At 44.4% G+C, this 144179-nt stretch overlaps 1 protein-coding gene across 4 annotated transcripts; it reads right to left on the reverse strand.

Moving 5' to 3' along the window:
* Nucleotides 1–15860: 15860 nt before the first annotated feature.
* LOC148514712 (CYFIP-related Rac1 interactor A-like) lies at nucleotides 15861–87696 on the reverse strand. 4 transcript variants are annotated; one of them, XM_088481026.1, is made up of 12 exons: nucleotides 87612–87696; nucleotides 59447–59512; nucleotides 55770–55850; nucleotides 38088–38209; nucleotides 35568–35673; nucleotides 35118–35254; nucleotides 25103–25180; nucleotides 24912–25028; nucleotides 24620–24699; nucleotides 19986–20112; nucleotides 16927–16997; nucleotides 15861–16842 (listed from the first exon to the last, which is right to left on the reverse strand). In XM_088481026.1, the coding sequence occupies exons 3-12, from the start codon at nucleotides 55837–55839 to the stop codon at nucleotides 16779–16781; spliced, it is 972 nt and encodes a 323-aa protein (XP_088337152.1). In that variant the 5' UTR covers nucleotides 55840–55850; nucleotides 59447–59512; nucleotides 87612–87696; the 3' UTR covers nucleotides 15861–16778. The 4 variants fall into 4 exon arrangements, with proteins under 4 accessions (XP_088337152.1, XP_088337154.1, XP_088337153.1 ...); XM_088481028.1 differs by lacking the exons at nucleotides 59447–59512; nucleotides 87612–87696 and adding an exon at nucleotides 56046–56091; XM_088481027.1 differs by lacking the exons at nucleotides 59447–59512; nucleotides 87612–87696 and adding an exon at nucleotides 55985–56066.
* Between the last annotated feature and the right edge of the window lie 56483 nt (nucleotides 87697–144179).

A 144179-nucleotide genomic window follows, 5' to 3' on the forward strand; every position in this document is an offset into this window, starting at 1 on the left:
TGTGATTAGTGTACCTGTGTGCACATGAAATTTCCATGTACCAAGATTAGGGGTAATGGAGAACCTGTATATTAAGCTAATACTCTCTGGTATTTAAATTAAGTGTTTTACATACATTTGTACTGCATGTGATTGTGTACATACATTTGTACTGCATACTAAAAATAATGGCCCCTGGTGATACCATACTCATTTTACTTGCAGTTGTGTTGTTTTCCAAACACTTCTTGTTGCATTTTTGCCTGTTTGGCATGTTTACCGCATTGGAGAGCATACATTAATCTCTAAAATACTAGTAAATAAGCATATAAATGTGTATCCTATGCATGTGCTACTTTTTTTTTTACCAGCATTAAACATTACCCTCTTAGGGCCATATTCAATTATAGGCGAAAAGTCGGAAGTCGGACTTTTCGCCATCATCGCAGTTTTTACTGGGATAAAGTATCGGGCGCGTGCCCGCTTATCCCCGTATTCAATTAGGATCCGGCGGAAAGGTAAGTATCGAAAGTTCCTGCCAATTTTCGGGAAATCATCCTGGCACCCCCCCTTAAGATGGTCTGACATGGGGCATCACTATGGGTACCCCCGATTTGGCATGCTGAAGGTAGTCAGGGTTTTTAAATAGCCGCGGCAGGTGCATAAATGCGCCTGTGAAGAACAGCATTTATCTATTTTTTGGGGGGAAAATAACTGTGCATCAAATTTGGGGTACATGAAAATGGGTGCAAGCATATTTTTAAGTCCCTAAGATAATTTTAAAAAATTCTTCAACAATGCACCTGCCGCTACCAGCCACATTCTAGAAAACACCTGCCGCATACTTGGGAACCCCCCCAATTTCGCTGGTTTAGAAGTTTGTCCCCCAATAATTTTTTTTTCCAAAAAAATTAAAGTATCTTTTTTGGTGTGTCCTAAGAAACTTTTAAACATTTTTTGACACAGAATACTTTAAGGGGACATTACAAAGGTTGCAGGCTATATATTTTTTTTTTGCACCCCAAAACCCCAATTTTGCAATTGTTTTCACCAACTAAACAGTGGGGAAAACTTATCCCTGTTTTTTAACAAAGACTTTTTCGTACCTGCGAAAAGTCTTTGTAATTGAATATGGGGATAAGTGAAACAGGCGAAAATTACGTGTTTTCGCAGCCTAACTGAACATGGCCCTTAATCCCCAATTGTTAGAAGGCCATAGAGAAAACTGGCCTGAGGAAATGGGTAAATCTTTGCTTTATCCTAAAATGTTCTGTGGTTTTTATTTTATTTGCAAGGGCCAACAAGTCTAAATATGTAATATCTGTTTAATTAAGAAACTCTATAGGTTTGTTCAATCTATTTGTTTCTGTCTGTCCCTCTGTCTCTCGCTCCCTTTTAGCCGTACACATGGTGGATTTGGTCAATAATCCCTGTCCTCTAATTACACAGCAGACCCTGCATCACAAGATACATTTACTAATTATCCACTGATTACTGCCTGCCAATCCCAGGGCTCTGAGTAGTACAGATAAGTAGCTCATTAGACATCTGTGTAGAGTGGGATATGTCCACATGGTCTATTCTCTTGGTATATATTTTATAGGGAGCTCTGGGATATATTCTTGCAATCATTGCCTATTAGCAGAAACTTTGCAAGAAAGGAGAATATTGTAGCATCTCATCACCATGTCTGTAGCTATGTGAGCGGGTCAGCTAGTAAATAGAATTGTTCCAAGGCTTTAAATTTGGTAGATATGTCAATACACAACAAAGACTTTATTTTCTTTGCTGCACAGTCATAATGTGAATGTTGATAATAGAATGTCAACTGCCGAGTTTTCAACAATTTAGGGTAACATTTCCATTGCTTTTCTTTTATCATCTTTTTCAGTAAGAATATACATCCATAGGCTGCTTTGAACACTCTTGAAGCACGTTCCTCCATCAGTCTCTTGGGGCCTGATTCGGGGGTACATGCTCATGTGACTGTATCTTTTGCTTATGCTGCGAAAGATGATTTCCGCACTGAGGGCCTGATTCAGACCCGCTCGCAAGCGGGTCGATGGTGGCCCAGTGCGCATGCGCACGACTGAGTCGGCTCCGTAGTGCGCATGCGCGAGACCCGAATAGCGACAGGCAAACCGTCGCTCCGGGTCTCATACCAAAGGGGGCGTGCTGTCGATGTTGAGTGACAGCACGCCCCCTTTGGTGGGCGGGCCGGGGGAGTGGCTGCCCAAACAGGCGTTCCCATGGGAATGCCTACCGTTTGGGGCTGGCCCCACTGACATCACAAGTGATGTCAGAGGGAGTGCTTTCAGCTCTGTTACAGCCGAAAGCACTCTAGGGCTTGCGGCAATGAGACCCTACCACAAGGGTCTCGTCGCAAGCGCGATGGTCGGACCATCGCGGCCATCTTCCTGGCCGCCGGCTATAGCTGTGGGTGGTCACCCACAGCTATGCGAGCGGCCACGAGGCCGCTCTAAAAAGACAGAAGGCCGGCCCTGATTCAGAGCGAGCGCTCTCTCAGAGCGTCCGGTTCTGAATCAGGCCCTGAGATGCCAGCTGGCAGCTGCGCTAATCCAAACATTGCGTCCTGTGTCAACACTATTGCGTCTTAGACGCAGCCGTTGTCGTCAGTACTCCCATTTCCAGCTAGCCAACCCCCCATTACCTCCCAGGAACGACCACTGAAATTCACTCTCCCTGCATCCAAATTCGTTCTGCCTCTCCGAGCGCTAACCATCGGGTTTCCGTGTGACTCAGACGCATGCACAGACCTAAAACATTGGCCGCTTGTGTGCAACATCGCCACTGCGTGCACCCCTGAGTCAGGCCCTTAACGTCTTTTCTGTGCATTATCCTTAGCTTCAGTAGTTAGTTGATTCCTCCTTTCCTGGACTGTCCAGTTTAACCTGTATATGTGTGTGCTTACAGCCTATCTGTCTTATGTACAGGGCTATGGCTTTTTCATTAACTGTCACTGCTCTCCCAACGTCCTCCTTCTGTGTGCTCTCCACACCCTCCTTGCTCACAGTGAGCTCCCGCCACACTCTGCGCTCCACATTTCTTGGCGGCAGAGTCTTTGTTTTGTACGCGGGGAAAGCATGACACTCCCTGTAGTCTGGCATGTGGCCCAAGGTGAGTACAAAGAGTTATATCCTTTGCACACAGTGACACTTAACCTGTAAACCAGTGGTGGCACAGTGACAAGCAGACACAGTTGTTGTTTTTTTAATCCACTTGTAACGAACAGATTATAGTATTCTAGACACCAAGACATTAATTCAATGTATATCTAGATTATTAAGTTAATTGTGAAAATATTTGTGTTAACTGGTTTAGATCCTTGTCTTAAACACGTGCTCTTTTGTTTGGCTCTGCATTGTTTAAAACAGAAACATTAGAAGGTAAAATGTTACAGAAGAACCCTGCTTCATTAAATTAACAATACAGAATATTACTTCTCTGGATTCGTTGTTCCTCACAATTGGTCAGTTTACCAATGGCCTGAAACAAAACATACACAGTTTTAGACCCTTGTCTTGCACATTTGCTGTTTAAATAGACAGTGGGTTATGGTTATTCCCCTTCCATAAATTGCATGAATGGAAAGTTGATGAAGTCGACTTTGACAACACCACTGCCTATTTTTAACAGGCAAGTGGCAGAAGCAAGGAGAGTGCTGTTGGGCTGTTAGATGTCAGGAGACTTGCCAGATCAGGAGCCATGCCATGTGCAGCAGGGGCGTATTTATAATGGGTGCAGAGTGGGCGGTGCGCATGGGCCCACACCGCACAACCTGCACCCATATTTTTTAATACTTACCTCTACAAGATCCTGCGTCGGGTGTCTCCATAGTATATAGATCCCCTTCCGTAGATGTACCTGGAACTGACGTGAGTGAGAACGGAACTGTGGTTCCATGCCCATAAAGGCTACCAAAAGAAGAAACTTTTCCCCTCGGGAGCTCCCTTCTCTCGCCACGCTTCGGGCACGGTGGCTCGCTTCGCTTGCCACAGATTTATATTCCCCCTCAATGTCCACGTGGATAGTAGGGAATGTCGTTGGACATTAACTGATGCAGTCGGTACAAATACTGAAGGGGATCTATCCACTACCCCGGTGTCTCAGCCCTGCACAAAATGCCAGAAAATGCCTGTGACGCCATTTAACCGGCGACCTGCGAATTGAGAAAATCGCCTCAGACTAGTGCCCAGTCTACTGCTGCTGCAGTCAGCCGTCAGTCTGCTGCCAGCCGCCGGGGAGAGAGGAGTTGGCCCTGGACAAGTAATGCACACAGGCCCCCTCCTCTCTTAATACGCCCCTGATATGCAGTAATGCTGTTTAACCCTTTTGCTGCCAGGATTCTTTGTACACATTCAGATTTAAATACATCTGGATCAGGGTATACTCTGAGTTGAAGTAGAGTTACACATTGTATGTGAGTGTCAAAGTAGTAGCCTGTAGTCTGCCATGTACAGTAACTACAGTTCCATTACACCCTGGAAGTAATTGATGGGACATATCTGCAGAATAAAGCATTACCACACCTGTGGATGCCACAGAGCGTTTGGAACTACAAAGACTAGCTTCCACTAGCAGCCAGGGCTTGTTGTAAAATGTAGTATCACAACTGTACCTATTGTAGAAAGAATACATAGACACCGATTGTAGTAGTTTCATTGAAGTAAATAAACCACAAAAACCACTACCTTTGTTATTTTCCTAAACTGAAGAGGAATTTCTTTGGTTCTGTAGTAGCCCAAATGGAATAATAAGACTGTGATGAGACTTGTTCCTATAGCAGCCACACTTGAATGAGTCAATTTGCAAATCGCACCGATTGGCTGACGCATGATTTGTTGAAGTGTATTCATACCTTTAAGTAGGATCAAGTCTCATAATTGTCACTGTCACTGGTGCTGGTTTGTTAAAAAGGGAAGGGGGCATGTCCTGCTGGCTGATGATGGTGAATTCACTCGCCTAGAGCTCTGTGCCTGTTTGCCTTCTCCTGCCCTTATAAACCTACATTTTGAAGTCCTCCTTATCTGTGCTTGTGGCCGCTGGAGTGGGCAATCCACTGAATTGCTGTGACCCGCCCATGAGCGCTCTCTACCCACTCGCTCACTACCACGATTAGGAGCCCAATGCTTCCCTCTCATCTACGGTGGCTGGGGAGTCCGTGGATTGTTCCTAGCATCTCTCTAGAGCAGCTGTTCTCCCTCCCCCTGCTGCCGCTGATCATGACTGGAGGGACCTCTCACAGGGATGGCTGGCCATCGGACTACCTATAGACACCTTCTCTAGCTGTGAATACTCGTCCAGCCCAGGTTGCAACATTTGGCAATTGTGCTTGCAGTGTTCTCCTCTCTGGTTAGGACCTGTGGTGGCACAGCATCTAGATCCTGTTGCCTGTGTGAATCCACTGCCCCCTCTCCCTCCGGGACACCATCTGCATTGTCTCCTTCATAAAGGCCCCTCATTGGCAGCCAGTTTAGTCACCATCAAGGCCAACCTTCTCATCAGCTAATGTTATGGTTAAGCCACCCATTGTGCTAGTGGTAGCTTTGATACACAGGGTTTGCTGCCAATCACTCTCTCCTATATTGCAGACCCCCATACTCATGGATATCGCCTCCCAAGGCCCTCTCAAGCTTTAGGTTGGTGAGGACTCCCTCCCTTCTGCAATCTAATGGCCAGGACAAGTGGTCTTCCCTAGTTACACTGTGTTGTACCTATACCCAAGAGACCTATTTAATATGTTCCTGCATGCCTGATAACCCATTCTATTCCAGCTGTCAGCCCTGTTGTTTATTGCTGAGATCATACCTTTCCAGTAACCAACATGCCTCCTAAAAAAGGCAAACTGTCCACCCTTGCTCCCCCCATTCGATTCATCACAAGTACCTTTCCTGACCAGGCAGAATCTAACCAGTCGGGGACATCTGCGGTGACAGTCTATACAGCAGCCTCCATGTTCACTCTCACCCCTGTGATTGACCTGCACTCGGATGAACCACTTATAAATGTTCCAAACCTTCTGAGCATACTTCACCCTGGATCTTCAATCCTCTGTGGAGGATGAGCTTGCTGATCTGGAGGACAGGTCTTGGAGAAACAAAGTCAAGATCTGGAGTATCCCTGGCTAATGATGCTCTCAGAGACTACACCAGAACCCTTTACCGGTTGTGTGCCCCCCCTTCCCTCCCCGGATGACTATGACTTGCTCATTGACTGGATCCACCGCTTCCCAAAACCACAATGTGCTGCTGGAAACATCCCATTATACACTCCTTCTGGTGCATTTCTTAGAAATTAGGGAATATGTCGGAGTTGCTTGTTTGCCCGAAACCTCCGTACCTTCAGTCAATGTTCAACTTTTTCTGGACCTCTCCATGTATACTATCAACAAATGCCGCTCTTTCCATCTCATCACAGCAACACTCTGGGCTCAGGATATCCAGTACCACTGAGGTTTCCCGGTTAAGTTCCATCTGATATATATGCCAGATTCTATTAATGATGGTCTGCATAGATGGAAGAGAGGGCTTACGCTAGGCGGAGACAATTTGGAAAGTAGTCAATGAGGTGACATGTAGAATCAATTTGTTCTGATACTTGGTTGCGGAAGGGGAGGGGGGGTTCAATGGCAGAAGGAGGTACAGAGGAGAAAGAGGGAACAACAATCGACAAACACTTTTCCAGATGGGGAACAGTTTAGGGTAGTCCCACCATATATGGTAGAAAGCCCTGGCCGAAGCAACCTCTCCAACAGCTCTGTGCTCAAAAGTGTTGCAACTTAGAGGGAACAAGGTAACATCTATACAAAAGCTTATAAATGTTTTCCTTTATGCGAATGCATAGGGAACTGGAGGCAGCATTAAGTCTAATATCATCCTAATATCATCCCAATCCTCATCATCCAGGTGTTTCCCTGAGGTATCTCTCCAGGCCCTTGTGATTATCATGTGATTATCTAAAGACTCCGCCAAACAATTCCTCATAGATGATGGAAATCAACCCCCTTGGTAGAAAGTCTCAAAAGTAGTGAGAGGTATGAAGCTAAGTTTGAACTAGGGGTGAGATCAGTCTGTGAGGGAGGCAAATTGCCATGCTGTTGTCTGCATTTCTATGCTGTTCCAATGACAGTTAGCTCCCTTCTCACCCTTAGGGAAGGGTCTGCAACAAGTAAAGTAAGCGTGGGAGGATGTTCATCTTTACTGCAGTGATCTGGCCAAGCCAAGAAATATTAAGGGATTGCCATTTAGCTAAGTCACTGGTAATTGAGGAGAGGAGATGAGAATAATTTGCTTAAAAAAGTTGATGATACAAGTAATTAATTTTAGTACGGTGCCACTGAAATGGAAATAAACCAGCCAGAAGTGATTTCATAGAATCTGAGAGGTAAAAGTGAAGGGTTAATTTAGAGTTATAACCATAGGATATGATACAGCCTCTTATAACCTTAGTAACGTGAAAACAGGCTCTCCCCATCCATATATCATCCTGAAGTGATGCTTCCCCTTTACTTGGAAGAAAACCTTGCTAGCCTATTTAAACATTAATATCCCCTTCTATTACAAATGTCTGTTAATTATAGAAAGGAGAGCTGCAGAGTCTGTGGTTGGTCAGACCTATTGCAGAAGAAGCATTGCTGCCTGCTGTGCGTCAATGGTACCGATGTTGACACTGTTTGCACGTTGTTGTATGCATATGAGAAGGCAGCAGTGGGCGTCCCTATGCTTAGATGTGTTTTGGATAGCATTAGCATATTTTAGCAACTGTGATCCATTAGCGACTGCATTTGCATCCACTGCTAAACCAGGCCCTCATCAGGGAGCATTTGGGGGAGGTAATGGGTAGAGGCAAAAAATACATTTTCGGGTCATACCTGCGTCTGCAGTCTTGTATGCAGTAAATATGTACATGCGGCCATTGTGACCAACGGCTTTTACGCAGATGCTTGGATTTGTAACTCCGAAGGTAGGCCACTCAATACATTCCTCAGCATTGGCGACATTTGCATATTTTCTAACAACAGTTGTGTACAAAGATGCAGCAGCAGCAGCATTAGCGTACAACTCTGATTCAGGACATAAGCCAGCCAACCTGTAGATCAGACAGTCCTGGCTCTCAGATACCTGTATTGTTATTACCACCGATGCCAGTCTCCATGTCTGGGGAGCACTGATGGATCAATTGACCTATCAGAGTTACTAGTCCTGCTTCCCATAAATGTTTTTTGTTAGTGCTCGTGGTCCACCATCCCACACAAAACCAGTTGTACAAAGTTTGGAACTTTACTGACATAAAACATGAGTGATACAAAGAGGCACAGAGGCAAGTCATAAGTAATGCAGCGGCCATAACTTAATTTACCTAAGATCTCAGCAATCTTCATTTCAGCAATAGAGCATAAGTTGCAACGCTCTGCACCAAGGGGAAAGGTCATTGGCCCCAGAGAACTTTAATTAATTTGATCCTATTTGTGTCTCATGACAGCCACAAATTGCATATTTATTGTCTTGGGTTGAATATAAAATCAATAGAAATTTATTCAGTTAGTTGTTTAAGGAAAATAAAAATATACATTTATAAATTATTATTCTAGTTGGCTCATAAGTATCTGCAACAGACAGACATCCAAGGAAACATAAGGGGGAGGAGAGAGATAATTGTGAGGGAGGGTGGAAAATGTATAAAAATTATATAGAAGAAAATAAAAATATTAATAAAAACATCCAATTGAGAAAAAAAACATTGTATCCCAGTAGATGATATATAAAGTTCCTTTGCATCAAGTGTGAACTTGATGTTAAATGTTATGATTCTCAAGGTCTATGACCTTGTCCTAAACTTCATTCTGAGAGCCGGACTTACTGTGGGGGTTTTATTGTAGGCTGTCAGCTCTGCAGTAGCTGACAGTATCTCCCAGCAGCGAGTGGAGTGGGTAGTGAGGTAAGTGTCGGGATTTCACTCACTAGAACAGTGGCTGTCCTGACACTCACTGAGCTCTCATGAAGGAGATCGCAATGGCTAATTTATGCACCCCGATGAAATGGAGTTTAAACGGTCCCGACACGCCTGCACTTACCCAGCCACTTCCCATTACCTCCCCCAATCGCTGACTTCCTGTCACTCACTTTGCGAGTGAATCTCGGTGCAAGCATGATCGCAGTACAATTGCAGCGCAGTGTTGTATGCGCAATGGCAAAACAATCGCTCGATCTACGTAAATCTCAACATTGTGTAAATCTTGGAATCAGGCCCTTAGCTTAGTCTGACACTTGAAACTTAACCATGGAGAACTAAATGATTAGTTAACTCATATTTTAAAAACAACAAAGTCATGCACTTTAGAAGTCTATCACCTTAACTGGAAATCTTTTCTGCAGTGTAGATACGGTCATCAGATCTCATGTCTTGTGGCATTTCACATAAACTCTGATAGTCATTTGGCCATCTTTACCTTCTGTTTCATATACTTGCAAGTTATTAGTTTGTTTCATGAGCCCATCAACGTACAGAGCTGTGTAATTGTTTTATATATAAAAGACTATCCTTGGATTTCTGTAGCTGGGTTTAGACAAGGGCTTCAAGCAATCTCCCATCAAGCAGCAGGTATTGTCATGGGGCTTCTCAAGCAACAATACTTAGCTTTACGACCAGGCTTTTCAGTTTTCGTCCAAGCTGTTCACCAAATTCAACCTTCCAATCAGATCTTAATTGTGTCCTCTGCATGCTGGAACACCAGCAGTTTGAGCTGTTGGACTCACTTGGAGAGTATCCTTCCTATTGATCTGCTCTGTGTGGCGGCTTTCGAATTAAGGGCATGATTCAGGTTGGTTTCAAGGCTGCGTTCGCACGCACTTGCTCGTTGTGAAAATATGCTAATGAATGCAATCGAACGGCAACCGCAGCTCTATACCAAGACGCCCACCACTGTATAAAGCCGCCCACTTCCCATGACATGCATCCGCAAGTCAGCGAAAACATCGGTAACATCGAACCCATACGCACAGTTGTGTTTGACCATGACCTGCCGCACAAACTGCTAAACTTCCTGTCACCAACTAGATCTCTGGCTACATATATAATTGCAGGGGCTTAAATATGTACGCCCCTGTAACGGCGTTCAAACGCACAGGCACGCCTGCGTTAACTCAACCACCCCCCCCCCTCTCCACCCCCAAACGATCACTTCCTGTCAATCACTGTGTAATGGGACTGCGTGCTTACTGCGATCGATTCCCGATCGCAGCGGTCGGTTTGCGCACTGCGATGCATGCGCACAATGCAAACAGCCTTGCGAACCAACCTAAATAAGGCCCTAAGTACATGTAAGAAACACTATTTCTTCTTTTATACACAGGAGACTGTGCAGTAATCCCTCAGGTACCCAAACCAGTTGCACATTAATAGGGACATTGTAGTTATGTCATTTTGCTCTCACCAACATAACACACAAAAGCAAAATGTTCCATACCTAGGACCTAGTACTCAATATTGTATTGTTTTGCATACAGCAACTGTCTGCGTGTCAGATCCTCTACTTGTATATAATAGACCGTATCTTGCAGATATGTCAGTGAATATGCTGAGAGATGACCACACTGCAGACCATCTGGAATGCCCTTGGTATGTGATATATACTCTCCTACAAATTCTGACTAATACAGAAACTTATTAAGCGCTTATAATAACAAGAAGAGAGTATCCTAAACAGGGACCTGAGAATATTCGGAAGAATAGATCACAAAAGTTGTTGTTAGAGGTAACCATGGTGATGAGTTAGTCACATGTAATTATTACGTCATTGAAGCCGCGTCTGCGATGGGCTCCCAGCGTGTGTGCACAGATGGTGTTATAAAGGATTAATTTACCTTGAGAGGATTCCACACACCTATTGGCTGTGAGTATATGGTACGCACCCACAGCTTTAAAGATACTGTGAAATGTTTAATTTATACCTTACCTATGTAAGTAAGGTATGCATCATTACCCATAAAGATGATATTTATACATATATATATATTTAAGGTGAAGTCACAAAGATAACTTTATTGTTTAATTGGGAAATTGTTTTGATATCTAAAAATACCACCCATTGTTTTTTGTATAATTTTTGTCTTCACATATTTATGAAAAATCATCTATATTCCTTTGGAGAATCAAAAGGAGGATATAAATCATTTTTAGGATAAGTATTGTCCTTTCCTAAAACACCTACACTCTTGTTCGTCATATATCAGCGCCATCTTCCGCACTGACCTCCATCTATTTCTATTACACTTTTTAAATCTGCTTGGGATAGATCTATAGGTGCTGGTTAGAGGCAGCTTTTGTCTTTTTGCATTTCATTTTTGTTTTGTATTTTGGTTCTTTGTTATTTTTGTCCTTGTTTTTTTTTCATTTTAATTTTATTTTCATGAAGCGCCCCTCCATTCCTTAAAACACAATTTTTCCTGCATGTTTCACAGTGTTCACTTTATTGCCTCTCAGTCAATGAATTTTGACTGGAAAATCTAGCAGGCTCTTGTTCCTCATTATGTTATTTGTTCTTTATTTTTAGTCCCTTTTTGAAATTTTGGTTTTGCCGATGGCAATTTCTTCTTTAGTTTGTTGTAAAAATATAAAAAAACATTGACCCCTTTAATACAGTGAATTACCACATAATTGCACTCATTCTGATGTAGCCCCCACTAATTAACACTGGGCCTGATTCAGCAAGGATCGCAATTGCAAAGCTGCACGCAGCTTAGCAGGACCTATTCTGCACACTCGCAGAATGGGTCCTGTGCATGCGCAGATTCCCGATAATCTGGAACCTACGTTCAGTATCAGGCCCACAGATCCATGGGCAAGCGCCAGAGTGCATCCCCAAGCCAATGATCACTGTTTATCAGCAAGGATTACAATATAATGGTAATGGCTGTATTGCTTAGGAGATATATTATTATTAGCATTTATTTATATGGCGCCACAAGTGTTCCGCAGCGCCTTACAAAGTACAAAAACAAATTGTATACAAGTGACTTACAGAACAATACAATACAGGACATGGATAATATATATTGCTACATTAGTGACCATATCACCCAGATAAGCAACAGAGCATAAGCAACCAAGTGTTGGGTGCCCTAGTGGTGAGTAAGAAGTAAATGACACTATAGTAAGGAGAAGCACAAGAGGGTAGATGGCCCTGCTCATGAGAGCTTACATTCTAAAAAGGTGGGGGAAGACAAACTGGGTTGACACAGATGGGGTAGATGGGGACGAATGAGCATGTAGCAAGGAGTTAGAATGATAGCTGGAAGGCTTTGATGAAGCAGTGGGTCTTGAGAGCCCGTTTGAAGGATTGCAAACAGGTGGAGAGTCTGATGCAGAGTGGGAGAGAGTTCCAGAGGTGGGGAGCAGTGCGGGCAAAATCTTGGAGGCGGGAGTGGGAGGAAGTAATCAGCTGGCATGAAAGGCGGCGTGCATTAGTTGAGCGAAGAGGGCGGAGAGGAGCGTGAAGGGAGATGAGATCAGAGATGTATATGGGAGAAGATTGGGTGAAGGCTTTGTGAGCGAGTGTGAGAACCTTAAATTGGACTCTGAAAGGGAAGGGGAGCCAGTGTAGGGCTTGTAGGAGAGGGGAGGCAGATGCAGAATGTTTGGAGAGGAAGATAAGCCGTGCAGCAGCATTGAGGACAGACTGGAGAGGAGAGAGATGGGATTTGGGGAGGCCAGATAGGAGGAGGTTACAATAGTCCAATCTGGAGATGACCAATGAGTGTATGAGGGTTTTAGTAGCATCCTGGGTGAGATAGGGTCTGATCTTAGAAATATTTTTGAGATGGAAACGACAGGACTGTGAAAGGTTCTGGATATGTGGTTTGAAGGAGAGGGATGAGTCCAGGATAACTCCAAGACAGCGCACCTTGGGACTAGATGAGATAGTTATTCCATCAATTGATAAAGAAATAGTGGGAAGTGAGGTGATGTGGGAGGGTGGGAAGATGATTAGCTCTGTCTTAGACATATTAAGTTTAAGAAATTGCTGGGACATCCAGGAAGAGACAGCAGAGAGACAGTTGGAGATACGAGTCAGAAGAGAGGGGGAGAGATCAGGGGAGGAAAGGTAGATTTGAGTATCATCAGCATAGAGATGATAATGGAGGTCAAAAGAGCTGATGAGTTCACCTAGAGAGGAAGTATAGAGGGAGAATAGGAGAGGACCAAGAACAGAACCTTGGGGAACACCTACTGTAAGAGGCTGTGGAGGGGAAGAGGAGTCGTGAGAGGAAACTGAAAAAGATCGGTCAGAGAGGTAGGATGACAGCCAGGAGAGGGCAGTTTATGGGGCCTATTCATCGTCACTTGATTTTCACAAAAGCAGGTGTAAATGTGCATTGTAAAAATTAAGTTATTGGGTCATTCATCTAAAAGGTAAAGCCAGAGATATCACAGATATCTCCTACTTACCTGTCTTTGGCGGAATGGCCCACTGTCCCCATACACTATAATGGAGAAAGAATTCATCAAGCTCCGAAAATACAATATTTTCGGAGCTTGACTTCGGGAGCAATCTTCAGATGGCGAATACCTATGGGAAGGAGGTCCGGGTTGCTATGAGGGATCCATGCTGATCCCTCCGCCCCTGTCCGGCTACTTCCGCTGGACGTTGGGGCTCCTGTGCACATGCGTGACCTGTAGGTCGCACATGCGCAGTCCAGTCACTGCTCTGAAAGAAGCAGTGAAAAGATTCATGCTCCAATAAGGAGCAGGGAAGCAGCTCGCGGGGACAGCTGATATAGCAGAGCAATGATGAATTGCTTTGGTTTCCGCTGCGAGTCAGAATGTTAATTATTGGAGTCCGACAATTAACATCACAAATAGACCCCATAGCCATGTCCTGTATGAGTCCAGGCAGACCCCCAAATCTCACCAAAGGTAATGCTTAATGTCTGGGTGAAAAAACTGAACGAAACTCCCAGAGCCTCAGCCTAAATTTATGATCAGCTATTGTTCAGTTAAAAAGTATCAACTTCTTCAGTGGTAAGGGGGAGGGGGTAAATAAAAGAAGCTACAGTATGAACAATGCATCAAGGGAGCATGCAAGGATAAATTAAATGAACTCCACCCAAACAGAATTTTTGTTGTGGGTAACATTCTTTAACATGATGCACAATAAGAGAAAAATATCTATGCTGTCAAGGAAAAAAACAGGACAACATAACTGGTTCTCATGACTAGAACATTGCCTGAGCAATGCATGCAAATACTTGCACTACTGAAATCTGTACCAATCTAATTTTGTATGCCAGAATCTTGTATTTCCACCCTGTTTACCTGTGCCTGTGTTGCTCTGCTAAATATGGCTTTTGTAGAGTGACTATGTATGAATCAAATCCACAATTCTTAAACTTTCCCTTCTATTGTACGTCTTGCAGAGCTGCATATTTTCCATATTAACTTTTAAGTGCTCTTGTTTTGACAGGTTATCAGACTGACTAAACAGGGTTTCTAGCTGAAGACTTCCTTACAAGTATGAAACATTCAGAAACATTTGTTTTTTGTCTTTACAACCAATGATAACTTTTTTTTATGTTTGGCCAGATTTATATAGAGAACACTTAAATAAGTCTGCTTAGTTCATATCTGCACACAGGTATATAATATTTACTGTTGTAAGAATAATAAAATATATTCTAAAATTCATGAATAATTGAATTGCATTGTGATGTATACATATTTTCCCGTAAAAATTTGGCTTCTGCTGTGTTTACTTTTCTAACTGAAACTACCAAATGTTGGTACTTTTATGTCATTAGTTATATGTCATTACTTGTATCCTCACCTTCCTATCGCCTTCCTGTCACTCTTCTGTATCACTGAAGCTGCACGTTCACAGCATCAGGTGACCAGTTGTATGTTTTTGCCTGGCACAAGTAGTTATTTATATTTTAATGAAGTTTGGTAAATATTTTTGTGACTTTTTGTGTAAAGTTTGTCGTGTTAAGCTGCCCATCCACTAGGCGATTATACCTAGCGATGGAGCGATAACGTTATCGCTCCATCGCTTGGTAATCGCCCGCAAATCGGGCAGTAGAAGGTTAAAAACAACCAGTGATGCACGCGCCCGCTGGTCGTTTTTAACATCAATCATTGCCTGAACATGACGGTCAGTTTGACGACCGCCGTCAGGTTGCCATGTTCGGGGATGATTGATCTGCATACACTGAACGTCTGAACGTTCAGTGTATGCAATTCACCCCGTGGGAGACGACGGCGTCGTAATCGTGCCGTCGTCCCCCGCATCGTGTAATGATGGGCAGCATTACATAATAAGGACACTTTTGATGTAAGGGTTGCTGTGTATTCTAATATTTTTAGATTGCTCAGGGCTACTGGAACTGTTAATCCGCCAATGCATATTAAGGAATCTATACATAGCAAATGACTTTTGAATTTGTATTTCATTACCGAGAAGTCCATCCTACTATATGTTTGTGGATTTGGATTGATAGGTTTGACATTATAATTTAAAAGTTTTAGAAAGTAATATTTTTAATTACATGTAGCCGGCATGTCAAACTAGAATGATGTTAATATACTGTATTAAGCCCAATTTAAATAAATCCAGCAAAAATATGTTTGAGAACTGCTAAATAATAGGACTTCCTCATAAAATATGTAACCATTTAAAAGGTTCAGAACTGAATGTAATTAAAAGTCAGAAGTGAAAGTGGGCTGCACGCAGCACCCAAAAAACATGTTTGACATATGACATACCCAACAGAGCAATACCTTTGTCATACTCCTATGTACGTGTTACGCTGCCCCCTGCTGGTCTGTGTTTGCTTGGTAGATTAGAAGAGTATTCATTTCAACAGACATTAATCAGAACAGGAAATTTTATTGACACAGATTTATAAGAGGAATAATTGCAGAGACAACTAAATGATAAGGTGTCTCGTGAAATACTGAGTCTAGTCAGAGGCCATGTGCAGTTTCCATGTATCATTCATTCTCCTAATGTAACATCTCCACTATGGGTACACTACATTGTATGACATTATATATACAAACACATATATGTTACACCAGGCCGAGTGATGGCATAATCATCTATACTACCTGCTGATGCATGTTTGTGCATATTTGTATTTGGTTGAGTCTCAGCCAGGTTTATAGATGAACACTGTCAACAACCTGCATATCCAGTATTATACCATAAGCACTGGACACAATGTGCTTGTAAGAGTATATAAACAACTGTTCATACAGCGCTATTTATAATAATATGTGTCCAGCACTCGTACACCTTCTATTTTTGTTGAATTCAGGGCTACCATCTTTGAACTGTTGTTATCAATGGCAATAGTAGGGATAGATCTGTTAGAAGAGGTGCACCTTACTAGGGAGGGAGCAGGATGTTCAGAATGGTAAGCGGACCCTGCAGAGATGTAATATACACGGGAAGCTGAAGAACAACGCTGAACAAACATATAACTCTGTTCCGTAATGGAGGACTATAGAGGAGTAGTTACTTTATGAGGCTGTGTACACCAATAATATACCTGGACCTTTACAGAGCAGTGAAACTTGCTGATCCCTAACATACACATAACCCTTTGCAGACACCGCATGGAAGTTATGTGACCAGGAATCACTGTAAATCTGTTGCACAGTGATATGTAAAACTGTTGCTACAGAAAAGTAATATGCAGAGTCAAGGCACCCACTCTATTAGACACAGTGGCCTAGTCTTCTGTCTCACACAGTTATGGTGCTGGGGATACACTGACAATAACTCATTGGAGAAGAGCTCTGATCTGCTTGGATGTGGTGTCATCATGGAGGTGACGGGTTGTATATCTGAGAAAAAGCAGAGATGGTGTTACTGAGCATATTGCCTTTATTGCTCCCACCTATGGTATTATATAACACACTTTTGCATACCTGAGAGCATTTAGCAGCCCTTCTGTGCTTGTTGATGGTTGGTCTTTCAGCACCTTGATGCAGCCTTTCATCTACAAATAAGAGCAGAACTGTTACATACAGATAATTGTGGAATATGCAGAATATGTGTGCGCTATATAAATAACTGGTAATAACAAAATAAATAAATAAATTTCACAGCCCTTGGATGACTTGGTTAAAGTGGACCTGTCACCTACACGCAACAAATGTATCAAAATTATAAATATATACTGCATATACTATCTATGACTAGACGGAATATTTTCCTTCATATCTATCATTTTATAGGACAGTATGTGCAGTAGCAAGAAACATGGTGAAGATGGTACTGAGAATCAAATAAAGCTTGGCCCTTCCTACATACTTGCATGCTGTCAAATTCCTAGTTTTTGTATTACCTGTTCCATAAGAATATGAAACTTCACTAACTCACATCCTTTAACAGTTTAAAGTAAACACTAATTAATAAATGAAAACACCATCATTTACATGTTTAAATTGAAGGCAAATTGGATGTAGGCAGGGCTGCCATCAGAAATTGTGGGGCCCCAGACTGTCAAAACAGACAGGGCCCCTTACTTTGGGCGGGTGGGGGGACAGTTTGTCAGAGGTGGGTGTTGCTGTGAATGTGGGTGGAGCTACAGTGGAGGTATGGCATCAATGGTGGGTAAACCAGTTTAGAGAAAGGTGTGGGAGTAAGGTGAGGGTGAGAGTGCAGGGTGAAGGGTGAAGAGTGCAGGGTGAGAGTGCAGGCTGAGGGTGCAGGCTGAGGGTGCAGGCTGAAGGTGAAGGGTGAGAGTCCAGGCTGAGGGTACAGGGTGAGAGTGCAGGCTGAGGGTACAGGGTGAGGGTGAAGGGTGAGGGTACAGGGTGAGAGTGCAGGCTGAGAGTGCAGGGTGAGGGTGAAGGGTAAAGGGTGAGAGTGCAGGCTGAGGGTGAAGGGTGAGGGTGAGGGTACAGGGTGAGGGTGCAGGGTGAGAGTGCAGGCTGAGGGTGAAGGGTGCAGGGTGAGAGTGCAGGCTGAGGGTGCAGGGTGAGGGTGAAGGGTACAGGGTGAGAGTGCAGGGTGAAGGGTACAGGGTGAAGGGTACAGGGTGAGGGTACAGGCTGAGGGTGAAGGGTGCAGGGTGAGAGTGCAGGCTGAGGGTGAAGGGTGAGAGTGCAGGCTGAGGGTACAGGGTGAGGGTGCAGGGTGAGAGTGCAGGCTGAGGGTACAGGGTGAGAGTGCAGGCTGAGGGTGAAGGGTGAGAGTACAGGGTGAAGGGTGCAGGGTGAGAGTGCAGGCTGAGGGTACAGGCTGAGGGTGAGAGTGCAGGCTGAAGGTGAAGGGTGAGAGTGCAGGCTGAGGGTACAGGGTGAGGGTGCAGGGTGAGAGTGCAGGCTGAGGGTACAGGGTGAGAGTGCAGGCTGAGGGTGAAGGGTGAGAGTACAGGGTGCAGGGTGAGAGTGCAGGCTGAGGGTACAGGGTGAAGGGTGAGGGTGCAGGCTGAGAGATTGAGAGCAAAGTGAAGGTGTGACAATGGGAGTCTCGGTACCTGGTATCTGTAGCAGGAATAACTGGATGGGAAGTGGGATCCCCCGCAGCCTCTCCTGCCCGAGAGGGGCACTTTCTCTTAACTTCATATGGCATGGGCGTCGGCTGTAGATAGCCTCTTCCCCGCCGCTGCTGCTCCCCCTTCCCTCAGCTGCTCTCTTTCGGCCAGCCTCTCCTCACAGGCAGGTGGTTGCCATGATGCTGCTCACAGGCAGGTGGTTGCCATGATGCTGCTGCTCCTCGTTGCTGCTTACACTCACCCCAAGTCCCAGACAGAGAGGGGGCCCGGCCGGCAGCAGAGTGCATAAGGACTAGCGGCATTTCGATTTGGTGCCAGACGCGAGCCAATAAAACTCGCAAACTGGCAGCCAATCAGGAGCCGCCGCTGCGGGCGCTCCTGATTGGCTTCCGGTTCACCAGCTAACTCGCTGCTGGCACCAACTTCAAAATACCGCTAGTCCTTATGCACTCTGCTGCCGGCCGGGCCCCCTCTCTGCCGGGGCCCGGGACTATAGTACCGGCAGTCCCCCCCTGATGGCGGCCCTGGATGTAGGTACCAGACGAGGAGGTTGTGAGAGACATCTGACATACACTGTAAGGATCAGGGCTGGCTCTAGGGGTGTTCGACCTGAGCGGTCGCACAGGGGCACCACCCATAGAGGGCGTACCCCTCCTCAACATCCCGATTTCAGAGGGACATTACTGTTCCGCTGTTCCGCCCGTTGGCCGAAGTGGCCCACGGGTGGTTAAATCGGGAGGTTGGGGACCCCCACCGCTGCAGCTGTGCCGGACCCTGGAGACTCTGAATGGATGCTGCGTGCATGCGCGTGGTGATGGGAGAAGGCTGGGGGAAGCACAGCTAGTGAGGCTCCCCCCAGCCTGACGTTATTTGGAGGCGGACACGCCTACTAATAATGCCACGCAGGGGGGCGTGGCCTATGGTAATTAGGCCACGCCCCCAATTTTGGTTGCATGCAAAGATAGGGCGCTCTGGAGGGGGCCGGCACAGGGTACTCCGTCCCCTGGAGCCGGCCCTGGTAAGGACATATTATATTCAACTGCATTTACAGTCATATAAGCCACAGCACTTTCCATTGTTTTTTTGCAGCTATCTGTATAAACAGCATGATATAGTTATCATGTGACCCCCACCATCAATGTATTCTATGGTTCTCCAAATTCTCAGCTGCCACTGGAAAACATTTCACACACCCAGGAGCAGTCTACTAATTTAGGAATATGTGAAACAGTGTGAAGTTAAAAAAACAAACAAACAATCTTTTGGAGACCCTGCACATCCACTCCGGGACAGGGTTACATGATCAGTAGCAGAGAGCTGGTGCCATATTGTGGGCATGGTGTGAAAATCTATAGTTTTTAGTTTCTAAGTTAAAAACAAAATCTGATGTACAAATACATATATATATATATTTCAGGCCTGCCTAACTGACATGTGTTACACGAACATTTCATTCTACATGGACCTTACAAGTTGCATACTCACATCGATTTTGGAGGTTTTTGCAAATGCTCCAACCGGATGCACGTGATCATACAGAATGATAACGCCGACCATCACTCGCATGCAGAACAGCAGTGTTTCAGTGCTGGTGAAACGGCTGCGGTAGCCACTGCGGTAAGAAAATAATAGAAATAGGCATTAGATTCTTTGTTTTGGTGAAAGATTACAAAATATTTTGTTATTTAGGGCTTGATTCTGAGTCGGATGCAAGTCCAAAAGCAGACGTGCTTTAATGGAGGATACGCAAGAGTACGGTCCTCTCCGTGCATGGCTGGATCACTCTGTTTGTGAAATGGGCGTTTTTGGGTGTTAGCCATGTATATAGAGAAGGGACGCCTGTTCTGACGGTGGTGTAAGTGCCGATACTAATGACAGTCGCAGGTGTGGACAGAGGAACAGTGGGTGGTTTGACCATAGCAGTATTAATTTTGTTGACGAAAATTTTTACTAAAATCGGAGACAACATTTTTTTCTGAGGACTAAATTGCAACAATAACAATAATATAAATGTTTTAATAACGAAAGTTACAACAAAATCTGTTCAAATTTAAATAAGCGAAAACTACATTTAAAATCCTTGTCACAATTAGCACGTATACTACATATACTACTTTCTATTTTTGAAGTAGGGTTGTTTTAAATTTTGAAAGAATAAGTATGTGTTCTAGATATTAGCAGAAAATATATATGACCTGTGTGAAGGAAATATGACTGTGTATTGCACTTGGTCTAACAAACTTAAGGCATTAATTTGTATATGATATATGAGAGAAGTACTACAGTAAGTCAGTATGTAACATTCTCACTCAGCCTACTGAGCCTAGGTTACTAAACACATAGGTAAAGGTATGTTGACTGCAAGTTCTCAGGGGAATTTTAGAGGAAAGTACTTCAGTAAAATCCATTACAGTATCAGTAAACTGTTTGCAAAAATGATGACTAAAATCAGAATAATATGAAAACGGAGGTCAACTGACTAAATCTTGACTAAAATAAAGCAAAAAACGAAGACTAAAATGTGACTTTAAACCAACTACAATTTAAAATAATACACTAAGACTGAAACTAAATTTAAAATCCTTGGCAAAATTAACACTGGACCATACTCATGAAGACAGCAGATATTTAAGTTAGCATAAAGTAGCAAATCAGGCTGTAGCGCGCTTCCACAGTCTCTTAGAGATCATTTAAGACCACAAAATTTAAATATTTAAAAATGGAAAATAAACCTATAGTACTTGGGGACTGACATGTTGTATTGTGACACAGCATGAAGTACCTATTACCTCAGTTTATCACATTTTATTCAGTTGTATACACACACATATAATACACACACACACAATATGCACACGCACATTCCCTTTCACTAAAGCAGTGTGACAAGAGGGGAGAATCTTGTCATTGATTCCTCTTCGTCTCTAACTACCTCAACCTGCTGGCAGTAACAGAAGCATGTGTCACACAATCAGCAGCCCTTTCACACAGTGGACTCCATATCACCCCCAGGCTTGTAGGCAGACAAGGAGGTGGGGGTTGGTTTACTCCTGCACAATCACAGATCGGCTAACTGTCTTATCACTAATGTTCACATACATGATATCGGAATTATGAAACCTTTTTCTCTGCATGTTGCTGTTCTTTACCACTCCCATGGGCCACAACAAAAGTTACTTGAACATTTCTCTGCCTGGCTCCCTCATTTATTTTCTTCTGACATCTCCACTATTGTCATGGGTGACAAGCTCTACCAAACTTCCTCATATCTGCAGAATTCTCAGTTCTATTAATTAGCAACAACTCTCCACTTCTCTCCCCAATTTCTACTTTCATGATATGGCAGTACCACATCTTAGCCAAACAGTAGCAACAGCCATTTATCAAATGGTACCAGCTACTTTTCACAGTCCACATCGGCCTCGATGTCACCCTTCCCCACCAACTACCATCTGTGACAAGATTGATATCATCAGACATGAAATAGTATCTTCTTCCTCGGCCAGAAACCTTTTCAGTTCCATCCCTGAACCCTCTGGCACATTCTTTTCATTTGATCCCACAAATGAAGATTAAGTATCTCTCTTCTTATCTTCATACTCTATTAACTTTCCTTTTAATCCCATACCCTCACAAATCAGTCAAGCCCTGTACTCATCTCAAACTTAACTAAAATCTGTAATCTCTCTCCCTACTGATATCTTTCCATGGATCAGGGCTTACTCCCATTCTGAAAACAAATCCCAAATTACTGTCCCATCTCTCAGCTTCATTGACACTTGATGCTTCTTAAGTGACTTGCCTACACTCACCCCACATGCTTTCTTTCCTCTTACAACCTATTTGATTGTCTTCAGTAAGGCTTTCATTCCCAACACTCCAGTTTTTAGCTCAGTTTTTGAACGATTGTGTTTGAGGTCGTGAGAGGACAACATAGATGAAATAGCAGAAAAGACAGTCAGGAACATGGGCCAATACAGTGTTTGATAAATCCGGAGAACATAGGTAAATTTGTAAATAAGTAGATTTGTAAATAAGTAAACATAAGTAATTTTGCAGCTAAAGTAATTACCATAGCAAAATTTTATTTTTCTGCTGCTCCGCACTGTCAGTTCACGAGCTGCCTGTATTTACCGAATCCAATATACAATACTACTACTACTAATATACAAGGCCATAAAAAAATAATACACCAACATTAATCTATTTTCTTCTTAAAATACTCCCTAACTTGACTCAGCACAAGACCTGCATATTTCACCCAGATTAACTCGGGATGCATTTTACATGATGGCGGACGAGATGCCGGCAGTCAAAATCCCGCTGCCGTAATCCCGCTGCCCGACATTATGCCAATACCCCAAGGACATCGAGATACTGGCATAGGCATCCCAACCACCAGAATGCCGAACGTCGGTATGTATGTGCAGTTAGCCATGGATGGGGGGTTAGGCACCCCTGGGGGGAGATTAGGTTTCGGCATCCCCATGCGTGGGTTAGGCTACAGGAAGGGGGGGTTAGGCACCACTGGGGGGAGTTTAGGGTTAGGCACCCCCCCGGGAGGGTTAGGCTTAGGGTGTGGGATAGGGGGTTAGGCACCGCTGGGGGTAGGTTAGGGTTAGGCACCCCCTGGGGAGGTTAAGGTTAGGCACCACTAAAGGAGGGTTAGTGGAGGGGAGAGGGGAGGTTTAGGGTCCTTATCTGTGTCTGTCGGGATTCTGCACCATTCGGCATTCCACTATCAGTATTTGAACCGGCGGCTATTCAGCACCGATTCCGAATCATTTTGCTTCCATTCCATCCCACAGAACCTTTGTGAGGCTGCACCCAGAGCCGTAACTAGACTTTTTGGTGCCTTGTGTCAGAGAGAGCATAGACACCCCCCCATTATTTTAAATAGGGACATAAGATAGTGCACCTGAAAAAGGGCCATGGTTTCATGGGGAAGGGCCAGGGAAGAGATAGGGGAGGACAGGAGATGCTGGGGATAAAAGAAGAGGAAGCTACAAGTGAGAATGACGATAAACAGGAAAATTGACAGGCCCAAACAGCGCTCCCTGCCCTGCGGTGCCCTGTGCCATGGCACTGGCCGCACTACCCTAGTTACGGCCCTGGCTGTACCCATTCTGTGGAACATTCTCCCTTGCACAAAGATAATTTCCCCTAGCCCAGTGATTCTCAAACTTGGTCCTCAGGACCCCATACAGTTCACATTTTCCAGGTCACCCAGCAGGTGCACAGGTGTATTAATTACTCACTGACACATTTTAAAAGATCCACAGGTGGAGCTAATTATTTAACTTGTGATTCTGTGAGGAGACCTGGAAAACATGCACTGTTTGGAGTCCTGAGGACCGAGTTTGAGAACCTGTGCTCTAGCCTACAAACCTTAAAACATTCCCTGAAAGCTTACATCTTCGGACAAGCATTCTTAGCATATTCCAGAACCACCACTTAACCTCCCTAATTTATACTGCCTACTTATCTACCTTGTCACACAGTTTAAACAAAATTCATGTTTTATTTCCAAACTCAAACAACCATCTCACCCTAGGTCATAATTGCTGCCAGTTTGTTCTATCGCTGAAGCATACAGCACACTAAGCACTTTATACTCTATGTGTGCTCTACATAAATAAGTAAATGACTGCTCTTAGCCTACACACCATGTACTCATCCCTTTATCCCTGCGGACTGTAGTTGTAAGCCTCCATTATTGTCTGATAGTCCAGCCTATCAGATGATACCGGAGGTGGGATGGCATAACTGTAGAACTGTGACCTGGTAGTAGCAATGTATCATGCTTTGTCTGTCTGTACAGTGTATGCCTGTAAGTATGTGCACATTTATGTTAGTGCTGTGAGGTGTACATTTTACTTTTATTTTGATTGAAAGTATGTTCTTTGCATTTAGGGTCATATTTAGCCATGGTGGTCCTCTTCTTCTATGGCATTATGGTGGAATTAGTGTCTGTATATATCTAGCCATAACTCCATATTAGATGTGACACTTTTGCATATGTAGGCCTCACTGAGCCAATGGATGCTCAAAGAAAACAGCTTTGGATTAGAATTTCAGGGTAAGAGAGGATGGTTTACAGGTGGTAATACAGTACTTACGGAGTCTCCAACATGACTCTGCACACACCTGCCATGGTGCTCAGGCAGTCCGTGGTGTCCTCAATAGGCAAAGACTTGTTCTGCAGAGATATTGAGGTCACTAAGCGCACAATGTCATAACCATGTGTTCAAAGTATCATACACCCTCCAGTGCTTTATCTGAAGTATACAGTACCCACCACAGTTTGTTAGACTGGCAGATTACTCACACTCGGCACACAACATGTACATGTTCCCCCAGTTACCACTAGGTCTCTTAATAGATGCTTTCTTCACAACCCATTACTCTTACCTCAGACACAAACTTAGTGGTTGCATTGCTCAGTGTTTTCAACATAGGTGTAGCATCTGCGTAGAACAAAGACATGCGATTGGCCATTTCATTGTTTACATCACAGTCTGGATCCACCTGAGAGATAGAGTTAAACCCTTAGAACCAATAACACAACTGGGTTGGAGTAATTATCCAGAATAAGACATTACCTGGAAATTGTTCAGCCGGTTGCGACTCACAGTTCGTCTGTAGTAACTAAAGTCATTTTGGATTGCGGGATTTGTCATCTGAGGAAAAGTAGAAATAAACCATGTTTCTTTTATACTGCTGACCAAAAATCTGAGTGAAACTCCTGTGGATTACATTTAAAATGTCCTTGTACTAATACTACAGCATTGTAATTAAATGGGTAACCCAAGTCCATATCCATCCAATTCAGCACAATAAGAGTCTGATTTAGATTTGGAGCATGGCCCAGTAATAATCTGCTTTGCCAGTCTGCGTGGATGCAGTAAAATGTGGTCACATTTACAGTTTTTAATAACTTTTGACCTTTTACACCTGTAGAGAAGAGTCGGTGACATGGAAGTGCTAGATGAATACATTAAGGGTGTGCACTTGTAAGTGTAGCACGCCCCTGCAGATGTGATGCGATGCAGCCTAGTCAAACTTGGTAGCATCTCTAGATACACCTCTTAGGTTTATCTACTCATTGGGCGAGATGTACTAAAGGGGGAAATGTGGTAAAACCCCCCAAAATTCAGTTTTACCCCATATGTACAAAGCAGCTTCATCCCGGTGGGTAATGCCACCTGAAGGTGGTGTTACCCAGTAGAAGCCTATGGGCTTCTTTCCGGGACGCTCCTACTGAGAGGGATCCAAACAGATCCCTCCCATCACCCCCCGCGGCTGTCGGCCTTCTGCTTCTGCGCATGCGCAGAAGGACACCAGAGAGACTTCTGGGTGTTAAACCCGGAAGTCCCTCTAGCCGGGGGATTGCAAAGGACAGCTCTTATCGGGAGAGTCGTCCTTTGTGATATTCTAGGTACATATATAATCAACCGCCGTATGTACCCAAAGAGAGACAGGATGTACATTGCATATGCGATGCTTAGTGCATCCTGCCCTCTGTCTGCTGTACAGATACATGCTTGATGATGAGGACAGCACCAACACACATCTTTACCATGTAAAAAAAAAAAAGTAACCCCTTCACATCAAGAATGTAACCAGCACCGGTATTATAGGCTAGCTGGTTACACCAGCAAAACACAGGGACAACATATGTGGTCCCTTCTGTAACATCAGCAACAGGCTATGCCAGGTTGGTCTGGCCAACTATAACGTGGAAACCTACAGATTTGGGTCCCCTGGTCATAAAATGAAACCAGTCTCAGCTGGTTTCATACTACTTCAGCAAAGTCAGTATGGGCCTGAGACCCGTAGGAAATTAGTGTCTCAAAATACAGTGCATCTTCCTCCAGTCACATGAGCCTTATTTAGGAAATTCTGATAAAGGGTGAATATTTGCAGATGGGAAAGCTATGTTTTGAAGCAAAGATATTGTGCATGCAGAGAAAATACGGTCTGCTTTTGCATGTCGGACACAATACTGGGCTGCTTTATCTTTACTCTACAATTAAAGGACAGATACAATCACACGTGAGCTGCCACTGACCGCTTACGCTGCGCATATACGCACAATTATGGTAGCTGATTTCTGCTTCCAGTCTGTGAGCGGAAAGCAGATAAAGAGGCATATCCAGCCAGTAGTCATTCAGGTGGTAGCTCACAGGTAATTGAATCAGCCCCTTGAAAGTGTCCCCTTCCCAACTTGTTTGCAATGTGATTTTGCCAAACTGGAAAATTGCACCCCGATTATGTATTTGCTCTGGAATCTAAAAAAAATAACTTTGATATGTCTATTTATTTTAATAAAACTGTGCTCCACAACTAGTGTTCCTGATGAGTAGGCTGTAGCAGAGCTTCTATCAGCACAAACAGTTGTCACATAATTAGAATGTTTTCTGCCACTTTTGTTCAAAGTCCCACCGAGAATAGTTATTGCACAGTGATTTTGGGGCCTATTTATCATTAAATATTTGCAGAATATTCCCCCAAAACACCTGTTTTTGGGGGATACCCGCAAATATTTGGTATCCCCTGAATGAATTATGGAGGGTACTCTGATAGGTGCTGTTTCCTATGGGTAGAGGTACCAGAGTGGCAGTGGCCACTGTGCATGAGTGGTCAATAGACAGCACATGCGCAGGATCCCCTGCACAGGAGTGACGAGACCGCTGATGCAGTAGCTCGACTCCGAGCACATCGCAGGGGCGGGCTCTTTTCGGAGCCCCTGTCCCTGCAGATTCTTATTAATACATCCCACAGGGCTGCCATCACAAATTGTGGGTCCCGGGACTAAAAATATAGACAGGCCTCTCACGCACCCCCCCCCCCCCCAGAAACACTTCTGTCTCTCTGTCGGCCAGCACCCCTTCTGTCTATCTGTCGGCCAGCACCCCTTCTGTCTCTCTGTCGGCCAGCACCCCTTCTGTGTCTCTGTCGGCCAGCACCCCTTCAGTCTCTCTGTCGGCCAGCATTCCTTCTGTCTCTGTCGGCCAGCACCACTTCTGTCTCTCTGTCGGCCAGCACCCCTTCTGTGTCTCTGTCGGCCAGCATTCCTTCTGTCTCTCTGTCGGCCAGCACCCCTTCTGTGTCTCTGTCGGCCAGCATTCCTTCTGTCTCTCTGTCGGCCAGTACCCCTTCTGTCTCTCTGTCGGCCAGCACCCCTTCTGTCTCTCTGTCGGCCAGCATTCCTTCTGTCTCTCTGTCGGCCAGCACCCCTTCTGTCTCTGTCGGCCAGCACCCCTTCTGTCTCTCTGTCGGCCTGCACCCCTTCTGTCTCCCTGTCGGCCTGCACCCCTTCTGTCTCTCTGTCGGCCAGCACCCCTTCTGTGTCTCTATCGACCAGCACCCCTTCTGTCTCTCTGTCGGCCAGCACCCCTTCTGTGTCTCTGTTGACCAGCACCCCTTCTGTGTCTCGGTCGGCCTGCATCCCTTCTGTCTCTGTCGGCCAGCACCCCTTCTGTCTCTCTGTCGGCCAGCACCCCTTCTGTCTCTGTCGGCCAGCACCCCTTCTGTGTCTCTGTCGGCCAGCACCCCTTCTGTCTCTCTATCAGCCAGCACCCCTTCTGTGTCTCTGTCAGCCAGCACCCCTTCTGTCTCTCTGTCGGCCAGCACCCCTTCTGTGTCTCTGTTGACCAGCACCCCTTCTGTGTCTCTGTCGGCCTGCATCCCTTCTGTCTCTGTCGGCCAGCACCCCTTCTGTCTCTCTGTCGGCCTGCATCCCTTCTGTCTCTGTCGGCCAGCACCACTTCTGTCTCTCTGTCGGCCAGCACCCCTTCTGTCTCTCTGTCGGCCTGCACCCCTTCTGTCTCTGTCGGCCAGCACCCCTTCTGTGTCTCTGTCGACCAACACCCCTTCTGTCTCTCTGTCGGCCTGCACCCCTTCTGTCTCTCTGTCGGCCTGCACCCCTTCTGTCTCTGTCGGCCAGCACCCCTTCTGTCTCTCTGTCGGCCAGCACCCCTTCTGTGTCTCTGTCGGCCAGCACCCTTCTGTCTCTGTCGGCAGTACCCCTTCTGTGTCTCTGTCGACCAGCACCCCTTCTGTGTCTCTGTCGACCTGCACCCCTTCTGTCTCTCTGTCGGCCTGCATCCCTTCTGTCTCTGTCGGCCAGCACCACTTCTGTCTCTTTGTCGGCCAGCACCCCTTCTGTGTCTCTGTCGGCCAGCACCCCTTCTGTCTCTCTGTCGGCCTGCACCCCTTCTGTGTCTCTGTCGGCCTGCACCCCTTCTGTCTCTGTCGGCCAGCACCCCTTCTGTCTCTCTGTTGGCCAGCACCCCTTCTGTGTCTCTGTCGGCCAGCACCCTTCTGTCTCTGTCGGCCAGCACCCCTTCTGTCTCTCTGTGGGCCAGCACCCCTTCTGTCTCTTTGTCGGCGAGCACCCCTTCTGTGTCTCTGTCGGCCAGCACCCCTTCTGTCTCTCTGTCGGCCAGCACGCCTTCTGTCTCTTTGTCGGCGAGCACCCCTTCTGTGTCTCTGTCGGCCAGCACCCCTTCTGTCTCTCTGTCGGCCTGCACCCCTTCTGTGTCTCTGTCGGCCAGCACCCTTCTGTCTCTCTGTCGGCCTGCACCCCTTCTGTCTCTCTGTCGGCCAGCACGCCTTCTGTCTCTCTGTCGGCCTGCACCCCTTCTGTGTCTCTGTCGGCCAGCACTCCTTCTGTCTCTCTGTCGGCCTGCACCCCTTCTGTCTTTCTGTCGGCCAGCACGCCTTCTGTCTCTTTGTCGGCCAGCACCCCTTCTGTGTCTCTGTCGGCCAGCACCCCTTCTGTGTCTCTGTCGGCCTGCACCCCTTCTGTCTCTCTGTCGGCCTGCACCCCATCTGTCTCTCTGTCGGCCAGCATGCCTTCTGTCTCTCTGTCGGCCAGCACCCCTTGTTGTCTGAAAGCCGGCGCGCGTGACGTCACGACCCACCGTTGAAAGAGAGGATCCGCAGCGCGGAGTGACGTCACGCGCTCCGGCTCTTAAACTGAAAAAAACTTTATTTTTCTGCGCCAGACCGGCGGTAAGAACAGATGAGCGGTTACTATCGGAACGGGCAGGTGGTGGGAGCAGGCATGGTCCCCCCACTGCCTGTAATACAAGGCGGTAGAAGCAGATGGACGGGCGGTAAAACAGGTGGGTGGAAGGAGCGGGCCCACCACCCCCCCAATGTCCATGTGTGCGGCCCCGGGACTCCAGTCCCGGCAGTCCTCCCCTGATGGCGGCCCTGCATCCTGGTGCTATGATTGCATACTGCAATGCAATCATAAACGTGATATTGTGACAAGATCGCATTGCAAATGCGAATATTAATAAATGGTCCCCTTTGAAAGATAACTGTGTCAGCAGCAATAGGCTGCACAAAAACGTGGCAAGAGCAGGGGCTGTCATGAGCTATGGGACCAGCTGAGACCCAACTGATGCGCAGGACTCTTATACAGACACAATTTAGCTGTATAACTGACAACTGGACATTCACCCTAAGGGACAGACTGCAAACCTTTTAAAAGGTATTCTTTATTCTAACTGGCGAGTAAGTGAGCACTTCAAATAGTATGCTTTAAAGCTGAAGAAACCCACAGCTGTCTGGGGTCTGCAGAAGTCCCCTGCGTGGATGTAGCCTCACATCCTCCATTTCACCTGGGAGGGTGTAAAAGATCTGGGGGGTGAGCTGACACCTGCTCATACTACATCATCTTTTTACCCACACAAACCCCATTATCGGCAGCCCCAATCCTCTCACCTGGGTCCTGGGCAGAGATGCCCCTGTGCATAACACCTGGTCTGCAGCCACCAGGAGAGTGCAGGTGCCGATGCTGCTGCTGGAGAGGGCAGAGTAAAAGGAGTAACCCATGGCCGCACGCACTCCCAGCTCTGGGTTTCCCGCCTCCTCCGGGACCACTGTGGATTAGCTGCAGTTAGCTCTGCCCCCTCCCTGGTACCAGCTGCGGATAACACTGATCATAGGGCCAAGGGGGAGGTGGGGCCTTGGGGAAGGTGTCCTAGTGTAATGATACTGACCACAAGAAGAGTGAGCCAGTCACCCCTGAAGAGAGATTGTGCAGCAGCAGCACTGATCCTCTCCTCTTGTTCAGCCGCTGCCAGACACAGGGTTTCCAGGCTGATGGGGGCAGCACAGCCAGGCAGATGGTGGTGAAGTAGGCAGACACTGCCGGCCAGTGTCTATCTACTTATCGTTCAGTTCCCCCTACACTAGACAATTAGTTGGGCAAAATCAAACAGGTTTGATTTGACCAACAAGTTGGACCAACCGTTTGCCGTTTTTCAGCGTGTGGGAGCAAGCAAATTATTATCGTTTGCTCCTACACACTAGACGATGTTATCATTGCAACCAGCTAACTAGTTGGCTGGTTGGAACAATATTGTTCTAATGCAGTGGTTCCCAAACTGTGTGCCGTGGCACCCTGGACACTTGCAGGAGTGCCTCAGGTTGGTGGACCAGCACCAAATCTAATTATTTATGGTCAATGTACAGTAATGTATATATGTGGACAAACAGAAGCACAACTGTCCTCCACTACATAAATGACCCTAAGGATGACAGATAAGCACAATTTACTTCACTGCATTTTTTTCTGAATTTCTCAATAACAAACTTTTGGCTTAGAGGTGCCGTGAAAACAATTCTGATGCACTAGGGCGCCGCTATTCAAAAAAGTTTGGGAACCTCTGTTAGTGTATAGCCAGCATAGGCAAACGCAGGGGGGGTTTCCGTCTGCCTGGAAACCCCCCTCCCTAGCCCACACCATGACCACAATAGAAATAGTAAGGTAATTTTACTAGTGCTGCATGTTCTTCATAGTATCACAAATGAAATAATTAGCACCACCTGTGGATCTTTTAACATGTATCAGTCAGTAATAAATAACCTGTGCACCAACTAGGAGATCTGGAAAACATTCACTGTTAGGGATGTGCTGCTATAGAGCCCAATATGTACATATATGTCCAGGGTAGTGCTAGGTTATTCTGCTGCTCCCAGACTTCCGGACTTGCTCCAATACTCTGGAATTGTGCCCACATCTAAAATAAAAACATTCAGCTCAGACAGGATGGCCCTACTGCCGCATATAATGGCTTACTGTGATCACTGGTCTTGTCTATGCTGGAATTATGACACACACTATACTTTGTATGACGCATATTAAAGCTGGTTAAATGCTAATTCTACCCTCTTCATGGACTGGCCAAGCTCACTCTAATATCCAGCATTTGGAAACCCCCCTCTAGAAATCCTGCGTTTGCCACTGGCCAGCTCAAGAACAGTGGCGTCACAAGGGGGGTGCGGGCCGCACCAGGGAGTCACCCGCTGCGGGGTGACACCAATGTGCAGATTCCCCCCTCAGTGACAGGAGCCAGGTGCTGCACTGTAGTATTAAGTGCAGCACTCGGCTCCTGACATTTTTGAGGGAGCTGGCACTTCAACCACAAGGCAGTCCGCACCTCCCCTCCTGCACAGTTCCCCCACGGCCCCACCGGTAAGAAGGACGGGACAACAGGGTTCGGGCCGCGAGGCCAAGCCCCGTCCCGTGAGGCCACACCCCCATCCCACGAGGCGACACCCCTTTTTTGGCGTCCCTCCCCGCCCTGGGTGACACCGCGGGGAGGGACGCCACTGCTCTAGAGTGTATTTTTATGTAGCCACATCTATACAATGTATTTGAATTGCATGTATTATGTGCATGCAGAACTAAAAATGATCTTTAGCTATTAGTTTACACCTACGTTTGAGCTGTAACATGTGGCCACCTCTAAATCAGATCTTAAGTGTGGTTTCACAAACGTATACCAGTTACAAATAGAAACTGATCTCAGCACAGTACATCCGACAGTATTTCCAGTCTGCTTGTAAGTATGAAGCCACATTACATTATATACAGGATATGGCTAACTTTGTGGTCTTGTTTTCTTTTGAAATTACAAAACAAACAAAATGGCTGAAATTTTAAATAAAAGTGTCCTCATAACTTATCTATCGACTTGATTCACTTGACTGAGAAGAGTATCCGACTTTTGAAAAATAATTTCAGGGAGATTGTGAAAGCAACACCTATGATCGCGGTGGTAAAGTGGGCGTGCACTGCTACATCTAGGAGACGTGTCATAAAATTTATTTACATCCACATGTAAATTAGCCCTAAAGCAGTTAGTAAGATCTACTTGTAGATGAAAACACACTGATAACTTTCAGAAAATGCCTGTAGCCATAGGGATCATTGTGCCTTATAACCAATGCAGGGAAATTATACTAATGATCCCATTTGAATGTATAGCGTTCCCGCTAGGCTGTTTTAGCGGGACGCGGCGCCCTGCCCTCCTTCTGGTGGGCAAAAAGCACCTTGCCCTCCAGGAGGAGGGCAAAAAGCGCCCTGCCCTCACAGCCTGCGGGTGCCGTTCTCACCCGCGGGACGCAGTGTCCCGCGGGTGGAGAAACATGCGGTGTCCCGGTCACCGCCGGAGAATAGACGCCGGGCGCATGCGCCCGGCATCTATTCTCCCTTTCTGCAGCGCTTGGGGGCTGCCCGGCATGTCTGTAAGCGCCGGGCACGCCCCCAAGTATGACGAAAAGGGGACGCGCCTTATAGACATGCCCCTTTTCATGACCACGCCCCCTTTTCGGGCACGCGCGCGCCTTCGGCACACGCGCATATGGTTGACCTCTCTAGCTCCGGCTCCCTACCTGCCGCCGGAGTTAACACTAAATGTATATATCTGTTTTCCTATATGACAGCTACATAATGGGGGGAAGGTGCAATCAGGGTGATTGCTAGACTCTCCGGGGAGTCAGGGAGATTGCTACTATTTCAGGGAGTCTCCCTTATAATCAGGAAGAGTTGGCAAGAATGCATTGCATGCAGTACTCAGCATAGGTCTGTTCCTCAGTCACATCATCTGCCTGATACTGGCACATACTTTTTTTTAAGCCTGCTGGCATCATATTACCACATCCCCTGCTCAGTAAGGAGAAAACTCTTCATTTGCAAGTTATGTTAAATATACTCTGATAGAAGTTTTCTAACCAATGTTAAATCATAATCAGACATTGGTATTTACAAAATAGACATTTAGGGCCTGATTCAGAGGTGCATGCAGTCGTTGCCGGGTTTTTTTTGCGGAGCCGCAGCGGTGATAATAATATGCAAATGCTAGTTTCAGCCTCCCCCTTCTGCACTGGTGTGCGCCAGAATATGCCCGTGCATGCTGCAACACCGCCAGTGGTTCTGGGCACTCCACCATCATGTGCACCATCGACACTTGCACCAGCCTAAGGCAGGTGCGGTATCTCTGTCTAAACTCCATCTAAACATGGCCTCTGTGACTGCGCCTCTGCATATGAAGAGCAGTCGGTTTCACTGACACACCTGTAACACTCCCATAACATGCCCATGCAATGGACTTTTTTCTCCGTGCACTTCAGACCATCTCCCAGTCACCACCCAGGTTTGCTCATGATTTTGTGTCGCCATCTCTGATACCAGCAGTCCCGTACGCAACAGCGTATTTGTGTGTACAAATAGGGTAACGCATGCACCACAGGGGTTTTCAGCATATTTTGCACATTCTCAGAAGCAAATAATTGCTCAACTGTGTGAACATCGGCATTGTGTATACCTAGGGACTAATTCAGCAGTGAACGCAGATTCCCGATAATAGTGAATCTGCGCTGGTGCCAGACTCGTTCTGCGCATGTGCAGAACGAGTCTGCCAGCCCGCACGTAAACTGTCAGCAGACTGTCAGTGATTTACAGTCTGCTGCCTTTTGGGGGGCGGGAAGGAGGCAGCGATGGCTTCAGTTTTGTGAAACAGGCATGTCACCGCCGAGAGGCAAGGATCTCCGTTGGCTGATGGAGATTTCCTGGTCTCTTCCTCGCAGCTGCGACAGCCGACTGCGTGACCTCATGGGTCACCTTAGCCGGCGATGGTCCGCAGAGTATCTAATGCTGCGTTGGACAACACAGCTCGGATACGTGATGCAGCAGGAGGTGTGATGCCTCCTATTGCATTACCGTATCTGGACAGACGGAATAGCTAAGCTGCTTGCGAGCAGCTTAGCTATTCTGTATGAAGCTGAATCAGTGCCTTAGGCCCTTGGTCTTTGTTGTCCACAAAAAAGGGGACTTGTCCTTTATATATTAAATATTAAATATAGTAATAGGACTGGATTAGCTACACTTATTTTGCTGGATCTCTCTTAATGTTAAGGTGGCATATTCTGTGTAATTGCTCCTGGTAACACTGTCTTTTTGCAGAAGGGCAGGGTTTCCAGAGACAACACACAGGCAGCGAGAACGGAGCAATAGCAGCAATGTGAAATCCAGTAGTCAGCTTGAATGTTGGACCCTAGGTAAGTATTTTTATGGGAACAAGTCTTACTTCGGGATTTCCACACAAAGCTAAATTATCATATTTTAAAGCATGAGGTTAATTGAATGCAGTTGAACTAAAACTATATAATAGCCCAAAACTATAGATAATGAGGGGGATGGAGTACACAATAAAACTTGAAAAGGCAGAAAAAAACCCTCAAAACAGTTAATAATTCCTTTTTACATTTCTGAAAACATTACACTGTAGTTACAGCTTGCTCATAATTTATTACCTTGAGCTCATCAAAGCTGAGGGTGAAGTGCAGGATTTCAGCAAACTGTTTGGCCAGGGCCTGCTCTCTCTCCAGGTGCTGTGTCGGAGCATATGGGGGCGATGTGAGAGCTTCCAAGAGGCTGTGCAGTGCATTCTCTGTAGGGATCAATTATAAGCAGAACATACAAATAGAACTTGCCATCCATAGGAGGGGATAGCGCCGGCATCCCGGACCCATCCCCATAGGAAGTGTTTACATTCTGGAATGTTTATATGTTTGTATTAGTAGTAGCTGTGAAGGTACTGGATGACTAGAACAGCATACGCTATGCAGGATACTGACTGTACTGTATATGGCAGTAACTCAGTAGATATATTTTCCAGTGTAGCACCAAGAAAATTTGTAAACAAATTTTGATACATTTCAAATACAGTCAAATTATTTATAGTCAAATGTGTTCAAAATTACCAAGTCGTAGGGAGAATTCATAGAAACGCTTAAGTTTGGCTACCAGAGGACAGACGGAGCGCCATGCTTCCTCCTGCAAGTGCAAATCCAATGGGTTCTGGATTGCCTAAGTACAACAATAAGAGACAGAGGGGATTACAATATTATCCATACATCAAGTGTCTTGAATGCATGAAAGCAAAATGAAAGGCAAAAAAATAAAACATATTACAGGTCATTTTCCAAAAGCAACATAAAAGACCAGCTATTGAGTATATAAATTGTTACCTGTGATTCTACACTATGGGCAGATTCAATTAGCCATGGGACTCGCCGTGTGGCTGCAGCTCCCCGGTTTAACGCCAGGAAGTATTACTCTGCAATTTCCATGTGTGGTAACTCAAAGATACCACTTGGCAGAGCCCTAACTAGACTTTTTGGTGCCCTGTGCCAGAGAGAGCATTGGCGCCCCCCTCATTTTTCAAAGGGACATAATGCACCCAAAAAAGGGGAATGGCCTCATGGGGAAAGGCCAGGGAAGAGATAGGGGAGACCAGGAGATGCTGGGGATGAAATAAGAGGAAGCTACAAGTGAGAATGATAATAAACAGAAATTTGACAGGCCCAAACAGCACCCCCTGACCTGTGGTGCCCTGTGCGATGGCACCGGCAGCACTACCCTAGCTACGGCCCTGCCACTTGGAACTATGGAATTACCTGGCATGGTAAGGATCAGAGGGTGCACTTAATGCAGATATTCCCTAGCAGCTCCTAATTGAATCTGTGGCTAATTGAATCTACCCCTTTGTCTGTGAACAGAAATCAGTTGCAGACACATACACCCTGCGAAGCTGCTGCTAAATAGAATGTGGTGCTTTCACTAGAATGCACTAAAACATAATGGTGTGAATAAGCCCTGAAGTGAGCATAACAAGAGACAGCCAGTTCTAGACCTAATCCATGTAATGTAAAGCTGGGTACACACGGACAGATATATCTGTCCAATCTGTCTGGTGGGAAGGAAAATCTGGTAATGTATGGGAGCAAATACGAATAGAAATTTGCTGGAAGCCAGACCAGATTTTCCTTTCCACCAGACAGATAGGACAGATATATTTATCAGTGTGTACCCAGCTTACGTCTTTACTTCATTTTTCAAAATATATAAACAACCACCCCATTTTTGTATATTTATAATTAAGGTGTTCAGAAATTATATGCATAAATAACACCTTAAATATCATTATATAATTGTTTGTGTTCTGTTTGTATACAAACAGCAAACAGCCTGTGCAAAAATATGCTGCCTGCCACCCTTGGGTGTATTTCTATATAGCAGGTAGTCATATTGGATCTCATGTAGAGTTAGGAGCAGAGCAAGAAACAAGGAAGCAAATGTGCTCCTGTAGGAACTATGGGCCTGATTCATTAAGGATCGCTATTGCAATCGCAGCTCCGTAATCGCACGCAGCTGAAATATGCTAATGAATGCTATCGCAATGCCGTTGCACTGCCAGCATAAAGACGCCCACTGCCACCCACTACCGCTATCTCACATCCGTAATACTTTGCAGTACTGCATATACATCGGTAACATAAAGTACCATCATCCCCTTACACAGGATTACAGCAGCCCTGAACTTACTTAGAAATTGCTAATTTCATTGCATGCAGTGAGTACTCAAGCTGCGTATGCCATTGCAATGGCTAATCTATGCACGCCCATGTAACGGCGTTCAAACGGACAGGCACGCCTGCGCTTCTCCGACCACTCCCCATCATCACCCCCCAAATGCTGACTGCCTGTCACTCGCTCTGCGATGACTTACCGTGCCCTGGAGAGAGACAAAATGGAAAAAGATAAGTTCCAGCCAATCAGCTCCTAACTGTCACTTTACAGGCGGTGTTTAAAAAATGAAGTTAGGAGCTGATTGGCTGGAACTTATCTTTCTCCAGAAAGACCCCTATATCCTGGGCGCGATTGCACACCCCTTACCATGCCGTCATCATTAGTTTCTGAATCTCCACCAACCCCATGCATGGTGGTAATTATCCGTCTGAAAACGTGTTGGATTACCAATGCAATGACATTTTAATACACACCTAGGAGTCGCCAATAGCAACCCCATGAAATTCCTATGGAAATCAGTTTTACCGTACCACTCAGTACTCCCTGCCCAGATGCCACCCATTTCATGCTAACCTATTAACGCTCACCAACATACACGGACGGAGATTCATGTGACTAAGGATTGCTAATTTCATGCATGCACAAAGCAGAACCTCGGACAAAGAAGCATGAGCAGTAGGGGAAAAAAACCACAGATTCTGTGTATGATCTCCATTGTGTCCGAGTCAGAATCAGCCCCTCTTAATCTGTCTGCTCATTTGTTGTTTGCCTTCTGCAGTGAAACATGGTTTTGCCAAAGTGCAAATTTGCTCCTCATCTGCTTCTTTTTTTTCCTTTGCTCCTAACTCTGCATAGGCCCCATTGTGAGCATGTGAAAGATTGTGACAGTTATGTGTGGAAGGGATGCTCACCTGTCTTATTTCCTGCCCAGCCCCCCGGTATGACTGCAGCTCGGTCAGTATCCCCTGGGCCTCTTCCAGGACAGAGTTGACTTGATTCCACACTACTGTCTCTGCCTCCGTGGGCTGAGCATCTGTAAGTCCCAAACACAGTCAGACAGTGACTACGGCTATTGCCACAGACCTAACAAATCAGTTGTATGAGGGTCTGCTTTAGCAGTAACTGTACAGGCCTTTGTAAAGAAGAACAATAAGTGTATGAGAAGTGTATGAAGTTTGTAAAATAGTGGCATAGATATTGAAGGAGGCAGCAAATTTACAGAAACAATCCCAAAGTTAGTCACCAAGTAAGGTAGAAGGTAACTGCATACTGCATCTACAGTGTTATTCCAGCCTCTCCTCATGTACCTACTACAGCCCATGTTTTATTCCCTGCTCCACACTGATTACACAACAGATACGCATATAGGGACATATCTAAAAACCTGGCCTGGCTGTAAGTACTCTTAAATGTTTTATAACAATATGGTGTTGTTGTTTTTCCCAATGGTGTCTGATAATATTTTGTTTTACCTCTGCATACACTATGACAACTCCTACACATATTGATGTAGATGGATATGCAGATATAATCTTTTTACTGAATATAATAAACTCTAAATTAGCCCTACTTAAGAATAGTTACTGGGCGTAAAGTCTCTGTTGTGGTACTAGTGACCTCTTATAGGGTCAGATGGGATCATTTCCTATGATTAAGCACTTTTATTGTACATATAAAATAACGTATTGGGGTCACTGTTTGCGACATAGTTGTGGCTCGTTTTGCTCTTTGTTGCCTTTGTTGCAAACTGCTAGCGGCTCTGTTTTACAATAGAGTTAGTGTAGCTGGAAACGTATAAGGGATTGTGGTCTGCTATTATTTGCTAATTTATTAATAAAGCTGAATACAATTGAGTTTTAATGCTCTCAGTTTCAAGGTTCCTGGATTAATCTTATTATAGTCAGTAAATGTTGAAGTGTGTGCATGGCCCCACAATGATAATGATGACCAATACTAATCCAATTAATATATCAAAAAGGATCATTATTGGATATGTTGGTAACATGGTTGGATGATACGACTTACTGACACATGTGTGTGGTCATCTTATGACCTCAGTGACACAGAGTGTTGGAGTTACAACATGTGACCAGTTTACACAATATGCAAGTTATTGAGCTATAAAACAACAATCATTTGTGAAAGGTGATTTAACATGTTTAGTGGTGCTTATTAGGTGGCGCTTGTATTACACATGTAGCTCATGCTGAGTACATGTGGAGTACACATGGGAGCTACAATTCCATCGCAGATTGGCTGCAAGACCATGTTGTGGAGTTTTGAAAGAATAGAAACAGAGATGCAAGTTATTGCATTGTATTTGCAGGTTGCTAAGGACCCCCTTATGCTATTTCCTTGTGGAGGTTTAATTTTACAAACTCCCTTATCTGTCACCAACAAGGAAAAACAACTAAATTCCACAAACCAAATTAAAATGACATGTTAAAAAAATAAATCCATCTAGTAGTGCCACGTGTGACACCTTGCTTTTTATTTGTAACCCATGTTAGCCTGTAACATGAGACAATTGATGCAACATTATGAAATGAATCATCATAATAGAAAATGCAGTGCTCCATGATGACACAAAATAAAACAAACTAAAAGTATAAATGAAAATAAAAAATAAACATGGAAAAATTAAAATGATCTCACGTTCAAAGTCAAGGAAAAAAGTGGGACACTGTTCTAGGTCGTTATAAGACAAGACTTTTAGAAGGTTCCCCATCTGACACCTGGAAAAAAAAAGACAAAAAGGAGGGAATGATGGGGGGAAACAGTGTGATAAGTAGGGGAGGGAGCTGTCCTTACCCAGCCACACTAACAGCACAATACTTTTCAGTGAAAACACCACTATTTTGCTTCTTAAGAAAATGTGTACTTGACCTCTCATCTCTAGGGATACAATTATTAATTATTGGGCAACATAATGCAATGCAATATCCAGAGTAAGGTCTGATTGGTTGTTTGCTTATCTTTTATTGCATAAGAACATATTGTGCTGCCAACATAAGACCTACATTTCCAGAAATGCTGTGTGCAGATGCTATCCTTCATCAATCTGTGCCAGGACATTTTTGATGACTGTCTATTGTTTTTGTTGGAAATAACAATAATTGTATTGGTTCTTTAAACACATGGAGGCTCATGCTGACTTGACATAAATTCATTTTGTGGCTTTTTTACCCCTGCAAAATATGTATCTAGATAGATAAAAAATCAATAGGTGCCAGAGATGTATGTATATATAGGATGTAGAAAGCACAGCACTCCTTGAGTAAATTTAAACACAAAAGTGTTTATTGTAGCATAATAGCAACAACAATGTTTCGACTAAGCATGGATAAAGGGCTATAATTTGCCTGAAATATTGATGTTGCTCTTATGCCGCTGGGTACACATTTAGGCGGCGGATCAGTGTGCAGACCGATTCGCTGTCAGAGCTGCGATTGGTAAGTTATACACACTTACCAATCGGCTGCTTGATATGTCTGGGTTGACATGACAACTGGGCGGGCAGTTGAGATGTCAGTGTTGGCGGTTCCTGTAGCAAGTGTATGGACGGGCAATGGGTCGCCATACACACAATGTAGATGCATATCAGGCATATACTGTGCTGCAAGGCCGACCTGATATGTCTGTAAACGATGTCATGTACACACCTGCCGATGCATTTGCAATATATCACTCATCGATACAATGTGTGTGTACCCAGCAATATGCTACCATAAATACCTTTGTGTTTGAACTTATTCATGGAGTGGCGTGCTTTCGGAATGTTAGATTGGTGATTTATTGAGTAGCTGTGTAATATAGTAGCATTAAGGTTGTTGGGAGGATTACTTACTGAAGCTTCTTTTGATCAAACAAGAGTAACAAATAAAATGATGTTGATACAAGCTACTAAGAAAAGTTTTATAGCTCTGACTGAAGTCTACAGATGAAGATGGCCAGTATTTGTTGTTATTGACAGATCGGAATTCAGGAGATTTCAGTGCTACATATCTTAGCTTAGACCAGAGCTGGGACCATAAATATCATCAACACAGAATGCTCAATGAAAGCAGGCATAGGTACTACCTAGAGGAGTAAAATAAATCAAACATAGTAGGGCAGCATTTATGTGCAACATAGCAACCAAACACATTAATGCTTTTATTCTCTAACTTCCACTAGACAGATACATGTTTTTATTCTGTAACTTGTACTAATTGTTGCTGGTGTAGTGCAAATTTTGCACCTAAATATATTAGTAAATGAGCTAAATAGATGTATTAGGCCACAGAAGGGGCTAGTAGATTTTAACCACTTAACTGGCTAATCTTTTTTCAAAAAAGTCTCCATTGTCAATTTTTTTTATTAACAAATCATGTAAATAAGAGCTGGTATGCAGTTGCGTGACCGGCGGGCGCAAGGTAGAATGCCGGCTATGGATTTATGACAGGCGTCAAGATACCGACGCCTGTCATAATCCCAATGCTGGAATCCAGGACAACGCGAGCAGTACGAGTGTGCCCGTCCTCTTAGCTGCGGGAAGGGGGGTTTGGCTTAGGGCACCCCGGGGTGACTTGGGGTTAGGCACACCAGCGGTAGGGTTAGGGTTAGGCTAGGGGGAAGGGGGGGTTAGGGTTAGGTACCCCCGGGGGAAGGTTAGGGTTTCGGCATCCCTCCGGGAGGGTTAGGGTGCGGGGAGGGGGGTTAGGTTTAGGGACTAGGGAGGGAGGTTAGGGTTAGGCAACCATAAAGAAGGGTTAGGGGAGGGACAGGGGAGGGTTAAGGTACTTACCTCACGCTGCCGGGATTTCCTCCTCTCGGGCTCACAGTTTTGGGATTTGAACCGGCGGCATTACAATCCCATTCCTAAGAGCTATTTAAACTGGATTCAATATAAAGTTTTTGTTCAACAAAGATGTAAAATCACTTTTAAATAGTTATTAATTACATAATGTGGTGATAAAAAAATGACCATTTTGGGGATGTTTTTTTTTTTAAATAGATGGAAAAGGTGCAAAAGTTTTAGGCAGGTGTAAAAAAAATGCTGCAAAGTAAGAAAGCTTTCAGAAATAGAAGTGTTAATAGTTTATTTTTATCAATTAACAAAATGCAAAGTGAATGAACAGAAGAGAAATCTACTGGCTGGTACACACTAGACGATATGTCATCTAGTGTGTATACTCACTGTCGCTGACGATGCATGCTCCATTGCATTGTCAGTGACATCGCTTTTCGGACATGCATGCAGTTCCGATGGGCGACATAGTCAGCGAGGGTGACATAGTCAGTGAGGGCCATGCTGCCGAATGCAGCATGGCCCCCGCCGTTGCGATGTCGCCCTCGACATCGGCAAGTGTACTTGCCAATGACAGGTCGGCTGGGTACACATCACTAAATGTGTACTCAGCTTAAATCAAATCAATATTTGGTGTGACAATCCTTTGTCTTCACAAACAGCATCAATTCTTCTAGCTACACTTGCACAAAGTCAGTGATTTGTAGGATTATAGTAAGGTGTATGATTAACCAATCAAACCAAACAGGTGATAATTATCATAATTTTCATGTAGGTTAAAAAAACAGTTGAAAAACATTGACCAACATCTGAGACCAGGTAATTCTAAAAAATCATCTTGCCCATTGTCATTTTGTAATATACTCACAAACCATGTCTCAGAAAAAAAGAAACACCAGCAACACTATATGAGCTATGTGTGCAAATGCCAGGAGCATAGCTGATAAAATCTCTGAACTAATTGCACTAATGACAAGGGATGATCTAGATATTGTAATTAAAGAGTCATGGTGCAATGAAAATCATGACTGGGACATAGCTATACCAGGTTATAATCTATTTAGAAAAGACAGAATGGGGAGGATTGGAGGAGGAGAAGCTATGTATGTGAAAAGCATCATAAATGCTACTATAATACAAACTGTTGAAGCAACAACTGAAGCTCTTTGGGTGACTATAGACATGGGGGACAAGAACATAATTCGCACTGGGGTGATCTATAGACCACCTGGACAGGGTCGGGAACTGTATAAGTACCTATTGCAGGACATTACTAGAATGGCTTTAAAAGGATAGGTCATAATCATGAGAAACTTTAATTTAACTGATGTAAACTGGGAGGTGTCTGCTGGGAATCGGTATGATACACCCGGCAGCGCCAGCCCGACATGGAAGAAAATCCCGATCGTCTAGAAGGTAAGTACTTACTAACCTAACTCTACCCCCTAACCCTCCTTTAGGGTGCCTAACCCTAACCTCCCCCCCCCTGTGCCTAACCCTAATCCCCCCTCAAAGTGCCTAAACCTAACCCGCCCTTTCCCCGCCGCCTAAATCTAAGTCCCCCAGGGGGGTGCCTAACCCTAACCTTCCCCCGGGGTTGCCTAACTCTAACCCTCCCTCCCCCTAGCATAAACCTAACCTCCCGTGGGGGTGCCTAAACCTAAGTCCCCCCCCGGAAACCCTAAACCTAGCCCTTCCCCCACGCGGCTGCCCGCCACTCGGTGCCCGGCATCCCTTTGATCGGGAAGCCGGGTGCCGGTCTCCCGACGTAGGTTAGTTTACCCTCACCGGGATTGTGTAGTCTAGGTGCTGGCGGTTGGCATTGTGACCGCCGGTATCATAAACGTATACCGTCTGCTGCAAGCTCCTCTAGAAGTGCCCACTTTCTAAATTCTCTGCAGGGAGCATCTCTCAAACAATTAGTGAGGGAGCCCACTCGCAAAAATGCTATTCTGGACTTGATACTCAAATTGTGACAGAATATCGGATGTAAATGTGGGTGAGAACCTAGGATCCAGTGATCCAATTCATGCCACACACAAACAAAAGTGTTAGATTTTAGGAAGGCTGACTTTGCAGAGATGGAAAGATGTGTTACTGTGTCAGTGGCAGATTGGAGGAACTTGGAAGGAGTGCAGGAGAGGTGGGAAAAAATAAAGAATGCAATACTGAAGGCTACAGACCTTTGTATTAAAAGGGTTAGGAAAAGCACCAGGAAAAGGAAGCCAGTGTGGTTTACAAAACCGGTATCAACTAGTGTGAAATTAAAAGAGATGGCTTTTAGGAAATATAAGCAGACTCAAAATAATAATGACAAAGAGGTGTATCTTGCCAGAAGGAAGGAGGTTAAGAAGGTGATTAGGCGTGCAAAGGCAGAAGCTGAGGAGAAAATGTCCCAGCCAGTAGATAAAGGGAGCAAAACTTTTTTTAAGTATATAAGTGAAAGGAGGAAGTCAAATGGAGGAATAATAAGACTTAAGACAGAGAGTGAGTACATGATCGAGGGAGACAAAGAAATAGCAGATCATCTAAATAATTATTTTTGTTCAGCATTCACTACAGAAAAAGAGGGGAAGGGGCCACAGTTAAGTTGCAGAGGCATTCATAAAAAGGAAGTACATGAAATTTTATTTACAGAGGAGAGGGTCCTAACAGAACTCTCTAAACTGAAAGTGTATAAATCAATGGGGCTAGATTTAAAGGGGTCCTGGTAACACCATTAACAGAATTATTCAACCAGTCGCTAGTATCAGGAGTTATCCCAGAGGACTGGAAAAGAGCAAATGTAATACCACTGTACAAAAGTGGCAGCAAGTAACTACAGACCAGTGAGCCTTACATCAGTAGTGGGAAAAATTATGGAAACACTATTAAAAGAAAGCGTGGTGGAATATCTCAAATCCAACAATTTACAGGATCCCAAACAGCAAGGATTTACTTCTCGGAGATCATGCCAAACAAATCTTATTGACTTTTTTGACTGGGCGACAAAAGTAATAGATCAAGGGGGGGCGTAGATGTAGCTTATATAGACTTTAGTAAGGCTTTTGACACGGTCCCGCATCGCAGAATGATAAACAAACTGGAAAGCTTGGGATTGGATTCTATGACTGTTGAATGGATAAGATTTTGGTTGCAGGATAGGAAACAGAGAGTTGTAGTAAATGGAGTGTATTCACAGGAGGGAAAGGTAACCAGTGGAGTACCCCAGGGATCAGTACTTGGGCCAATGCTTTTTAATATCTATGTTGGTTATATTGCAAATAATATTAAAGGGAAAGTATGCCTTTTTGCAGATGACACAACAGTTTGCAACAGGGTAGACACACCAGGAGGGGTAAAACAAATGACTGAGGATCTGGGTAGACTAGAGGAATGGCCAAGAATATGGCAACTACAGTTTAATGTAAAAAAATGCAAAATCATGCACTTGGGTCCCAATAACTTAAAGGCTAAATATTGTATCAAGGACACTATAATGGAAAATACAGAGGAGGAAAGGGATTTAGGAGTCACCATTTCAGATCTTGAAGGCAGGCAAGCAATGCACCAAAGCAATGAGGAAGGCAAGTCAGATGCTTGGCTGCATAGGAATCAGTAGCAGGAAAAAAGTAGTGATAATGACACTGTATAGGTCCTTGGTACGGCCTCGTCTAGAATACTGTGTTCAGTTCTGGAGGCCATATCTCCAGAAAGATATAGACACATTAGAGACGGTACAAAGAAGGGCAACTAAAATGGTGCATGGCCTACAGCACAGAACTTACCCAGAAAGACTAAAAGATCTTAATATGTATAGTTTGGAACAGAGAAGGGAAAGGGGGGACATGATAGAAACTTTCAAATACATGAAGGGTTTTAACAAGGGACAGGAGGGAAGCATTCTTCAAAGGAAGAGATGTACAAGAACACGAGGACTGAAACTGGAGGGAGGTAGGCTCAGAGGAAATTTGAGGAAAAATTACTTCACAGAAAGGGTAGTGGATAAGTGGAATAGCCTCCCATCAGATGTGGTTGGAGCTAAAACAGTGGAACAATTTAAACACGCTTGGGATAGTCATAAGAATATCCTTAAGAGAGACGTAAGGAGTAAATAGGGTTGAAGTTGCCTAAAGGACACATGAAATGGGGCAGACTAGATGGGCCAAGTGGTTCTTATCTGCCGTCAAATTCTATGTTTCTATGTTTCTAGGTTGAAACAGTCATTAACTGAAACAGAAACAGCTGTGTAGGAGGCTTAAAACTAGGAGAGGAACAGCCAAACTCTGCTACAAAGGTGACGCTGTGAAAGACAGTTTCATGTCACAGGTCATACACCATGGCAGGACTGAGCACAGCAACAAGACACAAGGTAGTTATACTGCATCACTGCATCAGCAAGTAAAACTGTCTAAACTTTTTGCACAGTACTGTATTTATATACATATATCTCTATATGTATAAATAGAGTAATATATCTCTATATGCATATAAATACTCTATATACAGTACCAGTCAAAAGTTTGGACACACCTTCTCATTCAATGGTTTTTGTTTATTTAAATTATTTTCAACATAGTAGATTAATACTGAAGACATCAAAACTATGAAAGAACACATATGGAATTATAGCAATAAAACAGTAGTGATAACTTCTTGGCGCTCAAAACAATCATATTGTAACAATGTAGAAAAATGTATTCACTTCAAAAAATGCTAATTAAAAGCATTTTATTAAACACATTGAAAAAGATAAAATACAAATAAAATTACATGAAATCCGAATACTATATGGCAGTATAAAGTGCTAGATGGTATAATATTGCACAAAAAATCCAAATACTGTGTGGCAGTATAAAGTGCTAGATGGTAAATATTACACAAAAAAATGGAAAAAATGGATCCTACCCAATAGAGAATATGGAGCCACAGGAGCTATACAGGGTAAATCCGGATTACCCTGTATAGGCTCCACAAAGCTTGTTCTCCAAATAGACAAGGTTGTCCCACAGGTGACAAAATCCAGGGTGCAACCTGGCATTGCGATGTGAAAGGGGTATTATTGTCAGTTGCCTATACTGACCACACCTATTTTTCTGACACTTCCTTTTAATGGATTATTTAAAAGTGTCTTGCACTCATGCCTTGAAATGAAGAGACCTCCAAAACCTAAAGAACTATAAATATCCGGAATAACCTGAAAAATCTTACTGGCTGCAATTCCTCCAGGGTGCTCAGCTCGTCGAAATCCCGACGCCTATCATTAGCCCCAATACAAAATCCCGACACCCGGCATACCGATCGAAGGTAAGCCGGGTGTTTTAGCATCTAGCCACGTGGGGGGTGGTTAGCTTTAGGGACCCCCTGGGAACTTAGGGTTCGGCACCCCCCTGGGAGGGTTAGGGTAGGGTAAGGGGAGGATAGGGTTAGGCACCACTGGGGGGGTTAGGGTTAGGCCATTGCTCTTTGTCACTGTAGGCAATTTTATACAATGCTTTTTTTCTCATTAATTTAAAATGCTGGTGTCAGTGTTCATATTTGTTTTAGAATTCAACTACTAGCAAGCCTATTGTATCTGTTTATTTCTTATAAAGTTTTGTTAGTGCTGATATCATTAAAAAGAAACTGGCAAAGAAAATAGAGAGATTATAAACCATATATAATTATATACTCATAAGCAGGCCCGCCAAGAGCCGTGGTGGGCCCCGGTAATAGGGGGCGTGGCCTAATAGGGGAGGCATGGCCACGCCCCCTTGCCGAGAAAAAAAAAAAAGATTTGCAGCGCTGCCCGTTGGGGAGGGGGGGCGCTCTGAGCCCCCTCAGCCCGGCGCAAAGCCAGGGGGGGCGCGATCAGTGTGATCACTCCCCCGCACAGGCATAGGAGACTGCTGTGGCTGCTGCTGCATACCTTGTATGATTGTCTAAAATACTCCCATTATACTATATAGATTTTTTGAAGTCTGCTACACAAATATATCCTGAAAAACTGGTGTGTCAGAATCCAAAGATCATTTCTGGGTTGGAAAATACTTCTGGTCACGTACATTTATTATTGGATACATTCTTGCATTTTTTTTTATGTTGAAAAATTAAATATACATTGTTTTAAATTGTTTCAACAAATATTAATATATATGTGGAAAGAAACTGTTGGAATTTTTACACACTCATTTGTATCTCAGGGTCACTTGTCTATAGATATAGCCGATAGGTATTAAGAATTAAATATTTGTACCGAATTGTTTTATAAACAGCACATTTATGTCATTGAATAGATATTTTTAGGCTTTTTTTGTGTGTTTAGTACCACTAGGTTGTTCTGGTAAATATATTTTATATATCTCTTTGTGAATAAATTGCTTAATATTTGCTATATATATGGACAGCGCTTCATTCTATATACCTTTTTTTGTTGCCCTTTTCATAGGTAATGGGCCGCATACATCAGAGATGGCTTGCCACGATACCCCAATGCTGCAATCCAGCATTGCAGGATCGCAGAAATCCAACATGTTGGATTTCGTCGATTTGACAATAGCGATCAAAAAATTATCGCAATTGTCAAATCGCGGACATTTAACATGTCAAATGTCTGTGATCCGGCAACTGATCGCAGAACATCGATGGTGGGCGATCGGAAATTTCCAATGGCGATCAGAAATTTCCAATCGCAGCCCTGCATCGCGGCGATCCGTCGCAGATGTATGGGCACCTTAAGGTATAACCTATCCTGAATTTGAAGCAGCAGTCTAATTTAGAATTAAAAACAGCTGTGGGGTTATCCCACTCTCTGCTATATCCAGTGCTAGACTGTGTTTTTTCATGTTTATCAGTTAGAAGAATACATTATTTGCATTTTAAATGTAACTCCTCAATTAATAATAACTTCCCACTGAGACTGATGGTCTGGCATGCTACTAGTAGAAAGACCTTCTGGTGGGAAATCTGCAATTACACGGACTGGGGGCTTACTGGTAGTAGCGGCCCATAGACAAAATTTGCCACTGAAAAAATGACATTCAATATACAAATAAAATAAATTGCACTGTGTAGTTAGTGAGGACTTAAAGACAGACATTTCCAGTAACAAAAAAATCAGGAATAAATATTTATACCAGGATGTCCTTGGAAATTAGAGACAGTTGTGAGCTATGCATTTCTGGAAACATGGCATCATAAAATTTGCTGTAGAAGTGAATGCAGAAAATCAGCCACACAGTGGGCCTGATTCAGACGCTCACAAGCGGGTCGATGGTGCCCTACTGCGCATGCGCACGATGGAGGGAGCTCCGTCGAGCGCATGCGCGAGACCCGGCTAGCGACGGGGTAGCCGTCGCTCCGGGTCTCGCACCAAAGGGGGCGTGCTGTCGATGTTGATTGACAGCATGCCCCCTTTGGTGGGCGTGCCGGGGGCGTTGCTGCCAGACGGAGGCGTTCCCATGGGAACGCCTACCGTCTGAAGCCGGCCCCACTGACATCAGTAGTGATGTCAGTGGGAGTGATTTGGGCTCTGATAGAGCCAAAATCACTCCAGGGCTTGCGGCAGCGAGACCCTACCGCAGGGTCTCAGTCGCAAGCCTGATGGTCGCGATGGTCTTGACCATCGCGACCATCATCATGGACGCTCGCTATAGCTGTGGGTGGTCACCCACAGCTATGCGAGCGTCCAAGAGGCCGCTCCATTTTCATGTAGGAGGGCCCTGATTCAGAGCGAGCGCTCTGGTCAGAGCGTCCGGCTCTGAATCAGGCCCAGAATTTCCTACACTCTATCATTAGAATTTGTTCCTCTGGTTGTTTGGTTACTGCAACAATGCTAAGGAAGTGAATACACAATACTGAAAACAAGGAAATATTTTCCAAATATGGACAGTCCCTCGGCATTGTGTGAGCAACAATTTCATTAATGAAATGAATAAAAATGATAGGTATAAATAATGTATTTTTTTTTTACATGTAAACTAAATACATGTAAAAGTGATCTTTTCTTCAGGATTAGGCATTAGGGGGAGGGTTACAGTTAGGCTGCGGGAGAGGGAGGTGAAGGTTAGGCTGCGGGAGGGGAGAGTTAGGCTGCGGGAAAGGTGGGTTAGGGGTAGGTAGCGTTCCCGCTAGGCTGTTTCAGCAGGGCGCCGAACCCTGCCCTATTTCTGAAGGGCAGAAAGCACCCTGCCCTCCAGTGCAGCGCTCCGCTGAAACAGCCTGCGGGTTCTGTCCTCCACCCGAGGGCGCACTGTCCCGCGGGTGGGGAAAACAATGGCAGAGCAGTGGTCACGGCCGGTGAATAGATGCCAGACGCATGCTTGGGGCCTGCCCGCCATGTCCGGAAGCGCCAGGCACGCCCCCAAGAGTGACAAAAAGGGGATGTGTCATAAAGACACACTCCCTTTTCATTGGCCATGCCCCCTTTTCGAACACTCGCACCGAAGGCGCGTGCAGAAGTGCCCTTGCTCTAGGTCCGGCGCCCTGCTTACCGCCGGACCTAGAGTAAACGCTAGGTAGGGTTAAATTACTTACCTGCAGGCATCAGGATTTCAACCGTCGGAATCGCGTACCCTACCCAAGTGAGTATATAATGCAGATAATACACAGACAGCAGTGTTTTTAATAATGCTGTCTCTATAAATATACAAGTATGTGTACTGCCTACACTAATGCGTTGTGTGTAGTCCATACTTGCCTACATTTGACAAAGCATTTCAGGGAGATTGTGAACGCAACAGCTATGAGCGCGCGGTAAAGTGGGCGTGTACTGCTACATCTGAGAGGCGTGTCATAAAATTTATTTACATCCAATTGTAAATAAGCCCCAAAGCAGTCAGTGAGATCTACTTATTGATGAAAACACACTGATAGTTTTCAGAAAATGCATGTATAGACGTAGGGATCATTGTGCCTTATAACCAATGGAGGGAAATTATACTATGATCCCATTGGAATGTACATATATCTGGGATTTTTATAGAACAGCTTCAAAATGGAGTCAGGGAGATTGCTATTATTTCAGAGACAGAAAAAGACAAATCACAGGTGCTCAACTCCAAATTACTAATTATATATAAATACATTTATGCAATAAAATTTAGCAATAAATAAATAGAGGTTTTTAGCAAAATCATGACCAAGGTTATGGGCCTACCCACCATATCCAGGTAACCTCTGTAGGGTAGGTCCCTAACAAATTAGGGTTCAAATCCAGAGCGCGGGACACCCCCAAACCAGCTCAGCCGAGCCACCCCAGGGCATCACTCTAATGAGAAAGGTGAAGTGTAAAGTAAGATAAATAAGAGCAGCTGCTGCATGTATAGGATAGAAAAGTGAAAATACAAATATAATAAACAAACAGTAAAAGTGTTAAAATGTGCGAAAAAGAAAGAATGTGTTATAATGCAATGCCCTGAAGCAGACTAACCAAAGTAATCCAGGAGACCCACGCCCCAAAAATCAACTCAAAGTTGCACTACAGTATATAATTTGTAGGATTTACCTAAATTGTGCCTATTACTATTGTGCATTCACAATACCAGACTCCACGCTTTAAACCAATAAGGGAGGGGTGGTACTCCAGGCTGAAGGTGTCTCATGCCTTCAGGTGTGCAAAGAAGCCCTCTAAACCTGTACTATTTCAGAGAGTCTCCCTGACAATCAGGGAGAGTTGGCAAGTATGGTGTAGTAGTCACAGATGAAAAACCCAGAGGTACTCATTTTTTAACTGAAAAAAATACAGAACAATTAATATTGCAAAGGTGCGGCTACTTAACCGCCTTGCACATAACATAGGCGCAAGGCTAGATTCTGATTTTTAGTCCTGCTTAATTCCTGGGTCCTATTTAAATGTCACTCCACAGTCCAGCCGACTTCCACTTTTTGTTCCAAATACTATTTGGTTGCAGCTCATTTAAATTTCCTTTGGTGAAGAGAAAAGAGCTTTGTGGGTAGCAGCTAAAAAGGGAAGGCCACTATAATTGAATCACATTCAAATAAGTCAACACAAAAAACAAAATCAAATTATTGCATGTGAGATCTACACAGGGCCCACAGCAGGGCCTAGGCTGCAGTCTGCAGACACTTTTTAGTACCCAACCCATTAAAGAGATGAAAATAACTCCATGATATACACTGGTGATGAGTGCAGTGTGTAGTACCCAGTTTAAAATATATCATGTGTTCACTTAGAATGGGAGCGAGGGGACGACACGTAATGGAGCAGAGCGGGGACGGAAGTCGGGATGGAGTGGAGCAGGTAGGGGCATGGACGTGCATCAGTCAGAGTGGGGGCTGGAGTGGCAGAAATGGAGGGGAAGACAGAGCGGGTGGTGGGGCGGATTGAGGTCCCTCTACTAGTTTCTTACATACTTTCTAATGAGTACATTATACAATGAATAAAGGCAACTTTATACAGGGGTTTTATGCAGTGTGTAATCTGTGTTATAACTAAGGCCTGATGCTGAGTGAAACATATGCCTGTTGTTGGAGCTTATCTTGTGTGTTTTCACGGTGTGCATGTTCTGTAACCGAACATGTTCAAGTGCACCGATGTAGAGTACATTTCAACTGCATCTCCACTTACAACTACAGAGGCATATCTGGGATGTAACAGACAGTTCTCACATAGCCAAAGCTCAGTGAGGGCATGTCAGTGCTACTACTGGCTGTACATAGTTGGACGGAAGTGTAAATCTGCCAGTTTTTAAATGTATCTTGTGCACCTAGTAGAGGCTAATGCAAGTGTGCCCTGATGGTGATAACTAGTAGCAAACCAAGGGTATGGGATAGGGAACAAGCACACCAAAGGAACAACTCTGCATACATTTAAGTATATGCATTGGCTTCCATGCATGCAATGCAGGAGCACATGCACAAGCTCAGCATCAGGCCCAATGAGAACTTTAATTAAAGTTCAGTTATTTCCTTTAAAATCATTGTATTGTGAGTCACATTAATTTACTCCTTGTGCTACATACCCAGAGCAGTCACAGACATTTTAGTGCTCTTGGTGAGTGGTAACACTGGCGTCCCCCATTTTGGTGGGACTAGATGCTGCTTCCCAATGGAAGCACACTGCCGGAGGTGGCGGTCATCTTTGTGAGGGGACGTGCCGAGTCCTTTACAAGTGCTTTTTTTCAAAATAAATAAGCTTTAGCCCAACCAGCCCAGAACATAAATTAATAGCATTTCTATATACTAAACAGAACCCTTCCTCCTCAACATCCCCATTATTAAATGAAAAGCAATTCAATTTAAAAACAAACATAACTCTTTCTGCCTCATCAGTCCCAATATTTAATAAATAGCATTTCAGTTTGGTAAATACATCTATTCCTTCCCACGAGCACCTACATTAAAACTATAACATTCCTATTCAATAAATAAGCCTACTTACACCAAGCTGCCCCAATATCAACTTAATAGCATTCAAATGTATACCCATGAGTCCTCACATTAATATATTAGCCCCCAAATTGACTACAGACTCCACATTTCAGTAATATCCATAACCAGCTCCATCACAATATTAATACCCTCACATAACATTACTACCCCCATATACCTTTATTTTTCATTTCTCCACCAGGACCCACATAACATTAATATCCCCAACCATCTCCCAATAAAAATACTTTCTTTCCAGTTAGAATTTTAGATCTATTCATGTACAAGCCCTTCTCTCACCAACTAAAGGGAAGGGAGGAGAGGCAGAGGCATATCTATAATGGGTGCAGGGTGTGCGGTGCACACGGGCCCAGAGTCTACTGATGCTGCGGTCGCCAGTCAGCCTCTCCAGTCTGCTGGGGAGAGAGGAGGGGGCCCCAGTCGGGGAATGCACACAGGCCCCCTCCTCTCTTAATACGCCCCTGAGGAGAGGGGAGGGTATAGTGGAGGTATTGAAAGAGGTAGTGGAGGGGGGACGGGAAGACAGAGGGTAGAAATGGGTCTATGATCTGTAGCACGTAGAACAAAGTAGCTGGTCTGGAAGGTGGGAGCAAAAATGCCTAAAGCACAAAGATGGTTTAGGGGGAAGGAGTAATTGAAATGAGTCAGCCGCTCTACAATGGCCATGGCACTGTGACGATCTGAGTAAGAAGTGGCCCAGAGCCACGCTGTCATTGTCACTGTGGAAGTCAGGGCAACCCTGAACTACTCACTAACATCTAAACAGGAGCCTCCCTCAGCCATACACCCTGGGCAGTCACACATATCGCACCGTCCTATTTACGGGACTCTGCATGTTATACAGCATTTCTGTCCAGTTCTTGAGCTATCTCATGGATGGCTGTAGTATGGGTCGTAATAGCTTTCAGAAAATCATTATACAGGCCTTTATCACATATACACTACAATAGTGATTTTCAACCATTTTCAACTTGAGGCACACTACACAAGATTTTAAAATTGCCAAGGCATATCATCCGGCGATGCGGTGTGCGTGACCAATGAAAAAACATACACATTGGATCCCACATACAAAAATACAGTACACACACTTTGGCCTCCACAGGAATAAAACACACTACAGTACAAGTGCGCTGAGCGGCACACTTGACAACTGCTTGAAGAACACTGCACTACACAAACAAACAAATAGGGTTTGATTCTGAGTTGCACACAATACCGATGTTCACGGAGTTGAGCGATTTCTTGCTATGTGTGTGCAAAACACCTTAAAAATTTGTAAGACGCATGAGTCTCGTGGTCTGTACGCACAGAGGCGTAGTTGCAATTGAGAGATGTATTGGAAATGTGCTGGGCATTCCTGGGCGGTCAGTGAGAGGTAGCTATGAAAATAGAGCGTCTTATGGGCGTGTGTAGCTAAGCGCTTGCATAAACAGACGCTTAATTGCTCACATTTCAGTTAGAAAATCTGCACCTGCCATAGGGTGGTGTGCCAAGCGGCATTACTAAAGGAGCTCAAAGTGGGCATTTCAGCCCTTGTACGTTCAAACGTACGCTTGTGCACCAGGGGAAGGGCTGATACTAGCATTAGCATATAGTCAGACGTGATCATGGCAAAAAACGCTAAAGTGGCCACAGAGGCGTACCACTCAGAATCAGCACCATAATCTATGTACTTCATTAGACAATATATTTATGTTGAACCCTAATAGCATTTATATCATAACCTTCTACATTCAAAGCAAATCCAAGCAGACATTGATGCAATAACAATGTAATCAATGTGCAAATGTTTTGTAGAAAGAGTGAGTCGGTGGGCCCTATTCTCAGTCTTTAGCTAACTATGAAACACACACTTGTCTATCTTTCTCAAGGGGTTTTGTACTATGCTAACTAATAGTGATATTATTATATACATCATTTCCTAATAGACATTGCTCTAAACAGAATTCAGAATTATATATTTAACAATCATTTAACAATGGTACAGTAATTATAATAGAATACATTTAAAAGTAAACAATAGATCCCAGAATGAAAATATTAGGAATCCCTGCTCTAATGCAGAAATTATTTATTATTGTGCCACTCCCTCTATTGTGCAGAATCCCTTTCATACTGTGCAACCATGATACTCACTCTCCCTATTCTTACTGTATGTACATGTCACTCACTCACCCAGGGGTGTGCCTAGTCATTCTGCTGTCTGATGTGATCTCTCCTATTCAAACCTCTATAAACCTTGCAGCCTAAACGCCTGTCCTCTCTGCTCTATCACCCCACTCACGCTGCCTGTGTTACCGTCAATCACCACATATGACTTTGCAGTCACTCTCTTACTGTATGTCTCTGTCACTCCCTCTCCATTCTTGTTCTAGATAAAAGTGTTAAACCACGTCTATCGCACCAGTACCTGGATGTATACCCGACTTACTTTCAAAATCCAGGAAAAAATGTGGACAATTTTCTAAGTCTTTGCCCAAAACCTTAATGAGATTTCCCATGACCCGTGGACCTAAGAAAGACCGGAAATAGACAGGTTAAGAGATCAATCATACACAAATTATACATACAGTTCTGTACATCCCGATGTATCAGCCCTAATGTGTGTGCAACATGCCTGGACGTCTGCCTGAGCCATAAACTCACAGAATGAAGTGCTCAGTAGATACGCATATCCCCCAGTCTTAAATGAAGGTTTCTCGCTTACATTCTTCAAGGAAATGCAGCTTTTGGTGTTACCACTTCTGTTTTTGTCTATTTCTGAGCTGAAGGAGGAAGCTAGGAGTCAGTTTGTATTTTCCACACTTCCTGTGTGAAGATACTTTGTGATCAGCACCCTAAACCGATATGTGCAGTTGCATATACCTTGCTGAGGAGGTGTGACAGGCACTGCTTGTAGTCACTTCTCTAATACAATGACTTTCAATCACACAATAATCAGGAGCAGTAAATACAGCAGAGTTGAGATTAGTAATAAGGAGAAGTGAATGTTCAAGCTGAAGATAAAGACGGTTTTGTGAGTCAAGTCTATGGAAAGTGAGATGTCCACAATGTAATGAGATGTCTTTATGGTAAATATCAAATTACGCACATGTCTAGTGCAGCATTGCTTTAAGTATAGTTTAGGCATGGCTTAATGCAGAGGTTCCCAAACACGGCCTTCAGATTTTAGAGATATCCATAGTTGAGCACAGGTGGCTAAATCAAATTGACTGAGGCACTAATTACCTCACCTGAGGTCAAACATGGCTATCCATAAACCCTGGGCTGTTAGGGTGTCTTGAAGATCAAGTTTGGGAACTTCTGGCTTAATGTAAATCTACATTTTCATTTTCTCAAGTTAGGGGGCATTTATCAGAATGCCTAGGACTTAAAATACTGCCCTGTATTACTGTATATGTTTTTCGTCTACTCATGAACAAGAAGGATGCCATGGGGGCAATATTTTAATTGTGTTTACGTAGTAGAATACTGTAGTTTTCATTAAATTGCCATGTTGATCTAATATAAAAAAAGGTATAACTATACCCAGAAGAATACCATACCATGATAGATTGTTTTTGTGTGTAGCTGTGTGCAAGAAATTGACTAAGGATGTGAGCCATTTATCTCTGGAAGCCCATAGGTGCTATATCGTGCCGTGTGTGGGCACGATATTGTACCTGATATCCTGCTGTGCGCTCCCGTGGGGTCGTACATCGCATCCCCTGATCTTCCTGCAGAACCATCTGATCTGGGATGTCTGATCTGGGATGCGATGTACGATCCCATTGAAATGGAGGAGGGGGAGCCGGCATATCGTGCCATCAGTGGGGACCGCACGATTGTCAGAGGGGACTGCACGATCAGTCTGCCGACGGATCGGCAGTCACCTTACACGCTACATCGCACCGTGTATGGGCACCTTAACTTGCAGTGTCCCACAGCCAATCACAAGCAGTTTCCCATGTTTTGTGATCAATTGAGCAACTATTTACCTTACAGGGCAATTGATTGGGACCATAAGGATGGCAAAGCAGCCACTCCAGAGTCCTAATTTTTTAATATTACCGCAGCACCCACAGGCCAAGGGTGTCAGAATGATCATCATTGTTTGATATCTGTAGTCTCTGGAGGTGTAAGGATATCCCCAAAGAGGTTCTACCACAATTACAGAAAACCTGCAATCACTGCAATTAATTGTTTTGATTAAGTCTTTTTATTGAAGCTAAACAGTCAAGCTGAGATACTCTGCAACCGGACCAACTGCTGGCTAGGAGTCGCGGAGCAGAGCGACCAAGCTGGTAAATATATCGGGACTGTCCATTAGCCCTATGTGGGTGCATGCTAATTAACTATTGAAGTGCCACACTTGTAGACTATGTCCAAAAGTTTTGCTCTCTACATCTTTGGAGGGGACTATGGCTGTTTATGTGTTTTAAAGTCGGTCAGGAGTCAGTTTTTAGTAGATTATGATGCTTTTATATTGTTATGGTGAATGATTTATATGTAATAAATTGTTCACCTGCTTTTACATAAACATGTGATGTGTTCCTAATTTAAAGCGCCCCCTTAGACTTATCAGTATGTTCTTCCAAATTTAATTAAAGATAGTATATTATATAACATTTATCTTCCTTTTTTTTGTATACTTTAATACCTTAAACATGCAACGCATAAAATTAAATAAATATGTTAATAATACATTGTGTATAAAGAAATAAGGTATCTCAACAGTACTAAATATCAACATGAACACCACATGAAAATAGCTGTAATAAAATGCTATTTCCAACAGTAATGTTTTGTAAATTTAAAACAATGTTTATTATGTAAAAGTTCTAGTAATGTTTGGTGCTCAGGGCCCTGAAGGAACACTGTGAAGGAAAGGCCAAATATACATACATAAAATCAGCAAAATAGAGGATATAAACCACATAGATTAAAAAAATCAAGCTGCTTCACAGTCAGGTTTGACCTATGGGGATTGGATCAATGGTGTAACTAGGGGAGGTCAGCTGGGTCACGTGCCCTGGGCGCCTCCAGCCACGGTCCAGGACAGTGTTTTCAGTCAGTGTAGTCCTCACTCCAGCCATGGGTGCAGGAGCCAATGAGAGTCAAACAGATTCTCATTGGCTGCTGCACCCACGGCCGGAGTCGGACTGGAGCTCACCCATGAGCTCTGCCTTCCGGCTCCCGTATTGGGTGATGGGAGAGACGGCGGGCGCAGGAGTTGGGATTCAGGTAAGTATTGTTATTGTTTTCTTGTGTGTGTCTTCGTTTTATATATGTAATGGTGCATCATTGGGGGCACTGTATAAGGGGCACTACTGGGGGCAATGAATAAGGGACACTACTACAGGGGGCACTGCTTCTGGGGACATCGCATAAGGGGCACTACTACAGGGGGCATTGCAAGAAGGGCACTACTACTGGGGGCATTAAGGTGCATATGGAATGGAAACTAATGTTCCCAGAGTGACGAGAAACGGTGGTGTGCCATGTTGACACGCCCCCATTTTTCAGTGGCCATGCCCCTTGTGGCATGTGCCCACACCCACGCCCATTTTTTTTTTTGGGGGGGGGGGTGCCTCCATTTTTTTACTTGTCATGGGCTCCAAATACCCTAGTTACGACACTGGATTGGATTATTAATTGTACATACATATACAGTTTGTGTACAGTGCTGAAGACAATTTTCCCCTTTCCCAATAAGCTATTGACAAAATAAATAGCAACTAATATTCATAATTCAGGTTTGCAGATTGATGAATACATAAATTGTTTGTGCCTTTCTAATGCTAGGACAACAGGTCCGACTGCGGCTTGGTCAAAGGTAAATGGATCAGTTGATCCATTAACCTGTGACCAAGACACAGTGGGGTGAAACTTGCGCCATCACTTCCTCCATGGGATGTCAGCAATATACCAACAAATTAAGTAGGAAGCAGACAAAGGACGAGTGTTGGGTAACTTGTTCTGACAGGCAAGTGGAGGTGAGTCGCAGGGAGAGGAAGTCAGTTCAGCACTCCGCAAATACTGAAAGCAAGGATTGTGCTAGGGGTGAACATGAGGAAGGGGGTCCCTGTCAGTGAGATCTTACATGCTAAGAATGGGTCTTAGTCTCACCAATTACAGCTCTTTGACCAGCAGCTGGAGAGCAGTCACCTGGAGTCACTTCATTAGCACATAGAGCTGCAAATAAAAGACATAAATTCAGTAAACATGCATAAGGTGAAAAGCACTCAACAATTGTGTGCTCAGACATAATACTGCAAGTTACTTTATAGTAACACTTCTTAGGAGTGCCTAGTTTATAGCCATCCCACTGTTTGATACGCCTGACTTCTATACATTGCAAACAAATGTGATATAGGCTGCAGTAAATTATCTATTCTTCTAAATACTCCAGGCTTCAACAGTGAACTGGAGAGAACACAGTAATTCTATAGATTGATCCCTTGTTTCTGCTCATAGATGCAATTTCCTGTCTGTAGGAACATTTCTCTGCATGTCACATGACTAGACCACTATAGTGGAAGTAGCCACATTAGGACTAATGTTTTTTATACACAACTTTCACTTCTTTCTTTCCATTCAAGCATAATATGATTTACATTGAAAGTTTCAAGGCAAGAAGATATTGTTTCAAGTTGAAACAATATCTTCTTGCCTCCATGAATGCATGAATGCTATCATGTAAGTAATCAACTCCAATTCCCATAGCCACCAAACCGCATGCAATAACGTTACTTCTGTCCCTGCATTAATGTGATATAAGTGCCACTTTCAGTCTGTTCCTAACACCAATCACTACTTTTCAAAATGATTTTGTGGACCAAAAGAAATACTCATTAGTATACTGTGCATAGTAACTCCCAAATTAATGGGGCCTATAAATCTACCTTGTATAAGAGAAATTCCCCCTTCTGCCGATGCCAGGGTATCGGAGAAATCTACATGTTGGACAATCTTGATTTTTATGGTCAGAATCGGTGAGTCTGGGATATTTAACATGCTGAATTCCCTGATGGATCACAGATCATTAATGTTCATGAGCTGTGGATCTGATCGGCATCGGCAGAACAGGGAATTGCGAGGTAAATGTATGGCCCGTATTACATAATATACAGTGGTGCTGGAAAGTTTGCCAACTCTTTAGAGGTTTATGAACTTCTGCATTTCACTCTAAACCAACAAATAAAGACAACCCAATGAATCAAATAACATACAAATAACATACAAAGGATATTTAATTTCTTTGTTGGAAAAAGTATGTGAACCTCTAGGATTATCAGTACAGTTACGGGAATATTTAAAGTTAGGAGTGTCAATCAATATGATGGCAAATGGATGTGAGTGGGGATGGCCCAGCCATACTTAAAATAAATTACACAGTCGACATGGTGACATAGGACTATTTGTTCCACACTCTTGGTCAGTTTGTATTCCCAGATGCTTTTGTTCAATACTTACAAAAAAATAACCCCAGGGAAAAGTCAAAGTATCTAAAGGCATCACTTGCACTGACTAGTGTCAGTGTTGATCAGGCCTGATGACAGGGGGGTACAAAGGGGATCAGAGGGGCCCCGAGGATTAGGAACAGCAAAAACAGGGCAGCTGCACCTATTAAACAAATGCTGTGCTGTTACAGCAGCCGTCCTACCGAAGCCCCACCCACTGACATCCTTTCCCCCTTCCCAAGTCAAACACTGGCTCACACTGTGACAGGCAGGGGCCGGTGCTCCTTCTCCTCCTAGGCCCCTCCGGCTTCCTTCCTGTTCCTTTCCCATCAACCCCTGTTGTCCAACTTCCAACTTGCGGAACTCCCCACCCCCATTCGCGGCACCACTGACTCCCCTCCTGGCATCCCCAACCCCCCCCCCCCCTCATGGCACCTGCGACCACCCCCCTCGCGGCAACCCCGGCCCCCCACCCTCACTCTCCTCCTCCTTAGTGGCCCAGCTGAAGAGTGTAGGGGCAAAGCCAAGCGTCAGTGACTATGTTATTGTAATCTTTATCATATATGTGTGTATGTATAATATATATATATAATAAACACAAAATGCTCGGCACTCAAGTCCATCCAAATCACCATGCTCGGTGCCCGTCCTCCAATCAACATTCCCACAGTAGCACTGGGCGGCACTCTGAGTCCATGTATGAAAAATAAATCTCCAGGACACTGAGATAAGATCAACATTTCAGGGAACCAACCCTTTTATATCTTGATAAAAGGGTTGGTTCCCTGAAACGTTGATCTTATCTCAGTGTCCTGGAGATTTATTTTTCATACATGGACTCAGAGTGCCGTCCAGTGCTACTGTGGGAATATATATATATATATATACACACACACATATATATCTATCTATGGGTGGGTATATGTATGTATGTATATATGTGTGTGTGTGTGTATTTCTCTATCTGTGACAATTGTGTGTGTATGTATGTGGACCTGGCATATGTGTTTGGAGGAGGAGTCAAGGACGGGGGATTGGGAGGGGGGATTTGGGGCCCCAGAAATAAAAGTGTACCAGGCCCCAAGATTTCTGTTGCCGGCCCTGGTGTTGATGGTTGCCACCATCAGGCAAACACTAAACAAGAACAGTGTGCATGATAGAATAGCAAGGAGGAAGTTACTATTCTCCAAGAATATTGCTGTCCAATTAACGTTTGCTAAAGACTATTTGTATTAGCAGGAAGACTACTTGAAGAATGTTTCTGGACAGAAGAGCCAAAGATAGAACTTTTTGGCTTCAATTAAAAAAGTTATGTGTACCAAACATTTTATTCCAACCGCATCCCAACTGTGAAGCACAGTGTTAGCAGTATCATGGTTTTACTGCATGAACTATGAATTTTGGATTGTGGCAGAAATTTGTACATGAGAATACCAGTATACCCATTTGTGAGCTCAGCATAAGGTGGGTCTTGCAACAAGACCATGACCCCAAACACACAGATTATTGTACAAAAAATGGTTGAAGCAGGGCGTGGCCTCAGTGACTTTCCTCAGCTACTACTGACACCACTAAATAAGCTCCAGCCAAGCACTGCTCCTGGGGCTTACTGAGCACCTCTGCTGTGTCCCAGATATCTGCACTTATTGCCTACTGGGCCCCAGCTGCCTACCACCAGATCAGTTGCAGGCTGCTCCTCAAGTGAGACATCCGGTGTCGTTCCGCACCTTCTTTGAGATAGTTACCACTACCATACAGTATACCTGGGCAGCCACCCTAAAACACTCTCTGGCCAATGATTTTTGGATCAGCTGTCTCCGCGCCGGAGCAATGATGAATTGCTCCAGCGCTCGCGGCGAGTTAGTATGTTAATTATCAGTGTCCGTTCGGACCCCGATAATTAATATAATGACCCCTTATTGTCTTCAAATTTTGTTATCCCCAATGACTTCTTCCAAGTGCGCTTTAATCTCCCAACTCTGGATAGTTATAAATACTACCTGTGGTGAGAGGGGTTGTCTCTCACCTGAATTGCCCACATTTTGGTGCAATCAGCCCTCTCCAAGCGAGGCTGATCTGAAACCTGTGTGCTCTGCATTAGCAGTGGAAGTGTGGAATTCCAGGTTTAACATTTACACAGACCCAGCTGGAATAATCGCTGGAGCACATGAAGGGTTTAATACTCTCACACAGCTGATGCTCATTGTTCCTGATGCTGGGCAAACGGGCCAGGCGATAGGCCAAGGGTGGTGGTTAGCATTAGGGTGCCAGGACCTGGAAGGTCCACAGACATTAGCACAAGGAGTGCTGGGACATTTACTTTTATGTTTATTTGCTTATTTGCTGTTATGTGCCTGTGTGTATCCAGGCCTATGCTCAAGTATGCTAAGGTGCAGTTACCTGCCTGTCTGGAAACCTCATTCCTATACCCCATGTATGGTGGCCCATACGGGGACTCTGTACTGCTGTGTCACAGCGCAATCACTAGACGCCTACGGCGTAGCGAAGGTTCTAACCAGGCAAAACATTTGGTATATGGGAGTATGGTTGGCGAACCAGAAAAAACGCAGTTATATTAAGGACACTGTAACTTGCTGTGCAAAACTTTGTTTTGTGTGTATACTGGGAAAAGAAAAAAGAAGCTTTCTTTTTTTACTCAGGTGCTTAAGACATATAACAAATTGTGATTAGTATCTTCACCAGCTAGTGTTCATGCTGTCTAATTAAGTTCACATGTTGTTTGAGCAAAGCACACATACTTGATTAAGCATTGCTTAAGAGAGAAAAAACTTTTTTTTCTCCCCGTGTTCTGTTTAACCCTTGCATTGCTGAAGAAAAAAAAAAGCTGTGTTTTCTTTTTCTGTGTTAAGCTTGAATAACTGTTGCTTTGTTGACAGAAATATATATTTGTGTAAACTGGTTTGTTATCTAAATGCACCTACACTTGTACATACACCTCCCACTATAAAAATGGAGGAAGTCTTTCGTACTATAGTAAATTTGCTAGCCTCCCATCAAAAGACGGAGGAACAAATGTTGCAGCTAGTGACCCAATCAATGAGCACAGCAAATGCTGTAGGACATCTGAATAAAATGTCTGCCTCAGATGACCCAGAGGTATATTTGCTGATATTTGAGAGGGTGGCACAGCGTTTAAATTGGCCAGCAGATACTTGGGCTGATATACTTGCCACCTATCTCACTGGTGAGGCTCAGAAAGCTGATGCTGATTTGTCCTCTGCTGATGCAGATAAATATGACCAAGTCAAAAGTGCCATTCTGGCCAGGTCAGGTCTCACTCCATCTGGGAAGGTGCAGCACTTCCACGAATGGGCCCTACTACTAGGGGTCCCTATTCGGTAGCAGGTAGCAAAACTCAAAAGACAGGGGCAGAGTTGTCTCCAGCCAGAAGATCGCACTGCTGCTCAGATTGTAGAGACAGTGGTTGTTGACCAATGTATAAGAACCCTAGGGCAGAATATTCAGCGCTGGGTCATACACGCTGATCCTCAGAATTTAGAGAAATTATTACAGTATTGGAGTGGTATGAAACTGCAGGAAATATGACAAAAATGCCAGAAAGACACCAGGGAATGGGCAACCTGTTAAGATGGCACCCCATTGGCCTGTGACCCCGACTGTCACCCCCTCCTCACGGAAACACCGCTGGAGATGCCAGGATCTTTTGCTATAAGTGCAGAGATCCAGGTCACATAAGGCGGGACTGTCCCAGAAAAACAGAACCTATGGAGTGTGAGGTTGCTAGTATGCACACTACATACCCTGTTTTTTGTATGATGGTACCCCTGGATTCCAGACCCTCGTTAATGTGGGAAACTGTGTTACTGAATGGCCGAGAACTCCCAGCTATTATAGACTCAGGGAGTGAGCTAACCCTGATCTCAGAGGCTGTCCTGCCCTGGCCAGTGGAAAAGGTGCCAGGGTTAGTTGAAGTACTCTGCATTCATGGATCCACAGAAAACTTTTCCTGAGTGCCAGTGAACCTCAACATAAAGGGGTGCGCATATGAGGTGGTTGCCACTTTTGGTCCTAAGCTCCCCTATCCTATCATATTGGGACACAATTTCCCAGGATTTGTTGAGCTCTTAAAGGAACCACAGAGACAACGCCAATGTAAAGTCTCCAAGACCCTATTTCCGAAAAGGGGGAAGAGTGGAAAACAATGGCCAGTCCTCTTTGGAGAGGGAACATCTGCGCAATTAATGTCTAAGGAAAGATATCCGCAACACTTAGTCTGCTTCCAGCCAGAGAAAAATATTTGCAGAGGTGTTATACCCAATACAGATGTTGCCATGGATGTGCTGGAAACCCCTCAAGTTTCTAGAGGCCGCTGTAGTTCGTCTTGTCCTACATAAGTTCCGCTGGTGGACACCTCATCTGCAAAACAGCGGAAAGCAGCGAAAGCCTTTGTTCACAATAATCAGGATGTGTTTTCTTCCCTGCCTGGGCGCACTGCCTTAATAGAGAACAAGATAAATACACCTAGCGGAGTGGGCGTAAAGCAGAGACCGTATCGACAAGCTATCTGACAAGAAAGTCTGGTCCCTGTGCTTCTCGCTAGACAGTTCAGATGTCGCACTGGCTCTTGTAGGGATACATTGTCCACGCAGTGGCGGGGAAAAGTACAACCCAGCGTCCGTAGGAAACAAAGACAATTTGTCCCTATGTCAGAGCATACCACATTCAGGGAAAATAAAAGGGGGGGATGTGTGGTGAGAGAGGATGTCTCTTACCTAAACTGCCCACATTCTGGTGGAATCAGCCCTCTCCAAGGGAGGCTGGACTGAAATCTGTGTGTTCTGCATTAGCAGTGAAGGTGTGGAATTCCAGGTTTTCACATTTACACAGACCCAGCTGGAATAATCACTGGAGCACAGGAAGGTTTTAAAACTCCCACACACCTGATGCTCCTTGCTCCTGATGCTGGACAAACTGGCCAGGTGATAGGCAAGGGGTGGTGGTTAGTATTAGGGTGCCAGGACCTGGACGGTCCACAGACATCAGCACAAGGAGTGCTGGGACATTTACTTTTGTTTATTTGCTTATTTTTGTCAGGATGTGGATTGGGATCGGCCACTACTCACCTCCGCGCCGACGTCCTTGGGCTTAGGTGTTCAGTCGCTGACAGTGGAGGTGAGTGGTGACTGAGTACTCTCCCCGGGATCTGCTAGGGCTTCCGTGCGTGCGTCCTGGTTCCCATGGTAGCAGGCATGGAAGCAGCCATGTTGGTCCATATCACCTGACTAGTGTCTCCCAAAGGTAGTCCTGCGGTCACTCAGCTGATCCTCTGATCCAATGACCAACTGACTAGGGGTATTTAGGTCTGACTCCAGGAACAGGAAGTTGTCTGATCAACTTCATTTACTTCAAGTCTTCAGTGTTCCAGTGACTGAGTACTTTTTCTTCACTCCAGGCTCTCTGTTGTTTTCGTCTTCCAGTGAATTCCAGTGATTCTCTCTCCATTGTGCAGTTCAGCTTTTCTTGCTGAATCCATGTAAAATGTATTTGCTCTCATGCTGAATTCAGGTGTGCTGTCCAGCTCTCTCCCTGTGTTACATGTTTCAGCTGTTAACACAAAAACAAAGTAGTAGCGCTATATCCAATATATAAGTAATGCCTGAATAAGTAGACAAATGCAGTAAGTTACTGAATTTTTAAAATATGTTGTCACTTTAATAAGAGAAGGTAATCAATAAAACATTTAAAACATGAGCAGAGTGCCTCACCTCTATATTTGTCCACAATATATAGAGTCTGTTCCTATATATACTTCCAGTATAAATCAAGAAATAGCAACAGTATTTCAATCTCAATCATGAAAGAGTAGGACTGTCCTTTGGGTATAATTACCAAGCTTCTCACCGATAGAGGAGTAATCTTTTTTGATATGTAAATCCCATGCATAGGGTTAGGAGTCCTCAGATATTCACGGTGTATCTGAGAACTCCTAACCCTATGCATGGGATTTACAGATCAAAAAGGATTATTCCTCTACTGGCGAGAAGCTTGGTAATTATACCCAAAGGACAGTCCCACTCTTTCATGATTGAGATTAAAATACTGTTACTATTGCTTGACTTATACCGGAAGTATATATAGCAACAGGCTCAATATATTGTGGATAAATATAGAAGTGAGGCACTTTGCTCATGTTTTAAATGTTTTATGGATTATACTTTCTTATTAAAGTGACAACATATTTTACATATTCAGTAACTTACTGCATTTGTTTGCTTATTCATGCATTATTTATATATTGGTTATTGCACTACTTTTTTGTGTTTATAGTTTAAAGGGCCTGACTACGCCTATTTTGGTAGCTGCTTAGTCTAACAGATCTCAGTGCTTGCAAATCACCTTATTGGTGTTTCAGCTGTTAAGTTAATTACCAATATTCTGAGTTTCCCTTCTCATGCTAATTTTCCTGAGTTACATGTCCAGCTCTTTCCCTGTGTTTCTCAGAGCAAGTCAGCATCTGGATCTCTAGCAATTCTCAGTACACTCCTGTGTCTACATTTCCCTGTGTTTCTCAGAGCAAGTCAGTGTCTGGATCTCTAGCAATTCTCAGTAGACCCCTGTGTCTACATTTCCCTGTGTTTCTCAGAGCAAGTCAGTGTCTGGATCTCTAGCAATTCTCAGTACACTCCTGTGTCCACATCTCTGTGTTTCTTAGAGCAAGTCAGCATCTGGATCTCTAGAAATTCTCTGCACACTCCTGTGTCCACATTTCTCTGTGTTTCTCAGAGCTAATCCGTGTCTGGATACTTGGTTCATCTAACCGTCAGGATCACCAGAGCTGTTACCCATCGCTATTCAGCATCTATATTCTTAGTACAGCCATTCGTGACGGAAAAGTGTCTGGAACCCCGGTGTGGCTTTCAGCATTCAGTGTTTTGACTTACTTTACATTCACCATTACAGCAAGTCAGTCTCAGGATCTCCCATGTCTCCCAGAACAAGCCTGCGTCTGGTTCATTTCCAGCATCTTGATAATACCACCAAACTAAACTCAAACTGCAATGGGAACTAGACCTTAACACTGATTTTACTCCATGGAAATCCATCTACAAGACTGCTTATTGACTTTCACTTTGTTCAAACCACATCGAAACGTAAACTAAGCTTTTGAACAGATTATACCCTACCCTGACCAAATTGCATAAAATGTGATCCCAATACTCTATCATCCCTGTGAGACGTAGGCTTCATTGTTTTCAGCCTGCCAGGCCGCCGCACACTTCCAGCCAGCCCTGGAGTACTGCTGTCCTGATCACCTGATCGTGATCAAGCCAACCTCCAGCCAACCTGAGCCTGCCGGTTTCATCTGACACTGTTCATCCAATCCTGGCTGACCTCGGGGTATACAGTCAGGTGCATAAATATTGGGACATTGACAGAATTTTCATATTTTGGCCTCTATTCACCACCACAATGGCTTTGAAATGAAACAAACAAGATGTGTTTTAACTGCAGACTTTCAGATTTAATTTGAGGGTAATTACATCCAAATCAGGTGTAGGAATTACAACGGTTTCTATATGTGCCGCCCACTTTTTAAGGGGCCAAAAGTAATGGGACTATCAACTCAAAAGCCATTTCATGGACAGATGTGGGCTATTCCCTCGTTATTTCATTATCAATTAAGTAGGTAAAAGGTCTGGAGTTGAGAGTTGATTCTAGGTGTGACATTTGCATTTGGAATCAGTTGCTGTCAACTCTCAATATGAGATCCAAAGAGCTGTCACTATCAGTGAAGCAAGCCATCATTAGGCTGAAAAATCAAAACAAACCCATCAGAGAGATAGCAAAAACATTAGGTGTGGCCAAATCAACTGTTTGGAACATTCTTAAAAAGAAAGAATGCACCGGAGAGCTCAGCAACACCAAAAGACCCGGAAGATCACGGAAAACAACTGTGGTGGATGACAGAAGAATTATTTCCCTGGTGAAGAAAAACCCCTTCACAACAGTTGGCCAAATCAAGAACACTCTCCAGGAGGTAGGTGTATATGTGTCAAAGTCAACAATCAAGAGAAGACTTCACAAGAGTGAATATAGAGGGTTCACCACAAGATGCAAACCATTGGTGAACCACAAAAACAGGAAGACCAGATTAGAGTTTGCCAAACATGTAAAAAAGCCATTACAGTTCTGGAACAACATCCTATGGACAGATGAGACAAAGATCAACTTGTACCAGAGTGATGGGAAGAGAAGAGAAGGAAAGGAACTGCTCATGATCCTCATCAGTGAAGCATGGTGGTGGTAGTGTCATGGCATGTATGGCTGTCAATGGAACTGGTTCCCTTGTATTTATTGATGATGTGACTGCTGACAAAAGCAGCAGAATGAATTCTGAAGTGTTTCGGGCAATATTATATGCTCATATTCAGTCAAATGCTTCAGAACTCATTGGACGGCGCTTTACAGTGCAGATGGACAATGACCCGAAACATACTGCAAAAGCAAACAAAGAGTTTTTTAAGGCTAAAAAGTGGAATGTTATGCAATGGCCAAGTCAATCCCCTGACCCGAATCCGATTGAGCATGCATTTCACTTGATGAAGACAAAACTGAAAGGAAAATGCCCCAAGAACAAGCAGGAACTGAAGACATTTGCAGTAGAGGCCTGGCAGAGCATCACCAGGGATGAAACCCAGCGTCTGGTGATGTCTACGCATTCCAGACTTCAGGCTGTAATTGCCAGCAAAGGATTTGCAACAAAGTATTAAAAAGTGAAAGTTAGATTTAGGTTTGTTTAGTTTGTCCCATTACTTTTGGCCCCTTAAAAAGTGGGAGGCACATATAGAAACCGTTGTAATTCCTACACCGTTCACCTGATTTGGATGTAATTACCCTCAAATTAAATCTGAAAGTTGAGCATTTAAAGCACATCTTGTTTGTTTCATTTCAAAGCCATTGTGGTGGTGAATAGAGGCCAAAATATGAAAATTCTTTCAATGTCCCAATATTTATGTACCTGACTGTATATTCCAGTCTCTGGCTCTCAGTCATTGCCAGTAAAATATCTAGCTCAGTCCCTACTGAGAGAAGCTCAACTGTGTTCCGGTTACATTAATTTATTATCCTGCTGGTGCAGTTCTGATTGTATTTGCTGCACTAACTTGCTTTACTATTCTACTCCTGTGTAATCAGCATCTCAAATTGTACATGTTGTTCCAGGCTGCTCCAGTGTGCTGGTTCCGTGCCATACCAGTGCAAAGCATACACCTGTCTGCTCAGATATTCCTGCTTCCCTGGTTCTGTTCCTGACTATTCTACAGTTACCATTCATTCCAGTGTTCGGTCTGTGGGCCTGATTCAAAGCCGCTCGCAAAAAGCGAGCGCTCGCTCTGAATCAGGACAGCCGCATGTTTATTTTTTGGTCGGCCTCCTGGCCGCCCGCTAAGCTGTGGGTGAACACCCACAGCTTTAGCGAGCGGCCAGATGATGGTCGCGATCATCGGGCTTGCAATGAGACCCTTGTGGTAGGGTCTCGTCCGTCGCAAGCCCCAGTGAGCTTCCGGCTCTAATAGAGCCAGAATCTCACCACTGATGTCACTCGTGAGGTCAGTGGGGCCGCCCCCAAACGGCAGGCGTTCTTTCGGGAACACCTCCATTTGGCCAGCCACCCCCCCCCGACACGCCTACCAAACGGGGCGAGCTGTCGATCAACAGCGACAGCCGCCCCTTTTGGAAGCGAGTGCCGGAGCGAGTGATTTCTCGCTCTGGGGCTTGCGGGTGCGCACTGCCCGGCCATCGACCCACTTGCGAGCACATAGCGCTTGCGAGCGGGTCTGAATCAGGCCCAGTGTTTGGTCCTGTCATCAATACAGTGCTCCCATACTACAGAGAAAACCCAGTCCAAGCCAGGTAAATACTTCTGCCAAGATCTGCCACTCAAGTGTCCTGGACTACAGAACCAAGTAAGAAGAGTGCTTTTATTATTATCAAGTAACAACCCAGTTCAGCATGGTTAATCTACTGCTACTCTTCTCTGCTACATACATCATACCAGGGCTTGACAAATTTTTCTAAGACCTATGAGCTAGGATGAAAGGGTAGGAGCCAGACCCCCCCTTCCCCCGGGGCAGCATTACTGAGCACCTACGCCCCAGGCAACCAACCCCCATGGCTACACCACTAATGGGGAACCCAGGTAAACCATCCTTCCACAGCCACATTATTGAGCAGCTAACCCGCCTCTCCAGGCAACCAACCCCCAGAAAGACCACCCCTCCGCAGCCGAAAAACCCAGGGCAAGCAAAGCCACCACCAGCAGTGGCCAAACTAGAGAGTGGTGGGCCCAGATGCAAGAATATGCTTTGTGGCACCCCTATACAGTTCCCCCAGTAGTAGTCCCCCCTTTGCAGTGCCGCCAGTAGTAGTCACCCCTCTGCAGTGCCCCCAGTAGTACTATGCATTGCCCTTAGTAGCGCCCCCCTATACAGTGCCCTAGTAACACCCCCCCTTATACAGTGCCCCAGTAGCGGCCACATACCCCTGTACAGTGCCCCCAGTAACGGCCACCCCCCTATGCAGTTCCCCCAGTAGCGGCCACCCCCCCTATGCAGTGCCCCCAGTAGTGGTCCCCATATATAGTGCCCCCAGTAGTGTTCCCCCTATGTAGTGCCCTTTTAATCAGTGCCCCCAGAAGTGGTCCCCCCTATGCATTGCCCCCAGTAGTAGTCCCCCCTATACAGTGCCCCTAATAGTAGTCCCCCTTATGAAGTGACCCCAGTAGTAGTCCCCACTATGCATTGCCCCTAGTAGCAGCCCCACTCTGTACAGTGCCTCAGTAGTGGCCTCCCCCATAGTGTCCCCAGTAGCGGCCACTCCCACCTATGCAGTGCCCCCACAGTAGCGGCCACCCAAACTATGCAGTGCCCCCACAGTGTCACCAGCAGCAGCCACTCCCCCTATGCAGTGCCCCTTAAAAAAAAAAAGAAGACACAACTTACCTTATCCACCGCTGGCGTCTGTATGTTTGTTACTCTGTAGTGTGGACTGCGATCACACGGTCTGCACTACAGGGCCTGGGGGTTGCTGAAAATCTGGTCGCCAGGCAACCAAATCTGGTCGCCATGGCGATCTGGCCCCCAGGTTTTGTCGAGCCCTGCATCATGCCATCATCAACACCGACATCCCTGGTGGTCTAGTGGGTATGATCCGCATCTCTCTACCTGGGTTCGGATCCCGGTCAGGGAAGCATCTACTTCACATGCCAAGAGGGCTCCTCAGGCCTGCCAGCTTTGGTTATATACCTCCCACTTCTCGACCAGACATCTACCCGACTCCGGTTACACCTGTATCTACAGGGACTTCCCTAAACATGATAGGTATTTTTCTAAAATACTAATTCACTGCATCATCCACCATAGACAAGTTGTTCCCTTAGCATGAATATGTAACTGAGGGTGATGGAGCCACACACTCCGCACTCTGGGCCTGATTCGGAGACGGACGCTCTGAACGAGCGCTCGCTCTGAATCAGGGCGGTTTTTTTTGGGTCGGACTCCGGCCGCTCTCGTAGCTGTGGGTGACCACCCACAGCTATTGTGAGCGGCCAGGTTGATGGTCGCAATGGTCAAGACCATCACGACCATCGGGCTTGCGACGAGACCCTTGTGGTAGGGTCTCGGGGCCGCAAGCCCCAGAGAGCTTCTGGCTCTAATAGAGCCGGAGGCTCTCCCACTGACATCACTCTGTTTGGCCAGCCACCCCCCCTGCCCGCCTACCAAACGGAGCGAGGTGTCAATCACCATCGACAGCTCGCCTCCTTTGGCGCAAGACCGTTTCTGTATGTAGCTGCATGTTCTCTCCTGCCTTTCCTCTTTTCTTTTTAGTACTCCTCCCTAACTGTTTTGGAAAATTTCAATAAAAATTATAGATGACAAAAAAAAAAAAATTGGTTGAAGCAGAAGAAATTTCACACTTTGGAATTGCAGAGTCCGGACCTTAATCAAACAGAAAGGTTGTGGCAGGAAGTGAAGCGGGATTATCATGCAAGAGACCCTACCAATGTCCCTGAGCTGAAGCAGTGCTCAAGGTCACGCAAGTTGCTGAAGTTCACACACTTTTTCTCACACATGCTTTTCACAACAAAGAAATTTAATATTGGATCATTTAGATCAATATATTAATTTAAAAAAAAAAAGTGTGTGTGTTCTCTGATTTATTTTGTTCTCTATATCTATTATGAGGTGAAGATTTGATCACATTGAACGTCATATTATACACAAATTCAGAAAATTCCAAAAGGTTCTCATTTTTTAAAAAGGACAGGGTCCCACAGGATGCACTGTGAGTGCGCCGCAGAGCAGCCAATCACCACCGGTGGTGATTGGTTGGGGAGGTGCTGCCGGTGATGACTGGCTGCTGTAACGCACAAACAGCGGCAGCAGCAGCCATTCACCGCCGGTGGCGTACTCATCCAATCACCGCATGGAGCATCTCACCTATCACCGCCGCCGGCATCGTTCTCGTCCAATCACAGTAGGCAGCATGTCACCTACCAATCACCGTCAGCGGCATCACATCCAATCGCCGCCGGCTGTGCGTTCCACCCGATTTCCCCTGCTTACTTCTAACTTCCCCCAGGCCTCCCTTACCCAGGTATATAGTATTATTTATATTTATTATAGCACATTAGGAGCAGAGCCCGGTGTCCTAATGTTATTGTGGGAATGGGTATGATTCCCGTCAGCGGCAGCCCGACAGGAGCAGAGTGCGAAGCAGCGGAAGCCCGACAGCGCTGGAAATCCCGATCGTGGATAGGTAAGTAAAGACTAACCTAACCTAAGCCCCCTAACCCTAACCCTCCTTAGGGGTGCCTAACCCTAACTTCCCCCCCAAGTGCCTAACCCTAATCCCCCCTCTAAGTGCCTAACCCTAACCACCCCCTTCCCCGCTGCCTAAACCTAAGTCCCCCGGGGGGGTGCCTAATCCTAAGTCCCCCCCGGGGGTGCCTAACCCTAACCCTCCCTCCCCCTAGCCCAACCCTAACCCTCCCGGGGGGGGCCTAACCCTAAGTCCCCCCCGGGAGCCCTAAACCTAACCCTCCCCCCCCGCGGCTGTCCGCTCGCAGCGCCCGGCATGACTACGATCGTGATGCCGGGCGCCGGTCTCCCGGCATCGGGGGAAATGCGGGCGTCTACATCTAGACGCCCGGCATTTCACCCATGCCAGGATAAGACAGTCGGGAAGCCGGCTGCCGGTATTTAGGCAGTCGGCTTCCTGATTGCTTCCTGTTATTGTGTTATACAATTTCTCTAGTGCCGGGAAGCAGTTGGGAAGCCGGTGGACGCAATGCCGACCTGCTTAATCCCGGCAACGGTTAAATGACAGGCGTCGAAATCCTGACGCCTGTCATTTTACCTACGCCGGGCGCCGCCGCGGGAGGGAAGGTTTAGGTTTAGGGCTCCCGGTTGGGGCTTAGTGTTAGGCACCCTCCCGAGAGGTTAGGGTTAGGCTAGGGGAAGGGGGGTAAATCATACTCATTCCCTAGTGCCTGGTTATAATACAGCTGCAGCACCCACTAGTGCCCTGGTATGATTATGTGGGGGGACTGACTTGAGTCCTGTTATAATAATAGTGGAGCAAACTATTGTATATGTGGTGCAGGCTCTATGGTCCTGTTATTATAAAATAAGGAAGCAGACCCTGGTATCCTATAGTTATAATACTGATGGGGAAGGCTGTGGTGTATTCTTGTTATTACACAGCTAATACATGTTTATATTATAGCAACTGCTGTAGAAAAATATTAAATATATTGTACTGTCTCCTTGTGCGCTATTCCCCTCTCCCTGTGTCTGTACCCCTTTTGCTCTCCTGTGTACTATCTCCCATCCCTGTGCCCCCTGTTCCCCTCTCCCCATGTCTGTACCCCTTCTGCTCTCCTGTGTACTCTCTCCCATCCCTGTGCCCCCTGTTCCCCTCTCCCCATGTCTGTACCCCTTCTGCTCTCCTGTGTACTCTCTCCCATCCCTGTGCCCCCTGTTTCCCTCTCCCCATGTCTGTACCCCTTTTGCATCTCCTGTGCACTCTGCCCTCCCACCCCTGTACCCCTTGATCCCTTCTCCCTGTGTCATTCTCTTTGAAAATATGTCCTATAGCGTGTTTTTACCTGCTACAGGCAGTGAGACAAATTGTGATGGGACCCAGAAACTGTGTAGTAGGTCCCCAACTTTTTAAAGTGAGGGGTCCCTGGGACCCACATTTTTTTTTTCCGCTCAGCTCGATCACTGACGGGCTCTTATTGCAGCCTATCTCCTGGCAAAGATTTGTAAATTTGCGTGAAAATGTTCATTTTCAAAATATTTATTACATCCATATTAAAAATGTGGATTTTGATAAATATGCCACATGGTATGTCCAGGAGACCCATCATTTCGATATTGATGATGTGAATTGTGTCATCATGATACTATGCAATGACGTGAATCGTGGCATTGCGCAGCAGGGGCAGGTTGAAGCAAATCATACTGTCACAGTCCCCACGCTTGGCCCTTGGATCTCCACCAGGGATCTCCTGGAGGAACGATTTAAAAAGTAGGAAAGTATGCTATTCACTTATGAATATTATTAATTATCATTATTATAAGCATTGATTTGTGGGGCACCACAGTGCTCTGCAGTGCCAGACAGTGGGAAAAGCAGGAAATACATAAAATTGGAATAAACAAAGTAGGCAAAATAAATACAGACATGAAAATAAAGGGATGTGTGTGTTTGCTCATAAGAGAACTTGGCTTAGAGTGCAGATTGAAAGATTGGGACAATTGTTGGAGTGCATTACTGTGAGTAGCACAGACAATTTACTTGAACTACTTTCTAATACATGGGATACTGTGTATAGTATTTACATATAGCTGTGTGTTCGATGGGACCTTATGGTGCATACACACAGTCAGACTTGCTAGATCAATGATGAACGATTTTACCAACGATTTCATGAACGATGAATGATTTCTGACAGCATTTAAATGAATAAAAACGTAGAAATTTGACTGCAAAACACAGTCAATGTCAGATATCGTTATCTGACATGCGGGAACGCACATCGTTGGTCGATGCATGCCCTACATGTCAAAGATATGAGCGATTTTTACAATAGTTATCGTTCATATCTGATAAGAAATCTGACCGTGTGTGCAGCATTACGGTTTCTGCAAGTTTCTGATACCTAAAACAATTTTCAAAAATTCTCCAATGCCTGGTTCAGGATAGCTAACCCTGGTTATGATTTTAAAGCTGTATTTATCATTTTAGGAATTGTTTTAAATACTGATTTAGAAAATTATGCACCACATCCATTAACTACGGGTTGAGTCTCCCATATCCAAATATTCTGAAATACGGAATATTCCGAAATAAGGATTTTTTTTTTGCATGGCTGAGATAGTGAAACCTTTGCTTTTTGATGGTACAATGTACACAGACTTTGTTTAAGGCACAAAATTATTACAAATAAAGTATAAAATTACCTTCAGGCTTTATGTATAAGGTGTATATGAAACATAAATGAATTTCATGTATGTACACAAACTTTGAGCCACAAAATTATTGAAAATATTGTTTAACATTATCTGTAGGCTGTGTGTATAAGGTGTATATAATACATAAATACATTCTGTGTGTACATTTTGGTCCCATTCCCAAGATATCTCATTACGGTATGCAAATATTCCAATATACGGAATATTCCGATATCCAAAATAGCGTTGGTCCGAAGCATTTTGAATATGGGAGACTCAACCTGTATCTCTATACTGGACAACTTGAATCTCTCCTCTTTGCCAAAGTGTTACATGGATGACAATTCTTTTAACGTTAAACTTAATTAAAAGAAATTACTTAATCGCATGGAAAGATTAACATCTTTCTCTACTGTTGGCTTATAAAAATCTGAGCACTTTCTACCATGCTTTTGTACATTTTTCCATTACCTTGCTGGTTAATAGTGATGATACAAATGTGGCAATGCCCTTTACAGAAGCATTTGTTAATAAACAGTGTTTATCCAACCATTTGCTGGCTTGGAGAAGACGATACCAAAAGCTCTGACAGTTCAGATACCTCAGGCGTAGTTTATCATTACGATAGAGATCTTTTAGTCGTTCAGTCCCTGTACACTGTCTAGTCACTCTGCAAACAAAGCATATTGATTGGTTGGCTTATCCATGGATGATTAATGTAAGAGCATTAAACTATACACAGGGGCTAATTCAGATTTCCACACAAATCTGCCACAGATGCAGCTGCATTGCGTGCTAGAAAATATTAACCACATTTATGTGGCCACACGCCCCAACCATCAGATTGTTAAAGTAGCTGTCATCATTATCAGTGCGCATTTGCACAAGCTCTATCTCTGGTGCAAGAGATTAGTCCAAAATCATAAGGATCTCTGTACGTGCTCATCTCTGAATAATCCACAATTCAGCCGAAACAGCCACGACCCTCAGAAGACTTAACCTACATGCGAACTCTGAGTTGCTGCCCAGTTACAACCACTCAGGTTGAGATGCGGCTAGATGCACGCGACACTGAATCACCCATAGTTGTGTATGTTTAGCTTGGATACATGTGCAGTGTGACTAATCACAAGATCCATCTGCAAAATGGACTAACATGCAGCTCTGAATTAGCCCTTCAAAATATGTTGATGTATACTAAATGAAAATGCAATATAATATGCATATAACTATGACCCCAACGTTTGCCATTTTGGGCAATTTAAAAGAAGAAATCCACATAAATATACCATTCACTAAAGAATTTCCAACCATATTATCAGCAATGTATTGAATGAATACCCTTAATAGATTCACAACTTGCATTAATTGCCTTTCTAAGACTTTCTAATTAACATAATTATGTATTTAAAATAGGGGTGAGCGGGTTCGGATTTCTGAAATCCGAACCCCCCCGAGCCCGCCCGTTCCGAGGCCGATCTGAGTCAGGCTCGACTTTTCCCGCCTGACTCGGATCTGAAATCGAGGCAAAACGTCATCATCCCGCCTTCCGGGTCTCGCGGGTTTTGGATCCTATATAAGGTACCCGCGTCGGCGCCATTTTCTCACTCGGCTGTGGACAGTGAAGAGGGAGGGTGGGAGTTAGGGCTGGCTGGGCTGTGTAGTGTAGTGTTGTGTAGTGTAGTGTAGTGCAGTGTAGTGTTTTGCTGTGCTGCGCTGTGCTGCTGTTGTCCATAGGGGCTGTGTCCACTACTTCAAAGTCCATAGGGGCTGGCTGGACTGTGTTGTGCAGTCAGTTGTCCATAGGGGCTGTGTCCACTCCAAAGTCCTGTGCAGTGTCCCAGTCCTAAAGGGGTGCTGTAGTGTTGTCCAGGGGGTGCTCTGTCTGTCAGGGGTGCTCCCCCCAAGTGCTAAAAAAAAATATATTTTTTCTGTGTTTGTGAATTGTGTGCACTGTGGCTGCACGTGCATCAACAAAGGAGCAGCGCCAAGCGTGCGCCTGTGTCCCATAAGTAAAAGGCCGGCTGGCTTGTCCGTTAAAGGGTGCTGTAACCCCCAAAGGGCACTCCAAACAAAATAAAAAAATATATTTTTTTGTGTTTGTGAATTGTGTGCGCAGTAGCCGCACGTGCATCAACAAAGTAGTGCCAAGCGTGCGCCTGTGTCCCATAAATAAAGGGCCGGCTGGATTGACCGCTAAAGGGTGCTGTAACCCCCAAAGGGCACTCCAAACAAAATAAAAAAAAATATTTTTTTGTGTTTGTGAATTGTGTGTGCAGTAGCCGCACGTGCATCAACAAAGTAGTGCCAAGCGTGCGCCTGTGTCCCATAAATAAAGGGCCGGCTGGACTGACCGCTAAAGGGTGCTGTAACCCCCAAAGGGCACTCCAAACAAAATAAAAAAAAATATTTTTTTGTGTTTGTGAATTGTGTGCGCAGTAGCCGCATGTGCATCAACAAAGTAGTGGCAAGCGTGCGCCTGTGTCCCATAAATAAAGGGCCGGCTGGATTGACCGCTAAAGGGTGCTGTAACCCCCAAAGGGCACTCCAAACAAAATAATTTTTTTTTTCTGTGTTTGTGAACTGTGTGCACTGTGGCTGCACGTGCATCAACAAAGGAGCAGCGCCAAGCGTGCGCCTGTGTCCCATAAGTAAAGGGCCGGCTGGCTTGTCCGTTAAAGGGTGCTGTAACCCCCAAAGTACACTCCAAACAAAATAATAGACGGTAACATGCCATCAACGTCGTCTGCCAAGGCCGATGCCCAATGTCATAGTAGAGGGCACATACAATCCCAAATGACAAAGTTCAGGAAAATGACCTTAAAAAAAACATTTAAATCATCTGAAGAGAAACGTAAACTTGCCAATATGCCATTTATGACACGGAGTGGAAAGGAAAGGCTAAGGTCTTTCCCTATGTTCATGACTAGTGGTTCAGCATCACATGACGATGGAAGCCCTCCTCCCGCTAAAAAAATCAAACAAGTTAAGCTGGCAAAAGCACAGCAAAGAACTGTGCGTTCTAAGAAGATATCACAAATCCCCAAGGAGAGTCCAAGTGTGGTGGCGGTTGCGATGCCTGACCTTCCCAGCACTGGACTGGAAGAGGTGGCTCTTTCCACCATTTGCACGCCCCCTGCAAGTGCTGAAAGGAGCACCCACAGTCCACTTGCTGATATGCAAATTGAAGATGTCACTGTTGAAGTACAACAGGATGAGGATACTGGTGTAGCTGGCGCTGAGGAGGAAGTTGGCGAGGAGGATTCTGATGGTGATGTGGTTTGTTTAAATCAGGCTCCGGGGGAGACAGTTGTTGTCCGTGGGATGAAAAAGCCCATCACGGTCATGCCTGGGCAGAAGACCAAACATTCCACCTCTTTGGTCTGGCAATATTTCTATCCAAATCCGGACAACAACTGTCTTGCCATATGTACCATATGTAAAGGTGAAATAAGTAGGGGTAGGGACGTTAACCACCTAGGAACATCCTCCCTTATACGGCACCTGCAGCGCGTTCATAAAAAGATACTGTCAAGTTCAGAAACTTTGGCTAAGACCGTAAGCAGTCCAGGGACACCTAAGTCCCTTTTTCCTGTTTTATCCAAGGAATCGGTGGATGAGGAGGATGAGGACGACATCTTGCCTCCGTAGAGCCAGTTTGTGCAGGGACACATTAATTGCCAGCTTGTTTTGTGGGGGCCCAAATGAACCAATCATTTCAGCCACAGTCATGTGGCAGACCCTGGCGCTGAAATGATTGGTTTGTTAAAGTGTGCATGTCCTGTTTATACAACATAAGGGTGGGTGGGAGGGCCCAAGAACAATTCCATCTTGCACCTCTTTTTTTTCTTTGCAGTATGTACTGTTTGGGGCCTAGTTTTTCAAACTGCCATCCTGTCTGCCACAGCAGTGTCACTCCTAGATGGGCCACGTGTTTGTGCCGCCCACTCGTGTCGCTTAGCATAGTCATCCAGCTACCTCGGTGCAACCTTTTGGCCATAAAAACAATATTGTGAGGTGTTAGGTGTTCAGAATAGACTGGAAATGAGTGGAAATGAAGGTTATTGAGGTTAATAATTGAATAGGAGCAGAAAAACCCACAAATTCGGTGATTTTAGCTGTTTTTATGCTTTTTTTCCAAAAAATACAGATCCAAAACACAAAACCCAGAACCCAAAACACGGAAGGGTGGTTTTGGCAAAACCAATCCAGATCCAAAACACGAAGAAAGATCCAGATCCAAAACCAAAACACAAAACACGAAAAGTGGCCGGTGCACACCCCTAATTTAAAATGGACTGAATACATGTATATGAAAATAAGGATTTAGTTATATATCAAAGCACTTTATTTGTTTTTATGTTTTGCCGCTTAGAGGTGATTAAGGATTTTAGCTAGAAATAATGGCATGATGGAGCATCTGCATGTCTTGTGTAAACCTATTATCGTCTTTTAATTATAAGTGGCAAACACTGCTAAACAAAGTATAGAAGAATGAGTACAATGCACAATAGGTAACCATGACATAAGTACATAACATGGGTAAAACATTACTACAGTAATGGGTAGGACAACATGGGCAAAGGTAGGACAACTCGCTGCAACCTGAAGGAGCATACAGTGGCCAACCTATGGGTGAGTAAACTGTCAGATTTGCTGAAGAGGAAAGCAGAGGCACTGGTGCCATGGATAGTGCTAGGGGTGAACAAGAGGAAAGAAGGTCCTGCCCGGCCGTGACAGCTTACAAACAAAGGGGAAAGGGGGAACAGTTGGAGGGTGAACTGGAAAGAACACATGTGGATGGGTAAAACTGAATATAATAAACTCTCAGGATATTCCTTTACTTCATAGTTTTATTGGTGTGGTTAGAAGATTAAAATTTCTACAGGCCCATAGGGGTGTTTCTGTCATTTTTGGGCCACACATACTGAATGAATTGTAATACTGCAGTATGTTTGGCAGCATAACTCTAATCTTTATCTACTTAGTTATATCTTGTATAGATTATATAACTGTATTCCTATCCTAATCTTCTACTGCATGATGGTGTTGATGATATGAGTGTTTTTGTACAGAGGGTAATTTGTCATGATCTTGTAGGAATATAATGAAAATGAGGGTAAATAAATGCTTTTCAATTTGGGTCCACGATATTTGTATAGAGTTGTTTTGCCAATAATACATTTTGAAAATAAGTACAGTATTGAGGTATATATTTATATTTTGTTACCCGCATTCCTCTATTATTTGCCTTCTGCAACAGTGTTTTATCTTTTATCCAGGGTTTTCCAAATTAAGTGAAACCATTCCGTTTTTTGCGACTGTTTAAAAAAACCATGATGGAATAGTGTGAGGAACGGTGGAAAATAAGAACAAAGTTTGGTAAATTTGTATATAATACATTTAGGCAATTTAATGTTTAAATATTTATTCATAGATGACCACATGTATGAAAACATTTAATTTCATGTTTATATGTTTTATTTCTCTATTGACACTGGGTCTTCTAATAGTCCCTTCAAAAAGACAAATATTATTGGGTATAGCAAAAGATATAGAAAGAAACCATTAACCGTATATTCTTGCAGTTAACAGTGTATAAATATTTCAAAAAGGGGGTTTGTACATTGATCAATTTACACAGGACAGTTTGCCAAAGTTGTTTCTGTGTATGGACAGCATTAAATGGACTAGCTGATAATTCAGGGGCTGGCTGGCAACTTTTAGCCTGGGGGCAAATGCATGCAGGCGGCCCTGGCAGAGGAGTAGCGTGTGTGTCCGAAGAATATGCGTGCTACGGCGCCCCCCCCTCCAGTGTTCCAGGGAGGAGGAGGGTCCATATGGGATTAATGTAAGGTAAAAATAAAGATTAGGGCAGCCCCCTGTCATAGTGCCCATATGCAGTGCCCCCGTGTGCCACAGGAGAGAACACCCTTATGCCCCCAGTAGTAGTCCCCCACCTTGTAGTGCCCCCAGTAGTAGTAGTCCCCCCCTTTGTAGTGCCCCAATTAGTAGTAGTCCCCCCCTTGTAGTGCCCCCAGTAGTAGTAGTCCCCCCCTGTAGTGCCCCCAGTAGTAGTCCCCCCTTGTAGTGTCCCCAGTAGTAGTAGTCCCCCCCCTTGTAGTAGTCCCCAGTAGTAGTAGTCCCCCACCCCCCTTGTAGTGCCCCCAGTAGTCAGAGGAGTAGCGTGGAACCATGGCGAACGGAGAAAGTGCATGTCATAGCGCCCCCCCCCCCTGTACTCAACTATGCCAGTGGGGTATGGCCAGCCTGTAGGGGAATACTGAAGTGAAGAGAAAAACAGCAAACAGTGGCCGTATCACACTGGGTGTTTAGGTCCAATTGGGGGCATGGAATGCTTTGGTGATCTGACATTAAGGAGTAGCTCCTTTTGGCACTGCTTTATTTATGTATAGCACCTAGGAACTGACTTTTATCTCCTTTGAATCATTGTTATTATTATTATATTCCTATAATTTAACTTTAATTGACAGAATACATGTGCTAGAGTGAAATTCCATAGGGTGCACAGCTTATTACTGCAATTACTGCCCCAAGCAGCTATCACTGGAGCATGAACACCTATGGGAAACTCCCTTCTCAGCTATGCTCCTACTTTGCAAATTTACATTGCACCTGTATCACAGGTTCTCAAACTCTGTCCTCAGGACCCCAAACAGTATAGGTTTTCCAGGTCTTCTAACAGAATCACAAGTGAAATAATTAGCTCCACCTGTAGATCTTTTAAAATGTGTCAGTAATGAATACACCTGTGCACCTGCTGGGTAACCTGGAAAACGTGAACTGTGTGGGGCCCTGAGGACCGAGTTTGAGAACCACTGACATTTATTAATGTGAGTACTACTAATCATGTTCTGTCTACCAACATTATTATTATTTCAGGTCTCCCAATATTTTTTAAAAGACCTTTCAATTAACACTGTGTGGTCATGCCTGGGAACACCTCATTACTTTAAATAGCAAAGCAGTGACTTTTTTAAACTCATACCTTATAATTGAAATTTAATATTTTACCTCAGATGTATAACTATTAAGTCCATTGAAGCACAATGAATGAATGAATGAATAAATGAATGAATGAAGAGAGATGGAGGGAGGGGATCAAAGAGGAGAGGGGAGAGGAAAGTGCCAATCAGAGAGGGGATTTGATAGAGGCCAATATGAAAGGAAATGGGGAGGGGCAATGCCATTCAGAGAGGGCCAGTGACAGAAGGCAATAAGAAAAGGAGAGGATAGGGATGGTGACAGAAGCCAATAAGAAATGAGCGAACAAGGGCAAAGAGCCAATCCTAGGGTAGAGAGGGGAGGGAATTAAAGAGATGAGAAGTGAATGTGATCTATCTGACAGGTAAGGGGAGGTGACAGAAGATGGAGGGAGGGCGGGAGGGGAGGCAATCTGGGCAGCTTGAGGGAGAATGAAATGTAGAAACGGATCTCAGATTCATAACTTATTTAGAATATAGAGCAAACAAACCGAGATAAAAATAACAGGCGACCGTCACACTGTGAATTCTGGAACCCTGGATGGAGCCCTCTGTCCATTTTGGTGCCCGGAGCACATGCTCCACTGGAACCACCCTCGCTACACCCCTGCCAGTAGTAGTAGTAGTCCCCTTATAGTGCCCCCAGTAGTAGTAGTCCCCAGTAGTAGTAGTCCCCTCCCCCTTGTAGTGCCCCCAGCAGTAGTCCCCACTTGTAGTGCCCCCAGTAGTACTAGTCCCCCCTCTTGTAGTGCCCCCAGTAGTTGTAGTCCCCCACCCCCCTTGTAATGCCACCAGTAGTAGTAGTCCCCCCTTTGTAGTGCCCCCAGTAGTGCCAGACACCCCCCCAGTAGACACACGTAATATAAAAAACAAAATTAAAAAAACCACTTACCTGAATCCCCGCTCCCGCCGCCATCTACTCCTCCGTCTGTCCTCCCGGGCCGGGCCGCTCTGCATTATGGGAGAGATGTCATATGACATCATGACGTCTCTCCCATTGCCCAATGCGGGAGCCGGAAGATGGAGCGGCTCCCGCAGTGGGCGCAGCAGCAGCTAATGAGAGTCTGACAGACTCTCATTGGCTGCTGCTTACAACAAACACACAGCTGCCGGAGCCGGCGGCTGTGTGTTTGTCAGTGTAGCGCTGACCGAACTCCGTCCGGTCAGCGCTACACACGCGGTGCAGTCTGTGTCACAGTGACACAGACTGCACCGGCCCGCATGACACGGCGGCCCGGGGGGCACATGGCACCCGGCCCAGCCCGCCACTGGCTGATATAATTGCAATTTCATTATGATTAAAGTTGGAGCTGGCATTAGGTAGACGTTTACAGGCTTGTTATTTTTTATTTACATTGTTTGGGCATAATAATGTATGGTTGCTTAAACCATACATTTCTGGTGAAAGGTTCTCTGTAAAGTGGTCATGGAGCCACTTCGGATTTGAATAGTTTACAGCATAAATTAATAAGTAGCTCATCTTATTTGGTTATTGATTTCAATGGTTCTCTTAGCTGGGAATCTGAAATATTTGGGAAATCAATTTAACACAAACAGTGTTCTGTTAACATTTATATTATTCTGCAAGATTATCCCTTATATTGTATAGGGATCATATTTATCAGTATGCATTTTTATCGCAGATTTGGGGGCATACTTAGTAAGATAATTTAGTAGTTATTCTAATGAGAGAATCCGCCCATCCCACCCACTCTTCCTACGCCCACAGCCGCATTACCTAATTGTAATTACCAGCATTTTAATGTGGATTGTGATAATTACACCCCAACTCGCAGTGCAAAAATTAATACTTTGCATGCATCAAAGTTGGGACAGAGGCCCTGATTCAGAGGCGCTCGCAAAAAGCGAGCGCTCGCTTCTGAATCAGGACGGGCGCTTAGTTTTTTAGTTGCGGCCTCCTGGCCGCTCGCATAGCTGTGGGTTACCACCCACAGCTTATGCGAGCGGCCAGGTGATGGTCGCGATGGTCAAGACCATCGGGCTTGCGACGAGACCCTTGCGGTAGGGTCTCGTTGCTCCAAGCCCCAGTGGACTTCCTGTTCTAATAGAGCAGGAAGTCCACCTACTGACACGAATGATGTCAGTAGGGCTGCCCACAAACGGCAGGCGTTCCTGCAGGAATGCCTCCGTTTGCCCAGCCAACCCCCCGCCCCGCCTTCCAAACGGGGCGAGCTGTCGATCAACATCGACAGCCGCCACTTTTGGATGCTCACGCTGGAGCGAGTGCTTTGTGTGCTCGCTCTGGGACTTGCGCGTGCGCACTGCCTAAAAATCGACCCGCTTGCGAGTGAGTCTGAATGAGGCTCAGAGCTTCTGAGAAAACCCTATCCCAGAGAGGGGGTTAAAAGCAAAGTGATAGCGATAACAAGAGTAATTCCCTTCATATATCTTATTTGACAGTATACTCTGAAAACGGCTGCTTTTGGGAGATTTTTTGCAAAATTACTTTAATAAATATACCCCAAAGAGTGTTATTGTGGTCAACAAAAATGTCTTCTGCTTCGATATAGCTAAACTCCTGTGATATTTTATTCCACAGATGCTGAATTTTAAACTGGTTCTGCTTAAATGTAATTGTGTTTTTTTAACAGATTGTCAGCCTTATTGCCTTTAGTTTCATGTTTACATTTTAAGTTTGTAATACTATACTCTGTATTGGAAGACTTAACTCCAATCATCTTATTAATTTCTACTTTTCAATAATCACCCCTCCTTCGCCCACTAGTTATACCATGGAGGAAACCTGAAGTTATGTAGTTGCTTACCCCTTGGCACACCCCAATTAATATATATTCCAGGCCTCAGACTTATATCCTGCCCTAGGACCTACAGTAGGTCATGCCATATATTCATATATTCAGCCCCTCCCCCCCAAAAATAAAAATAAAATAAAATAGGTCATGTGGAAACATCTGCATCTATTCTGCAGGCCCTACAAGATCACTGCAGGCTAAGCAGGTCATAAAGCAATTAGATCACAAAAGCATGTCTAAATTGTACATGGAAATGCAAATATCCAAACTGATGAGATGGCAAAGACAAGTGGCCACACATGCTAGTGTAGCGTTAACCAATGGCTACTACAAGGATTGCTTTTTCATCATGCCAGATTGAAGAATCCTTTTGTCTGTTTGGAGCTATATAATGTGACCCGCTCTAAGGATTGTGTTATTGATCTATAAAATACATTATAATATAGCGAGATAAAGATTGAAGATGTGAGTCATGGCCTCCCTTCAAATGGAAAATACTACTGAGTACCAATGAAAAGATCATGTTCCAGCTCAGAAGCCAAGATTAAAAAACACTGATCTTATAAAAAACGGTTCTTCATTTTCTTTGTTCCAGCATCATATGATGTGCTATAGCTGTACGTGTTTAAGCATCACTTTTGCTGAGCATGAGGGTCACCACTTTCTGAATGCCATGTACCACTGCACTGAGCTGCAGACAGCTCCCAATCTCCTCTCTATACTGTCTCTCCCTCTTGAATCAGCTGTATCTACTAACACAGTGCAAATCCATTATCCAGCATCACTAGGGGGAAAGAGGACTGTAAGGAGGGGGAGAGACACAGTGCGGCAGGAGAAGTGAAGGAGAGAAAAATGGAGGGAAAAGGGAGAGGAGGCATAGACGGGAAGCAAATGATGGAGGGAATGCTGCAGGCCCTTGGCATTCCCATGTAATACCTAAACACAGTGCTGAACATAGTCATGTCCAGACATTCATGTTTCCTATGGTATTCTACACCCTGCAGTATAGATATTTTGTCAGACAATACATACACAATGAAAATACAGGATTGTAAAATAAGATTGTTTTATATATAAAAATATACCTTGAACCTTGGCATATGCAGCTTACACTGGATATGGCATCAGACCATATTAAATGGGCACCTTTTATAATACACAGATCATCATGGATACACTATTGTACAAAAGTCCCTTCCGGTGTATACACACCTTACAAATTGATTTCATTTAATTTATATACACACATATTTCAATGAAATACCTTGCTTATCATACTACAGTAAGGTCTCCCTATGTGGTATTTATAATGTTACATTGTGCAAAACATGCAGTGTGTACACCTGTCCCCTGCAGTCACACTGTGTCTTTATCTTTCAAACATCTTCAACTCTCATTATCTGCACATGCACATTTCCATACAAATTGTTATTTCACAAGTGCATATGGTGTACAGTATGTATATGTATGTATGTATGTATGTATATATATATATATATCATGCACACACAGATATGACCAGGGTCCTTTTCTTCCCCATGCACAGCACTCACCGCACAGCCGGCTTCAGGAGCGTGTGAGGATAGGAGAGTCAGCAGCACAGTGTAGCTGTGTGTATGTGTACGTCTCTGTACCAAGAGTCCTGCAGCTGCTAACTGTGCAAAATACATCACAAAAGCAGACACCCTCCCCCAGACCAACTGTGACGTCTACATGGGCAGATTAACTGACTGTATGCTGAGACCTTGTAGATTAACCCCATGCTCTGAACCTCTTTCCTAGTTTAACGCAAATGAACCCTCTGTATCTTGACTACTAGTGCTAGCCAAAGACATGCATGCTATTCATCACTAATGTTAAATTGCAACTTACTGGACCCTTTTACATCAGTATTACATAGGCAGCCTTGAATCTGCCACTACAGTGATACAAACAAAAATGTGACAAATGTATGATCACCTGCTCTAAACTGTAGTTCAAGATTCCAAATGTGTTACACCCAACTTAATATTGATATCTGCATATTCAATTCTTGGTGATGTGCATCCTCTTTCCTGCACAATACTATGGAGTGTGTACACAAATGAGCAAAGATCTTGGTCACAGAGTGCCTTTATCTGACCATTCCAGAGGCACTTTCTGAATGGCCCTCATAAGGTTTTACCATTCGAAGAGTTCATCCACCAACAGATTCATGAATGAAGAGCCCAATGTAGCAAGTATGTAAGAAGATTCACTGAAAGAAATGTCAGACACATATAAAGATGAGATCTCCTCCGCACCAAAAGGGGTTACTATGGAGACAGCAACAGACAGCCAATGAGGGCTCCACATACCTAGCAACAGAGTTCCACACACCCAATAAGTATTTGGTATTATATGTAACTAGAGAAAATGTGTCTGGTCAATAAGAGCCATTTCTGAAAGAGCATAACTCACATTTCTAGCATTTCAGCCAATGTGTCAGATTTTATGCAACGCCTGAGGGGATGCCAAAATTTGCTTCTGCTATGGGAGGTAGGCAGGTGTGGGGAATTACACTTAGAAGTGACATTTTCCAACTTGTGCATTTCAGATAGACCCACAGCCCTCTAAGATGAGCCACAGATTGTTTTTTTATCTTGGGCACAACACCCAAAACCTGAATGTGGCAAACACCTACTTATGCCCGAAAGCACAAACGTGCATTTATTTTATACACAATGAAAACCTCATATTATACTATAAGTAGCATGGAAATTCAGATAAGGTATCCAGTAGCTTATAAGGTTAATGTGTTAAGGTCATAGATTATGTATGGAGTATAGGGTTATAATATAACTGCAGAGCTCAGAATATCATGTACCTAGAGTATGAATCTGAATAGTACCACTGGTAACATACAGGGGATTGACAGAGTGGGCTTCAGTGGCGTATCTATAATGGGTGCAGTGTGTGCGGGGCACACGGGCCCCCGGGTCCTGGGGGGCCCCGCCCACCCTGCGCCCATATTATTTTAAACTCACCTGTCCGTGGTCCCGCGTCAGGTGTCAGCTCTGCTCAGAACACCAGAAAATGGCCGCTGCAGCCATTTATCCGGCATTCTGCACATGCGCAGTAGACTCCGGGCACACTCTAGTGCCTGGAGTCCACTAATGCTCCGGTGGCTGGATAGCCGCATCAATCGGCTGCCGGCCACCGGGGAGAGAGGAGGGGGCCCTGCACGGGGAGTGCACACGGGCCCCCTCCTCTCTTAAGACACCCCTGATGAGCTTACTCTGCCACTAGGTGTAAATCATGCTTCTGTTGTAACAGCCTGGTCCTATAACAAGATTTCCCCATTTGTTACATAGCTGCTGCACAATGTAGGCAATTGATTGCTTTTCCCTCTTCCAAAACGTCTGTTAAGGTTCTTACTAATACCTCTTTTACACCAAAAACCCGGGTCCGACCTGGGTTTTCAGACATGGTTAGGTCAGACCCAGGTAAGACACCGTTTACACAGCACCATCGTTCTGGGTTATTCTCAGGTCAGCCCTGTTCACACTGGGTCCGCCCTGCTAAACTTGTGAGGTCATAAAAAGTGGGAGGTGCTGCTCCACAACCAACAATCAGCTAATTTTAGGCATGACTAAGTCTGATAACCCGGGTTGTGCTGTTTACACCCCCCCTGTGTGGGCGCGGCAAAAAATGGGCGTGGTCAAAAGGGGCGTGGTCACTTGAAAATGAGGCATGTCAACATGACACACATACCCCTTTCTCGTCACTCTGAACATTCCTTTCCATATGCACCTTAACCCCAGTAGTACCCCTTATACAGTCCCCCTGTGCAGTGCCCCCAGTAGTGGTCCCACTTATGCATGCCCCAGTAGTGGTCCCTCTTATGCAGGCCCCCAGTATGCAATGTTCCCAGTAGTGGTCCCTCTTATGCAGGCCCCTAGTAGTGCCCCTTGTACAGTACCCCCACTAGTGGTCCCCTTATGCAGGCCCCCAGTAGTGCCCCTTATACAGTGCTCCCAGTAGTAATCCCCCTTATACAGTATCCCATGTAGTGGTCTGCCCTATGCAGTGCCCCCAGTAGTGGTCCCCCCTATCCAGTGCCCCCTGTAGTGGTCCTCCCTATTCAGTGCCCCCAGTGCAGTGTCCCTTGTGCCTCCAGTAGTAAGCCCCTTATATAGTGCCCCCAGTAGCAGACCCCCCTATGCAGTGCCCCTTATATAGTGCTCCCAGTAGAAGTTCCCCCCTATGCAGTGCCCCCCAGTAGTAGCCCCCCTATGCAGTGCCCCCAGCAGTGGTCCCCGATGGAGTGTCCCCAGTAGTGGTCCCCCCCCAGTAGTGCCCTCAGTAGTAGTCCCCCCCATTAGTGCCCCCAGTAGAAGTTCCCCCCATTAGTGTCCCCAGTATAGGTCCCCTCCATTAGTGCCCCGGTATAGGTCCCCTCCATTAGTGCGAGCAGTATAGGTCCCCTCCATTAGTGCCCCCCAGTATAAGTGCCCCAGTATAGGTCCCCTCCATTAGTGCCCCCAGTATAGGTCCCCTCCATTTGTGCCAGCAGTATAGGTCCCCTCCATTAGTGCACAAGTATAGGTCCCCTCCATTAGTGCCCCCCAGTATAAGTGCTCCCAGTATAAGTGCCTCAAGTATAGGTCCCCTCCATTAGTGCCCCCAGTATACGTCCCCTCCATTAGTGCCAGCAGTATAGGTCCCCTCCATTAATGCCCCCCAGTATAAGTCCCCTCCATTAGTGCCCCAGTATAGGTCCCCTCCATTAGTGCCCCCAGTATAAGTGCTCCCAGTATAAGTGCCTCAAGTATAGGTCCCCTCCATTAGTGCCCCCAGTATAAGTGCTCCCAGTATAGGTCCCCACCATTAGTGCCGCCAGTATAGGTCCCCTCCATTAGTGCCCCCAGTATAAGTGCTTCCAGTATAAGTGCCTCAAGTATAGGTCCCCTCCATTAGTGCACCCAGTATAGGTCCCCTCCATTAGTGTCCCCAGTATTGGTCCCTTCCATTAGTGCCCCCAGTATAGGTCCCCTCCATTAGTGCCCCCATTAGTGTCCCCTATATAAGTGCCCCCAGTATAAGTTCCCCATTAGTGCCCCCAGTATAGAAACACCCCCCCCCCGACAAATACACACTGAAAATAAAATAATAAAAGAAAACTACCTGATACCACGCTCCGGCTCCCGCCGCCGTCCGCACTTCAGTCCTCCCGGGCTGGTGCGCTCTGCATTATGGGAGAGATGAGACGTCATGTTGTCTCTCCCATTACCCACTGCAGGAGCCGGCTCTTGCAGTGGGCTCTGCAGCAGTCAATGAGAGTCTGACTCTCATTGGCTGCTGATACACACACACATCACCGCCGCGCTGGTGGCGATATGTGTTAGAATACACAGCATGAGCCTGCCAGCCACCCTCCTCCTGGCGCTATTGGGCAAGCGCTCAGGGGGAGGGAAGGGGCTCGGCTGTGCAGCACAGGACCGGCGCTAGGAAGCCTAGGGCCGGTCCTGTGTAAATGTGTAGTGCTGACCGCACTCACTGCAGTCGGCACTACACTGGCGAACTAGGTAACGTGGCCGGCGGCGCGACACACACACACACCCCCACGCCACCAGTCCCACGACGCCCAGGGCAAGTGCCCCGCTTGCCCTGCCCTAGTTACGCCACTGACCATTACCCAGGCTCATCCTGGTAGCTACCTATGTTGGGTTGCCGGGTCACTTGACCCGGGTTATTTTTCATGGACCCTTTTACACTGAGCTGCAACCCGGGTAGACCCAGCAATAAGCCGAGTTTTAACTCTGGTGTAAAAGGGGTATAAGTCAGACATCTCTGCAATAAATGTGGGTCAGCAGTGCGTTCTTATTTGTGCTTATGGCGAGATTTGCTGCAAGTTAATATATACTTTTAAAAAAGGAAATTATTGTCAAGTTTTATTTACATATCCATCAAATGTTCATGTATTGTTGGGGGTCAGTTGGCCTGCTTTGCATGCCTGGTTAGTACTGAGACTACATTCATGAATGTAGGTGTCTATTGATGACTCTGTGGAATAGGGCTGACTTTCTATTGTCGCTTTCACTGACTTTAGAAAATCATTTATCAACACAATTTATTAAGAAATGTTTGCTAAGAGAGCTGACTGATATCTCACTTCCCCAGCTATACTGACAGCTAGTGGTAATGTTGAACTTATTGATTTGTCGGGTAGTAGGATCCTTATATGCATGCAGATGTAATATAAATGTTATGCTGGGCTTATTTAATGAAATAATAAAAAGGAGAAAGTACTTTGGTCACAGTATTATTTTCCCACAGTATAATCAGAGTTGCTGCCTTATGGAAAAGTGTTTTTCCTTTGTAAATAAAGATTCTTAAAACATAAATGGAAAAAAAAATGTAACAGCTTATTCAGCGCTAAAAAGTATTCAAAAAAAGCAAATCAATAATATTAATCTGGAAAAATAACCTATACAGAAGCAGTATTTTTTACTTCTGCATGCAGTTAAATCAAACATAATTTTAAAACAATGCTTTTATCTTTCACATTTTTAAAGATTTTCCAGTTTTATATATATGCTGGAAATAGTCATTAAATTGCACTTGTAAATTATTATTTCCCAATTTAAATGGTTTGAGATTAGATACAATAAAAGTTACTCTTACTCTGAGAGATATGACATACTGTATTTTTCTTTAAATTTGCATCTTAATTGCATCACAGATGTAGCGAAACACCACTTAAAGTATACTACAGATGCTGGGCTGCAACTTTAACTGCATAGGAGTTAGTTTTAAACACGTACAAAGTTGCACATGAAGCACATGAATCACAATGGAACTTGGGGCCCGATTCAGAGCCGCTCGTAAGCGGCCGCTCGTTCGCTCCGAGCGATGTTCGCACATCTGCGCATGCGTATGGGTCGTAATGCGCATGCGCCAACCAGTCAGTGCGGTCGTAAATCGAGCGCTCGCAAAATAGCGAGTGCCTGCTAATTTGAGTGACAGGATGAGGCGTTTGTGGGTGGTAACAGGGGAAGGTGCTTGAAAACGGGGAGTGGAGATCCGAACGCAGGCGTGCCAAACGGTCAAAACGGGCGTTTTAAGGGTGTGCATAATTAACAAAGCAGCGTCATCGGCCATGTCACTTGGTTGTCTCTTAGCCTGAACTGTTCGCATGATTGCGGTAGGAAAATCCAACCACAAGTACTGCGAGCAGTTCAGACGCCTTTCGATGTACTCGATTAATCTAATAAATAGCGGAGATGACGTAGGATGCGAGCGGCCAGGGGGCGTCTTTACAAAATAGCGAGCGCATGTTTCGTTCGCTCGCTCACACATAGAGGCGTCAACAGACCGCAAAGAGCGAGCGCTCAATTTAAATAGCCGGCCCCTTTTTCTGAACGAGCGAGCGCAAATAGCGTCCGGCTCTGAATCAGGCCCTTGGTGCGAGAAAAAGTTAATCGCAGCACTACGTATATAGGCCCTGATTCAGAGCCGGACGCTCTGACCAGAGCGCTCGCTCTGAATCAGGGCCCTCCTCCATTAAAATGGAGCGTCCTCCTGGACGCTCGTATAGCTGTGGGTCACCACCCACAGCATATACGAGCGTCCAAAAAGATGGTCGCGATGGTCTTGACCATCGCGACCATCGGAATTGCGAGGGAAGCCCTGCGGTCGGGTTTCCCAGCCACAAGCCCTGGAGTGATTTTGGCTCTATCAGAGCCAAAATCACTCCCACTGACATCACTAGTGATGTCAGTGGGGCCGGCTTCTGACGGGAGGCGTTCCCATGGGAACGCCTCCGTCTGGCAGGCACGCCCCTGGCACGCCCACCAAAGGGGGCGTGCTGTCAGTCACCATCGACAGCCCGCCCCCTTTGGTGCGAGACCTGGAGCGACGGATTGCCCGTCGCTCGCCGGGTCTCGCGCATGCGCACGACGGAGCTCCCTCCGTCGTACGCATGCGCAGTGGGGAACATCGACCCACTTGCGAGCGTTCTGCCGCTCGCGAGTGGGTCTGAATGACCCCCATAGTTTCTGACTAATTCGCACACAGACGTGCAAATGTCAAATTGATCAGTGCAGTCTAGGAGAGTAGTTCTGTTGCTTCCAGTTTTAATAATGCGAATAATGCTGGGTACACACTAAATGATGTGTACCCAGCACGATCTCGCTAATGGCGGGGGTCCCGGCATTGAAAAGTGCATACACACTTGCCGATGCCGGGAGCAATGGCGGGGGTCATGCTGCATTCAGCAGCATTGCACCCGCTGACAATTTCACCCGTTGGACCTGCATGCAGGTCTGAAGGATGTTCCGTCCCTGTTTCACTCTGAAACAAGGACGGAATAAAAGAAGGGGAGGGAGTTACAGTCTACGGAAAGAAACCTTTATATACATGTGAAAGCTTATGGAGATGTGAGTTTGGGTACGCTTCCCTATCATCTGACTCTATACTAAATATTGGGTGAACATTGGGTTGGAAAAGAAACCTTTATGTGTTTTCACACCACCTACTTTATAGTAAGTGGGGTATGCCATATTTCCACACCACATCTAGAAGTTAATATAGACCTTTGGATCTTGTCAATTATGGTTGATCAGTACCTGGAAAAGGACTTGAAAGTTTTGTATATTTTTTTTTTATTTTCGTGTTATGAATTATCCTATTCTTGAGCCGAAATCAACGCTGACATTATCAAAAGCATCAACTATCTGGACATTAATATCAGTCTGTGTATCTGTATCTGCAAATCAGCACCATCTTGTGTTCTGCATAATGTTGTTTTCTGAATGTATCGATGTTGGAGTGTTGGTGACACTCCTTTGTAAGAATTACAAGTAGGCAGCAGGGAGTCGCGCACCTCAGATGATCAATTTTTTCTATTTTGTTTTGTGACATCACTTTAGTGTTACAGCTGTGGCATTTTTCACTTCATCATCTGAACTTGTTTCCGCTTGGTTGTTTTTTCAGGGATGGGAATTCCCAGAAATAACAGGGCGCTTAGTCCGGGCGATATATGGAGGGTGTACAAGTGCTGTTGCTTTGATTTCAGTCAGTGATACCAATGGAACAGCAGCAACATGTGGTTGGACATTGTCTTGGAGCAAAAACCACTGTTTCTTCAGCAAATGTTGTCTTATCTTCCTCATGGCTCCATGCAAATGGGTTTTTAGGATGTTTGCATAGTAGTCACCATTTATTGTCAGTCCACGGGGAACCCAGTGCTTACCATGTGCATCAAAGAACAGCAGAAGCATGACTTTACATGCCAAAGGAATCACATAGAATGTTTTGGGCGGAGGCGGATGTAACCCCCCTTTACTCTCTAAAAGGGATACTGGGTTACTACCACCTTTGTTACTCTTAATGTACCCACCCTTAGCATTCCTCTAAGTGGTGTACATCCCCATTGTCAGTGCCTTCACCCAGGTTAATTATTTTAAATGTCAAAAGGGCTTACCTGGGAAAACCCAGTGATAGAATATATAGTGTCAGTATAAGTTTTCTTTGACTACCATGTATTCTGCACGTATATATACATAATATATATATATATAAAACTATTCGACCACCTGTTATTTATTTTTTTTCAGGTCTCTCAAATCTCCTCTGGTGACGCTGTTCCAGTTCCTAAAAGGTAAGTACTATGCACCACTCTTGAATAAGTTAACACTTTGTATTATGTAATTCATGAAGCGAAATAACTCATATCATGACATGTTGCATAACAAACACAATATACTTTGTTTCCATATGCAAATGGATTATATAAAATTACAGTATAATCTCTTAACTCTGAATGATATGCCCAACACTTATAGGGGTATTCAATACGGGTGCGATAACATCGTTTTTTGCGTTAATATTGCACTTTTTAAAGTTTTTGCGTTAATATCACTGGTTTTAGTTTTACACCATATTCAATTTCAAAGACTTATCGCAGTTTTGAAAAGTCTTTGATAAAAAACGGTGATAACTTTTCACCATTGAATAGGTGTCGAAAAAAAGTGCAGAATTGGGGTTTAGGGGTGCAGGCTTAAAAAAATAGCCTGCACCCCTGAGATTGACATTTAAAAAAGAACTGTGTCAAAAAAAGTTTTAAAAAAAATATGGACACCCCAAAAAATTAATTTAAAAATTGGGGTGCAAAAAAAAAAAATGGGAAAAAATTGTTAAACAATAGGCAAACAGGTTCAGGGCTATTCTGCATGTATGCGGCAGATGTTTTCTAGAATAGAATTATAGCGGCAGGTGCACAAATGCAGAATTTTTAAAAACTTACTTTAGGGACATCAAAATATGCTAGTACCCATTTTTATGTACCCCAAATTTGATGGGACCACTTAAAAAAATGAAAAAAATAACCTAAGTGCTCTTCTGCATCACTTCTTCAATGTCGGGAAAAAAACACCTGCTGCGGCTATTTAAAGCCCCGACTTTCAATTAAAGGCTAAAACGGGGGTACCCATAGTGTTCCGCCATGTTTTTACAACTTTAGGGGGGTCTTACAATTATTTTAAGGAAAAATTCGGAACTTTACGCAAATCCAACTTCGGAGTTTCCCGTTTTCGTTAATTTGATATTGAATACGGGGATAAGCGGGAGCGCGCACCATACCTTTACGCAGAAAAAAACTCCGATATGAAATGTTACCTTCGCCAGGGAAGTTAACCTTTCATATTGAATACCCCTCTTAGCCTTTGCCTACGAGTCTGTTAGCGTAGAGAATACTGAGTGCTTAAAGGTCCAGAACCCTAGAGCATAAGTCCTGTTGTACTTAAAGTAAAAAGAAGTTCATATATTTATTCCAGTTCAAGGCTGTATTCTCTAAGTGCTGGGGTGAATAAGTATTGTATATTGACACTGACAAGTATTACAACAACTTACATGTGAGTCTTAAAAAAAATGGAACCAGTGCCTCATCCTTACAGCTAGAATATGCTGTTTTCAGATAGTTGTAGTAAGAATATATATCCAATATCTATATCCTATACTGTAATCCTCAGGTATAAGTTAAATTGCAGTATTATGTATTTAATTGTATCCTTCCCTCTCTTCTTTCTTTTATGCTGAAAGCTATCTCCTTTGGATATAATAAAATGTCTCATATAGACACTATGAATTCCTCTCTTTTTCCTTTTCTGTTCTGTTTCGAATGTAATCTAAAGATTACTGTAATGTTCCTTGAATGGCATATACTTCTTATTACCACTGGCACTATTTAGAGCATCATCCACACAGCTGACATGCGCTGAAACTCTCTCTCCATATGAGTGTCAGTACCACAACCAAGTATGTACTCCTTGTGGACAGAGTATATGGGATATTACTGCTCTTCTGTCCTCAACAGCGGTCTCTATATATGGGCTATATGTAGCTGTGTAGGTGCCAAGTACTATTTACTCACAGTCCCCTCAACATTGCTGCTTGTATAAGCGCTGCTCCTGCTTTCTCCTTGTCACCGCTGCTATCTCAGCACTGATCCCCCTGTCAGTGCTGCTGCTGCCGTCCTTTACACTGAAACGGCCCCGCCTCCTGGCTCTCTCGCTCCCACTGGCTGCCGACCGAGCTTCCATGAGCCAAAGGAGGAGGCTTGTAGCTGACAGCCTCCCTGTAACTACAGAGGGGACTCACCAGGCACTCTCACCCACACTGGCCATGCCCCGATCAGCGGGGGTCCCTCCGCTCTCTCCGCTGCTGGGACCACCTCCCGCGATGCCGCCTCTCCTGCAAGACAGGGTGAGTATCCCTGTCTCACCTTCTTACCCAGCTCCGGCTGGGCTCCCTCTCCGTCTCTGCCCCCCTGCGCCCGGCAGCATATCGCTGCTCACTGGCTGCCCGGGTCACAGGAGGGCAGGCACTGGAGGGAGAGACCTGCAGACTGCCTCTCAGCTGCTGCTAACAGCTGTTATATATCCTCCCTCTCACCGGATCCTCTTTTCTGACAGGAACCAATTCACTCCCATCTATATTACTCCGCCCCCTTCTGCAACTATCACCAATGTCTGTGAAATGTAAAATTTGCAGCATGAAGCACTAAAGTCCACTGGCATCATAGATATCTAACATGCACAGGGTACTGTCAAAGCTGAATAATTGAGTGAGACAAGTTCAGTTTAAAATTTAATCGCTGCGACGCCATCTTGCGAATGGCCACAAGACTCCATTTTGGAAATGAGATCACAAGACACCATTTTGTGTGGTCAGCATTAATTCAAGTTATAACCCATTAACTAAGAACAGATGGCAATGTTTTTGTTAACACCAAGGGCAACGGGAAAAACCAGCTTTCTAAGTAGAAGTAAATAAGGAGAGACAATGGGTATTTTTACATACAAATTGGGAATCCCGGGATGCAGATAAAGTATAGTTGTGGCAATTGTAATATAATATCTACACAATTGGATTTGCCTGAATTCTAGACAAGATGGCTCTAAATCCCATAGTTTGAGGTGATAATACATTTGCACTTCACACAAGTGTCTGTGAGAGCAAAAGAGGTTTTGTTTTCCTTTGAACACAGCAGGTGGGGGCCTGCTGACAGAGGGCATGTGGAATTACAACCCTCAGCCATCCACACTGCTGGATGTTCACTTCGTGTATGAGAGATTATGCACTTAAATCTCACCCATTAATAACTAGCGTCCTTATATCAAACCCCGAATACCCACACACTACATATTCGCACATAAGGTTCCATAAGCATCAAAATGTATGATTCAAGTTGGTTAAGTTAGTTTAAATGCTAAGAAATAGAGGTTTTTGATATCTAAGGTATTATATATGATAAGCAAGGTATGTTTGATCTCGTTCTGGTGCCTACGCTTTTTACAGAATCCCGGTGTTATCGGTGGAGAGATCGCATCATGCAAACTCAAGTTATGGATCGCAGAACTTATAAGCAACAAAATGTTTTAGTTGATGGAATGTTACAGGAGGCGTTACCAGAAAGACCCCGGCTGTTAGAGGCAGGAAAAGTCTATTTGAAACAACCTGTTAAATGTGTCGTTACATATGCTCCTCCTCTGGGAACCAATGAGATCAGCAGGAAGTTTCCCCTTTGTCCTGTTTCAGTCTGGGGGGGAATAAATACATGTGTCCAAACACTGGTTTGGCAGTTCATGCTGAATTTTGGGTGAGCTGAGGATATCTAGTCAGAAGTCTATCTCCGGATCCAGAGGCGCAGCGTATGTATAACTGTACTTGGTCTGTATTCTTTCCTTTTACGCCTAAATTATGTATGTATAGATTGCGTGTAACTGACTGTACTTTTACCTGAATAATACTTGTACGTTGGAACCACAAGATTCCACTCCTGTCTTTATTTGCGGTCATACTGCGTACGCAATTAGCGTTGTCTTAGAGGTTTTTAGGCAGGGTTTTGTCTTAGAGGTTCCAGGCAGGTGAATCTTAGAGGTTTATAGGAAGGAATATATTAAAAGGTTTATTTACAAATTCAACAGTGGGGGCTCGCATCGGTTTATCACACTATCTGATACACGATAACACTCCGTCAGTCCTCTCTCAGCAAAAGGGTGGAGGCGCCTTTTGAGAGACGCATTAGTCTCTCATTACCACAGTGTTGCTGAGAGCGTACTGCCGGCTATTGTGTAGAGGAAGCGCTGATCAGAATCCAGGGACAAGAAAGGAAAAAGTTTCTTTTTCCTTTGTTGATAGAACCTTACGTTTAGAGGGGTACCGCAGTATTGCGTACGCGGCTAAAACGCATTTTTGCGTACGCAGTTAAAAAGTCATTATACGGTTGTGTGGTAGTCGCATAATTGTGTATGCGGCCGTTTGCACAATAGCGTATACGCACTTCCGGTTCTGCTGCCACATGTTTGAACAAAGCCATTGAGGTTTACATTTTTTTTCTATCTACCAATATCTGGGTTAAATGTTTATTTTCTGCGCAGAGAAAAAAGTGTGTAACAGTGTGTGTATTGTTGATAGGGGTAATTTATTCCCTAAAGTTAAGGGTACCGTATGATCCTTAAGGGCTAGGTGCAAGGGTTAGCCTAGTCGCTCGGTAAGCAGCTTTACCGTTCAGTACACAGAGCAGGTGTATGGTTTGTTATTTTTGTTAGGGACCGGCTCTCAGTGTGACTGCAATGTTCAATAATATTTGAGCATTATAGTTGAGCCGCACTAGGTGTGATTGTGAGCTGAGAGAGAACAGGTGAGTGAAAGCATCTAGAAATAACTTTCATAGGTGAGCTGGCGCATCTAGAAATTTCGTCCGTAGGTGAGCGTGGCGCATCTACAAATTTCATCCGTAGGTGAGCGTGGCGCATCTAGAAATTTCGTCCGTAGGTAAGTGAAAGTATCTTGATTGTCTTTCACCGGTTTAAATTTTTATTGAAAAGCGTAGGAGTTGTCTCAAAATGGGAGCCACGCAAACGGTAGAAATGTTAAGCAATGATGTGCTGCTAATGGAGGCTCCAATTGGATCAGACCGTCGTATTATGCATACTAAATACGGTACTTATGCAATAAGGTATTGTGATATATGGTTTAATATGACGAGAAAGAGTGTTAGACCGTTTCCCAGACTTGGTAGTTTTGATAAAAATGTGTTAGATAATGTCCAGGATCACATCAGTATGGTGAGATCCCGAGAGAAATAGATTAAGTATTTTGAATGTTTAAAAATATGGCAGCATGAAGGGGATGCTTGGCTTAAAAATGTGCAAACGACGCAAACTAGCGTTGCGAACGCATTGCCAGAAAATACATCCACGACGCTGAGATGCAATACGGGCGAGCCGCAAATTGGCGCGCACGTACGGCAAAGTAGTGTCGTTGAGAGTATTGCCAGCAGTTCACGCTCACCTCCTCCACCTTATGTGGATGGAGGTGCAAGTACGGTTACCAAAAATACCAATAAAAATGTAACAAGCAACTTGTACCCTCTCTTAAGCAACCATAAAGAAAGTGTTTATGATATGGATGATGAGCCTATTGTAATGTCTGCCATTTCCCATGCTGTGCAAATGATAGATGCTGCATCACCACAATCATGGGTGGTGCCGCCATCTCCATCGGTAACAGCAAGGGAAGTGTTAACACACTCTGCACCCATAGAGGAAGTTGTTAATACCGTACGTAGCAGCAGCAGATTAAATCCCGAGCCAGGTAATCAGGTCAGAGGTAGCAACGCTGCCGGTCTGCATCCCATTCGGACAATAACTGTTCCGAATGGAAATGCAGATGCAAACGGTGTAGTGCCCACGAGGGAAGTAATAATGCATTGTCCATGGACAAGAGCAGAACTGAATTCCATCATAAATGATTTCCCGAATCCCAAAAAGGAACTAGCCAAATGTCAAAGATTTTTGAGAAATTTGGGTAGTTCTCATGAGCCCACTAATAAAGATTGGCGTGTAGTGTTAAGGGCCTGCCTGCCACACAATACCGAAGTGACAAAATTTATCACGGACTGTGTATTGGATGGCGACGTTCCCTTAACAGACCAAGTAAACCAAGGTAACATTTCCCGCATTGTGACTCAATTGGGTGTATATTTTCCAGTAGTAGTTAACTGGAACAAAATCTTCACAATTAAGCAAAAGGAGAGTGAAACTGCAGAAGATTATTGCGACCGGGCTCTGCAGGCTATCACCCAGTACACTGGGATAGAAGATATTAAAGATAGCACTCACCACAGGGGAATGATAGTCACGGTACTCATGGACGGTCTGAAAGACGATTTAAAGATTCGGGTTCAGACCTCACAACCTGGCTGGAGGGGACTTACAATAGATAACCTCATAGAGTCTGCCATAGAACATGATAAAAACATCTCCAAAAAGAGAGAGACCCAGAGCGAAAAACTAATGGCTGTCAGTATACAAGCTCTGGAAGGAATAACAATAACATCACAGCCAACCGACACACCTGCACCCACACACACACCTGCACCTGAACAATTAGACGTCCTCACCAATCCCACACCACAGCAAACACATCCTTACCCCACATATCATACACAACCACAGGTCCCATACTCATATCCCCCGCAATCTCCTTACCCTCCCTATCCTTACCCATACCCACCACCTTTCCCTCTTGCTCAAATCCCACAACAATCTTTTCATCCACCCCGTTCAAAATTATGTTTTAACTGTCACCAAGTGGGACACGTAAGTAAGTACTGCAAAGCGAAGAACACCATACAGGAACACGAGTTTCCCATGAGTTCATAGGTAACCCCAGTATCTTCTCCCAGGCCTTATATGACTGTTTATATTTTTTTTCAACCTATCAATGGATCTGTTCTAATGTAAAATGTGGATGATTTATTGTTGTATTTTGGGTCATGTTTAAATGATATTAAACTGTTGTGCTTTATCTCCCACTCATAGGACACAAGGTTGCTAAGGATAAACGGCAGCCATGCCAGGCTGAGGTCGACTACTCGGAAAACTATCCAACCCAGCGGCACAGGCATTATTTAGAGCAGTAGCTATTAATAACAAGATTTAATTGCAAGAACCTGTATGCAGATACTATATCCCTAGAATTACTAAAAGTGATAGGGGGACTTATTTTACAGGTGACTTTTTCAAGAACATGCGTGAGATGATGGGTAACAACACTAAGATTATCCCAGACTGTCTTTTCCTTTATTTGCCCCCCCCTTTGAGATACTATCCAAACAGGCAGCTTCATGTGAAAAATTGCTAATGAGGTTACTGTGCAGAGTCTCACAAAGATGAATGAGAATAACCGAAATTGGAAGTGTTATTAACTAACATGTCTAATGCAACCTGTCATGATGTCAAATCTGGAGGAATTTGTTATGATCCAAATTTTTTTTGTAGCTCAGGTTGTTTGACTGATCGGTGGAAAGGTCCGTATCTGACGATACAGCATCCTCAAAGGGTGGCCAGGGAAGATACGTGGATCCATTCCGCTCACTATAGGGAGGTTAACCAACCGGTGGAGATACAAGGCAGAGACAAGGCCGATAACGTGGACCTGTCGATTGCGAGCTTGTGCCGGAAGGATTAAAAAGGTGACGGTGAGATATCTGAGCTAAAGAAATGTGTAGATCAGTGCTTCAAGCAATGGAGTGGTCTGCTGTGGTCATCCTAGTTCTTTTTTTTCCAGAGTTTTATTTTTTTTTTGTCATGATGATCTGTTTGGGGATGCTCGGTGTCTGTGATGGGGGACCAATAAAGGAGATGTGAGCTGATGGCGGAGCTGATGGAGTGGAGTCAGGAGGAGGAGTGCTATACCAAATCAGGGGAGTGCCGGTCCAATTTCAGTACAGTAAATTGTTGTGAAAATGTGAATAACAATAATAAGGAAGAACTGTAATTCAATCCTGAGTTATGACGTAGTGTATAACAATGTAGCCTGAGTTTGAGTGGTCGTGCATGGATATAACGTTTATGTTGTTTTAAGTCATCTTAGGTAATGCAGTCCCAACCCCTTCCAAGGCTCTCCTTATAGGATAGGTGCATCCCCACATCTTTCCCATGATCCCTTAAGGATACGCGGTGTGCGTATAAGGGCAGTTTTATGTCCCTCCCGGAGACGCATTATCTGAATGGTTCAAATGACCATACTGTGTCATACCATAATAACATTGAACGGTATATTCTCATGCATGGCTAAACAGATTCAAATTAGGTTGTGATAGCATGTTGTTTGCTATCAAAAGGTGGACTGTCAAAGCTGAATAATTGAGTGAGACAAGTTCAGTTTAAAATTTAATCGCAGCGATGCCATCTTGCGAATGGCCACAAGACTCCATTTTGGAAATGAGATCACAAGACACCATTTTGTGTGGTCAGCATTAATTCAAGTTATAACCCATTAACTAAGAACAGATGGCAATGTTTTTGTTAACACCAAGGGCAACGGGAAAAACCAGCTTTCTAAGTAGAAGTAAATAAGGAGAGACAATGGGTATTTTTACATACAAATTGGGAATCCCGGGATGCAGATAAAGTATAGTTGTGGCAATTGTAATATAATATCTACACAATTGGATTTGCCTGAATTCTAGACAAGATGGCTCTAAATCCCATAGTTTGAGGTGATAATACATTTGCACTTCCCACAAGTGTCTGTGAGAACAAAAGAGGTTTTGTTTTCCTTTGAACACAGCAGGTGGGGGCCTGCTGACAGAGGGCATGTGGAATTACAACCCTCAGCCATCCACACTGCTGGATGTTCACTTCGTGTATGAGAGATTATGCACTTAAATCTCACCCATTAATAACTAGCGTCCTTATATCAAACCCCGAATACCCACACACTACATATTCGCACATAAGGTTCCATAAGCATCAAAATGTATGATTCAAGTTGGTTAAGTTAGTTTAAATGCTAAGAAATAGAGGTTTTTGATATCTAAGGTATTATATATGATAAGCAAGGTATGTTTGATCTCGTTCTGGTGCCTACGCTTTTTACAGAATCCCGGTGTTATCGGTGGAGAGATCGCATCATGCAAACTCAAGTTATGGATCGCAGAACTTATAAGCAACAAAATGTTTTAGTTGATGGAATGTTACAGGAGGCGTTACCAGAAAGACCCCGGCTGTTAGAGGCAGGAAAAGTCTATTTGAAACAACCTGTTAAATGTGTCGTTACATATGCTCCTCCTCTTGGAACCAATGAGATCAGCAGGAAGTTTCCCCTTTGTCCTGTTTCAGTCTGGGGGGGAATAAATACATGTGTCCAAACACTGGTTTGGCAGTTGATGCTGAATTTTGGGTGAGCTGAGGATATCTAGTCAGAAGTCTATCTCTGGATCCAGAGGCGCAGCGTATGTATAACTGTACTTGGTCTGTATTATTTCCTTTTACGCCTAAATTATGTATGTATAGATTGCGTGTAACTGACTGTACTTTTACCTGAATAATACTTGTGCGTTGGAACCACAAGATTCCACTCCTGTCTTTATTTGCGGTCATACTGCGTACGCAATTAGCGTTGTCTTAGAGGTTTTTAGGCAGGGTTTTGTCTTAGAGGTTCCAGGCAGGTGAATCTTAGAGGTTTATAGGAAGGAATATATTAAAAGGTTTATTTACAAATTCAACAGTACATACATTTCCACATATTTACTTATATTTACATCACATCACATATATCCCTACAGTATATTTAACATTTACCTCATAAATGGCATTTTGCTGTAAATAGATGAATGAAAATATATACCTGTTTCAATTGTATATATGAATTATATTTCTAAGTAATATATCTCCGTAACCCTAACCAGGGTTACATGAGTTTGCGCGATTCTACACACTGGACTGTTGTTTGGATTCCGGATCACAACGACGAATCCACGATTCATCACACGTCACAATCTAAGTTAGGAAATCAGGTATCCTGACATTCGAACAGTGTTCTTAAACGAGTCAACTCGTCGTCGCATCTGCTCTTCTGAGAGATTTCTGGGTACCCACATGCCACACACGCAATGCATTTTCAGTTCCTTTGTTACAATATGCTGAATCCACGTGAATAAGATGCCAAAAGAAGCCGAAAGTTCGCGTAAAGGTAACCTTCTGTCATTTTTCAACATCTCCGCAGCTTTGGCAAGTTACATCTGTAACTGCGGTGGATCCAGAGCGAGCTTCGTCAGTCACTTGCATATTACCCTCCTTGTAGGGAATCGGTATGAAATACCGCTGCCGAATCCCGGCAGCGCCTGGCCGACAAAAGCAGGGTTCCCGGCAGCGGAAGTCCGACAGCGCTGGAAATCCCGATCGTCGCTAAGGTAAGTATAAACTAACCTAACCCCCTATCGGGGGTCCCGATTGTATACCATTTGTAGTGCTTCCACCACCGAAATATTGCAGCACAGTTAATTGTTTCTCCACCATATGCTTGCCATAACATTTCATGAGTTCATTTCCGCTTTTTCCAAGTTCAACACAAAATTCAATCACACATCTCTGACGGAATCTCATAGACACGTCTTTTTCATCAGCCATGACGAAACGTACGAATATCTTCCACACGCTGTGACCAAACAAAGAAGACTACGGCAGTCCAACCGCAGGTTCAAACACATCGATGTATGAGCTTCACAATAACCAGCATCACATTGCCACATCTATCTATGGGACAGAAAAGCACAGGCAGTCTCATTACTTTTCAATCGGCCCTCGTACTATTCCTCTCTTACAGATAGCAAAGAAAGCAACTTTCCCACCACTTCAGGCAGAAGCTCACTAAGATATGAAGCATGGAGACAGAGAAGGCAGACTGGCCACTGATAAATTTACTACTTGGACTGAAGGAATACAGCACTTGATAAGATATATATTGTGGCAGGGACAGCAGGATTTCACTAGTTTGAATGTGGAACAGCAGTTGAACATCGATCCAGTTCAGGTTTTCTTTTAGGTCAGAGATGAACTGCAGCTATGCTGATTAGTAGCACCTGTTAGCTAGCTTTAAACATTTTGTTTGTGCACAGGGATAATGATCCTGATGGTGATAGTCGCCCAGGTTATAGGCCCAGGGGTGACTAGTGTAAGGGATCTTGGACCTGTGAGTCCACTAAAAGAACTGTATTATTGTTTGGCAGATTCTGTGTACCAGCCTGTAACATCTTGCCTATGAACACTGCACTGTCCTGTATACTTGCCTGTGGTGAGAAAATAAATGTCTGTTGGATTTTATCCGGGCTATGTGATTCTTGTCACATTTGGCGCCCACACAGGGACCTTGCTGGATTCTACTATGCAGCAAGAGTCCGGATACAGTGACCGGATCCACCAACAGCGGCAGTGAGACGCATTGCAGGACGCTACCCGCTGGGCAGTGGCTTGGTGAGTCTGGGTCGCATTAGTAGCAGCTGGTTAGGTGAGTGTGTCAGGCCAGCCATAAAATGGCAGTTGTTCATTGTGATAATCTGTCCATGTGTGCAGGGGTGGATTGGGATGGAAAACCAGCCCGAGAAGTTTTGGGAAGCAGCCCTAATGGGGGTGGGGTCAGTGGTGGGGCGGGATACTCCCTCTCCATATGGCCTGATTCTGAGTCGGACGTAGTTGCAGTCACTACAAACCCCTTGCATTGTGTACAGCCGTATGTCTGAATGTGTAAGGACTATGACTCCCATCTACAGCATCTTCACACGCTGCAATCTGCTTTGTGCTGCATCTTTAGATCCCACCATTGGTGACACCATCAAAACTTGCACTAGCCCTATGCTAGGTGTAGATCCTAAAACACTGAAATACTCATTATTAAAACCATTATTAATTCTCTGACACAGAGCAGTGTAACAGAGAAGTAGCCACTTAACTCCTTGCTGGAGGCGTCTTGCAAGGAGTGACTCATAGAGCTCTGCAAAGGTCCATGGCAGGAGCTGCTGCGGCTGAGCACCATAACACCATACAAGGAGCCTCTGCGCATGTGAAGAAGCTCTAAACACTGGCCAATTGGAGCTAAGCTCCGATCGCTACAGGCGTCATAAGCCACTGAGGGGAGCACAGGATACTGCCCCTGGAGATATCTAACAATACAGAACTCAAGACAGAGCAGAAATTTACCGAACGCAACATAAGAACAAAATGAAGGGAATTTAATTATTTTCACCAACAGCTGATAGCGCCAGGTGCTCAACAGAGCAATTCAATTGTTGCTTTGTTTGTGGCGCATACAGCCACTGGAGCACACATTTCTGTGCACAGTCCCCTGGGCAGGTGAGCAGAAATGTGTGATAAGTCAGCAGTTTGGCCACCCAAACCTGGTCTATAGATTGGTTTAGCCATATTATGTGGCTAAACTCTGTCTATTTGGGCACGACATGTGCAATATGCATGGGCATCTAAAAACAATTGAATATAGCACCCCGATCTCCCGTCACTTTAGATGGGAGTTAGGATGCGAAAAACATTTAAATTCCCTTGAAAGGAAACTATAGGAGAAAGCACAAACATACAGCATGGGGGTCCCCTTAGTGATATACAATTACTACGGAATTGGTATTCCCGGCAACGGCAGCCCGACATCAGCAGAGATCCCGGCAGCGGAAGCCCGACAGCACTTGAAATCCCGATCGTGGATAGGTAAGTATTGTCTAACCTAACCTAACCCCCCTAACCCTAACCCTCCTTAGGGGTGCCTAACCCTAACCTCCCCCCCAAGTGCCTAACCCTAATCCCTCCTCTAAGTGCCTAACCCTAACCACCCCCTTCCACGCTGCCTAAACCTAAGTCCCCCGGGGGGGTGCCTAACCCTAAGTCCCCCCCCCGGGGTGCCTAACCCTCCCTCCCCCTAGCCTAACCCTAACCCCCCTTCTCCGCTGCCTAAACCTAAGTCCCCCGGGGGTGCCTAACCCTAACCCTCCCTCCCCCTAGCCTAACCCTAACCCTCCCGGGGGGGTGCCTAACCCTAAGTCCCCCCCGGGAGCCCTAAACCTAACCCTCCCCCCCCGCGGCTGTCCGCTCGCGGCACCCGGCATCACTAAGACTGGGATGCCGGGCGCCGGTCTCCCGGCGTCGGGGAAATGCGGGCTTCTATATCTAGACGCCCAGCATTTCACCCTTGCCGGGATATGACAGTCGGGAAGCCGGCTGCCGGTATTGCAGTCGGCTTCCCGATTGCATACCCTTACTACAGCCTGTATACACCAACACACAGCTCTATTTAATACTGCGGCCCCCTATATATCGTCACCACAGTCCCTATATACTGACACACAGCTCTATATACCACAGCAAGTATATACTGGCACACAGCTCTAGATAACATCAAGGCCCCTATATACAGACACAACCCCATATACACTGAAGTACAGTTCTATATATATATATATATATATATACACCACAGCCCCCTATATAAAACCACAGCCCCCTATATAACACCAGATCGACATATAAAACAGAGCCCCCCATATAACAAAGCCTCAAATATAACATAGCCCCTATATAACACTACATCCACCAATTTAACACCACACCCCCATATGACAACATAGCCCCATATATAACACTCCATCCTCTGTATAACATAGACCCCTATATAACAACACAGCCTCTTTTTAACAGCAGTGACAGTTACTCACCAGCCACAGTCATGATGCTGCCAGCAACAAAGAGGAGAAGATCCATTCACTCTCTATTACTTGCAGATGCACCTGGCTCAGCCTGATAGACAGACACTAGACCCCGAGCCTAGATACTGCCTGGCTCCTCCCCTTCCTATCACACGGATCCCAGCACAGTGCACACATGACACATCCTATGCTCGTGCCTGCTCTTATTGCACAGTGCCTAGGCAGGGGACGGGGCTGTGTGTCTTCTTCCTTCAATACACAGCGTGGAGCCCCTTCCCCTGCTCACTCAGCAGACAGGGCAGGGCCAGTTACTCGGCAGTCAGCAACAGCCCTGAAATGCTCCTCAGATATGCAGCCTGCCGTAGTGTTGCCAGCGCGGCCAGTGTTAGGCACTGAGCCTGCGCTTGCTTACATGCTGCCCAGCCTCGGGACACCAGTACTAGCGGCCGGCCCTTGGGGTGGTGTGGAGGGGCACATTTGAGCCGGCCCAGCGGGAACTGTCCCGATCTCCCGGCAGCCCAATCCGCCTCTGCATGTGTATATGCAAAATATAAAACTGCTTAATTCCTGCGTATTGGGCTGGGAGCCCAGGGAATGTAGTGCAGTTTTAAGGGAAGCCAGCTCATATAAATTGCTCATATAAAGGCTTGCAAAAGAGAATTTATAAAGCCTTCTAAGTTTATCCGTTAAGGGATAATGCAGTGTATTATGGTGTTTTTGAAAAGTTTTGCAGAACTAGCTGCAGGGCAACAAGTTCTGGCAGCAGGGCAGCAAGCACAGGTGCAAGGACAGCAGCTATTGATTCAGGGTCAAGAGACTCAAATTCAGTTATTGCATGTGGAATTATTTGAAATAAGGAAAGGTTGGCCTGAGCGATGGGTGTTAAAGTAGCTTACTCCATCTGATGATGTTGAAGCTTTTCTGAGAACCTTTGAGTGTACTGCTACACGTTTAAAATGCACCCATAGGCACTCATAAGCTCTCCAACATTCGGATATAATTGTCGTTTCGGGCTGTATACGCAAATGATCCCCAACAAAGTCACACTATCCCACCTTTCAACAACTTCCATGTAACATTTCTTACATTTGCTACTTCCCCTCTAAACCCCTCCAAACACCCAACTGCCAACCACTATATTACCATGATTGCACTTCCTTTTATCAAATGTACTCATCAATCTCAGCAATCATTCCCTCACCGCCCAGCATTTCATTGCATTGCAGATGTAATATAAATGTTATGCTGGGCTTATTTAATGAAATAATAAAAAGGAGAAAGTACTTTGGTCACAGTATTATTTTCCCACAGTATAATCAGAGTTGCTGCCTTATGGAAAAGTGTTTTACCTTTGTAAATAAAGTTTCTTAAAACATAAATGAAAAAAAAAAGTAACAACTTATTTAGCAAATAAAAAGTATTAAAAAAGAAAGCAAATCAATAATATTAATCTTGTAAAATAACCTATACAGAAGCAGTATTTTTTATTTCTGCATGCAGTTAAAACAAATATAGTTTTAAAACAATGCTTTTATCTTTCATATTTTTAAAGATTTTCCAGTTTTATATATATACTGGAAATAGTCATTAAATTCCACTTGTAAATTATTTCCCAAATTAAATGGTTTGAGATTAGATACAATAAAAGTTACTCTGAGAGATATGACATACTGTATTTTTCTTTAAATTTGCATCTTAATTGCATCACAGATGTAGCGAAACACCACTTAAAGTGTACTACAGATGCTGGGCTGCAACTTTAACTGCACAGGAGTTAATTTTAAACACGTACAAAGTTGCAGATTAAGCACAATGGAATTTGGTGCGAGAAGAAGTTCATCGCAGCACTACATACATAGATTCTGACTAATTCGCACACAGACGTGCAAATGTCAAATTGATCAGTGCAGTCTAGGAGAGTAGTTCTGTCGCTTCCAGTTTTAATAATGCGAATAATGCTGGGTACACACTAAACGATGTGTACCCAGCATGATCCCGCTAATGGCAGGGGTCCCGGTATCGACAAGTGCATACACACTTGCCGATGCCGGGAGCGATAGCGGGGGTCATGCTGCATTCAGCAGCATTGCACCCGCTGACAATTTCGCCCGTTGGACCTGCATGCAGGTCTGAAGGATGTTCCGTCCGTGTTTCAGTCTGAAACAAGGACGGAATAAAAGAAGGGGAGGGAGTTACAGTCTACGGAAAGAAACCTTTATATGTATGTGAAAGCTTATGGGGATGTGAGTTTGGGTACGCTTCCCTATCATCTGACTCTATACTAAATATTGGGTGAACATTGGGCTGGAAAAGAAACCTTTATGTGTTTTCACACCACCTACTTTATAGTGAGTGGGGTATGCCATATTTCCACACCACATCTAGAAGTTAATATAGACCTTTGGATCTTGTCAATTATGGTTGATCAGTACCTGGGAAAGGACTTGAAAGTTTTGTATATTTTTTTTTCTTTTCATGTTTTGAATTATCCTATTCTTGAGCCGAAATCAACGCTGACATTATCAAAAGCATCAACTATCTGGACATTAATATCAGTCTGTGTATCTGTATCTGCAAATTATCACCATCTTGTGTTCTGCATAATGTTGTTTTCTGAATGTATTGATGTTGGAGTGTTGGTGACACTCCTTTGTAAGAATTACAAGTAGGCAGCAGGGAGTCACGCACCTCAGAGTGATCAATTTTTTCTATTTTGTTTTGTGACATCACTTTTAGTGTTACAGCTGTGGCATTTTTCACTTCATCATCTGAACTTGTTTCCGCTCGGTTGTTTTTTCAGGGATGGGAATTCCCAGAAATAACAGGGCGCTTAGTCCGGGCGATATATGGAGGGTGTACAAGTGCTGTTGCATTGATTTCAGTCAGTGATACCAATGGAACAGTAGCAACATGTGGTTGGACATTGTCTTGGAGCAAAAACCACTGTTTCTTCAGTAAATGTTGTCTTATCTTCCTCATGGCTCCATGCAAATATGTTTTCAGGATGTTTGCATATTAGTCACCATTTATTGTCAGTCCACGGGGAACCCAGCGCTGTAGGATCATACCATGTGCATCAAAGAACAGCAGAAGCATGACTTTACATGCCAAAGGAATCACACAGAATGTTTTGGGTGGAGGTGGATGTAACCCCCCTTTACTCTCTAAAAGGGATACTGGGTTACTACCACCTTTGTTACTCCTAATGTACCCACCCTTAGCATTCCTCTAAGCGGCGTACATCCCCATTGTCAGTGCCTCCACCCAGGTTAATTATTTTAAATGTCAAGAGGGCTTACCTGGGAAAACCCAGTGATAGAATATATAGTGTCAGTATAAGTTTTCTTTGACTACCATGTATACTGCGTGTGTGTATATATATATATATATATATAACTATTCGACCACCAGTTATTTCTTTTTTTTTCAGGTCTCTCAAATCTCCACTGGTGACGCTGCTCCAGTTCCTAAAAGGTAAATACTATGCACCACTCTTGAATAGGTTAACACTTTGTATTATGTAATTCATGAAGCAAAATAACTCATATCATGACATGTTGCATAACAAACACAATATACTTTGTTTCCATATGCAAATGGAATATTCAATTACAATATAATCACTTAACTCTGAATAATATGCCCAACACTTAGCCTTTGCCTACGAGTCTGTTAGCGTAGAGAATACTGAGTGCTTAAAGGTCCAGAACCCTAGAGCATAAGTCCTGTTGTACATAACAAAGTAAAAGGAAGTTCATATATTTATTCCAGTTCAAGGCTGTATTCTCTAAGTGCTGGGGTGAATAAGTATTGTATATTGACACTGACAAGTATTACAACAACTTACATGTGAGTCTTAAAAAAAATGGAACCAGTGCCTCATCCTTACAGCTAGAATATGCTGTTTTCAGATAGTTGTAGTAAGAATATATATCCAATATCTATATCCTATACTGTAATCCTCAGGTATAAGTTAAATTGCAGTATTATGTATTTAATTGTATCCTTCCCTCTCTTCTTTCTTTTATGCTGAAAGCTATCTCCTTTGGATATAATAAAATATCTCATATAGACACTATGAATTCCTCTCTTTTTCCTTTTCTGTTCTGTTTGAAATGTAATCTAAAGATTACTGTAATGTTCCTTGAATGACATATACTTCTTATTACCACTGGCACTATTTAGAGCATCATCCACACAGCTGACATGCGCTGAAACTCTCTCTCCATATGAGTGTCAGTACCACAACCAAGTATGTACTCCTTGTGGACAGAGTATATGGGATATTACTGCTCTTCTGTCCTCAACAGCGGTCTCTATATATGGGCTATATGTAGCTGTGTAGGTGCCAAGTACTATTTACTCACAGTCCCCTCAACATTGCTGCTTGTATAAGCACTGCTCCTGCTTTCTCCTTGTCACCACTGCTACCTCAGCACTGATCCCCCTATCAGTGCTGCTGCTGCCGTCCTTTACACTGAAATGGCCCCGCCTCCTGGCTCTCTCTCTCTCCCACTGGCTGCCGTCCGAGCTCCCATGAGCCAAAGGAGGAGGCTTGTAGCTGACAGCCTCCCTGTAACTACAGAGGTGCTGCCCAGCACAGCGGGGACTCACCAGGCACTCTCACCCACACTGGCCATGCCCTCTCCGCCGCTGGGACCACCTCCCGCAATGCCGCCTCTCCTGCAAGACAGGGTGAGTACCCCTGTCTCACCTTCTTCCCCAGCTCCGGCTGGGCTCCCTCTCCGGCTCTGCCCCCCTGCGCCCGGCAGCATATCGCTGCTCACTGGCTGCCCAGGTCACAGGAGGGCAGGCACTGGAGGGAGGGACCTGCAGACTGCCTCTCAGCTGCTGCTAACAGCTGTTATATATCCTCCCTCTCACCGGATCCTCTTTTCTGACAGGAACCAATTCACTCCCATCTATATTACTCCGCCCCCTTCTGCAACTATCACCAATGTCTGTGAAATGTATATTTGCAGCATGAAGCACTAAAGTCCGCTGGCATCATAGATATCTAACATGCACAGGGTACATACATTTCCACATATTTACTTATATTTACATCACATCACATATATCCCTACAGTATATTTAACATTTACCTCATAAATGGCATTTTGCTGTAAATAGATGAATGAAAATATATACCTGTTTCAATTGTATATATGAATTATATTTATATGTAATATATCTCTGTAACCCTAACTAGGGTTACACAAATTTGCGCATTTCTACACACTGGACTGTTGTTTGGATTCCGGATCATAACGACGAATCCACGATTCGTCACACGTCACAATCTAAGTTAGGAAATCAGGTATCCAGACATTCGAACAGAGGGCCTGATTCAGAGCCGGACGCAATCAGCCGTTCGCCCGCAGTAGGTACGACCGTCCAAATGTCAAACCAAGCGCTCGCACGTGTGTTCGCTCGTAGCGAGTCTGCCGCTCCATATTTCCACAACTCCTCCTCTAGCTAACGAGCGTCCGAAGTAGCGAGCGCACTACTCGTTTTTTGGATGAAGTGTTCGCTCGCACAAGTACGACCGGAAGTAGGCCTGTCATTTGTCGATTGCCTTGTTTCTCCTTCGTCAAACATCCGTGAATCGATTGGTGCCAATCATTACCTTAATTGTTGGTCGAAAGTTTTCAATCTTATTTCTTTTTTGAATGTCAGTAAACTTTATTGTTTTTTTTTGTGTTCATTTTGGTCCGTAGAATCCGTCCGCTTTTAACGGCAAACTTGTTTTTTTTTTCAATCCAAAGGCTGTTTGTTTGATTTTTTTTATAGCTTTTATTTTGGTTTATAATTTAGAAATTGTTTTATTTCCGGCTTGTTGCTAACGCATCCAAATGCAGCAAGCCAATCATAAGTCACAATATATTTTTAGGGGTTGTTCACATGACTCACACATTAACCAATAGAATTCTTCATGTTATTTATGAAAGTACATTAGCCAATCAAAATTTAGGGGTCCCTGTAATAAAACTGATTTGTGTAAAAAAAAAAAAACCATTGCCATCATGAGAGCCAGTGCTTTTACACGGTGTGAGCTGCTGGTGCTCACTGAAGTGCTGGATCGCCGAATTACTGACATGCCGCCCCCCGTCACCAACCAACGCAAGCGCCGGGCGTACGCGGAGGTGCGGCGCAGGCTGTGGGCCTTGGGATTTTGGAGGACAATCGGCCAATTAGAGCGCCGGTGGTCAGATTTATGCTGCCAGTCCCTCCCCTAATGCACCCACTCCTGATTCCAACCCATCCCATTTATCCCCCCTGGACATTTCCCCACCTTCTTCGGCCATCCACTGGCCCACTTCTTTGGAGGAAGAGGATCTGCGCCAACCTGGCCCTGAACCTGCAGGTATTTTGTATTTCATGTTTGCAATTATTGTGTTAAAATGTGCCCTATATGCATACACTGTGGTATCCCTGCTTACAATCTAAGGGCAGTCCATTGTTTTTTTTATTTTTTATTTTGGGTGCTAATTTTTTAAAAATTTGGGCCAAAATTTAATCTTTAATTTTTTTATTTTAAATTGTTTTTTTTTATTTTTTTATTTTTTAAGTTTTTTGGAGTTTGTTTTCCTAAATTTTGGCCAAATTTATTCATGTTTCATAACAAAATAAACTTTACAATAACCACATATGCCAGAGCCAAATACAAGTTTCATTGTGCTTTTGTAAATTTCTACACTAAAATCAATATACAAATTGTGTAAGGATTATTTAAGATCCCAAAGTGATTGTTCAAACCACTATTCTCATGTCCATGTTTTGTTAAGTTTTTTTTGTGCCAATTGGTGATTTAGGCAAATTCATGTTACCACTATATTTTAGCACAAAAATTAGCATGGTATGTAAACTTTTGTTAAGTGTAAATCATACTGTTTTTATTTTATGTTTTATTTTTAAAATTCACATTTAATTAAAACACATATTTGTCTTTCAACAGACCCAAGGAGGCGGGATCAGGTGATTTTGGGCCATATAATGGCGATGAGGGGCCATTTGGTGCAGCTGCTGGTCTCAATGGACCATTTAATTGTTTTTTTTGCGAAATTAATTTTTTATGTTATTTTATTTTGTTAATAAAAGCTGTTTATTTAAACAAATCTCATTTATTGACTCAAACATTAGCTCACAAGGTCAATCAATGTTTTTATTTTATTTTAAATATTTGGGTTTATGGAATTTGCATATGAAAATGCAAATAATGTGGCAGACTAAATTTTTGGAGTAAGTATTCTTTAAAAATTTAACTTTAAAAAACAAAGAGTGGTTTCCAAGACTTTAAAGACATATTTTGACATTCAACTAATTTGGACAATTGACATTAACTCCATAATGTTTTGCTAAAATACCCTTATGTAATTATTTAATTTATTCAAAATTATCCATGCAACTCCCAAAATAGGAAAATAAAGACAAAGAAAGGTAGGGCAAACTATGCAAACATGTTGTTAATTGTTGTTTTGTTTTAAAAATTTCTAAAAAAAAAAACTAAGAAAAAAAAAACACTTGGAAATTAAGTTAAAAGGTACTGTCCATTTGCTGGTTTTTCATGTAAAAAAACCCTGAATAAATATAAAATTTGTTTATTACACAATATCTCACAATAAAAAACAAATACACACAAATATTTGAACAAAAAAATCAAGAACTGGTTGAAGATGGTGCATGCCAACATGTTGTCCAAAATCAGGTAAGAAACACATTTGTCCAGGTGTAAAGGTAATTTGTGAGTCATTAATATCACAGGCGATCAATTTCAGGAAGTAAGAAGGTTGTTGTTTGGATTTTGCAAAAAAAAGAAAAAAAAGGTTAAAATTCTAAACATAGGATAGTAAACACACATAATTTTCATTCTTCACAATGTCAACAAATGTAAAACAAAGGAAATTCAAATACCTGAAAAAGCGGGTAACTACCTCATCACTTATGGCCCCCTGACACTCTCCTCTGACCAACCTTGGGGGGGCCATCCTCAGGCAAGGCATCCTCTGGCTGCATTGGGACACCACTCCTTATGGCGATGTTGTGAAATATCCCACACAGGACCATAATTTTGGAAACCATAGCCGGCAAATACATGAGGTCGCCACCAGAGTGGTGGAGGCATTGAAATCGGCCTTTTAAAAGGCCAATACAATGCTCCACCACCTGCCTGGTGGCAGTAAGTGCGGAATTATATTGACTTTGTGGCCCTGGTGTAGGAACCAAATAAGGAGTGAGCAGGCAGGGCGTGCAAGGGTAACCACTGTCTCCTGTGAAAATAATAAAACATTCAGTACCATTTCTAAGTCAACAGTGTTTGTTTTAAAAATTAGGGGTACCACTTACCCAGAAGCCACGCATTACCAGCTTGTAGGTTGTTTAATTTGTGCCAAAGCCCTGATTGCCGGATGACAAATGAATCATGTGCACTTCCTGGAAATTTGGCATTCAGGGACAGGATCTGTAGGGAGGCATCACATACCACCATTACATTCATTGAATGGAAATGTTTGTGGTTCCTAAATATTGCCTCCAGCGCTGCTGGAGGCTGAAGTGGTATGTGAGTGCCGTCCACAACCCCTATGATGTGTGGGAAGCCTGCATTTTCGAAAAATTTCTGCTTCACCACATTAAGGGAACCCATATCCAATGGCATATTAATAAAATGATGAAGGTGCTTAAAGAGTGCATCCATTACCGCCCTCAGGATCCTTGAAAAGGAGGATTGGGAAATGCCAGCAATGATCCCAACTGTGGTCTGGAAGGATCCTGAGGCACAAAAATGTAACACCGACATTAACTGCGTAAGTGGTGGTATTGCTGTTGGATTGTTAATTTGCCTTTCAAGATCACTCTCTATTAATGAAAGAGTGTCTAGGATGATTTGGGGTGGTAGGCGATTACGCCGTAAAACCACATCATCAGGCATTCCAAAAAGGGTGACACGTGTTCTAAATATCTGGGGCCTTGCACGCCTACGATGCCTATGCCTTGGAAGATAGTCAGGTTGGTCGGGGTCGTGGACCATCGCCACTATAATTCGCCCAACATCAATTTGAAATGTTAGACAATGTAGTTATTTTTACAACATTTAAAAATGAGAAAATATACTTATCTTTTTACACATTAAGAAGAATCTTACAGGGTTAGGCAGTGACATCTTGAAGTAAACCTACGAATTAGATTTACCATAAAAAGAATGTTAAAATTAACACAAACTAAAGACAGGCTAAGGCAAAAATATAAAGAATGCATGCACTACACAGATGATATTGTTATTGTATGCTTTTATTTGAAAATTCCACAGACAGGAGATGTGCAAAATATACGCAATAGAGGATACAAAATACCGCTAAATGGTACGCTAACGCCACATACAGGAGATGTGCAAAATATACGCAATAGAGGATAAAAAATACCGCTAAATGGTACGCTAATGCCACAGACAGGAGATGTGCAAAATATACGCAATAGAGGATACAAGAAAACTAAATTAAAAAAAAAAAAGTATTAACATAAAAAAAAAACAAAAAAAAAACAAGTTTAAATGGAACCAAAAAGTGACCCACCAAACTTACCTGAACACAAAAAAAAGGCTTTTTAAAAAAACGCAAAAATGTGAAAAAACAAAACAAAAAAAAACGACAACTCGCACCAAATCCAAACAACTACTTCACAAAAACCTCTACTCCGCACCTATCACAACCTCCAACCACTTCAATCAACCCACCTTGAAACAAGGCCACAAAAAAGCCTTAAATAGACCTAACTTTCCCGCTCAAATCAATGACGCACAATAGATGCGCCCGTATAATGCACACGCATCTATAAAAACATCACGAGAGGTCACAATGGGTCTGCTGAATTCAAGGGTTACTGAATGTCCACTGAACAGCAGCAAAGAAAAAATCCCGGACCGCACAGTAAGTAGCTCCAAATTTAAAGTTACCACACAAATAAAAAAAATAAAAAAATATATATATTTTTTTTTTGTAAGGTGTTGAGACTGACAATGAGGAGGCTGCGGGGCCTAGTACCCAGGCCAGGGCCAAACGAAAAAGGCAGCTGCAATTCACAAGCAAGGAGATGGAGGCTTTGGTGCAAAAGTGCTTGGATAACCTGGCACAGGCACCCCGAAATATGGGTGCAACCCAGAGATGGAAACTGTGGGAGGAAATAGCCAGTGCTGTCAATGGGGTTGGTGATTTTGTCCGTTCAACCAAAGAGGTCAAACGCCGGTACGTAAATGCTGTAACCTATTTACAAAAATCTAAAAACTTAGTTAAAAAACTAAACATACATTTTTAAACAACAGATGGAGCGACTTCAAATATCGGCTTAAACAAAAACTGGCTGATAGGGCTAGGCATGCAGGGGGACAGGTGGTGGGCCAACCCCTGTGTCATTGGAGTTAACAGATTTGGAGGAGTTGGCACAGGGGTGTCTGCAGGAAGAGGAGGTGTTTGGCATGTCCAACATGGACACAGACATGCCAGACTTTGTGGATCCACATGTTGCTGCAGGTAATTTAGTTATAAATGATAGAACAACTTATTTGAATACAAAGACAAATGTACTAATATTTTTATGATCTCTCTTTTTCACACAGGCACAGAAGAGGACGAGTCTGCTCCAGAACTGAGGTTTGGCCGCAGTAGATCTGCTGGCTCCGCAGGGGAGGAAGCAGTATTTCCGGCTGGGGACCCTGTGGCGGACAGTCCAGGGCCTTCCCCCTCGCAGGCAGTGGCCCTTCTCACAGATCTCAATGATAAAACGGATAAAAACACAGAGATTCTGATGAGGATGGATGCCAATCTGCTACGGGTGGCAGACGCCCTGGAGGCAAACGCTGCGGCCAGTGTCAGAATAACTAATGCCCTGGAGCAGCTCGTCCACCTGCGCATGTTGGAGCCGGCCTCCCTTCCTGCTGGAACATCAGGGCCCTCCATCTCTGGCGCAACATCGGCCATCCCTCCAAATGTGCCTAGCCCTATGCCTAGCCCAGAGGAAACACCAGCTAACTCTGCCCATGCACGCCGTACAACCAGACAGACAAAGTCATGCTCCCTCCAACATCAAGCCAAGCGGGGGAGAAGGCGTTGACAGCACTGGCTAATTTCCCCAAATTCCATCTCTGTGTTTGCCCCATATTTTTGCTACACCAAACCTCCCTCTCTTGTGAAATTTTTTTTTTATTACATTAATTTATTTTTGGGATGTAAAAAAAAATAATATTTGGCTGAAAAAAAAGCCACATTTCTAACAAAATGTGAACATTTAATTTTTTTCAAATAAAAATCCCTTCAAAAAAAATGTGTGTCAAAATCATTAGCAAATGGCTAAAAGGGACTGGAACAAACATACTTAAATACATAACAAAGGTCATATACTTAAAAAAATGTTTAAATCCAAAAAAACATAAGGTAACAGGTAGGTAAACAATAACACAAGCAAAGCAGTTAGGAGCTGATTGTCTTTCTGTATTGTAACCAAAATGTAACAAAAAATTTTACAGACAAAAAAAATGTGTTGGGCTTTTTAAAAACAAAATAAATCTGACAACAACATGCGTACGGAATAAAGCAAAAACATCAAGCATTTTTACCTTTATTTAAACATTTATTTTGTGATTGCTGTGATTACAAAACACAAGCAAATAGGAACACAACATGCATTCCAAATTTAGCTAATAAATCATGGCCATTGCAAATCAACTTCTCGCAAGTGATCCAATTATTAGGTGATTGGTCTTGTGCCTTGTAAAGGACAATAGCAAAACATCGATTCGCTAAGGGAGCTACGAAGAGACCATCGTCTTTGCGAGAGCCAATACCCTACCACAAGCTGAACGAGCAGTCATAATGGAAACTGGATCACACAGTGATGTATCCAAAATAGCATCCAAATTGGACGTTCGCACAATATTATACATGTACGCCCAAAAAACGGCTTGCCACGCCTGCGTTACCACCCATAAATGGAACATTCTGTCAATCAAATGACATAGGTCACTTCCTGTTCGCTGTGTATACGAGCGAACAAAAAATGACCGCAATGATCCGGCCGCACATGCGCAATGAGAACCGGATGCATGCGTGGTTTAAAACAATCGAATGCGTACGAGCGAACGGCTGATTGCGTCCGGCTCTGAATCAGGCCCAGTGTTCTTGCACGATTCAACTCGTCGTCGCATCTGCTCTTCTGAGAGATTTGTGGGTACCCACATGGCACACACGCAATGCATTTTCAGTTCCTTTGTTACAATATGCTGAACCCGTGCGAATAAGATGCCAAAAGAAGCCGAAAGTTTGCTTAAAGTTAACCTTCTGTAATTTTTCAACATCTCCGCAGCTTTGGCAAGTTACATCAGTAACAGCGGTGGATCACGAGCGAGCTTCGTCAGTCACTTGCATATTACCCTCTTTGTAGGGAATCGGTATGAAATACCGCTGCCGATTCCCGGCAGCGCCTGGCCGACAAAAGCAGAGTTCCCGGCAGCGGAAGCCCGACAGCGCTGGAAATCCCGATCGTCGCTAAGGTAAGTATAAACTAACCTAACCCCCTAACCCTGAACCTCCTTAGGGATGCCTAACCCTAACCTCCCCCCAAGTTCCTAACCCTAATCCCCCCTCTAAGTGCCTAACCCTAACTGCCTAATCCTAACTCCCCTGGGGGGTTGCCTAACCCTAAGTCTCCCATGGGGGTGCCTAACCCTAACCCTCCCTCCCCCTAGCCTAACCCTAACCCTCCCGGGGGGGTGCCTAACCCTAAGTTCCCCCCGGGTGCCCTAAACCTAACCCTCCCCCCCCGCGGCTGTCCGCTCACGGTGCCCGGCATCCCTTCGATCGGGATGCCGGGCGTCGGTCTCCCAGCGTCGTGGAAATGACAGGCATCTAGATATAGACGCCAGTAAGTTATCCCACCCCGGGATAAAGCAGTCTGGAAGCCATCTGTCGGGATTCTGGCAGCCGGCTTCCCGATTGTATACCCTTTGTAGTGCTTCCACCACCGAAATACTGCAACACAGTTAATTGTTTCTCCACCATATGCTTGTCATAACATTTCATGAGTTCATTTCCGCTTTTTCCAAGTTCAACACAAAATTCAATCACACATCTCTGACGGAATCTCATAGACACGTCTTTTTCATCCGCCATGACGAAACGTACGAATATTTTCCACACGCTGTGACCAAACAAAGAAGACACATCGATGTATGAGCTTCACAATAACCAGCATCACATTGCCACATCTATCTATGGTGAACTCACAAGAAACACCTCAGCGCTAATGAGCCAGTGATTCAAATATCAGTGCAGCAGTATTGAAAGAGGTGATTGCCAACCTCACAAGCATAAACAATAGAAGAAAAAAACATCTATCTATGGGACAGAAAAACAGAGGCAGTCTCATTACTTTTCAATCGGCCCTCGTACTATTCCTCTCTTACAGATAGCAAAGAAAGCAACTTTCCCACCACTTCAGGCAGAAGCTCACTAAGATATGAAGCATGGAGACAGAGGGGGTCATTCAGACCCGCTCGCGAGCGCAGGACGATCGCAAGCGGGTCGATGGTGCCGAATTGCGCATGCGCACGACGGAAGGAGTTCCGTCATGCGCATGCGCGAGACCTGAATAACGACGGCCAAGCCAAGCCGTCGTTATGGGTCTCGCACCAAAGGGGGCGTACTGTCGATGGTGAGTGACAGCACGCCCCCTTTGGTGGGCGTGCCGGGGGCGTGGCTGCCAGACGGAGGCGTTCCCATGGGAAGGGCTACCGTTTGAGTCCGGCCCCGGCACGCCCACGGCCCTGGCACGTTCCCATGGGAAGGGCTACCGTCTGAGTAGGAGTGATTTTGGCTCTGATAGAGCCAAAATCACTCCAGGGCTTGCGGTCACCGAGGCCCTACCGCTGGGTCTCGTCGCAAGCCCGATGGTCGCGATGGTCTTGCCCATTGCGACCATCATCATGGACGCTCGCATAAGCTGTGGGTGGTAACCCACAGCTATGCGAGCGTCCATGAGGCCGCTCCAAGTTGAGGGAGGAGGGCCCTGATTCAGAGCGAGTGCTCTGGTCAGAGCGTTCGGCTCTGAATCAGGCCCCTGAGAAGGCAGACTGGCCACTGATAAATTTACTACTTGGACTGAAGAAATACAGCACTTGAAAAGATATATATTGTGGCAGGGACAGCAGGATTTCACTAGTTTGAATGTGGAACAGCAGTTGAACATCGATCCAGTTCAGACTTTCTTTAAGGTCAGAGATGAACTGCAGCTATGCTGATTAGTAGCACCTGTTAGCTAGCTTTAAAAAATTTGTTTGTGCACAGGGATGATGATCCTGATGGTGATAGTCGCCCAGGTTATAGGCCCAGGGGTGACTAGTGTTAGGGTTCTTGGACCTGTGAGTCCACTAAAAGAACTGTATTATTGTTTGGCAGATTCTGTGTACCAGCCTGTAACATCTTGCCTATGAACACTGCACTGTCCTGTATACTTGCCTGTGGTGAGAAAATAAACATCTGTTGGATTTTATCCGGGCTATGTGATTCTTGTCACATTTGGCGCCCGAACAGGGACCTTGCTGAATTCTAATATGTAGCAAGAGCCCCGATACAGTGACTGGATCCACCCACAGCGGCAGTGAGATACATTGCAGGATGCTACCCACTGCGCAGTGGCTTGGTGAGACTGGGTCACATTACTAGCAGCTGGTTAGGTGAGTGTGTTAGGTCAGCCATAAAACGGCAGTTGTTCATTGTGATAATCTGTCCATGTGTGTATGCAAAATATAAAACTGCTTAATTCCTGCGTATTGGGCTGGGAGCCCAGGGAATGTAGTGCAGTTTTAAGGGAAGGCAGCTCAAATAGATTGCTGAGAATCTGGCTTGCAAAAGAGAATTTATAAAGCCTCCTAAGTTTATCCATTAAGGGATAATGCAGTGTAATATGGCGTTTTTAAAAAGTTTTGAAGAACTAGCTGCAGGGCAACAAGTTCTGGCAGCAGGGCAGCAAGCACAGGTGCAAGGACAGCAGCTATTGATTCAGGGTCAAGAGACTCAAATTCAGTTATTGCATGTGGAATTATTTGAAATAAGGAAAGGTTGGCCTGAGCGATGGGTGTTAAAGTAGCTTACTCCATCTGATGATGTTGAAGCTTTTCTGTGCACCTTTGAGCGTACTGCTACATGTTTAAAAAGCACTCAACGGCACTCATAAGCTCTCCAACATTCGGATGTAATTGTAGTTTCGGGCTGTATACGCAAATGATCCCCAACAAAGTCATACTATCCCACCTTTCAACAACTTCAATGTAACATTTCTTACATTTGCTACTTCCCCTCTAAACCCCTCCAAACACCCAACTGCCAACCACTATATTACCATGATTGCACTTCCTTTTATCAAATGTACTCATCAATCTCAGCAATCATTCCCTCACCGCCCAGCATTTCATTCTCTCTCTCTCTCTCTCTCTCTCTCTCTCTCTCTCTCACACACACACACACACACACACATCCATACACACCTCTCTACAAAAAAATTTCCAATCCACCACAGTCGCTTTGGCCACATGCACTGTCATCAGTAATACATCAATCAAACTTGCTGTCACTAAACCAACTCCCTTTCAGTATACTACGTTTCACTTGATGCGCATTCTCACCTCTCACCTGACATCTGAATTCATGCCCATCCATCACTTTTTTTCCTTTCACACAATTTCATTAATTGACCAGACATAGGACATTTATACCGGTCAATCTTCCCTTTCTGTGTCTACCTTTCAGCCACTCTCCTTTTGCTCTCCCTTTCAAGCCCATACAAAAAATGTAAAATCGAATACTTCCATGCTGACCCTCATTCCGTGCATGACTGGAGACTGACTGTCTGGGTTGTGACTGACTGAGAGACCCCATTTTTCTATGCACCTTTACATTTTGTTCTTTGCTGGACAGCTATACTTGCCTACACTCCTGGAAGTCGTGGGATGCTCCCAATTTTACGGGTAACCCCCCCGCACCCCCGGAAGTGTAGGCAGATATCCTGCATCCTGCCCACTTCCTAGTGAAGTGGGCAAGATGGGGAGATTTAATGGGGAATTAGCTGGTATGCGACTAGAGGGCGGGGCTAAATGGTGCAATTTACATAATTTAACCCCGCCCCTCTTCACAGACCCTCGAATCGCGGGACTTTTCAGAGAAAGGGGCTGGGCCTAATTACATCACCTGAAAAAGCGGGTAACTACCTCATCACTTATGGCCCCCCTGACACTCTCCTCTGACCAACCTTGGGGGGGCCATCCTCAGGCAAGGCATCCTCTGGCTGCATTGGGACACCACTCCTTATGGCGATGTTGTGAAATATCCCACACAGGACCATAATTTTGGAAACCATAGCCGGCAAATACATGAGGTCGCCACCAGAGTGGTGGAGGCATTGAAATCGGCCTTTTAAAAGGCCAATACAATGCTCCACCACCTGCCTGGTGGCAGTAAGTGTGGAATTATATTGACTTTGTGGCCCTGGTGTAGGAACCAAATAAGGAGTGAGCAGGCAGGGCGTGCAAGGGTAACCACTGTCTCCTGTGAAAATAATAAAACATTCAGTACCATTTCTAAGTCAACAGTGTTTGTTTTAAAAATGAGGGGTACCACTTACCCAGAAGCCACGCATTACCAGCTTGTAGGTTGTTTAATTTGTGCCAAAGCCCTGATTGCCGGATGACAAATGAATCATGTGCACTTCCTGGAAATTTGGCATTCAGGGACAGGATCTGTAGGGAGGCATCACATACCACCATTACATTCATTGAATGGAAATGTTTGTGGTTCCTAAATATTGCCTCCAGCGCTGCTGGAGGCTGAAGTGGTATGTGAGTGCCGTCCACAACCCCTATGATGTGTGGGAAGCCTGCATTTTCGAAAAATTTCTGCTTCACCACATTAAGGGAACCCATATCCAATGGCATATTAATAAAATGATGAAGGTGCTTAAAGAGTGCATCCATTACCGCCCTCAGGATCCTTGAAAAGGAGGATTGGGAAATGCCAGCAATGATCCCAACTGTGGTCTGGAAGGATCCTGAGGCGCAAAAATGTAACACCGACATTAACTGCGTAAGTGGTGGTATTGCTGTTGGATTGTTAATTTGCCTTTCAAGATCACTCTCTATTAATGAAAGAGTGTCTAGGATGATTTGGGGTGGTAGGCGATTACGCCGTAAAACCACATCATCAGGCATTCCAAAAAGGGTGACACGTGTTCTAAATATCTGGGGCCTTGCACGCCTACGATGCCTATGCCTTGGAAGATAGTCAGGTTGGTCGGGGTCGTGGACCATCGCCACTATAATTCGCCCAACATCAATTTGAAATGTTAGACAATGTAGTTATTTTTACAACATTTAAAAATGAGAAAATATACTTATCTTTTTACACATTAAGAAGAATCTTACAGGGTTAGGCAGTGACATCTTGAAGTAAACCTACGAATTAGATTTACCATAAAAAGAATGTTAAAATTAACACAAACTAAAGACAGGCTAAGGCAAAAATATAAAGAATGCATGCACTACACAGATGATATTGTTATTGTATGCTTTTATTTGAAAATTCCACAGACAGATGTGCAAAATATACGCAATAGAGGATACAAAATACCGCTAAATGGTACGCTAACGCCACATACAGGAGATGTGCAAAATATACGCAATAGAGGATAAAAAATACCGCTAAATGGTACGCTAATGCCACAGACAGGAGATGTGCAAAATATACGCAATAGAGGATACAAGAAAACTAAATTAAAAAAAAAAAAGTATTAACATAAAAAAAAAACAAAAAAAAAACAAGTTTAAATGGAACCAAAAAGTGACCCACCAAACTTACCTGAACACAAAAAAAAGGCTTTTTAAAAAAACGCAAAAATGTGAAAAAACAAAACAAAAAAAAACGACAACTCGCACCAAATCCAAACTACTACTTCACAAAAACCTCTACTCCGCACCTATCACAACCTCCAACCACTTCAATCAACCCACCTTGAAACAAGGCCACAAAAAAGCCTTAAATAGACCTAACTTTCCCGCTCAAATCAATGACGCACAATAGATGCGCCCGTATAATGCACACGCATCTATAAAAACATCACGAGAGGTCACAATGGGTCTGCTGAATTCAAGGGTTACTGAATGTCCACTGAACAGCAGCAAAGAAAAAATCCCGGACCGCACAGTAAGTAGCTCCAAATTTAAAGTTACCACACAAATAAAAAAAATAAAAAAATATATATATTTTTTTTTTGTAAGGTCTTGAGACTGACAATGAGGAGGCTGCGGGGCCTAGTACCCAGGCCAGGGCCAAACGAAAAAGGCAGCTGCAATTCACAAGCAAGGAGATGGAGGCTTTGGTGCAAAAGTGCTTGGATAACCTGGCACAGGCACCCCGAAATATGGGTGCAACCCAGAGATGGAAACTGTGGGAGGAAATAGCCAGTGCTGTCAATGGGGTTGGTGATTTTGTCCGTTCAACCAAAGAGGTCAAACGCCGGTACGTAAATGCTGTAACCTATTTACAAAAATCTAAAAACTTAGTTAAAAAACTAAACATACATTTTTAAACAACAGATGGAGCGACTTCAAATATCGGCTTAAACAAAAACTGGCTGATAGGGCTAGGCATGCAGGGGGACAGGTGGTGGGCCAACCCCTGTGTCATTGGAGTTAACAGATTTGGAGGAGTTGGCACAGGGGTGTCTGCAGGAAGAGGAGGTGTTTGGCATGTCCAACATGGACACAGACATGCCAGACTTTGTGGATCCACATGTTGCTGCAGGTAATTTAGTTATAAATGATAGAACAACTTGTTTGAATACAAAGACAAATGTACTAATATTTTTATGATCTCTCTTTTTCACACAGGCACAGAAGAGGACGAGTCTGCTCCAGAACTGAGGTTTGGCCGCAGTAGATCTGCTGGCTCCGCAGGGGAGGAAGCAGTATTTCCGGCTGGGGACCCTGTGGCGGACAGTCCAGGGCCTTCCCCCTCGCAGGCAGTGGCCCTTCTCACAGATCTCAATGATAAAACGGATAAAAACACAGAGATTCTGATGAGGATGGATGCCAATCTGCTACGGGTGGCAGACGCCCTGGAGGCAAACGCTGCGGCCAGTGTCAGAATAACTAATGCCCTGGAGCAGCTCGTCCACCTGCGCATGTTGGAGCCGGCCTCCCTTCCTGCTGGAACATCAGGGCCCTCCATCTCTGGCGCAACATCGGCCATCCCTCCAAATATGCCTAGCCCTATGCCTAGCCCAGAGGAAACACCAGCTAACTCTGCCCATGCACGCCATACAACCAGACAGACAAAGTCATGCTCCCTCCAACATCAAGCCAAGCGGGGGAGAAGGCGTTGACAGCACTGGCTAATTTCTCCAAATTCCATCTCTGTGTTTGCCCCATATTTTTGCTACACCAAACCTCCCTTTTTTTATTACATTAATTTATTTTTGGGATGTAAAAAAAAATAATATTTGGCTGAAAAAAAAGCCACATTTCTAACAAAATGTGAACATTTAATTTTTTTCAAATAAAAATCCCTTCAAAAAAAATGTGTGTCAAAATCATTAGCAAATGGCTAAAAGGGACTGGAACAAACATACTTAAATACATAACAAAGGTCATATACTTAAAAAAATGTTTAAATCCAAAAAAACATAAGGTAACAGGTAGGTAAACAATAACACAAGCAAAGCAGTTAGGAGCTGATTGTCTTTCTGTATTGTAACCAAAATGTAACAAAAAATTTTACAGACAAAAAAAATGTGTTGGGCTTTTTAAAAACAAAATAAATCTGACAACAACATGCGTACGGAATAAAGCAAAAACATCAAGCATTTTTACCTTTATTTAAACATTTATTTTGTGATTGCTGTGATTACAAAACACAAGCAAATAGGAACACAACATGCATTCCAAATTTAGCTAATAAATCATGGCCATTGCAAATCAACTTCTCGCAAGTGATCCAATTATTAGGTGATTGGTCTTGTGCCTTGTAAAGGACAATAGCAAAACATCGATTCGCTAAGGGAGCTACGAAGAGACCATCGTCTTTGCGAGAGCCAATACCCTACCACAAGCTGAACGAGCAGTCATAATGGAAACTGGATCACACAGTGATGTATCCAAAATAGCATCCAAATTGGACGTTCGCACAATATTATACATGTACGCCCAAAAAACGGCTTGCCACGCCTGCGTTACCACCCATAAATGGAACATTCTGTCAATCAAATGACATAGGTCACTTCCTGTTCGCTGTGTATACGAGCGAACAAAAAATGACCGCAATGATCCGGCCGCACATGCGCAATGAGAACCGGATGCATGCATGGTTTAAAACAATCGAATGCGTACGAGCGAACGGCTGATTGCGTCCGGCTCTGAATCAGGCCCAGTGTTCTTGCACGATTCAACTCGTCGTCGCATCTGCTCTTCTGAGAGATTTGTGGGTACCCACATGGCACACACGCAATGCATTTTCAGTTCCTTTGTTACAATATGCTGAACCCGTGCGAATAAGATGCCAAAAGAAGCCGAAAGTTTGCTTAAAGTTAACCTTCTGTAATTTTTCAACATCTCCGCAGCTTTGGCAAGTTACATCAGTAACAGCGGTGGATCACGAGCGAGCTTCGTCAGTCACTTGCATATTACCCTCTTTGTAGGGAATCGGTATGAAATACCGCTGCCGATTCCCGGCAGCGCCTGGCCGACAAAAGCAGAGTTCCCGGCAGCGGAAGCCCGACAGCGCTGGAAATCCCGATCGTCGCTAAGGTAAGTATAAACTAACCTAACCCCCTAACCCTGAACCTCCTTAGGGATGCCTAACCCTAACCTCCCCCCAAGTTCCTAACCCTAATCCCCCCTCTAAGTGCCTAACCCTAACTGCCTAATCCTAAGTCCCCTGGGGGGTTGCCTAACCCTAAGTCCCCCATGGGGGTGCCTAACCCTAACCCTCCCTCCCCCTAGCCTAACCCTAACCCTCCCGGGGGGGTGCCTAACCCTAAGTTCCCCCCGGGTGCCCTAAACCTAACCCTCCCCCCCCGCGGCTGTCCGCTCACGGTGCCCGGCATCCCTTCGATCGGGATGCCGGGCGTCGGTCTCCCAGCGTCGTGGAAATGACAGGCATCTAGATATAGACGCCAGTAAGTTATCCCACCCCGGGATAAAGCAGTCTGGAAGCCATCTGTCGGGATTCTGGCAGCCGGCTTCCCGATTGTATACCCTTTGTAGTGCTTCCACCACCGAAATACTGCAACACAGTTAATTGTTTCTCCACCATATGCTTGTCATAACATTTCATGAGTTCATTTCCGCTTTTTCCAAGTTCAACACAAAATTCAATCACACATCTCTGACGGAATCTCATAGACACGTCTTTTTCATCCGCCATGACGAAACGTACGAATATTTTCCACACGCTGTGACCAAACAAAGAAGACTATGCAGGTTCAGACACATCGATGTATGAGCTTCACAATAACCAGCATCACATTGCCACATCTATCTATGGTGAACTCACAAGAAACACCTCAGCGCTAATGAGCCAGTGATTCAAATATCAGTGCAGCAGTATTGAAAGAGGTGATTGCCAACCTCACAAGCATAAACAATAGAAGAAAAAAACATTATCTATGGGACAGAAAAACAGAGGCAGTCTCATTACTTTTCAATCGGCCCTCGTACTATTCCTCTCTTACAGATAGCAAAGAAAGCAACTTTCCCACCACTTCAGGCAGAAGCTCACTAAGATATGAAGCATGGAGACAGAGGGGGTCATTCAGACCCGCTCGCGAGCGCAGGACGATCGCAAGCGGGTCGATGGTGCCGAATTGCGCATGCGCACGACGGAAGGAGTTCCGTCATGCGCATGCGCGAGACCTGAATAACGACGGCCAAGCCAAGCCGTCGTTATGGGTCTCGCACCAAAGGGGGCGTACTGTCGATGGTGAGTGACAGCACGCCCCCTTTGGTGGGCGTGCCGGGGGCGTGGCTGCCAGACGGAGGCGTTCCCATGGGAAGGGCTACCGTTTGAGTCCGGCCCCGGCACGCCCACGGCCCTGGCACGTTCCCATGGGAAGGGCTACCGTCTGAGTAGGAGTGATTTTGGCTCTGAAAGAGCCAAAATCACTCCAGGGCTTGCGGTCACCGAGGCCCTACCGCTGGGTCTCGTCGCAAGCCCGATGGTCGCGATGGTCTTGCCCATCGCGACCATCATCATGGACGCTCGCATAAGCTGTGGGTGGTAACCCACAGCTATGCGAGCGTCCATGAGGCCGCTCCAAGTTGAGGGAGGAGGGCCCTGATTCAGAGCGAGTGCTCTGGTCAGAGCGTTCGGCTCTGAATCAGGCCCCTGAGAAGGCAGACTGGCCACTGATAAATTTACTACTTGGACTGAAGGAATACAGCACTTGAAAAGATATATATTGTGGCAGGGACAGCAGGATTTCACTAGTTTGAATGTGGAACAGCAGTTGAACATCGATCCAGTTCAGACTTTCTTTAAGGTCAGAGATGAACTGCAGCTATGCTGATTAGTAGCACCTGTTAGCTAGCTTTAAAAAATTTGTTTGTGCACAGGGATGATGATCCTGATGGTGATAGTCGCCCAGGTTATAGGCCCAGGGGTGACTAGTGTTAGGGTTCTTGGACCTGTGAGTCCACTAAAAGAACTGTATTATTGTTTGGCAGATTCTGTGTACCAGCCTGTAACATCTTGCCTATGAACACTGCACTGTCCTGTATACTTGCCTGTGGTGAGAAAATAAACATCTGTTGGATTTTATCCGGGCTATGTGATTCTTGTCACATTTGGCGCCCGAACAGGGACCTTGCTGAATTCTACTATGTAGCAAGAGCCCCGATACAGTGACTGGATCCACCCACAGCGGCAGTGAGATACATTGCAGGATGCTACCCACTGCGCAGTGGCTTGGTGAGACTGGGTCACATTACTAGCAGCTGGTTAGGTGAGTGTGTTAGGTCAGCCATAAAACGGCAGTTGTTCATTGTGATAATCTGTCCATGTGTGTATGCAAAATATAAAACTGCTTAATTCCTGCGTATTGGGCTGGGAGCCCAGGGAATGTAGTGCAGTTTTAAGGGAAGGCAGCTCAAATAGATTGCTGAGAATCTGGCTTGCAAAAGAGAATTTATAAAGCCTCCTAAGTTTATCCATTAAGGGATAATGCAGTGTAATATGGCGTTTTTAAAAAGTTTTGAAGAACTAGCTGCAGGGCAACAAGTTCTGGCAGCAGGGCAGCAAGCACAGGTGCAAGGACAGCAGCTATTGATTCAGGGTCAAGAGACTCAAATTCAGTTATTGCATGTGGAATTATTTGAAATAAGGAAAGGTTGGCCTGAGCGATGGGTGTTAAAGTAGCTTACTCCATCTGATGATGTTGAAGCTTTTCTGTGCACCTTTGAGCGTACTGCTACATGTTTAAAAAGCACTCAACGGCACTCATAAGCTCTCCAACATTCGGATGTAATTGTAGTTTCGGGCTGTATACGCAAATGATCCCCAACAAAGTCATACTATCCCACCTTTCAACAACTTCCATGTAACATTTCTTACATTTGCTACTTCCCCTCTAAACCCCTCCAAACACCCAACTGCCAACCACTATATTACCATGATTGCACTTCCTTTTATCAAATGTACTCATCAATCTCAGCAATCATTCCCTCACCGCCCAGCATTTCATTCTCTCTCTCTCTCTCTCTCTCTCTCTCTCTCTCTCTCTCTCTCTCTCTCTCTCTCTCTCACACACACACACACACACATCCATACACACCTCTCTACAAAAAAATTTCCAATCCACCACAGTCGCTTTGGCCACATGCACTGTCATCAGTAATACATCAATCAAACTTGCTGTCACTAAACCAACTCCCTTTCAGTATACTACGTTTCACTTGATGCGCATTCTCTCCTCTCACCTGACATCTGAATTCATGCCCATCCATCACTTTTTTTCCTTTCACACAATTTCATTAATTGACCAGACATAGGACATTTATACCGGTCAATCTTCCCTTTCTGTGTCTACCTTTCAGCCACTCTCCTTTTGCTCTCCCTTTCAAGCCCATACAAAAAATGTAAAATCGAATACTTCCATGCTGACCCTCATTCCGTGCATGACTGGAGACTGACTGTCTGGGTTGTGACTGACTGAGAGACCCCATTTTTCTATGCACCTTTACATTTTGTTCTTTGCTGGACAGCTATACTTGCCTACACTCCTGGAAGTCGTGGGATGCTCCCAATTTTACGGGTAACCCCCCCGCACCCCCGGAAGTGTAGGCAGATATCCTGCATCCTGCCCACTTCCTAGTGAAGTGGGCAAGATGGGGAGATTTAATGGGGAATTAGCTGGTATGCGACTAGAGGGCGGGGCTAAATGGTGCAATTTACATAATTTAACCCCGCCCCTCTTCACGGACCCTCGAATCGCGGGACTTTTCAGAGAAAGGGGCCGGGCCTAATTACATCACCAGCCCAGCCCCGCTCCCAAACCAGTCTGCAGGAGCAGCTGACCAGTCTGCTCCTGGAAAAGGAGATCTACAAGTTGGTAAGTATGTGCATAATGTCCACCTCTGAATCAGACCTATAGTGATATTAGCTGCTGTTTATAAATACACAGGTGAAGCATATTTCTGCCACTTTCTGAAGATAATTCAGAGGTGGATGTAGTGTCGATGTGGGCAGTCCGTTGGCCTGCCCATTGGCATGACGCAGTCGTGCTGCACAAAAAAACAGCAGACGCAGCTGCAATAGCGCCTTCCTACGGATCAGGCCCAGAGTGATGTCTTATCCACTACAGAACACCATTAAACTTTTCTATTATGTAAGAAAGCCGGTGTGATGTATTGTGGCAAATAACTGTAGAACAGATCTGAAAGGCTGTTAAAAATATAACTAGTAAAATAGTGAAGTATGAAATGCACTGACCAGCAGAGAAGTGTGCAGACAGTTGTGAAGATTATTAATATTATAATTATTTTTGTATTGTGCCAGAGCATTTTTCTGTTATTAGCATGAAGGGAAATAGGGGAGTGACTGAAATACTGGAATTGATTGTAAGCTTTTTGAAAGATAGTATACATATACATCTCATTTTGGCGAGGCTGTCCCATTTCTAGCAGGGCTGGCACAGCCATGTTGACTTTAGTCTTAACTACCAAGAATATTGGGAGATGTGAGCAGGTGCCACATGCATTTGCTACTAGTGTGTGCTGATATATACTGTTATTTTGGGACTGGGGTGGCCTGATCTAAGTGCTAAACATGTCCTGTAGAGTGTGATCATGTTCCCTTAGTGATGTGATATGTTCCTGCTTCTTAGGTGCCCTGATTCACGCAATGTAAACAGGAGATATGGTTTATGCTAAAACTACAACACAGTAAATGTTAAATTGTAAAAGTTTGGGCATGGGAATTGGGACTGCTGAAGGTGAACACCATAGTATGTGTCTCACGTGGGTCAGAGATTACATTTACATTACCATTTATAATTAGAGTCTTAAAAATAATATACAATTAGTACCTAAAAATACTTGACAGTGTGTCATCTTAGTACTATGTTATTTGTCTCAGCATTAGCCCTGATCTTCCTGTGACAGCATGCCAATTTGTGGGGCTCTGGAATCGTAGTGGCATGGTGCAGAAGCCGCAGTTCCCATTAATCCATGATGGTGATCCCTGAGATATATGCCTGGTGTCATTGGAAAGGCATAGTCAGTGGCAATTACCACCCCAAAGTTATTGATATTGAGTCCCCAATATCACAAATGGACACTCAAAAAGGGCTAACTCTGTTAGACACTTGTTATAAATGGGGGGCATGTGAGAGAAAAGCTGGTGGACAGATGGCTTGTGAGGGAAAAACAGAGGGCAAGTCATTCTTTCCTTATGCCCTACTGATGGCTAGACACACCCCTCAAGTGGCTGACCATACCCATTCAGCTTTGTGTCACCCACGGCTCTCTCAGCCAAGCAGCTCTTTGCCCATAGACTGCAATGTGAATGACCAGTAGTAACACGAATCATTAAAGTCTGTGGGAATGCGCTGATTGGCTGAGAGAGCCGTGGGAACGGCTCTCAGTCAATCATGGCTCCGCCCATAGATTTCAATTGAATTTACAGCAACTCCCAGTTCATTCGTGAAGTACTGTACTAAGGGCCTGATTTAGAGAACCAGAAGTCCCTCCTTTGCAAAGTGCAGCTTTTACAGAGAGAGTGGTCCTTTGCGCATTCCTACATGCATACCGGCGTTACCAACGCTGGCATGCAAGCAAAGAGCGTCGGGATGTGATGCATCATGCGAATGCGATGTGTCATGCATCCCACCCACTGACAGATACCCCTTACTGACACCACTTATTGGCACATTATTAAACATACATACTTCCTGACAGATACCCCTTACCGAAAGACAACACTTACTGACACAATACCCCTTACTGACACACACACACTGACACCACTTACACACACACTGTCTGACACTATTACTGATACACACACTGACTGACACTGACACCACTTACTGACACACACACTGACACCACTTACTGACACTACTTACTGACACACACACTGACACCACTTACTGACACCACTTATTGGCACATTATTATACATACTTCCTGACAGATACCCCTTACTGAAAGACAACACTTACTGACAAATACCCCTTACTGACACAGACACTGACACCACTTACTTACACACACACACACTGTCTGACACTATTATTGACACACACACTGACTGACACCACTTACTGACACAATACCCCTTACTGACACACACACTGACACCACTTACTGACACAATACCCCTTACTGACACCACTTACTGGCACTGACATCACTTACTTACACACACTGACTGACACTGACATCACTTACTGACACAATACCCCTTACTGACACACACACTGACACCACTTACTGACAGAATACCCCTTACTGACACCACTTACTTACACAATACCCCTTACTGACACACACTGACATCACTTACTTACACACACACACTGTCTGAAACTATTACTGACACACACACTGACTGACACTGACACCACTTACTTACACACACTGACACTACTTACTGACACAATACCCTTTACTGACACAAACACTGACACCACTTACTGACACTGACACCACTTACTTACACACACTGACTGACACTGACACACACACTGACACCACTTACTGACACTGACAACACTAACTGACACACACTGATATATGATTGGGGAAAGTGTTTTTGGGATTGCAGGAGGCTGCAGCAGGTGTATTTTTAAGATTTTTTATATCTTTACTTTAGAGACATCAAAATATGCTAGTACCCATTTTTATGTACCCCAAATTTGACCTCAGTACTTATTTTACGCAAAAGAAATAGCTTTCTATCATTTTTCATCACTTATGCATATAAGCATATAATAGCCAATTCTGACACTTTTAAGAACACAAAACACTTTTATTAGGATTATTCGGACATTTCTATGTAGATTTCTAATGTTAGTGCAGCTTTTCTTGGGGTATAGACTGATTTCCCCAAAATTTTAGGGACTTTTCACCAATTTCACTTTCCTGTTTTGCCTTTTCGCATCTTTTGGAATTGAGGGCCTGATTCAGAGCCGAACGCTCTGACCAGAGCGCTCGCTCTGAATCAGGGCCCTCCTCCATGAAAATGGAGCGTCCTCCCTGGACGCTCGCATAGCTGTGGGTGACCACCCACAGCAAATGTGAGCGTCCATGATGATGGTCGCGATGGTCTTGACCATCGCGACCATCGGGCTTGTGACGAGACCCTGCGGTAGGGTCTTGCTGCCGCAAGCCCTGGGGTGAGTTTGGCACTATCAGAGCCAAAATCACTCCCACTGACATCACTAGTGATGTCAGTGGGGCCGGCTTCAGACGGTAGGCGTTCCCATGGGAACGCCTCCGTCTGGCAGGCACGCCCCTGGCACGCCCACCAAAGGGGGCGTGCTGTCAATCAACAGCGACAGCACGCCCCCTTTGGTGCGAGACCCCAAGTGACGTATTCCTCGTCGCTCGCCGGGTCTCGCGCATGCGCACGACGGAGCTCCCTCCGTCATGCGCATGCGCAGTGGGGGAACATCGACCCGCTTGCGAGCGTCCTGCGCTTGCGAGCGGGTCTGAATGACCCCCTGAATCCGGAGATAAGCAGGAGCACACACAGAAAAGTATTGCCTAAAAACACGCGAAGGCGTTGAAAACATCATGGCTCAGCTTTTTGCGGCTAATTGAATACGGGCCTTAGTATTAATGCTTCTTGCTGTGTCACATTTAGAATGTTTTCTACTATCTGCAATAAACGTACTTGTGTCTATACAATGTAGTTAGTCTCTGAGTGCCCAAGCACAGAATTAATAGTACAATCAAGTCTCCCAGATTCCTGAGCCTCTGGGCGGCATTCAATTGTAATTGCACGCCCGATCTCCCGTCTAAAGTGATGGGAGATCACTGAGCGCTATTCAATTCATGCCGATTATCTCGTTGACCGCGACCATATAGGTTGGGTTTAACCACGTAAAAAAAGGCTACCCCTGACCGAAGTGCTGGGCACGATTGGGAAGAGTGCAGTTTTTTCACCCATTTCAAGTCGCACCCCCCTGGGGGTGCCAGCTGAAATGGTGCGCGGGCAGCTGATCACGCCCGACTGGAACATCAATTGAATATCTCTGTTGGACGTGAAGGGGGCTGGAAACAATTTAATTCCGCCCTCTGAGTCCTAGGGATCACAGTCTGAGCAGGGGAATAGGGCAAGCTGCTCGCCAGTCTGCCAGTGTTGTGGGTGGGGCCATGCACACACTGTACAGGGCTACCATAGGCCCAGCCCACCCCTGGATGATCACTCTCTTCTTTCCTCTTTAACAAAGCAATGGACCTCTTTTAATAAAATCTGGGCTATCCCAGCTAATATTCAATGGTAAAAGGACATTGTGCTAGCCATCTATAGTCACTTGGTAAATTAATGCAGATTGTAACGACACTTAGGGCCTGATTTAGAGGAGGATGTTTCTGTGTCCAGTCTTGCATTTGTCGCAGTTGTGATAATATGCAAATGTTAGTTCCAGCCTTCCACCGCTGTAGCAGCCTGTATCTGATTGAGCAAGCACAGAGACAATCCTTTTTATATTTTTTTTGCATGCTGTAACACCACTGGTGATTTTTAACACACCACCATTGTGCGCACTGTTGACACTAGTACCAGCCCTATGGCAGGTGCAGTTTCTCCATCTGAAAATGGCCTCTGTGGCTGCAGCTGTGCATTTGGGAGCGCAGTCTGTCGCATTCACTGGCACACCCTCAACACTCCTACAACTTGCCCATGAGATGGACTTTTCTTGCCTTCGCTTCATGCCACCTCCCAGTCACCACCCAGTAATGCCCATTACTTTGCAGCCCCATTTCTGATACCGTCTGTCCAGTGGCGGCTCCAGAGGTCCGGCTGGAGCGCAGTCCAAACTTCAAACAGGGGAGCCACACCAACTTCCAGTAAGACTCGGGCAGGAGATGTTTGGCAGCGTGTGAAATGACTGTTGGTGTGGCTCCCCTATTTGAATTTTGGACTGTGCTGCAGCCCCATCTCTAGAGCTGCCACTGCATCCCAATCTCAACAGCATCTTTGTGTGAACACTCTGTGTAATTCATGCTTCAGAGGAGTTTCAGGACTTTTCAGGACTCTTCACGCATACGCACTGAAAAATAATCGCCCAAGTACAGGTACATAGAAATTGAGTGCATATTGTGTGTACCTCACAATCAGGCCCTTAGTGTGTAATGCATGTAGTTCCAATTAATTTCATGTGGACTGTGGGTATATAGCGAATAGAGAAACAAAAAAGAGTAGAGGGGAAGAGTCCTCCATTTTGTTCATGAAATAATAAACACAAGCATTAATATTAGGTGGCAAAAACGTTATAGTATACTCTATATACTACATACTTGGCGACTTTCTGCAATGGTGGGAGGTGTGGGGGTGTGGTGGCACAGCCGCATCATCGCAGCCCTGCCCCCTGCTATACTAATTTGAGATTACTGGCATTGTAAAACTGGGGGTGGGGCTCTGATGACATGATGCAGCGCAAATCCCTTCATTGGCCCCCTGGATCACCCACTTTCATTCGGTAAGTGGGCAGCTTCGGGAGGCAGGTAGGGGGGCACTTTGGGTTGGGAGACTCGCCCTCCCTTGTGGGCAGCCAGGAGCGCCACTTGATTTTCGCAGAAAGGCTCCTGCACACGTGCAGATTGATGATAATCGGGAATCTGCGATCAGCATTGCACATACATGCCATGATGAATCAGCACCATAGTAGAGAATGCTGTAGAAAGAGACATTCTTCACTTATTTGTGCCCTGCAAAGCAATTCAAACACCATAATATATTGCACTGAGATAGTTTATGTGGTATTATAATTTAAACAATGATTGTGCAAATTATCTTATCAAAGTGAATAAATGCACAGTATACCCCTGTTTTGAAAATTGTGAGTGGGGACCATCCAAAATAGGTCACACAGTGTATACTCCTTCACTGCTTATATATGTTTTTCAACTTGCAATTACCTCGTACATCAGTTATAAGATAATGATACTTTATTCTTCCTAATTGCAATATGACCTAAATATAAGCTGAACCATAAGAGAAAATACAAATATGAAAATAATATTCTCAAAATTAAACAATATGCAACAGTTTAAAAAAATTAAATAAAATAACATGAGGTTATCCCACACATAAGGTTCTAATTAAATTGCAGCAACATGTATATATCCACCAATCACCATTGTTAACTCCACAATTGTATCAAACACACACACACACAATATATATATATATATATATATATATATATATATATACGAGATACATCTTGCATTATCATGTTGCAGTGCTTGAAAAAACTTGTATATGTGCAACCTACGTCGGCATAGGAATAGTTTCACTACTCTGATGTGTGTCTCCCAAAATAATTATTTATTTATTAATTGTCATACCTATCCTCGTTATGCTATAATGTTGTTTAGAGATTAAAGCACTTGGGGCCTGATTCAGACCCACTCGCGAGCGGCTGTCCGCTCGCAAGTGGGTCGATGGTGTGCACTGCGCATGCGCACGATGGAGGGAGCTCCGTCGTGCGCATGCGCGAGACGCGACGAGCGAAGGACTTTCCTTCGCTCGTTGTGTCTGATCAAAGGGGGCGTGCTGTCGATGTTGATTGACAGCACGCCCCCTTTGGTGGGCGTGCCTGCCAGACGGAGGCGTTCCCAAGGGAACGCCTGCCGTCAGAAGCCGGACCCACTGACATCACTAGTGATGTCAGTGGGAGTGATTTTGGCTCTGATAGAGCCAAAATCACTCCTGGCCTTGCAGTTGAGAAACTCAACTGCAGGCTTCTGCTCGCACTGGCGATGGTCGCGATGGTCAAGACCATCGCGACCATCATCCTGCATGCTCGTATAGGCTGTGGGTGGTGACCCACAGCTATACGAGCGTCCAAGAGGACGCTCCATATTTATGGAGGTGGGCCCTGATTTATGCATTAAAATACACAAGGCTGAAGTTGGCTTCTTATTCGGCCAGCTTCTTATTCATTTCTTATTCACTTCTTATTCATTTCTTAGTCACTTCTTATTCAAGCTCCAGCTTCTTATTCAGGAAATGTTACATTAAAACATTTAAATAAAGTAAGATCACTAAACTAACACTATGCAAACAAAGAATTGTGTCCCTCACACAGTTTACAATTATTATTTTCCTGGCACAATAAAGATTTGGGCATGAATAGAGCAGTAAAGCGGGCACAGGTACCACATTTTGTCATTTTGAATAAGAAGCTGTAGTTGTGCAGGGGTTAACGAGTTTTGGTCATCAAATGTTACACTTGAAACCCACAGGGGGTGGTCTGGTACATATGACCCACTTGTCATTTGCCTTGACCAACAAGGATTTTGGCATGAGTAGGGTAGTAAAGCGGGCGAAGGCACCATGTTATCTCATTTTGACTAAGAAGCTGTAGTTGTGCAGGGGTTAACTAGCTTCGGTCATCAAATGTTACACTTGAAACCCACAGAGGGTGGTGAGGTACATATAACCCACTTGCCATTTCACTTGACCACCAAGGATTTTGGCATGAATAGGGCAGTAAAGCGGGCACAGGCACCACATTTTGTCATTTTGAATAAGAAGCTGTAGTTGTGCAGTGGTTAACTAGCTTCGGTAATCAAATGTTACACTTGAAACCCACAGAGGGTGGTCTGGTACATATGACCCACTTGTCATTTGTCTTGACCAACAAGGATTTTGGCATGAGTAGGGCAGTAAAGCGGGCACAGGCACCACATTTTGTCATTTTGAATAAGAAGCTGTAGTTGTGCAGGGGTTAACTAGCTTCGGTCATCAAATTTTACACTTAAAACCCACAGAGGGTGGTCAGGTACATATGACCCACTTGTCATTTGCCTTGACCAACAAGGATTTTGGCATGAATAGGGCAGTAAAGTGGGCACAGGCACCAGATTAACTCATTTTGAATAAGAAGCTGTAGTTGAGCAGGGGTTAACTGGCTTCGGTCATCAAATGTTACACTTGAAACCCACAGAGGGTGGTCTGGTACATAAGACAAACTTGTCATTTGCCTTGACCAACAAGGATTTTGGCAATAATAGGGCAGTAAAGCGGGCACAGGCTCCATAATTTGTCATTTTGAATAAGAAGCTGTAGTTGTGCAGGGGTTAACTAGCGTCGGTCATCAAATTTTACACTTGAAACCCACAGAGGGTGGTCAGGTACATATGACTCACTTGTCATTGGCCTTGACCAACAAGGATTTTGGCATGAATAGGGCAGTAAAGCGGGCACAGGCTCCATAATTTGTAATTTTGAATAAGAGGCTGTAGTTGTGCAGGGGTTAACTAGCTTCGGTCATCAAATGTTACACATGAAACCCACAGAGGGTGGTCTGGTACATATGACCCACTTGTCATTTACCTTGACCAACAAGGATTTTGGCAATAATAGGGCAGTAAAGCGGGCACAGGCACCAGATTATTTCATTTTGAATAAGAAGCTGTAGTTGTGCAGGGGTTAACTAGCTTCGGTCATCAAATTTTACACTTGAAGCCCACAGAGGGTGGTCAGGTACATATGACTCACTTGTCATTTGCCTTGACCAACAAGGATTTTGGCATTTATAGGTCAGTAAAGCGGGCACAGGCACCATAATTTGTAATTTTGAATAAGAAGCTGTAGTTGTGCAGGGGTTAACTAGCTTCGGTCATCAAATGTTACACTTGAAACCCACAGAGGGTGGTCTGGTACATATGACCCACTTGTCATTTGCCTTGACCAACAAGGATTTTGGCATTAATAGGGCAGTAAATGGGCACAGGCTCCATAATTTGTAATTTTGAATAAGAAGCTGAAGTTGTGCAGGGGTTAACTAGCTTCGGTCATCAAATTTTACACTTGAAACCCACAGAGGGTGGTCTGTTACATATCACCCACTTGTCATTTGCCTTGACCAACAAGGATTTTGGCATGAATAGGGCAGTAAAGCGGGCAAAGGCACCACATTTTGTCATTTTGAATAAGAAGCTGTAGTTGTGCAGGGGTTAACGAGCTTCGGTCATCAAATATTACACTTGAAACCCACAGAGGGCTGTCTGATACATATCACCCACTTGCCATTTGCCTTGACCAACAAGGATTTTGGCATGAATAGGGCAGTAAAGCGGGCACAGGCACCAGATTATCTCATTTTGAATAAGAAGCTGTAGTTGTGCAGGGGTTAACTAGCTTCGGTCATCAAATTTTACACTTGAAACCCACAGAGGGTGGTCAGGTAAATATATGACCCACTTGTCATTTGCCTTGACCAACAAGGATTTTGGCATGAATAGGGCAGTAAAGCGGGTACAGGCACCAGATTATCTCATTTTGAATAAGAAGCTGTAGTTGTGCAGGGGTTAACTAGCTTCGGTCATCAAATTTTACACTTGAAACCCACAGAGGGTGGTCTGGTACATATGACTCACTTGTCATTTGCCTTGACCAACAAGGATTTTGGCATGAATAGGGCAGTAAAGCGGGCACAGGCTCCATGATTTGTAATTTTGAATAAGAAGCTGTAGTTGTGCAGGGGTTAACTAGCTTCGGTCATCAAATGTTACACTTGAAACCCACAGAGGGTGGTCAGGTACATATGACCCACTTGTCATTTGTCTTGACCAACAAGGATTTTGGCATGAAATAGGGCAGTAAAGCGGGCACAGGCACCAGATTATCTCATTTTGAATAAGAAGCTGTAGTTGTGCAGGGGTTAACTAGCTTCGGTCATCAAATATTACACTTGAAACCCACAGAGGGCGGTCAGGTACATATGACCCACTTGCCAATTCACTTGACCAACAAGGATTTTGGCATTAATAGGGCAGTAAAGCGGGCACAGGCACCAGATTATCTCATTTTGAATAAGAAGCTGTAGTTGTGCAGGGGTTAACTAGCTTCGGTCATCAAATGTTACACTTGAAACCCACAGAGGGTGGTCAGATACATATGACCCACTTGCCATTTCACTTGACCAACAAGGATTTTGGCATGAATAGGGCAGTAAAGCGGGCACAGGCACCACATTTTGTCATTTTGAATAAGATGCTGTAATTGTGCAGGGGTTAACTAGCTTCGGTCATCAAATATTACACTTGAAACCCACAGAGGGCGGTCAGGTACATATGACCCACTTGCCAATTCACTTGACCAACAAGGATTTTGGCATTAATAGGGCAGTAAAGCGGGCACAGGCACCAGATTATCTCATTTTGAATAAGAAGCTGTAGTTGTGCAGGGGTTAACTAGCTTCGGTCATCAAATATTACACTTGAAACCCACAGAGGGTGGTCAGATACATATGACCCACTTGCGATTTCACTTGACCAACAAGGATTTTGGCATGAATAGGGCAGTAAAGCGGGCACAGGCACCACATTTTGTCA

The sequence above is a fragment of the Taudactylus pleione genome, unplaced genomic scaffold (genome assembly GCF_031769625.1).
Source record: "Taudactylus pleione unplaced genomic scaffold, aTauple2 ptg000260l, whole genome shotgun sequence".
NCBI lineage: Eukaryota > Metazoa > Chordata > Amphibia > Anura > Myobatrachidae > Taudactylus > Taudactylus pleione.

Coding starts and splice junctions, on each gene's coding strand:
- LOC148514712 (XM_088481025.1), bottom strand. CDS start 39,904: ATGGGGAACCTTCTAAAAGTCTTGTCTTATAACGACCTAGAACAGTGT. Junction 35,674..38,087: donor CTGGGCAGGAAATAAGACAG/GTGAGCATCCCT, acceptor TGTTGTACTTAG/GCAATCCAGAACCCATTGGA. Junction 25,181..35,117: donor TCAGCTTTGATGAGCTCAAG/GTAATAAATTAT, acceptor ACTTTTCCTCAG/ATGACAAATCCCGCAATCCA.